This window comes from Miscanthus floridulus, chromosome 4 (genome assembly GCF_019320115.1).
Source record: "Miscanthus floridulus cultivar M001 chromosome 4, ASM1932011v1, whole genome shotgun sequence".
NCBI classification, from domain to species: domain Eukaryota; kingdom Viridiplantae; phylum Streptophyta; class Magnoliopsida; order Poales; family Poaceae; genus Miscanthus; species Miscanthus floridulus.
Genome location: NC_089583.1, coordinates 118514350 through 118650415, shown reverse-complemented (window position 1 = coordinate 118650415; position 136066 = coordinate 118514350). Strand labels below are relative to the sequence as shown.

Below are 136066 nucleotides of genomic sequence, written 5' to 3'. Positions count from 1 at the left end.
GTGCTATATAGTCGACAGGATGGACTCACTTAAACCAGCACTATACTTGCAGAACCGTTAAGTAAGTTTTTAGTGTATGTTTTATTATGCGCGTATATTTGTTTGTTCTACGTTTATGCTCATGCAGCCACATGGTATCAGATCGTATTTTTTTCAATATCAATACAAAAGTTTGGTAGTTTTACGGTGAGGAAGAGTCAAAGAGACGAGCCACCATGTCATTCCATGAGTCACTTTTCTTTTCAATCATTCTTAAAGACACACGGTTCTGCTCATTTTTACCCCTCCATTTCAAAAAGAGTGACGTTTTTTACTTTCAGACATCGTGTTTGACCGTTCGTCTTATTCAAAAATTTTATGCAAATTATAAAATAAATAAATCATTATTAAAGTATCTTTAATGATAAAATAAGTCATAACAAAATCAATGATATTTATATATTTTTTAAAATAAGATAGATGGCCAAACAGGATATCTAAAAATAAAAAATGACACTCTTTTTTTTGGACGGAGGGAGTACAGTTCTAGTGCAGTTAAACAAATGTGCGGCATTACAGATGTAGCGGTGCACAACCACAGTCGCAGCTGATCCGATCACGCTGATGGTTAGCTTTGTGCTTACTTTTTCGTCGGTGTTTCGTAATATTTTAAAAGCAAATCACATTTTAAAAGAAAAGTTTACTATAGGACACGAAAGAATGATAATGCGAGGCTAGCTGGTGGGCCCAAAATATAGTGATGTTAGGGTGCTATTTTTTAAGACAAGATTGTTATTATCGCTCATAAATGTATATATATATTAATTTTTTTAGGATATATATTAAATTGAATTATGCATATCAACGTGTTGTTCGCTTGGCTTATAAGCCGTACTTTTTCAGCCAACGAATAATATTTTTCTCTCATAATAAATCAACCAACAGTACTTTCAGTCATGGCTTATCAGCCAAACGAACAGAGCACAAGACAATGCACATCGAAACATGTTGCATATTACTTCTTCTATGCTATGCTAAGACTAGACCCTATGGCCCCGTTCGCTTGTCTTAAATTTGGCTTGTTCAGCTTGTTTTTTCAGTCGGAACAGTGTTTTTCTCTCACAACAATTCAGCCGAAACAGTGTTTTTCAGCCAAAGTTCAGACCAGCGAACGGGGCCTATTTGGCATAGCTCCTCTTAGCTCCGTCTCTTCTGGAGCAGTCATACCAAATGCTTTGATAGAATGAGCCGTTTGGAGCTATTTTTCGTTGTAAAAAGGTCATGGCTCTTCTAAAACAGCTCCAACTCATCTAGAGAAGCTATACCAAACACCCCCTAAGCGTAAGACATCATCATCGGATATTTTATTTCTTATTATTTCCTACTACAAAAGCTAAAATAACTTATAATTTGGATAGAGAAAGAAACAAAACTACCAATGTATTCTACTCAAAAGTCACAAGTTAGCAAGACAAGACAATGGCCCCGTTCGGCTTACCCCATATTCAGCTTGTTCAGCTTCTTTTTCAGCCGAAACGATATTTTTCTCTCATAACAATTCAGTCAGAACAGTATTTTTCAGCCAAAATTCTATGAGCCGAACGGGGCCAATACTTCTTCCATTCCTGTGAAACAAACAAAACCCCTAGGATAGGCTAGGGTCTCACAAGCATATCGATATTGTTTAAAGGAAAAAATAACCACACCAAACTGTCAAAACTCAAAACTGCATAGATAAAGAAATGTTACTCTCCCACTGTTTAAGAAAACAAATCTAGTATAGTATCTTATTAGTGTGAGCAGTTATATAGATAAAAGTATCAATATTTATAATATCAAATAAATATCATTAGGTTGATTATGAAATGTATTTTCATAATAAATTGATTTGGACCAATAAATATAGATACTGTTCCCTAAAAACTTGGTGAAACGTGAACCACACTAGCCGACGTCCAAAAGAGCAAGGTTAATAATATAGCCCGTTGCTGGCTGCAAGGATTTCTATAGCCTACCTCTCAACCCACTCGTATAATAGTTAGCTCTTCAGCATTAATATATGGCCCACTTATATCTCTCATAGAGTTTCTCAGTTCTTAGTGTTCGGCTAGTTGTTTCAGCTAGCTTATTTGCTGGCTTATAAGTCATATTACAGTGTTTTTCTCTCTAAAAAATCAGCCATACAAATCAGCACCAGCGGCTTTACCACCAGCCGAACACTCGTCTAAGCTAGCCTGCTTCTCGTCTCTCCCCTATCTCTGCATCCAACATGCTTACAACGTGATATTATACTGGCTCTAATTGCATCCTTTCGTGACAGAGCGAGTATTGAACTCCACCAAACACAAACACTTTCAACGGAGCCAATCATAAAAAGCTGCACCTTGCTCGTCACCCAATAGTCTGTGGTCAAAGCATTCCCAAAAAGAAAGCGGTGAGCCGACCGTGCCGAACTTTTTATAATTTAGCCCTTTTTTTGAAAGTTTCTCACAAATAGACCCTCGACGAAAAGAATTCAGGAAATGGACCCTTAGCTCGGCGCCATTGATGCTGCCGCCGAGCTTGTCGCCATCGTCACTAGCGCTGAGCTCCTGGGCACGGTTGATGACCTGCCTAGGGGCTCGGCGCCAGAGTGACTCCGCTCCACGCCCGCCACCGCGCTCGCACCCACGCCTCGCCGCTGAGCCCGCGCCGCCGCGCCTGCTTTCGCAACTACCACTTGTGGTAAACTAAGGCAATACCACTTTGTATGTTCTCATTTGGTGACAGCAGCTAGGCATCGCAACTATAGTATCAAGAGGAGGATACCTCATGAGTTTAGTGTCGACACGCTTGTGAACACATGGAGCCCCCACTTCATGCCTTTTCGGGACCCTAGAGAGTGGCCTCCATATGATGGGCCGAAGTACATTGTGGATCCAGCTTCCCGTTGGAACAAGCGTGGATCAATGCAGAGGACGAGGCACATGATGGTTATGGATCAGATACCCAGAAGAACTAGGTGTGGGAGAGGAACTTCATTTGTTACTGATCCCGAGCAGTACAAGTGCTTCAAGTGCGGTAGACTTGGCCACAACTCACGAAGTTGCCGTTGGCAGATTAGTGAGGTAGGACTATTGGTTTATATTATTATTTTATATTTGTCTTATTCATATATTTAATTATGCATGTCTCAATTTATGCTTGTATTTATGCCAATTACTTATACATTTCTAAGTTCATATTTCATTATATATTGGAATTCTAATTCATTCACTTTTTTGTAGGATGGAGCAATTCCACCTGCTCAACCCGACGTACGAGGTGACCCACTGAGGACGTCTTGTTGCGCTGGGGTAGTTAATAATCTATAAGTTTTATTCATACATGTGTTCATGAAGTAACAGGTGACTATGTTTTATTCGATGCAGGACCTTCCGCACCTTCATTCTAGGACCCACAGTGGGTTCTTGGACATTCGGTACGACGACAGGTAAACTCCTTTCCTGCAAAGAGCTGGCCTAGATGTCATCCCTTTTTAGGTTCATCGTGGGTTGCCCAAGTTCAACTCAGTGGCAATAACTGCGTTGGTAGATAGGTATTAAAGTGAATCATTGGCCCCATTCATGGCCATTAGTTCATGCGATTGACTTTTTGACAAGTAATCTTGCTTTGTCTTAAATATAAGTGGTGGCCGGAGACTCACAGCTTCCACCTACCTTTCGGAGAGATGACAGTCTCGCTCTAGGACTGTCAGAAGATGGTAGGCCTAAGAATTTATGGGAACCCAGTCACCAGGCAGTGCAGGTCAGAGGGCTGGAGAGCACGAGTGGAGGCCTTCGTTGGGCGTGAGCTTGGCGAGCAAGGGGCTCGCACTTCTGGAGTTCCCATCTCCTAGCTATGTGCAGAGTTCGCACAGTGCCCCAAGGAGGTAGATGAGGAGATAGTTGGCTACTACTATCGGGTGTGGATCCTACACCTTTTTATCTATGTTCTCTTCCCCGATGCCATAGGTGACAGTGCGTCCTGGATGTGGATCCACTGCCTCAGTGACTGGGACCAGGTGGGTTAGTACGGCTGGGGCTCTACAGTCTTGTGTTTTCTATACCGGCAACTATGCGAGGGGTGTCGTCGGTCTGCATCCAACCCATCACTTGGTGGATGCGTGTACCTGTTACAGCTGTAGATGTGGGCTCGTCTTCTAGTTGGTCGTCTAGAGGTTCTGGCTTGTCATGAGTGGTTCTAAGGTTAGCCTCCAAGTTGCCAGCCGACGTGGGCGTACCTTTGGGACTAGGTTAGGGTTCCGCACACGAGGATAGACCGGGCGTACATTGAGTACATGAACGAGCTAGATACGCTGACGACGTCTAGTGTAAGTAAATTTTATTTTCCATGTTGCTTTGAAAAGGATTAGTATACCATCTAACATCTTATTTGGACATGTTGCAGGTGGAGTGGGAGTTGTATGGTGGAGATGACGCACTTCCTTTTTAGCTGAGCAACCTCTGTGGGGCCGACGATGACTTCTATAGGATGAGGTGCCCTCTAATCTACTTCTATGCTGTCAAGTACCACCTGCTAGATAGGGCTGCACGCTAATTTGGAGTGAGACAGCTTTGGCCTATGGCCCTGTTCTCAACTAGCGTTGACTTACACAAGTAAGTGTTTTGATATTTCAAATATCTCATGATGATGGTCCATTTCTATTAATATGGTGACATGTATGTGGATTCATGTAACGATGACATACGTGTAGGTTGGATCGTCAGAGGAACAAGAAGATTTTTGACTGGGAGAGGAACCACCAGTCCTACATTGAGGAATGGGAGGAGATGTACGATAATGTGGACGACAACAACAAGCCACACACGAACCATGAGTTCAGGCGGTACCAAGCTTGGTACCAGCGTGTGACATGGTGCAGGCTGAGGCTACAGTGGACCGAAGATGACTACGCCGACATCGAGTCCTCCGACGATGAAGACACGACGTACGACCAGTCGACTCGTGCAGGAAGGACCGATCTTGGACAGAGTGGTAAGCCAATCGCCTTATTTTTATACGTTAAGTTACATAACAATACATTCGGCGTTCTTGGACCGACATTAGGAGTTATCTATTGTAGTTAGTGCAACCTTTGAGCCGTATAACCCTTATAATAAGTTAGATTCTTGTATAAAAGAAAACAAAACTAAATGCTATCTGTTCAGAAGTATTATTATTGAAAACTTTGTTGCAAGGCAATACATTGAAATGCTCAGTTGAAGAGATCGAGCGCGTTCGGCCAAGAGTCAATGACGACTACATACTTGGCTTCCTAGATGTAAGATTAAAAATATTCTTTCAAACATATCATTAATATGTTATATTCTTTTAGTTAACATAGTTTTGTACAACAGAGGCTGTCATGTCGTCTACGCCGTGTGGCTGGGCATTGTGGTTGCAGGACAGACACGACGCAAGATGTGTATGTTCCTTCCGTAGGAAGAGGAGGCTTGGGTTCCTTTAGTCAAGCAGCTACAGGAGACGGGGACAGGGACAAGGATGAGGAGGACGACAATGACGATGACGTGGACAAGAGGCATGATGAGCTTGGCCCCTCTTAGCTCCATGACGCTCCCTCGACTCATCCTACACCGCCTCTAGGCACTAGGCAATGCCATCCGCGTGACCCTTACACTCCAGGCACCAGTGCTCTGGGTCACAAGGGTAAGGGCAAGAGTAGGAGGCAGTGAGGGATGTGGTAGGTGTTAGTATGAACTATTATGGATTTTGTATTTACTTTTCTATAACTATTTGGGGTTGTATGGATATTGTGAACTATTTAGACTTTACATGACATATTATGTTGGTTGTGATATTCATTATGGTTGCATTATGCGCCTTGGATGATTAAATGTTTGGAATATATATTGATGTCTCTATTTGTAACTGTGGATGCTCCTAAAACAAGATCGTATCTTGCGAATTTTTCTGTGAACCTTTAATCATACTACACTTCTACAAAGGCACAAATGTAGTACATAGATTAACTATAATATCGAGAGGAGGATAACTCACGAGTTTAGTGTTGACACGTTTGTGAACACATTGAGCCCCCGCTTTGTGCCTTTCTAGGACCCTAGAGAGTGGCCTCCATATGATGGGCCGAAGTACATTGCTGATCCAGCTTACTATTGGAACAAGCGTGGATCAAGGCAGAGGACGAGGCACATGATGGTTATGGATCAGATACCCGGAAGAACTAGACATGGGAGAGGAACTCCATCTGTTACTGATCCCGAGCAGTACGAGTGCGGCAAGTGTGGTAGACTTGGCCACAACTCACGAAGTTATCGTTGGCAGACTAGTGAGGTAGGACTATTGGTTTATATTATTATTTTTATATTTGTCTTATTCATATATTTAATTATGCATGTCTCAATTTATGCTTGTATTTGTGTAAATTACTTATACATTTCTAAGTTCATGTTTCATTGTATATTGGAATTCTAATTTATTCACTTTTTTGTAGGATGGAGCAATTCCACCTGCTCGACCCGACGTATGAGGCAACCCACCAAGGACATCTTGTTGCGCTGGGCAGGTAATAATCTATAAGTTTTATTCATACATGTGTTCATGAAGTAATAGGTGACTATGTTTTATTCGATGCAGAACCTTCCACACCTTCGTTCTAGGACCCATAGTGGGTTTTTGGACATTCGGTACGACGACAGGTACACTCCTTTTCTGCAAAGAGCTGGCCTGGATGTCATCTCTTTTTAGGTTTATCGTGGGTTACCCAAGTTCAACTCAGCGGCGATAACTGCGTTGGTAGACATGTATTAAAGTGAATCATTGCCTCCATTCATGGCCATTTGTTCATGTAATTGACTTTTTGACAAGTAATCTTGCTTTGTCTTAAATATAGGTGGCGGCCGGAGACTCATAGCTTCCACCTACCTTTTGGGGAGATGACAGTCTCACTCTAGGACTGTCAGAAGATGCTAGGTCTAAGGATTCATAGGAACCTAGTCACCGGGCAGTGCAGGTCAGAGGGCTAGAGAGCACGAGTGGAGGCCTTCGTTGGGTATGAGCTTGGCGAGCAAGGGGCTCGCACTTCTAGAGTTCCCATCTCCTGGCTACGTGTAGAGTTCGCATAGTGCCCCGAGGAGGTAGATGAGGAGACAGTTGGATACTACTGCCGGGCGTGGATCCTATACCTTTTTGTCTACATTCTCTTCCCCGACGCCACGGGTGATAGCGCGTCCTGGATGTGGATCCACTGCCTCAGTGACTAGGACCAGGCAGGTCAGTACAACTGGGGCTCTACAGTCTTGTGTTTTCTATACCGGCAGCTGTGCGAGGGGTGTCGTCGGTCTACGTCCAACCTGTCACTTGGTGGATGCGTGTACCTATTACAGCTGTGGATGTGGGCTCGTCTTCTAGTTGGTCATCCAGAGGTTCTGGCTCGTCGTGAGTGGTTCCAAGGTCAGCCTCCAAGTCGCCAGCCGATGTGGGCGTACCTTTGGGACCAGGTCAGGGTTCCACACATGAGGATAGACCAAGCGTACATTGAGTACACGAACGAGCTAGATACATTGACATTGTCTAGTGTAAGTAAATTTTATTTTCCATGCTGCTTTGAAAAGGATTAGTATACCATCTAACATCTTATTTGGATATGTTGCAGGTGGAGTGGGAGCCGTATGGTGGAGAGGACGCACTTCCTTTTTAGCTGAGCAACATCTGTGGGGCCAAAGATGACTTCTATAGGATGAGGTGCCCTCTAATCTGCTTCTATGCTGTCGAGTACCACCTGCCAGATAGGGTTGCACGCCAATTTGGAGTGAGACAGCTTTGGCCTATGGCTCTATTCTCGACTGGCGTTGACTTAGACAAGTAAGTGTTTCGATATTTTAAATATCTCATAATGATGGTCCATTTCTATTAATATGGTGACATGTATGTGGATTCATGTAACGATGACATACGTGCAGGTTGGATCGTTAGAAGAACAAGAAGATTTTTGACTGGGAGAGGCACCACCAGTCCTATATTGAGGAATGGGAGGAGATGCATGACAATATGGACGACAACAATGAGCCACACATGAACCGTGAGTTCAGGTGGTACCAAACTTAGTACCAGCGTGTGACATGGTGTAGGCTGAGGCTATAGTGGACCAAAGATGACTACGCCAACATTGAGTCCTCCGACGATGAAGACACGGCGTATGACCAGTCGACTCATGTAGGAAGGCAGGTGCAGGCAGGACCGATCTTGGATAGAGTGGTAAGCCAATCGCCTTATTTTTGTACGTTAAGTTACATAACAATACATTCAGCGTTCTTGGACTGACATTCAGCGTTCTTGTAACTGTGGATGCTCCTAAAACAAGACCGTATCTTGCGAATTTTTTCTGTTAACCTTTAATCATACTACACTTCTACAAAGGCACAAATATAGTGCACAGATTAACTATAAATTTATTAGAACGTGTATAATCCAGGAAATATTGTACATACGCTTTGTAGATGAATCTAGGATTACCAAGCAACAGTGAACGAATCTATGCTTTTCAGACAATAAACATAGACTTTTCAGATACACGGACAACATCGAATTATCACATCACTGATATAGTACTGGCACGCAAGGAAGCATAACTCCACTCTATCTTCACCATCCATCTTATGACTGTTTGATCCAAGGGCTGAGGTGAAGAGGCACACGGATCGCTGATATGGCACATTGAGAGGCCTCCATTCCTCCTCTCAACCTATAAATAACCACTCACTCTTTCTCATTCACACACACAACAAAGAAAGAAGAACACTCATCAACATTTGCTTTTATTGTAGTACCAATGTCTAGAGGGTCATCTAGAGAGAGAGGAAAGGGGAAGGAAACTACCTGGAGGTAGGAGGGTCCTCTTGGTCCTAATTTCTTTGAGGAAGCTCTTTATGAGAGATTCTCAGTTGAGAGCAAAAGTGATTTCACCAAAGAGACACCACTGAGAGGATATGATGAAAGAAAAGAAGAGTGGCCAAAATGCATGCATGGTGAGGACTGCCTAGTGTAGATGTTCACCGAGGGAATAGATGGAGGTCGTCATTTCTTCAAATACCCACGAGCATGGGTAATTGCTATTACTATTTGTTTCTTCAATATGTTTGTCTTGCATATCACTTACACGATATACTTATTGTAGTCTTCCTTGGCCGAAGAAAACTATGTGTTCAGTAGGTGGGTCGATCCTCGACCTATTTATCCGTACGCGGAGTACATCTACTACCTATAGGACCACATCTTTGATCTAGAAAGGAAAGTTAGCAACGGTTACAAGGACGACGAACAGGACGACAACAACAATGGTGCTGATTCATAGGAGGCACTCTGCAATGATCCATATTGCACCTACCCTAACCATAAGAACAAAGGACCTCCCCCGTCACCCCCGCCACCACCACCACCAACAATGGGAGGCTACAATAGAGAAGGTACAACATAATTTGCTATGTGGCCACACTACTAGGATAACTTTATTTTTTTCATATGTACTCAGGTTTAATTACCTAAGGCATGTTAGGTTTAATTACCTAAGGCATGGTTTAATTACCTAAAGCATGTTATATTTAGTCGAAGGAAACTCTGTACCCAGGTTTGGTACATGTAGTCACATGCCATTTAATGTGTTTCGTGTGTTGATTTATATAATGCCGTACGTCGTTAAGTTTTTTTGCAGCACGTGTTCAAATTTCAATATGTCCGTATCATTAAGCGGAATATTAAGACAATAGATAATGAAAACAATCACATAATGAAAAGTTTGATACTATGCCATATTACACAATATATTAATACTACAACTACGTGCCGACAGTAGACATAGGGGCAAATGCACTTCCAAATCCTCAGTCTAAAACATACTGAGTAAGCAACTCATCATCCGAGTACTAGTCCTCTACTACAACCCTGTTGCTATGGCTAGACTCAACTTCGTTGCTCTGACCTGCCTATCGCTTGTAGTAAGCGGCCTCCGCTTCATCTGCGGCCGCTACGGCCTAAGTGAAGAATACGTCGTCATCCTCCTCTGCTTGTAAGCCCACCTCTGCTAGAGCGATGCGCTCGCTCAGTCTGCTAGTGTCATCCTCAGCCTTATGCACCTGAATGCTCGCCTCTGCTAGAGCGATGAGCTCGCTAAGTCTGCTAGTGTCGTCCTCAGCCTCCTGCGCCTGTATGCCCACCTCTGCTAGAGCAATGAGCTCACTTAGTTTGGCAGTGTTGCCTGCATCCTTATCTTCCTCATTGGACAACATAATCGGTGATTGAACGGTGCGACCAGCTCATGATCTATGGTCATCTAACTTCTTCTCCTCATACCTTGCATGAGCCACCTCTGCGGCATATTCTCCGCTACAACCAATCCCTTCATGTATAAAATACAACCAGTTAGCAACGCGATTATATTACATTTAAAACCCGGCAACGAAAAAAAGGTTTTCAAGCACTCACTAGCACATAATGTAGCAACATGCCCATTCAAGACCTACATTTGTACTTTTGTCTCCTCCCTTGCCTCATTCCTTGCCCTCTTCTCCTCTAACGTCATCCGCCTCTCCAATCTCCATTTGTTAAGCCCAACTTTGATCGGATTATAAATACCGCGCCGTCTAGCAAACTCACGCATCTTTTCTTTGTGATGTTTAACGAATAGGTTGACGTAGTCAGGTCCATATTCCCTCTTCCATTCAATTAGGTGCCTCTTTTTCAGTTCATCCAAGAACTTAGCTTGACCATCATAACATTCTCAACTGTATTTTCTAGTGCTCTGTTCAAAAAATATTATATCATATATGTCTTAGCAAAACAAACAAAATACGATTTCATGTTTACCAGAAAAATAACGAACCTCATCATACTAAATCATATGGCTGCAATAATGGCATATTCCAAGCTCTGAAGGGACTAGGCCATAGTTCAATTTTACACCACATTCGCACATGACAGCAGGTGCTTTGTAGATTACCCTTTCTTTCTTTTTTTTCCTTAACCCTCCGCGGTTCTTCCGGCCATTGGTTCTTAGGACCATACAACCACTCCTTAAAACGACACTTCGCCATTGAAAACACCTAAATAATGAGACATTAGTACATGAACACATACAACTCAATATTTTAAAACATACACTTTGCACTTACTTTATGCTTGTTTGGACACATAAACTCCAACGTATTCTCAGGGTTTATCACAGCTCGATCTCCGCAATCATACAGAGGAGGTTCCTCGAATCGTCTAATTACGGCTAGGTGCTTCTACTTAGCCATCATTGTCGTAGGGTTAGGGGGTGGAACCCACCGCTTAAAGTGCTCACGTGGATGTCTCCCTCTAAACCAATCGTCGAAAAAGAGGTACCTAGGATCAAACTTGTCTGCATCATCGATCCACTGAAAGCAAAAACACCTCTCATGGTCCTACACAACGAGATTCCAATAAAAAATTAGTACCATACTTACACAAATAAAGAAAAAGGATAGTGCAAACAATTTCTTACATTAAACCGACTACGTGTGTAGAAGCAACGCGTCGCTGTATCCGGATGTTTTGATTGAAAACATGGGCCGAGAAACCACAATCACAGTTAGGGACAGGAAGGTCAGGAGGGACGGAGGCATCTTTGCTAGACGCATCAGAGTATAATTCTCGAGGACGACCCCGTTTTCGCCAAAACTCCTCCCGAAATATTTCTTGCATCTAACAAAACAGATATAATTTAACAAACATGAATCAAAACATCACAAATAAATATCAATGAGAACCATAACTATAATACAACCAATTTCGTTCTAAAAATCGAAAGCAGTTAACATTAAACCATAAACCTAGGATTTCTCATTTGATCCACAACAATGAACCCATAATATAACTACATGCGCCTAGGTTTGCTAGCTTTTTCCACGCCTTGAAATCAACCTATGGTTGTATAATACATATATTGAGTGATACAATGAAACCCTAAGTGATGACGATTCTTAGGTTCAAAAATTCGACTAATATATATCGAATCGATGCGAAAAAATAAGGAGGTGAGTGAGGATACCTTACTCTCGAAGATCTACGGATCAAATCAATATTTTCAAGGTCCAATATGTCGATTCGTGAGGTAGGGTAAGATAGGGAGAGAAAAACCCGAGAGAGAAGAAAGAAGAGGAAGAACGCTCGGGCAAGAAGGTTGGGCCGGGGTTAAATGCAGGGGACTCGACGCTAGTCACTCTGGCGTCGAGCCCCCTGGCAGGTCATCGACTGTGCCCAGGAGCTCGGCGCCAGAGACGGTGGCGTCGAGCTCGACGTCAGCATCAATAATGCCGAGCTAAGAGTCTGTTTCCTGAATTCTTTCCGCCAAGAATCTATTTGCGAGAAATAAAAAAAAAGGGTCAAATTGTAAAAGACCGTGCCTCGATCACAGCCAGTCTGCCGGTTCCCGCCGCCGATCCGCACGCTGCACCCATGCCGACCCCAAGCGGCGGCGGCGCAGCGCGACCGCGAGCTGCAGAGGAGCCCCGCGTAGAGCTGGAGCTCCCGCTCGGCGCCGCCGCGCCGTTCGACCTGGCGGCGGCCGTGTGCAGCCACGGGCTGTTCATGATGGCGCCCAACCGGTGGGACCCAGCCGGCCGAGCGCTCGTGCGCCCGCTCCGCCTCGCCTCCGACAGCTCCGTCTCCCTCCTCGCCCGCGTCTCCGCCCACCCCGCGCGCTCGGACTCCGCGCTCCTCGTCGCCGTGCATGGCGCCGCCGCGCTCTCCCCGCTCGACCAGAACCACATCCTCGTAAGCATGCACATGGACCGGATCCGGATCGAGCGTTGACGATGGCGCTGTTGGCGAAGCGACGCTCTTCTGATTTCCTGCTTTGGTATGGTATCCACAGGAGCAGGTGCGTCGGATGCTGCGGCTGTCGGAGGACGATGGCAAGATGGTGGCGGAGTTCCAGGCGATGCACCCCGCGGCGCGGGAGGCGGGGTTCGGGCGCGTCTTCCGCTCGCCCACGCTGTTCGAGGACATGGTCAAGTGCATCCTCCTCTGCAATTGCCAGTTGAGTTTTGGCCTGCTTTCCCTTCATTCCCATTCGTACCGTGTGTGTGCTACTGAGTTACGCAGCAGCAACAACAACAAAGTCTTTAAGTCCCAAACAAGTTGGGGTAGGCTAATGCTACTGAGTTATGCTGCTGAAGAAATCTGAATCTTGTTCGGAAGGATCTCCTGAAGAAATCTGATGTTATGCTACTGAGTTCAAAATACATGCAATAAAACATTCCTAACAGAAAATCATTCAACCACGGAATGTTCTGCATCACAGTGTTAGTCTTACCTCAACAAAATTCAACTTAAAGTCAAGGTTTTCAGATCTTTGTGTTGGCCTGTATTCATCTCGAAGGTACTCCCAAAACTAAAAATCAAGGTTTTCAGATCTTTTTGTTTGCCTGTATTCGTCTTGAAGGTACTCCCAAATTTTAGTGTAGTTTTCATATTTTTTTCCCATGATATGTCTAACCTGGAATTCACAAAGTTGTAGCAGAAAGAAATAATACAGACAAATTAGGAAGGTGGCAAATTAAAAATTCAAAAGACAGATTAGAAGATAATCTTTTTCCCTCATGATCTGTATATATCCTGTACTGCAAAACTGGGGACCAATTAAACCAATAGTACCTTGTTTCGAGATACGTGATTAGAATCAATGGAATCCCAAGCTTGTCATAAAGTTTGCCATTTTAACAATAAGATCAAATTATAATTTCTGAACATACTAGGAGACAAATGCAATCTTAGGAGAAATGCAATTTTCTTCTTCCCTAATCCAATAAATTTGGCCCCGTTCGGCTTACCCAGAAACCGGCTTGTTCGGCTTGTTTTTTCAGCCGGAACAGTGTTTTTCTCTCACAACAATTCAGCCAGAACAGCGTTTTTCAGCCAGTTTCAGCCAAGTTTCAGCCAGAAAAATGTAAGACGAATACTTGTGGGAATTTCTAGACAATACACCTCAGGAGATATAAATGGATGCGTTATATGATTCTCGCACTGCAAATGGTATAAGCATGTGAAGCAAAACCTCAATGTTAAAGACAGATCAGTTCAACACAAATAATTGGCACTTAATATTACATCTGAGATGAGGAAGGGTAATTATGAACTCGAGTAAAGTATCTGTTTCTACTTTTTGAAAAAGTAGTAGTTAACAGTAAAATCTTGGTAAATATTGACAAAATGTTCAAGCAACTATTTTATGTCCTAATGGATCAGCGCTAAGTTTCTATCGTGTATCTTAATCGATATTATATTCATAATATTTGAAGAGGTAAAACTAATTGCTTTTTTTGTGTTCAACATCAGCACCATGTGAATAAAATGAAATGTAAGACTTACATGTTTGAGACTGTTGTCAGCCTGGTTCTATACTTTATCAAATGGTTCTATTTCTGCAAATAGTTGCTCAAGCTCCAAATCGAGGGTAATAAAACATTAAAACTATCTGTTAGCCCATTTTTGGCTCAGGATTTGTGTATAGAAGATGGGTTATATTTCAGGATGAGACATTGCAGGTACTGAATGGAGTATTTCTTGACAGAGATAACACTTATTTAAAGTGGAATGCTTCAACAGTATACAGTTTGTTTAGTATTTCTAATCCTATTAGCATGATTTCATGCGCAACTAATGGTATGATATATATAACTACAGATGGACAAGGACCTTGTCAATGGCTACTGCACTGTGCAAGCTTCAGTTGGAGCTGAAATGTTCATCCAGCATCGAAGATTTTCAGTCAAGGAATCCTCCAATTAGGGAACATAATAAAAGGAAGCGCAGCAAGAGACAGAGTGTCCGTGTCAAATTAGAAGCAAGGTTTTCAGAGGATAAATTGGAGGGTCCAAGACTGGCAAGTGGAGGCAATGGCCTGACAAATTTGGAAACATATGAAATTTTGTCTTGTTTACCCTCAGTTGCAAGTGAAGCAATCGGTCCAGATGATTCCTTGGAACCATCGGAGCTTAGCTTGAGCAGTGATCCTCACTTGGAAGGCCGTATCAGTGATTTCCCTACGCCGGAAGAATTGGCCAACCTTGATGAGGAATTTTTAGCCAAGAGTTGTAATCTTGGATACCGAGCAAAGAGAATTGTAATGCTTGCACGCAGCCTTGTAGAAGGGAAGGTATGTCTACAAAAACTTGGAGAGATGCGTAAAATGTTTGTACCAGCTGCAGAAGAGGCATCCAGTATTGGATCCACCTACGAGAGATTGGACAAAGAGTTATCAATGATCTCAGGGTTTGGTCCTTTCACACGTGCCAATGTGCTCATGTGTATGGGATTCTTCCACACGATCCCAGCTGATACTGAGACAATTAGGCATTTGAAACAGGTATTCCCGTCCTGGAACCTTTGCATTTTTTTAGGATTCATAGTTGACGATTTCAATATGCCCTGTACTATGTCTGAAATTTATTGCAGATTCATAAAAGAGCAACTACCATCAGTTCTATTCATCAGGAATTAGATAAAATCTACGGCAAATATGCTCCATTCCAGTTCTTGGCATTCTGGTAAATCCATTTCTCTGATGCCCTGTATTGTTTTAGGTTAATATATGTATGCAGCTATGCTAATTCTCGACACCGTTCTCTTTTTCTTTTTTGGGTTCTGAAACAGGTTTGAGTTATGGGGCTTCTACGACAAGCAATTTGGCAAAATTAGTGATATGGAACCATCCAACTACGGACTATTCACTGCAAGTCACTTGAAAAAAAGCAAAAAATTAGAAGAAAAGCAGCTGTAGATAGTTAGCAATTCAAGAGGATGACGTGCCTTTTCTTTTGCAAATGCGACAAGGACAAAATCATAGATGCTTATGTGATTGTAGATTTGTGGTTTATTTGTTGGGGCAACAGAGTCCTTGCTAGATTGACTCATGATAACAATTTCCTGAAAGTTTCTGAAACTAGTAGTAAATTTTCAGATGGAAACGAGTTCCTAGCTGCATCTAAAGTTTTGCTGCCAGCTTTACATTCTTGCAGAAGAAAATGAAAGAAAAAGCTCTAAAAAAACAAAACTAAAGTGATGAGAACCTTTGGGTGACAAACGTATTAGGGCAAATTATTTTGACTGACCGTACGTCACGGTTTTTCCATGAATCCACAAGATATTTCAAGTCTTGCGGTTGTAAACGAGAACATATTTTTGCATAGATTACCAAATGCCCACAAGTTTGATGGGAAAATTACCATTTACAAAGAACAACGAGCACAGAACATAGTTTCATCGGTCCTTTCATAAATGTTGTAATTTCAGCTGTACTCTCTCCATTTTTCTTCCTTTTTTTTGTTTTCCTCAACTGGGGTCTAAACTGTACTCTTGGTTATGAGGGAATTTATACATCAAGGGGCGTCAAATTACTATCCCCCAGAACTACTTCCCCTTACTTTGGTACAGTATTGATCCAATCAAAACTGCAACTCCAGTTATTGCAACCGTCAAGAGCAGTTGTTTGTGAAGTGAACCAGTAGCAGGTCGCGCTGGCTTTGGTACTGGCTGCTCTGCTGCTGCTGCTGGAGTCCTGTCACTGAAATTTATATCACAAGGTAAGCTTGATTTTCTCAGAATATGCTATTTATCATTGCTAGTTGCTACAGCAATAGTAAAAGCTTGCCGTCAGACTAATCAGTTTGATTTTCTCACAATGCCATTTATTAGTTGCTACTTGCTACGGCAACAGACTAAACGTAATCGATGTCTATGCAAATGATACTTCAATGAAGGAATCACTAAGCTAGCATAAGACATAGTTTATTTATTTATTTGCTGAATGCTGAAAACTATATTGAAAGGTTAAATGCTAGTCCTCCGTTCCAAGATGTAAGGTGCAACTTCAAATAAGTTACATTAAAATCCACCACCGAAATACGTCTTGATAGTGCATTTATTTGTTATTGCAGTAAAACATTTTTCTATAAACTTGGCTAAAGTTAGAGAGTTCTGACTTGGCACAAAACCAAAACACCTTATATTTTGGAACAGTGGGAGTGCCAAGTTACTAATAACACCGATGTAGCTGAATGTTGTCTTGAAAATTGAAGGTAATGAACTGGAGTTACTAATCAGTTGGAAGGTTACCTTGAAAGTTCTGATGCAGCATTTAAAATCGTATGGAACTGGAGTTCATGTCCAATCCATTCACGGAGTCTGATATACTTCCTGCAACTTTGACAATATTCTGTTCGATTTCCACACACATCCTGTAGCACACCCACCCTAATTAGAACACTGAGAACTGTATCCAAAACTAGTTTCTTGAATAATAGGTTACCATGTGAGATATATCCATACCTGATGTTCATAAAGATCGACTGCAGGCAGTTCAAACTGACAGTATTGGCATGCGAGCATCCTTTGTGGGCATTGTATGCCTGTATGAAGATCCCATAGCTCACGTTCTACTTTGTGTTTGCAAAGTGAGCAATTCATCTGTATCTGTAATAAGATTAGTGGTGAAGATGAATTAGTAAATTAAGAGGTGGTAGAAAAGGGAAGAAAAAAACAGGAAGGCGTACATCTATTGCCATCTCTCTAATTTATCAACAATTTACATTAACTTAAGTGGCTAACGAAGACACTTTCATTTGTTTACATTACCTTAGTGGTTACAAGAAATTATGTTGCCTACCATAAGCATATAAAGAAACAGTCATAACTGTTTAATGCAAATGTACCTTTTGGTGTCATAATGATTGTAAATATGCGTTCATGTAATGTTACAGCTTCTTTAGAGTAAGATAAGAACTCAGGAAAAGAAAAGGCTGAACAATAATGCAGGCTTCTGTACTTCTTAATGTAACGCTTAACTTCAGCAATATTATAATTATGAATTGACAGTGAAAACGATTCGGGGACTCCAAACAATGAATCTGAGAGAAGCTTGGAGTTTGGAAAGATACCGGAGCATGGTTTTCATCGTAGTGTTCATCCATAAGCTTCCTCGGAACCATATCTCCACAATGTTCACACTTCTGAAGGTTCCGAGCGCAGTGCGCGCTGTGCAATGCAATGTTTGAAGATGGAATCTCCCGCCGACTATATAGAATAAACAGAGAAATATCGTCCGTAATCAACATACGGCTCACTAAAAATCGTCGAACATGCAATGTTTGTATGATTACCCCAGCTGACTAAATAAAGAGTATGGGGAGAATCACAGTTAATAATGTATGATACAGCTCACTAAAAACCATACCCCAGACATTGTGGTAATCATACAAGTACCTGATACGATACTGGTAAAACTGATTATATGTGTACGCGTGTTCGACGATTTGCAGAAGGTAATCCACAGAGCAACGGTATCACGTGGCATGTCATGTGTAATTAATCATCACAAAATAAGCCTGAACTATATACCCTATTACGCAGCGACGCATGCGAACAAATCAGTATCGTAAATATGCAGCGGTTGACGACCCCAATCCTATCCTGTCGGCATGGCGGAGGTGGACGAAGGAATCGACCTGTGGTGGGTAGGCGGAACGCTGGGAAGGCGAGGGAGGCCAGTGAGAGAGAGATTCCCAGCGTAGGGAGGCCAGCGAGAGAGAGAGAGAGAGAGAGAGCGTTACCAGTGCGGGCAGGTGGAGGTGGAGATGGCGAAGTCGGAGTCCGCGGCCGCCATGGTTCCACAGGGAGCGATGGTCGGAGTCTCCTCCGCCGAGATCCACGTCTCGCCCGCGCCGAGTCGGGGAATCGGGGCGGCGATGGTGCGGAGGAGAGGACGCCAGGACGGAAACAGAACAGGCTTCCAGAGCCGAGGAGAGAGAGACCCGCTCCGTCCGGTTGAGTTTGGATCGGAGGCGGCGGCTTGGATTGGGGAGCCGGACGAGCACGAGGCTCTTCGGGCCCACCTGTCGGTAGTAAATGCTCGGTGTGGGCTCGAGGTGATGGCAGATGGGCTTGCTCTGTTGGAGCCTGACGGGTTATTTTGTTGGGCTTAATGGGCTGCAGAGTAGATGATTGGGCCGGCATGCCATGCTTTGGTGGGCTATTGGCCCGCTCGTTCTTTACTCCTCTTTTTCATTCAAGGCCTGTTTGGTTGGCATTTTTTTTTGGCGAAATGCTACTGTAGCATTTTCGTTGTTAGCATTTTCGTTGTTATTTGATAATTAGTGTTCAATTATAGTCTAATTAGGCTTAAAAGATTCATCCCGTGGATTTCGTCTAAACTGTGTAATTAGTTTTATTTTTTATTTATATTTAATGCTTGTCCAAAGATTCGATGTGACGGGGAATCTTTGAAATTTTTGGCAAAATGAAGTGAACTAAACTGGCTCTCAATTCAGGGGAACATTTGCTCAAAAAAAAAAAAATCAATTCAAGGGAACAGGAAGCAGAGGGAGGAGGGACAGAGAGCTTGGATCCCGAGGCCGGTATCATCGCACCAATCAGAATTTTTCAGACTGTGAGATCCAGCCAACTTCTCCCACACTGCGCATCAGGCCACCGTTGCACTTTGTAACCTTGGGCTTGGATACGAAGCCACCACACGTGGCAGTGGCAGTGGCAGTGCGCGTGCGCCCGAAGCCATCCCCGGCGTCGACGTCGACGGGCAGCTTCCTTCCTGAGGGTTCGTCAGAAATACAATCAAACGGCATGGCGTGCGTGCGAGAATCTTCCGTGAGTCTTCCGCCGGACGACGACGGCAAACGCGGGCGCGGGCGCGCGTACGCGAAGCTGACGCGCCGCCCACCGATCCTCCTCCTCCTGGGACTGGGATGGATGGCGAGATTCCACTCACTACTCGACTTTGCCAGTCGTCGCCACCACCGATCATCTCCTCTTCCGGGTCGGGTGCGTGCGTTTCTTTAGCACCTACGCCCTATCCTATCTAGTACGTGCTACGACGACGACGATTTTTAATCTCTTTATTTATATTAAGGTGCGTTGTATCGCTTTTCTAGTGGGCAAATGGTTTTCCAACTTTCGTGTGACTTGCGAGTTAAAGTTTCCCCGTTTGGAACGCGGGGTGGTTCATTCTTCCCCGGTCATCCAAGGAACGGGACGGGGACGATTCCGGCCTGTGAAATCCTACGATTCGCCGAGCCCTGACAAACAGGGCCGGAAACTGTTGCGTGCCTGACTGACTGTCGTTGTTGTCAGCAACAAGCTGTGTTACGGTTGTGGCCTGCGCGCGCGATCGATAGGTGCGGTTGATGCATCGCCGTGATACTGTGCGTGCCGTTAGGGTCCGTCTAGGCCAGGTCAGGCCCGATGTGTGACGCTTTACGGGCCACTAATAGCAGGCTTTATTGACGCTTAACGAAAGCTGATTAGTCTGTTTCAACAAACTCTTCCAGCCTGGCGGGTGGCGGCAAGCCCCGGAGAACCAACAAACGAACGAACGAACCAACACGGAACAAGGCCGTGACGACTGGCGTGAAGAAGAAGCGGTTCCGACTTCCGAGCCTTCCTTCGTCCTGCAACTGCAATGCAAGCACCAACTTGCCTGATGGGCGGCTCATGTCTCTGATGCATTCAGAGTTCAGTCCAGATATAATAAACACAGCAAAACTGTGACTCTTTTCTTGGCGCCTGCATTATGTATGCTTAATGTAACTGATTCTCTTTTATTGAGTGTATGTATGTATGCACAGCAAGCTCGGATTTTTTTTAACCATCGATGGATCACAAGTACAGAACGACACAAAAACTAATGCAAAGAATTGTCAGGTGAAGTCAGTATAACCAAAGAAAAAGAAATGGTGGGAATGAAAACTATAGCAGAGCAAAGAGCATAGAGCAGAGGAGATGTTCATTGAGCTGGCGGTTGTTGGTTAATCGAGACCGGTCAAACCCGCCCGACGCACATCACATCATCACTCGGGCGCTCTCGGCCGCCGCCGCCCGCCGCCGGCGGCCAGCAGGTACCGGTGCGCTCCGACGAGCTCCTCCCGGAAGCGCGCCAGGTCCAGCCGCACGTTCTGCCGGTCCAGGTACACCTTCTTGGTCACGTCCCAGCCGGGCTGCGCCACGCCGGCGGGGTCCGTCAGCACGGGGTCGTCCGTGGGGTACTCGCGGGACAGCGAGCTCTCCTCGGGGGCGATCTTGTACCTGACGTAGCGCAGGCCCATCCGCTCGGCGGGCTCGCCGTAGTAGGCGCCGGCGGCCCAGTCCGTGCCCAGCGGAACCACTTGGATGAACACCTTCCCGGGGCGCATGAACAGGAAGTGCGTCATGGCGGCGCCGTGCACCCCGACCATGGCGTCGCTGGCGTTCAGCTCCCGGTATATCTTGCACAGCTCCGTGGTGCGGTCGGGCCGGATCACGCGCACGTCGAACCCGACGTCCGCCGCCAGCGCCGCCACGTCCGCCTCGTTCTCGATCACGCGGGACCCCGTCCGCGACACGATCACCAGCCTGGGGCGGCGGTCGTCGTCTGCGTGACTCGGACCTGGCGGTGCGCGGGGGACCACGGCGCCGCGGCGGTGGCGGTGGCGGTGCAGGCGCAGGCGCTTCCGAGCCGCGCGGCGCTCCAGGCGCTCCAGGAACTCGATGCGGCCGCGGTAGGCGTCGTCCAGGAGCCTGCGGAAGTCGCCGATGCTCTTCCCCTCGGGCGTCCTCGCCGGGTCCACGGTCAGCTCGCCGTGGATGCGCAGCCCGGCGATCACCTCGGGGAAGCAGTGCACGCGGCGGTCGGCGGTGAAGTCGATCGGCGGGAACGCCGACAGCTGGGACACCACGTCGCCGTACTTGGTCATCCACCAGTCGTGGTACTCGAGTATCACCAGCACCACGCGCCGCCGGAGGTGGTGCGCCGTCACGAACAGCGGCAGGATGCCGTCGTTGAACTCGTGGTACACGTTGCCCGTGTACCCGCCGGTGGAGAAGAGCACGGCCGGCACGTCGTGCCGCACGTCGCACCGCGCGGCGTCACCGGGCACCACGCGCCGCAGCCGCACCTCGTCGATCGTCGCCATCACGTTCGCCTCCCACTTGCGCGTGTACGGCCGTATCCGCTCCTCCTCCGCCGTCGAGTTGCCGGCGGACACGAGCTGGAACGACGCGCTCGCCGAGTGCATGCGCAGGTCGCCCCGCGCGAAGCAGATGTCCGCGCGCTCCGACGTGCGGTCGCAGCAGAGGCTGTCGTTCCCCACGGACGAGCACGGCCCGGACACCCCGCCACGCGCGGCCGCGGCCGTCGCCACCGCCCCTGTCCCCGCCGCCGCCGCTGCGCCGCCTTCGTCGCTATGCATGAAGGAGAGGAAGGACACGGGCGCCACGAACAGCGTCCCCACGCAGAGGAAGGAGAGCAGGAGCATGGTCAAGAAGCGCCGCAGGCCGAGCGCCCTGGGTTGCACCTGCTTGCCGCTCTTGCCCCCACCGCTGCCGTAGTCCTGGTAGTGGTACATGACCCGCCGCCCGGCGCCCTTGGGCTGCGACACCTTGCATGCCACCTCCTGCTCCGGCTCGCCCTTCCTGAACTGCAAGATGTAGATTCTGTGCTGCTGCTGCTGCACCATGGCCGTCGCCAGAGAGAGAAGGTCTCTCGGATGACTATGAGAAGAGGAATGGGGGGAGAGAGAGAGGGGGTATAAATGGCTCAGCTTAGCAGAAGAGTATCGAAAACTATTGGCGGTTAGAGGTTGGGCCGCTATGTTGTGACGGCAAACACAGCCAACAGTGATGGAACAAACATCTTTGAGGAGCATTCGGTGGGTCCTCTGATTGCCACCTAATAAAAATTTAAAATGCACAATATCTGCACAAACAGCAAAAACGATTAATTTTCTTACACAACGATAATCAGTCACTCTAGATCAATGAATCAAGCCCAATCCTCTTATTTCACATCATAGAAATTAAGCCAAGTCTTAATTGCTTGCGCAGTCGTATCTGATTGCAATATATCGTCACACTCACTTCTTGAGAAGACATGTACAAATAATAATTATGACATGTAGAATTTATTATAAAAATACTTGTGTATATATATATTTTTTTTTCAAAGAATCGGACAGGAAAGTTACCGAATATATTGGAAAAATAAAGAACCCAGGTCAGATAATGTAATAGAGCAACGAAACCATCAAGGATCGAGCAATGGTAACAACAAAAAAAGACAGTAGAGCACTAACAGTTAAAAGTAAAAGGCAACAAACGACACCGGTCGGTTAGATTGAGACATCATCACGCGCCACACAACACTGCCGCACCGCCGATATATAACCTTATCTATCCCGAACGAACCGCACCGCCAATATATAGCCTTATCTATCCCAAACGAACCGCACCGCCAATATATAGCCTTATCGATCCCGAACGAATACAATCAATAAATCATGATGTATATATGGGATTTGTTGCACATAGTATCCTCGCTTTTTAAAATACATATAGCTAGGGAACTATCGCTTGTATATCACGTCGGTAACGCATACTTGTACTTGTGACTTTATGGATGCCTTTTGATACATTGCTCGGTCATTGACAACTCATGTATATCGGTCATTGAGAAAAGAGTGTAACGAAACCGGTCTATCTCTAAGATATATAGCAAAAGACATTTAACCTAAATTAATAAATCATTAGCGACACTCATGTTTCGCATAGTAGAGGGGATTGAAGATTTGTTCTGTGGCCATATCTGTTAGCATACACCATTACTAAAACAAACATATCAATTAAGAAATACAACGTGTAGCGAAATACTATATTGATACTCTCTTGCTTGTATCACCACTTGTTAAGGCAAACAATGGTAAGATATGGTGCCGATGGCATTTGTTATGATAGACAATATTCATGTTTATCTTGTGTCATACTACAAATATTGTAGAAGATATGATGTTAGCATATCCCTTACACAAGGAAAAATGTACAATTAACACCATATATTTTGTGGCAATTATTATTATAACATACCAGTAGGTATAGCCTCTCTCCGAAGCAAGTGCAATTAAGAAATCATGACGTGTGGGATTTTTTATACATATTATCATCACTTTTTAAAACAAACACACAACTAAGAAATTATATATGGCTTGTATATTTTATCGTAACGTATACTTGTACTTATGACTTTATGGATGTCTTTTGATACACTAATCGATCATGGACAACTCACGTGTATATCAAAATAGTAGCGTGGGAATAAATAAAAATTGGGTTTAGACAAATTGTTCTATCCCTTGGATATATAAGAAAAGACATTTAGGTTAAATCAAGATCTACATGGCTACACCCATATTTCACATAGTAATAAGAACTAAAGATAGTGCATTACACAACCATATTTCTTATGCATGCACCATTGCTAAAACAAGCATATTATATGACATGCAGAAGTGTATCATAACACGCCTAAGTATATCATCATATCTTAAGGCAAACAATGGTAAGATATTGTGTCGTGTGGCATTTGTTATGATGGATGACACCTGATTTTTTTTTTGTTTATCTTGTGTCATAGTGTTTAGTCATACACAAGGCATGTATACAACAACTAGGGAAGATGATGACTAAAAGACATTTTTTGTTATAATAACATACTGGCTTATGACACCGCTTCTTATAAAAGTTAAAACCACACATAAAAATCACATTAGGTTGGTTGGGCCCATAAAACTCAAATATTGTTGACAAATTGGCATATGTGAAACTTGAGTTAATAGATCAAGTATCATCTTTCTAATTAAGCTGGCATAACAATAACCACTCTCAAAGAAACTATTGGTGCGTTCGGCTGGCTGGCTGGGCTGGGGCTGGCTGGCCGGCGCACTCACATAAACACTGTTCATATGAATAGTGTTTTCAGACAGAAAAGTCAATAGCTAGCCGTACAATGCTAACATACATTGTCGCTTCTTAAAAACAAACACAGGGGAACTTGAATCTCACTTTACCTGTGTGTCGATGAGTCAGACATAGACAACTCACATGCATAAGCCAAGACAATGAGGGCAGCAATGGCGGCTGAAAAGTTAGTGCAGTGAGATCATTCTACCAGCCGTCTGTACCTTGCATGGCACACTTGCTTAGTTGTGCTATGTTGTACTCCTATGGATTTTACTTTGCTTGCTTGGAAGTACTGAGGGTGAGTGTTGATTTGAGTTGGCATCTGCATGCCAGGCTGGAGGCTAGGTGGTTTCAACATTGGGGTTGGGGTTGGGTTGGGTCCATTTGGAATTAATTTTTGAGAGGTCACCAAGCCATCTAATTTCAGTTTGATTTGACCAAGGGCCTTGTTTAGTTGGCAAAATTTTTGGCGAAATGGTACTACAACATTTTCGTTGTTATTTGATAATTAGTGTCCAATTATAGTCTAATTAGACTTAAAAGATTCGTCTCGTGAATTTCGTCTAAACTATGTAATTAGTTTTATTTTTTATTTATATTTAATGCTTCATGCATGCATCCAAAGATTCAATGTGACGGAGAATCTTGAAAAATTTTACAAAATTTTGGGAACTAAACACTACCCAAGCAACACGCCAATTGCACATGTGTGTTCTCAGAAGCAACAGCTAGCCATGCATCATGACGAGAGAATACCTCGTGCCCATTCAAAAACAGCAGAAATTAACACTAGGAATACACAGGCAGTACATTCGGTGCATATATATGTGATTCCATATCACGCATGGTGTAGGCTACACGAGTAATTAAGAAGGCTGCTCAGGAGTAACATCGCATTAGCATCACTAAACAGACACGGTACTTGCACTTCAAGATGCTTTAATGATGGGCTTAGCTTACAAGTATATTTTGCATTGGTGTACTGACATATAGCAGTCAGTTTTTAACTCGCATGAGAAAGTTCAACTGGATCTTAAATACCTACCTCTGTGTAGTACAAGCAAGTACACTATTCTAAAGGATCATCTGCACCAACTTACATAATGGTAGATACAGTGTTACACCGATAACAGAGTCAGTACGATGTTATACAGACTATTGACAGCATGCATGTCTAATTTGCAATCCACCCTCGAGCAAATTTCAAAAACTCACGGATATTTTGACATGTGTGGGCCACCTTTGTCACGTAGTCACAAAGTTAAAGTCCTTTTTTTATTGATGACGTGTCAAAATAGCAGTAGGTTTTTGAAATGGGATCCAGAAGCTGTAGTCATTTTTGATACAGCTCTTTTTCCTTTTCTACACTACTCATTCCATCCCAAAAAAGGATTTAATTTCATATTTAGAACAAGTCAAACTTTCTTAAGTCTTACTAGCTTTATAGAAAGTATTATCTACATTTATGTCGTCTCCAAATAAATTTGATATGAAAATATATTCCATAATTAACCCAGTAATGCTTATTGGATATTATAGATGTTAGTATTTTTGTACAAATTTATTTTGGCCAATTTAAAATTGTTTTATTCCTGAAAAAAAAACGAAAATTGCATTGTTTTCGAATGAAAGGAGTACTTGCTAAATCATTTTGTGCAAAAGTAAACTCTGTCCTAAAGGTGTGAAATTAAATAGGTGTGATCATGGGGCTTGGAAATGGAGGAGCTAGCTGAACAATGAGGACAAGCAACCGAACGATCTTTTGTCTAACATACACGGCGATCAAGCATGCATTTGACCTGTTAGGTGTCCTCTAATGATGCGAGCCTTTGGAGAAAGAAAGAAAGCAAGCAACCAAAGTACGCTTTCCGTGAGCTAACTTTCTGATGCCCGCAGGCTCACACATATTGTAGCAATTCTATGATGCTGACAAATGCAGTAGCACTCCGTGCCACTTTTCGTTAGATCCTATCACCTGCTACTGCTAGCCAGGCTTAGCTTGCATTGCTGGCCTGATGAGATCGAATCATATATCATATCATACTTCATACCCCACCAAAGGCAGGCAGAGGATAATCACAACGTTAAGAACGCTAGCCTGAGATGTCACTTAAAAAAAAACTCGACCCGCGGAGTTACGATAGCCCCCTGAACATTGTGATTAAGAATAAGACCATGTCACGCAGGTGAGAAAATCTCTCAACCCCTACCCCATCCATACGCAACGGCACCGCAGCAACGTGAGACTGAGCCAGACCTTAGAACTTTGCTTTGGCGTGGAACTGATGAGATGATTTCTTAACAACACGCAAAACTACGTATGCGGAGGTGGGGAATTGAACTCCCAACCTGGAGCTTCCCACCACCGGGACGCTAAAACCTGAGAATATGAGATGTCACTTATGAATAATGTGACTACTATACTAGACCGTGTAAACCATTTTGGTTTGCCATATATTGAACCCAAAAAGAAAAACGATGATATGATATCACCATAGTAAGCAGTTGAACTCAAAGTTAATGAAGTCTAAAGGCTTGTGAAAGAATGGTATGTAAACAATTAAGCAAAAGTGACATGATGAACCGGTTCTTTAACTTTACATATGGAAGTATGAAAGTCATGTGATGCGGTGCGAGGCAGGTGTTCACCTAACCTAATAGCCAGTTAATTAAACACCATGACCCATCTCGAGTAGGTGAAATGCAAGGGTTGTTTTCGCTCCTCGTGGCATCAAAAGAGATCAAAACATATCAGGCTTTTTAATTAATTTAATTTAATTTAGTTAAGTAAGTGATTAACAATTAAGCATGCATAGATTGTGGTGGGTATATAATTATAATTATATATGTTAAATATGAATATATATCAAAGAATGGCCGGGGCTGGGGTTAGTTAGAGTCGTAGGAGAGCGGTTGGTTATTGCTATTGGCCGTAGTAGGAGAGGAGTACCTTTGTTAGGCGACCAAGCTAGCTAAGGCAGCAGGAAAGAGACCAGCAAGCTCATCTGTTTTTTTCTTTCTTTCCTTTCCTTCTAACACGAAAGAGACCGGGCTTATTACCAGCACCATTAGTTTTTTTTTCTTTTCTTGTGTTTTTGTTTTCTGGTGATGAAGGTGAAAGAGACCAGGCTTAATTACCTGCATTCTTACTCTTTTTTTTTTTTAATTTCTTGTGGGTTTTCTTTCTTTTTTATTTCTGATGACGACGAAGGTGAAAGACCAGGCTTATGTACATACCTACAACATTACTTTTCCAATCCTTCTTTTGTTTCATTTTTTTTGAAGGTGAAAGAGACCAAATTAAAGCTTGCCCGCATTAGCTGGAGCCGTGCTGCCGTGCACCAGCAGCAGTAGCTGCTGAGGCTTGGAGACCAAGCGTGCGTGTGACGGACGGGCCGGGGTGGAACCGTGGAATGCTGATGCACCAGTGGAAACTGCGTACGTGCAACGGGGCGCACAATTGGTCCATTCAAGCTTGCAGTTGCAGGCGCGATAGCGACGGGCCGCCCGCGCGCAGCACCGGACGACGACGACCCAGCCCAACCCCAACAACCACCAAGCGAGAGCTCGATCAGCTCACCGCAGGGAAGCGACCGACCACGGCGACGGCGACGGCGAGCTCTGCTTTTGACCCGGCCGCGCGGCGGTGTCAGTTGCTGCGTCGCTGCACCGTCGCGTTGCGTTGCGTGCGCAGACCGCTGCCATAGTGCCATGCCGCGCCGGCCGTCGGTTCATTTGGTACGTGCATGCTAGAGCTGCTACTGCTTTTGACGGGACATCGTCATCGTCACACGGAAATGACCGGACACGCGGCGAGAACGAAGAAACGGTCAGGAGTCAGAAACGAGTGAACGAATCTTCATCAGCAATACACATGTAGTGTTTAAATTCAAAGGCTAAAGTTTAAGGTGTCATATTGGGGTATTATATGGAAGTGTTCGGACAGTAATAATAAAATAAATTACATAAGTCCTCAATAACCAGCGAGACGAATTTATTAAGCCTAATTAATCCGTTAGGAGCATCTGTTACTGTAGCTTCACCGTAGTACCGTATTATCAAATCATGGAGTAATTAGGTTTAAAAAATTCGTCTCGTAAGTTAGCCGCAATTTATACAATTAATTATTTTTAGTCTATATTTAATATTTTATGCATGTATCAAATATTCAATGTGATATGAACTAAATTTTTTAGTAGGAGCAACTAAACAAGCCATAATGCGCTATTTTCCGACGAGCGGGAGTCGCTGTGTGCCGCGTGTGTACCTACGTACGCAGTTGCTCCTGACGAAGTCTCTACAGATAGGCGGAAGGTGCGTAGTCACGGTCGCGCTGCACAAGCTATATATATCAAAACCCGTGCACGCCTGCCTCCGTTTCCAAAAGGTTGTTTTAAAATTTTTCTTGAGTCAAAAAAAAAAAACTATACATAATTAGGACCGATTTCTAAAAAAAAATCATAGCCAGCATCATAAGATGATTCGCTATGAGATACTTTCATAATACATATATAATACACATGTTGGTAAAGTATAGGAATTTATATTATGGCCATATTCGGCTTACCTTAAAAGCTGGTTTATTCGCTTTTTTTTTAGCTGGAATAGTGTTTTTCTCTCACAACAATTCAGCCGGAACAGTGTTTTTCAGCCAAATTCAGCCAAACGAACGGGGCCTATATAATAAATAGATGATGTAAATGTTTAACTTAGGTCAAAGCTATAACTAAAATATTTGTTGACTCCGCGTTCCTCGCCATCGCCGGCGAGATGGTGGCTACCCCAGTGTCAGTGTTGTGTTCGCGTCTAGGATTGTCTTGTGTTCATTCCTCGTGCAGTGTCCTGGCCGTGCCTCGCATAGTAGCGAGCAGCCTGTTGTAACCGCCTACCCATGAATCAAACACGCTTCGAGTACATGGTTCTGACATTGAACGTGTGGGGTTTGGGTGAAACTGACAAATGCGACCTTGTCCGGAACGCGATCTGTGCAACGAACCCTCACATCGCTGGCCTCCAAGAATCCAAACTTAGCCATCTTGATGCTAATAAGGCTAAGTCTTTCCTCCCCCCAACCTATCCGGAAACGCTACTCTGCTGGCCAATGGCACGAGGGGCGGCATGGTCACCGCGTGGAACCCACGGTGCTCTCCGCCGGCACCCCCTCCTGCGGTCTCTACACTCTCACCATCCCCTTCACCTCCACTTCCTCTCACTACACCCTCACCATCACCAACATCTATGCCTCGGCGGATCATCGGGACACGGACTCCTTCCTCGCTGAGCTCTCCTCCATTCAGATCGATGGCAACACTCTGTGGCTCCTCATCGGTGATTTCAACCTCATGAGAGCTAGCAGCGACAAGAACACCCCCGGCTTTAACTGTGGATTAGCTAACCGCTTCAACACCACCATCGACTCCCTAGCTCTCCTTGAACTCCCCTTGCTGGACAGGCGCTACACTTGGTCCAACAAACGCGAACAGCCTACCTTGGCTAGGCTAGACCGTGCCCTCATTAACAACTAGTTCAGCACCACCTTCCCCAACGTTTTTCTCACCTCTCGGGTTGGGATCACCTCCGATCACATCTCTATCATAACCCGCATCCCCACAACCATCCCCAAATCTAAATGCTTCAGATTCGAGAACGCCTGGCTCAAACACGCTGACTTCCTGCCCATGGTCACCTCGGTGTGGACAGGCACCACCACCTCCATAGCTGACACTGTAGGGATCCTTATGGCTCAGATCAAGGCTCTCAGGCACGCGGCGAACGTCTGGTCCCGTAAGCGTCTCTCTAACCCTCTCTTCTTCCAAGATTGCTCCTTTATTATCCTATTGTTGGACTTGTTCAAAGAAAACTGAGCTCTATCATCAGGAGAACAGGTCCTACGCCGGCTATGCAGAGAGCGGGTCGCTCTGTTCATCAAGGAGCAGGCGGCTGAAAGGTCCTAATGGCTAGACGGGGGTGAATAGCCTATTAAAATTTTCTACAACAACACTTAGCAAACCGGTTAGACAAATATGAGACGAAGTGAGTATTGCGCTAGCCTACTAAAAATGCAAGCCACCTACCACAATTCTAGTTTATATAGTCTCTATCCACACAATGGCTATGTCACTATACTAAGTTAGTGTGCTCTCAAAGGCTAACTAAAGAGCTACACTAACCAAACTAACAAGCTTTCACGACTAGCTACACTAAAGAGCTTGACAACTAGTTTACGGTAATGTAAAGAGAGAGAACAAGATGGTTATACCGTTGAGTTGAGGAATGAACCAATCGATCACAAGAATGAATACCAATGAAGACCAATCACCTCGGAATCAAAAGATGACACAATGATTTTTACCGAGGTTCACTTGCTTGCCAGCAAGCTAGTCCTTGTTGTGGCGATTCACTCACTTAGAAGTTCACACGCTAATTAGCATCACACGCCAAACCCTCAATAGGGTGCCACATAACCAATACAAGATGAGGATCACACAAGCCATGAGCAATTTACTAGAGTACCTTTTGGCTCTTCACCGGGAAAAGGTCAAGAACCCCTCATAATCACCATGATTGGAGCTAGAGACAATCACCAACCTCCGCTCAACGATCCTCGCTGCTCCAAGCCGTCTAGGTGGCAACAATCACCAAGAGTAACAAGAGAATCCCATAGTGAAACACGAACACCAAGTGCCTCTAGATGCAAACACTCAGGCAATGCACTTGGATTCACCCCCAATCTCACAAAGATGATGAATCAATGATGAAGATGAGTGGGAGAGCTTTGGATAAGCTCATAAGGTTGTTATATCAATGCAAATGGCCAAGAGGGTGAGCTTAAGCTGGCCATGGGCTTAAATAGAGACCCCCATGAATAGAGCTATCGGGTACCTTAGAACGGGGTACCCCGAGCGAACATCAAAGGGGTCGCTTAAGTCCCATCAAAAAACAAAGCTAGAAGGTAAGCCGTGGACCCCTCACCACCACGTCCGAGCCCACCAGGCCCTCCGCCTCGCCTCGAGCCTCGTGCAGGAGGTCTCGGCGTCCTGACGCAATCTCCGCCTCGCGCGAGGCTCTCCACAGAAGGCCTCAGCAGGGAACACGATCTTTGCCTCGCGCGAGGCTCTTCACGGAAGGCCTCGGCAGGGAACACGATCTCCACCTCGTGCGAGGCTCTCCATAGAAGGCCTCGGCAGGGAACACGATCTCCGCCTCGCGCGAGGCTCTCCACGGAAGGCCTCGACAAGGAGTTCGATCTCCATCTCGCACGAGGCTCCGCTCTCCGTCTCACGCGAGGCCTCATTCTCTGTATCGCGTGAGGCCAGCTTATCCATAGTCCATTGCCCCCGCCTCAGCCGGTCTTCCTGATAGCACGTCATATCTCATTAATACTTCAACCACTCCCACAATCTCAGCCGGACGATGGCTTGACGCTACACAATGGCCGACGGGACCTGAGGTCACATCAGCGCCATACCGGCTGGGATAGGGCACGGCGGGGATTACCAGCCACTATGTTCTGACACTGTGCCCAGGATCAGTGCCCACACTACACTATGTCCCGCGATCCCCGCCTCGAAAACAACATCGCACGGACTTGGCCCGGGTCATCACCGCCTCTAAGCCGGCGCACTAGATCAGCCACCCACTCGGGGCCTCGGCACTGTGCACCAAGGTCTCGGCTATCTCGGGGTTTGTGCCCGCCGAGACCCCCCACTACGGTGCAGCCTCAGCACCGACCAAGCCTCGGCCTCGCGCACAGTCCATCCATAGCGGCTTGCACGTCCACCGCCATACCCACTCTGAGGTAGTCCCGGGGCTCCCACGACACACAGGATCGGATGGGACTAGCACGCCGCCCTAGTGCTCCAAGGACGGACCACTTCAACGACCATGTCGCCACAGGAACAGGCCATAGGGCTCAGACATGACGCCCCTGTTGGCACGACGCCGTATAGTTAACACATATACTGTCCTTGTCCTCCCTTCAACTATAAAATGAGAGGACTTGGGCCACTTAGACGGGGACTCGAAGAGAAGAACACCTTGTAACACACACACACCTCCTAGCCGCCTGAGAGCAACGTCTCAAGCAGCCCACACGACACCTTGCCGAGACCTGGGACTAGCTCCCTTTCTCCCTATCTTGTAACCCCCTACTACAAGTACTTTGGTGCAAGGAATACAAGATCGATCTCTTAGACTGGACGTAGGGCATCGATTGCCTGAACCAGTATAAACCTTGTGTCTCTTTGCATCACCATCCGGGATTAGGGGCATGCAGTTCAAATTCACTGGTTGGTTGAGGACCCCCCGGTCCAAAACACCGACAGTTGGCGTGCCAGGTAGGGGCCTCTGCGTGTCAGTTTCGTCATCCCAGTAGGTTCCGGATGGCAGACCCCGTGCGACCATTGAGTCTCGGCACGGTGGTTTTGTTTGGGAGCCTAGAGTTTATGTCTCTAGGGCATGAGTACGACATGGTACTCCTCACTCCTCGAGCCCCACCAACCGATGATGAAGTCACGCACCGGCAGCCCAGGCGTATGCGGCGCCTGGGCGGCCGCTCCTGCCGCGCTCGCCAGGCACGACGCGAGCAAGACCACCCCGACGCTATGCGAATCCGAGGCGGCACACCGCTCCCCGCTGATATCCTACGACCAGCTGTTGGCACAGGGTCCCTGGCTGGGGACCTGTCTAGCCTAAGCTTGGACAAAGGAAAATCGCCAATGGCACACGGCGATGCCCAGTCATCAAGCTCCGCTCCACCACTCCCTGAGGAGCCGATCCCAACAGAGCAGAGTCTGGCGATGGCACCATCCCCATACCCCTTTGGGTTGAGAAATGACGCCGCCTCTTACGCCTACGCTTACACTGCCGCTCACAAGGATCCCTTAGAATGCCGCCAGCGCTTTGCTCTTGACCTAAGCACCCATGCCGACTCCTCGGAGGAGGATGAGGCATGGCCCAGAGTGGATTTCTCTGGACTCCACGACCCTGGGGCTATGTGCCAGTTCTTGGCCGCAAGCGACTACTGCTTCGGCTACTCCGACTCCGACGACGAGGGTACCTATGACCCCACTCGTGAATGTTTTCACGTCAGGCTCGGGATGCCGAGGGCAGGCGAAGAGGATGAGGGGGCAGGTAGCCATTCCCTGCTTTGCCCAGGTACAGGCGCCGCCACACCTCCACGCATTGTCCTGCCGACCGCACGAAACGAGATCCCTGCCCTTGCGCGACCTCAACGCCCAGACCTAGAACAACTCCGTGAGCTCCAGGCCAAGGTTGAACAAGACCAACTTCTTCTACAGTAGCTTCGAGACTCTCTCGAACAGGAACAGCGAGGTTGCGGTGAAGGCGGAGGAGCCTGATGGAGGGCCCGCGATGTGCATCACCGCATCCATGACGACGAAGAGAGTGAGCAACCCCTAGTCTTCAATCACGCTAGCCAGAACATCGTGGCTACGGCAATGCTGGTCCGCGCAATGCCCGAGCCTTCTACCATGGAGGGGCGGTGGGTCCACGGTGAGCTCCGGGGTCTCCTAGAGACCGCCGTGGTTTAGTAGGCTGAGAGTTCCGCCTCCCGACGGCACGGGGGCATCTCGAACCTGCCCGCGGCACCGCCTCGGTAGGACAGGGAAGCCCCGGCTCGTCCCGAGCCCGCTCGAGCGCCGATAGCCCATAGGGTCCCCATGCTTCTGGACCGCCTCGGCAATCGACGCGAGGTGTAGGGAGACCATAAGGTGGTCAGCAGGCGACGACGCCACGATAATGAGGGGCCCGCTTGGGGCTACCACCCACACCAAGGCAGTCGCTACGATAGCGAGGAGGACCATAGTCCTTCTCCTGAACCGCCAGGCCCTCGGGTCTTCAGCAGGGCCATCCACGCTGCCCTTTTCCCGGCCCATTTTCGGTAACCAGCCAATCTCGTGAAATATAGCGGCGAAACCAACCCCGAACTCTGGCTTGCCGATTACCGCCTGGCCCACCAGCTAGGTGGCGTAGACGATGACCTACTCATCATCCACAACCTCCCCTTGCTCTTGTCAGACTCAGCGCGAGCCTAGCTCAAGCACCTTCCTCCCTCACAAATCCACGACTGGAGCGACTTGGTTAGGATCTTCATCGGGAACTTCCAAGGCACATACGTGCGCCCTAGGAACTCCTAGGACCTTAAAAGCTATCGCCAGAAGTCGGACGAGTCTCTCCGAGACTTCATCCGGTGCTTCTCCAAACAGTGCACCGAGTTGCCCAGCGTCGGCGACTCAGAGATCGTCTAGGCTTTCCTCTCTGGCACCACCTGTCGAGACCTAGTTCGAGAGTTAGGTCGAAACGTACCGTGCTCCGCTGCTGCGCTCCTCGACATCGCCACCAACTTCGCCTTGGGTGAGGAGGCTATTGGAGCCATCTTCCCTGATAGCGACGCCAAGGGTAAGCAGAGGGACGAGGCCCCTAAGGCCTTGGCCTCCCGCCTCCCCATGAGAAAGAAGAAGGGGCGCCTAGGGAAACAGGAGGCCTTGGAGGCCGATCTAGTCGCGGCCACAGAGCGCAAGAATCCTCGAGGCCCTAGAGGCCCTAGGCCTTTCAACAACATGCTTAAGAAACCTTGCCCTTACCACCAAGGCCCAGTCAAGCACGCCCTCGAGGATTGCTCCATGCTGCGGTGTTACTACGCCAAGCTCGGGCTTCCCAACGACGACGCTAAGCAGAAGGGTGCCGGTGACCAGGACAATGACAAGGACGATAGTTTCCCCAAGGTACGCAACGCCTTTATGATCTTTGGTGGACCCTCGGCGTGCCTTATGGCGCGGCAGCATAAGAGGGAATACTGAGAAGTCTTCTCAATCAAGGTGGCCACCCCCCAGTACCTCGACTAGTCTTGGGAGGTGATCACCTTTGATCGAGATGACCACCCTGACCATGTTCCGAATCTTGGGCAGTACCCACTGGTTGTCGACTCGATCATCGACAACACTCGACTCTCCAAGGTGTTGATGGACGGAGGCAGCGGCCTCAACATTCTCTACGTCAATACCCTGGAGCTCTTAGAGATTGACCAATTGAGGCTCCAAGGAGATGTCGCCCCCTTCCACGGCATCATGCTAGGGAAGCGCACGTGACCCATCGGGCGCATCGACCTTCCCGTCTGCTTCGGCACCCCCTCCAACTACCGCAAGGAAGTCCTTACCTTCGAGGTAGTCGGGTTCGGGGGAGCCTACCATGCCATCCTGGGGCGGTCGTGCTACGCCAAGTTCATGGCAGTCCCCAACTATACCTACCTTAAGCTCAAGATGCCAGGCCCCAGCGGTATCATCACGATTGAGTCCACATACGAACATGCATACGACTGCGACGTTGAGTGCTTCGAGTACGCCGAGGCTCTTACGGAGGCCTCGACCCTCATCGCCCACCTCGACCAACTCAGTGGCGAGGCGCCTGACTCCAAGCGTCGCATGGGGGCGTTCGAGCCTGCGGAAGCCATCAAACTCGTCCCGGCCGACCACACCTGCCCCGACGATCGAGCGCTGAGGATCAACGCCACCCTTGACATCAAATAGGAAGCCGTGCTCGTCGACTTTCTCCATGCGAACACCGACATATTTGCATGGAGTCCCTCGGACATGCCAGGCATACCGAGGGAGGTTGCCGAGCATGCCCTGGACATCCGGGCCGGATCTAGACCAGCGAGGCAACGCCTACACTGCTTCGACAAGGAAAAGCGTAGGGCCATCAGTGAGGAGATACAGAAACTCTTGACAGCTGGATTCATCAAAGAAGTGTCCCACCCAGAGTGGTTGGCTAACCCCGTATTAGTCAAGAAGAAAAATGGGAAATGGAGAATGTGCATAGACTACACTGGTTTGAACAAAGCTTGTCCAAAAGTCCCCTTTCCATTACCCTGAATCGATCAAATCGTTGATTCCACTGTAGGGTGCGAGACCTTGTCTTTCCTTGATGCGTATTCTGGTTACCATCAAATTAAGATGAAAGAGTCAGACCAGCTCGTGACTTCTTTCATCACACTATTCGATATGTACTACTACGTGACTATGCCTTTTGGCCTCAGAAATGCAGGTGCCACGTACCAGCGGTGCATGACCCAGGTCTTTGGCGACAACATTGGGTGGACCATCGAGGCCTATGTAGACAACATCACGGTCAAGACCAGAAAAGCTGAGGATCTCATTGACAACTTGAGGATAACCTTCAAATGCCTTAGAGAGAAGGGCATCAAGCTTAATCCCGAGAAGTGTGTGTTCGGGGTCCCCCGAGGCATGCTCTTGGGGTTCATAGTCTCGGAACGCGGCATCGAAGCCAACCTAGAGAAGGTCTCAGCCATAACCAGCATGGGACCAATCAGAGACCTCAAGGGAGTATAGAGGGTCATGGGATGCCTTGCGGCCCTGAGCCGCTTCATCTCGCGCCTCGGCGAAAAAGGTTTGCCTCTATACCGACTCTTGAGAAAATCCGAGCATTTTTCTTGGACCCCCGAGGCCGAAGAAGCCCTCGACAGACTCAAGAGGCTGCTCATAAATCCTCTCATCCTGGTACCCCCGACCAGGGACGAGGCCCTCTTACTCTACGTTGCCGCAACGACCCAAGTGGTCAGCTGTAACACCCTAGGTGTTTGGCTTCCACTAATTGCATTTTGTTTCATAAACATGTGCATCATCTATCTCATCATGCCTTTGATTACTGAAACATGCATATGCAACATTTTCCAATTGTGTATGTTTCATACTTGAGTGTTGTGAATAGTAATGGTGTAACATGTGAATGCAACCTGAGTTTCTCATCCCTTGAAACATGGCAACATGGTAGTAATATGACAAGTATAAAATAACCACAAGGTCATGAAACATGTGAAACATGGAAGTGAAACATATGAATGAATTGCTTGTTTTAATTGCTTTATCACATGTGATCTTTAGAAGTGGTATAACAATTTTGTAAAAGTGGTTGATTATGGTCTATTACACCTTAACTATACTTAGGTTACTTGTTGGGACATTGTTCATATAGATCAAAATGACCAAAATGCCCTCAAGTGAAGGTTTGACTAGAATTGACCCTTGGTGTGTAACTGTTTGACTAATTCAAAAGACCAGCTTAGAGACTTTGCATGGCTATGCACTCTTTACCAAAGTTGTAGCTAATTTATCAAGGAACAAAAGTTGTTTTATGGCCAACTCATGAAAATGTGTGGAACATGGTCAAACATGGCCCACAAGTCAGATTTCCAGGCTGGATTCACACTTAGAATTTTTCTAAGTCTTTTGGCGAATTTCAGTTTCGAGTATCCCTGTTTGGAGGCTTGTATCTCCCAATCCTAACCGAATTAGTCCAAGATCCAATTAACAAAGTTGTTGTACTGACTTGGATCTTTAATTTTGTTAACTACACTAGGAACCAGATCGTCACGGATTAGGAGTTAATCATTGTCAAACCTGCTCTGTCAGTCGGTCGTTGGATAACTGAATCGCAACGTTTCTAAAATGATTCAGTCGATCATGGCCGACCGACAACAGAGGTCATCCGCCGCATGGCACCGCGCGTCGCCATTGCGCTGCCCGCTCAGGCCACGTTGGGTCTCGACGCTCCTCATTACGCCCGCGCTCACCCCAGCTTCGACCCTGCTCCATTCGCTCCACCCACGCGCGTCTGAGCCGCTGAGATGCCACCGCCGTCGCCTATTGCTCCACTGAGGTCACAAGCGCTCGCCACCGCACCTTGCCCAGCACCCTCTCGCTCAGTGCTCCGCTAGCCTCCCACGGATCTCGTCTACATCTTCTCTGAGTCATACGAACCCTAGGTAAGCAGCCTTGCCAGCTCCACGCACCGCCACGCCATGGTCGTCGTGGCCGCGTTGGTGACCTCACCATGGCCAGCACGGCACCATTCCCCTCCTCCTCTCTTAGCTCGCGTTTAGTCTTCTCCACCAAGTGTAGATGCTTGAGGGTAACGGCTACCACCAATGCCGGTCCAGCCGCGCCGAGACACGGGCGAGCGCCACCGTGCGCCATGGCCGAGTCACCGAGCTCCATGGCCGGAGCACTTAAGGACCGCTAGAGCTTCGGATTTGTAGGACAATCGACGTGTGGGAGCTTGGGGAGCACGCTGGTGCTGTCCAATTCGTCGGAGGAGTCACCGTCGGCGAGTTCCACCGTCGCCGAGGCCGCCTCCCCTGTTTCTCTCCCTAACACGCGGGTCTCGGCTGTCAGCCGCCGAGGCTCAGGCGAGAGCCTGGCTAGGCTATGCCGTGTCTTGGGCCACGCCAGTGCGCTTTGTGGGCCGCCGTTCCTTCGGGCCGGCCCAACCGTGGCTGAGATTGTTTTCTTATTTTGTTTTGCCTTATTATTTTACAGCTTTGTATTGATATTCAAAATTCTGTATTGCCTAGTATATAGATCCAAATGCTATGGTTCTAATTTTGTTGAGTTCCTAGTATTGTCTAGTATTTAATAAAAATATTATATGAGCACATGTTTTAGAAATTTTGGATGAATAAAATAGGACTTTGAAATGTGTTTTTAGATGCATGCAAACTTGTTTGAATTTTATCTTGAGTTTCTGTGGTCCAAAAATTATGAAATTTTGTGGGTAATCTGTTATTGCTTAGTAGAATCTCTAGTTAAAATTTTAGAGCTAGTGCATGTATAGTTTTTGAGTTATAGAATTTATTTTTATCAATATATGGATCTTGTGTGAATTTTCATAATTTTTCTATAGATCCAGTATTGGTAAAATTTGGTGAGTAAGGTTCTTATGCTAGAATGATGCTAGGAAAAATGTGAAATCTATTGCTTGACACTTTTCATTAAGGTTTCCTAATTATGCTAAAATTGGACATGCCACTTGTTATTTTGGGATACAGCAAGTTCTTCTTGCTCAATGGCTTTGAAATTTTTATGATAGTTTATGTGAAGCATGAGATAGCTACTGTAATTTTTGTAGATTTTTATGAATAGTTTTACTATATATTACTTAAATCACCTAATTAACTAAATAAATTGGAAAATGATATTAAATAATTTATTTAGAAGTTGGCACTATACTTTCTGATATTACTTAGGTATGAAAAACAAGTTGGTAAATTTGGTTTGATCAAATTATGCTTTTGCATCATCATTAAATAATTAATTTAGTAATCCTGTCATTGCTGGACAGATTCTAGGTTTACTGGAAATTGATTTGGTTAACATAAGAATCATGCTTTGCTGTTTACCATTGATTTGTAGAAAATTTCATAAGCTTTCCAGAATGTCCTCATGCAAGTCATTAGGAATTGTAGAACTTTAGTTGTGATTGAATTAAGGGACTACTGGTATGCATATGAAACTTTAAATGTTAAATTATGTATTCCTTTACTATTCTAAGTTTGTGGTAATGTTCTTAGGTGTTAGGCCTTTAAATAAAGATGAGCATCTTTATCTTAGGTTATGCAAGTTAGGTAAGTTGATCTTGTTCTTTAAGTTAAGTAGATACATACTTAAAGTGATTTGAATAGAGCTAATTACTCGGTAAACGAGTGTCCAGTGATGCTTTCATAAACACTCACTATGATTCATTCATCATTGAGCATCATGTCATTCCTTATGCATTTATGATATTTATCTCGTGCATTGGCATGCAATAGGTGTACCGGAGGGAGTAACACTGCTGGAATTCGAGGAACCGAGCGAGCAGCAGCAGCCGGCACCGGAGATTCAGGAGGAGCAGCCTTCAGGAGAAGTGCCAGACGAGGTCACCGTTGAGTGCCCGGATCACCATCCTTGCAACTTTGTGAAAGGCAAGCCCCAGAGCATATTAAGCCTCCTAATTTCTGAACTGCAGTTATAGTATTATTATTACATATATTGTTGCATTAAGTTTAGGTGTTGGATGCAAACACTTGCTGCATTGGTTATCCGATCCTTGTCCAGATATTGTTACCCTGAATTCTATGTAGCTTAGGCTCGTGTAGTGCTTAGCCCTGCTTAAACACGGTAGAAGTCAGGTGATTTCCTATCACCTGCGAGATATAGGAAGATACATGTGGCATGGTTGGCTATATTTGCTATCATAGAAAAGAACCAGTCTTAATTTGAATTGAAGACCGGACGGAGGCTTGCCGGTTTGCAGTGACTCGGTCTGCGTCGCTTAAGGACTGATTCTTGGAGCCTTTCCTATTCATGTTGAACGCATGCCTCTCTCTTAGTTGGCTGTGTCTGATGACCGACCGCGAAGCCGAGTAGCTCAACTCAGGCCGGGAGTCGATAAGTATAAAGTACGCCTCGGAAGGGAGCCGTAGGCGTGAGTCCAAGGGCAGGTGATTTAAAAGTCCTGATCGTCCTGGCAGAAGGGTAATCCCTGAGAGCGCTGGCGCTGATCGAACCCACGAATTTGGTTCCTGAGTTGTACCAAAGGTAACCCACGGCTACCCTTGCTAAGTATGCCAAGGTGAGAGTTAGGAATACTCCCTCAGCTGAGTTGTAATTTGATTCGAGTCGCCGCCTCTCTCGGTTAGTGAGAACTTGACGGGCTTATCTCCAATGTAGATACACTTAATAACTTAATGGTTTAGAAATGATGATATGATGATGACAGCCTTATGATACCTGCTATGGTTAATATTGTTTGCTCCTAATAAGTGAGTGCTTTAGTACAGGTGCTAATCTAGTGGACAGGTAAATAATGATAAGCTTGATGCTAAGTTTAAATTGGTTACTATAATCATAAGCTCTTTTATGCAACTGTGTCAAGCTAGCCCACCTGAAAAGCCTTGCATGATCCTTGGTGTCTTTTATTTCTAGTTTTGACGGGTAAGTCTAGCTGAGTACCTTCTCGTACTCAGGGTTTATCTCCCACCTATTGCAGATGACCAGTTCTACTTTGGTTGCTGCAAGTACTGCCTTCTCCCAGCTGGGGATGAAGACTAGACCGTTGGGCACGGTCTCTACTTGTTCTCGTACCTGATAATGCTTTTGTGGGACATGACTCAGACTTGGCAATGTATTTGAAAACTATGATGTTTTGTATTAAACTATGTTGCTTCCGCACACTCAAACTTGGTTTGTAATATTCTATTTAACACTCTGATGGATGTATCCAAATGCTTATTATGAAATGTTGTAACAGATAATGTGTTGTGTTGAATCACTACGATCTTGGTTTGTATGTCAAGAGTTGGTTGAAATCCTTCGTGATTTCCGGACTACCGGGATTATGGGAGCTTAAGTACAGGAATTTGATCGCTTCGGTGATTGTTTTTGTACTTACGTTCTTATGATTTGGTCGGTTCTGTTACAGCTGGCATCAGAGCAAGATTTAACACTAAACATGTCATTTATGTATTTAAAACAAAAGTATTTGTGAAAATCCTAAATTAAATACTAAGTATTGCCAGTGGTCATATCCCTTATGCCCAAATAAGGACTCTTAGGTGGCTTATTAAAGTACTAACTTGGGGGTTCCTACTTGTTTCTGTTTCATCATCCATACAGCGTGCTATTGTATGGATGCCATCCGCTTGGGTGGTAATGTATGGATCAAAATACCTCTACGCTCTGGTAAGTGGGAGTTGTGAGAGCATGACCGTCCAATTGTTGGTCTAGGGGAGAGTAGTTGTGGTTGCTTGCATACTTACATGTTCGATCATGTATCTATGAGAGTACTTAAATGTGGGTATCTCTGATGGGTAGCTGTGATACAAGAGTATATGCATCAGGGGATGTATGTATGAAAGTATTTAGTTTACTGCTTGTTTTCTATGCTTTTTGGGAAATTATTGGGCTGAAATGAAATTTTCTGCAGGTACACTAACAACGTATCGTTGTAGATCGACTAGCTATCGTGTATGAGAGAGCGTATGTATGCCACCGTATATTTCACTAGCCTTTAAATTTTTCTAGGTTTGTGAGGATGTACGGATCGTGCATGCATCATGTTCAAGCATACATGGCATTTCTTGCATTGCATTTCTTGCATTATTCCCTCCTTTAAAATTGATGGTCCCGACTAATTAAATTTCGTATTCCTTAAATGATTCTCTCCTTATGTTGTAACTTTTTGCTACAGATGGCGTGCATGAAACGCACTGCTCGCAAGTCCACTGGAGGCAGGGCGCCTTGTCACTAGTTAGCTCCTTGTGAGCCCCGTCCTGAGCCTACTGAGGTGGAAAGGCTGAGGATAGAGCTGGCCCAGGTGACTACTGAGAGGAATGCAGCTCAGCACCGTTTGGAGCAAGTAACATAGGAAAGGGACCAGAAGACCCTTGAGGTTTAGAGGTTGATAGTTGCTCACCGCAACTGTGAACGCATGTTGATTCACGTGATGAACCAATGGAATGAAGCCTAGCACAAAGAGAATGTGTTGAGAGCGTGGTAGATGGAGCTAGAGTAGCAAGTGGCAGTTGCTGAAGAGTACAATGACAATCTCCATGAGGAGGTTCACCTGTTACACAATCAACTTCACCCTCTCTTGCCACCTGAGGATGAGGATGAGATGGGTTCTGGTGTCATCATGGCTGAAGGCGATGATGACATGGAGGTCAATGGACCCGAGGACGTCCCACCTGATGAGGAGGAAGATGAGGAGTTAGAGCCTGCTAGTGATGAAGATGGAGGAGAGATCTTCGACACTGACTCCAAGGACGATGCGTAGTTTAGCTTACTACTTAGCTAATGCGCTAGATCTAGTCTTTTGTTGATCCTCATGCATGAATAAGTAGCTTTGTATCAAGTTAATCGTTGGGATGTAATATCGAACCCTATGTTACCCTTGATGTAAGTTTGGAACCACTATGGCTTGGATGTAACCTATTGAACGTGTTGTGCTCCACGTATGTAAGCTTTTGCTGAATTTCGTCTTTGCGGTCTATGGATCTCATTGTTGGTTAAGTTCATCGCATTTATGTGTCAATTGATGCGCTTGATGAGTTGTGTGATGGTGATGAATGATTGTGCCTCTGTTGATTATAGAAATGCATTCTCTCCAATGGAATTAGTTTGGCATAATTATATAATTCATCTACAAAAATTTCCACATCGTCAGTGCTCATTGGCTATACCTTTTGCAGATGGCTTATAACCTTCATCGCGGTCGTAGCATGGGAGATGAGGAACAACCACCTCCTCCACCGCCCACACCAACTGAGCTAATGCAGACGGTCGTGGAAAGTTAGCGCATGCTAGCTGAGGCTATGCGCCAGATGGCTAACCGTGAGGATCGGCATGTCCGCCAAGGACCTGAGCCAAACCAGTACAGCAGCTTTAAGGACTTTATGGACACAAAGCCTCCTATCTTTCATGAGGCAGAAGAACCCTTACAAGCGGATGAATGGTTGAGCATGACAGAGCAAAGGTTTGGATTGCTCCGTTTGACTGAAGGCATGAAGGCTTCGTATGTAGGACACCAGCTCCAAGGCCCTACAGGCATATGGTGGACCCATCATAGGACCACCTTCCCTGCTAACATTGAGATCTTTTGGAACCAGTTCCAGGCAGCCTTCAGGGGACACTTTATCCCTCCTGGTCTCATGGCCATTAAGCATACTGAGTTTATGAAGCTCACCCAAGGCAACAAGAGTCTCAATGAGTACCTCCAGGCATTCAACAACCTGGCAAGGTATGCTCCCGAGTTCATCGATACTGACGCTAAGAGAATAGCTAGCTTCAAGAGGGGACTTTCCCCAAAACTAATGAAGTCAATGGGCAACTGCAAGTGTGTCACCTTCAATGAGTTTATCAGTGACACTCTGACTCAGGAGAACAATGACAAGATTTATGCTGCTTCTAAGAACCATAAAAGAAACTTTGAGGCTGGTGCTTCTCAGTCTAAGGCTCCAATGGTATCTAAAACCCCGTACCATCCACCCAATGCTAATGTCTGGTATCACCCACCTTAGAAGAAGAACCAAGCTAAAACCGGTTTCCGCAAGGGGTATACAATTTCCTTGCTAAAGAATACCTCTAGGCAGGGTAGCTCCAATGTTCCACCAGCAAACAGGCCATGCTGGAACTGTAACTAGCCTGGTCATTGGGCAAATAGATGTCCCCATCCTCCCAAGAATGCTCAAGAAAACATCCATCAGGGGCGTGTTCACTACACTACAGTGGAGAAAATTCCTGCTGGTGAAGTGGTCACCGCTGGTAAGTTCCTTGTTAATGATCACCCTGCAGTTGTGCTCTTTGATTCGGGGGCTTCGCACTCCTTTATGAGTTCTACTTTTGCATCTGAGCATAATATGAATGTGATTACAATTGTCAAGGGTGGTTATTGTATTAGTGCTGCTGGAAATAATATCCTGACTAACCAAGTAGTTAAAGATGTAAAGATTGAGATTGGGGATCGAGAGTTCCGTATGGATCTTGTGGTTCTACCGAGGGTAGGAATTGATATAATCCTAGGAATGAAGTGGATGAGCGGGAATGGAGTGTTGATCGATACCTCAACCCGTGTGGTAATGTTGAGGGATCCTGTGGATAAGAAGGGTTTTCTAGTGCAGTTACCTCATGATATCTCTATCCATAATACGGCCAATGCTACCCTAGCCAAAGCCATTAAGGATCTACTAGTTGTCTGTGAGTATCCAGATGTCTTTCCTGATGACTTGCCTGGATTACCTTCGGACCGTGATGTAGAATTCAAGATAGAACTCATTCCGGGTATGGCTCCTATTTCTCGAAGGCCCTATAGAATGCCGCCCAATGAGTTGGCTGAGCTGAAGAGTCAGTTGAATGAGCTATTGAAGAAAGGGTTGATTCGGCCTAGTTCTTCTCCTTGGGGTTGTCCAACTATATTTGTGAAGAAGAAGGATGAATCTTTGCGCATGTGCGTGGATTATCGCCCCCTAAACGCTGTTACTATCAAGAACAAATACCCTCTTCCTCGCATCGATATTCTATTTGATCAACTCTCCAAAGCTAAGGTATTCTCCAAGATTGATTTGAGGTCTGGCTACCATCAGATCAAAATTCGTCCTGAAGATATACCAAAGACAGCTTTCTCTACTCATTATGGCTTGTTCGAATACCTCGTCATGTCATTTGGGTTGACCAATGCTCCGGCACACTTTATGTACCTGATGAATTCTGTATTCATGCCGGAATTGGACAAGTTTGTCGTCGTGTTCATTGATGATATCCTTGTATATTCTCAGAATGAAGAAGAGCATGCTGAACATCTGAGAATTGTTTTAACTCGGTTACGTGACAACCAGCTTTATGCTAAGTTCAGCAAGTGCGAGTTCTGGTTGAACAAGATACCTTTTCTAGGTCATGTGTTATCTGGTGATGGAATTTCAGTTGACCCTACTAAGGTGCAAGAAGTCCTTGAGTGGAAGGCACCTACTACGGTCACAGAAGTCTGAAGTTTCCTGGGTTTGGCTAGCTACTATCGTCGCTTTATCCCGGATTTCTCAAAAATCGCTAAGCCCATGACTCGACTACTTCAAAAGGATGAGAAGTTTGTGTGGACTCCGAAGTGTGAATAGGCTTTCCACACTTTGTGGACCTTACTAACCTCTGCTCCTGTATTGGCACAACCTGACATCGAGAAGCCTTTTGATGTCTACTATGACGCATGTGGCACCAGTTTGGGGTGTGTTCTTATGCAGGAAGGCCGAGTAATTGCTTATGCTTCACGCCAGCTTCGAAAGCATGAAGTCAACTATCCTACCCATGACTTAGAACTAGCCGCAGTTGTTCATGCCCTGAAGATTTGGAGACATTACTTGCTGGGTAATATGTGCAACATCTATACTGACCATAAAAGCCTCAAGTACATCTTTACTCAACCCGAGTTGAACATGCGTCAACGACGATGGTTAGAATTGATCAAAGACTACAACCTTCAAGTGCACTACCATCCTGGTAAGGCAAATGTGGTTGCTGATGCCTTAAGCAGAAAGGCCCATTGCAATTCCTTGGTTAGTGAAGACTTTCATGTGGCACACCTTCTTCATCCTATAGTACTCCACAATATCACTGTGGATTGCTCTCTTAGAAGTCGAATTATTGAACTCCAGAAGACTAATGTGGGTGTGTTTCACATCAAGCGAAAGATGAAAGGGAAAGAAACCAAGCACTTTAGGGTCGATGACAAGGGAATTCTCTAGTTTAATGATAGGCTTGTGGTACCCAAAGACAAAGAACTTAGAAATCAAATTATGGCTGAAGCTCATTCTTCTAAATTGTCCATCCATCCTGGTAGTAGTAAAATGTATCAAGATCTCAGGCTGTATTATTGGTAGACCAAGATGAAGAAAGAAATCGTAGCTTACGTGGCAAGGTGTGATAACTGTTGCAGAGTCAAGGCTATTCACATAAGGCCTGGACTATTGTAGCCACTCTCTATTCCTGGCTGGAAGTGGGAAGAAATTAGCATGGATTTTATTGTTGGATTACCCACTACCAAAAAGGGTTGTGATTCCATCTGGGATATCGTAGATCATCTAACTAAATCCGCTCACTTTATTCCGGTCAAGTCTACCTATCACCCGCACAATTATGCTAAGATTTATTTTCAACAAGTGGTACGTCTCCATGGTGTACCCAAATCCATTGTTTCTGATAGAGGACCTCAGTTCATGGCTCGCTTTTGGGAGTGCTTACATTAGAATCTTGGCACTCATCTAATCTGCAGTTCTGCCTATCATCCGCAAACATCAGGACAGACTGAGCGTGTTAATCAAATTCTTGAAGACATGCTTAGGGCTTGTCTTATCTCTTGCAAAGGCTCTTGGGAAGACTGGTTACCTCTCGCTGAATTCTCTTATAACAACAGTTATCAAGAGAGTATCAAAATGGCTCCTTTTGAAGCTCGTTATGGCTGCAAGTGTAGAACTCCTTTGAACTAGGTGGAACCCGGGGAAAGAAGATTCTATGGAATTGACTTTGTAAAAGAAGCCGAAGAGCAAGTCTGAACTATACAAAAGAATATGACTGCCGCACAGGCTAGACAAAAGAGCTATGCTGACAAGCGAAGAAAACCTATTGAGTTTGAAGTAGGTGATCATGTTTATTTAAAGGTATCCCCTATGAAAGGAGTCAAGCATTTTGGAATTAAAAGGAAGCTTGAGCCTCGATATGTTGGACCCTACCGCATTATCGAGAAAAGTGGAAGAGTAGCATATAAGCTCAATCTACCACGTGAGATGGGAGCTATATTCCCGGTATTCCATGTGTCCCAGCTGAAGAAGTGTCTTCGTATTCCTGAGGAAAGAATAGCAACAAGGAAAGTCAACTTGAAGTCTGATCTTTCTTATGAAGAGAAGCCCGTGCAAGTCCTGGATACTCAAGAAAGAGTGACTCGTACACGAGTAGTTAAATTATACAAGGTAGTTTGGAGTAATCATAGTGAACAGGATGCAACTTGGGAGCGGGAAGATTATTTAAAGGAAAACTATCCGGCTTTCTATACTGATTGGTACGCTTTCCAAATCTCGGGATGAGATTTTTCTAAGGGGGGAAGGCTGTAACACCCTAGGTGTTTGGCTTCCACTAATTGCATTTCATTTCATAAACATGTGCATCATCTATCTCATCATGCCTTTGATTACTGAAACATGCATATGCAACATTTTCCAATTGTGTATGTTTCATACTTGAGTGTTGTGAATAGTAATGGTGTAACATGTGAATGCAACCTGAGTTTCTCATCCCTTGAAACATGGCAACATGGTAGTAATATGACAAGTATAAAATAACCACAAGGTCATGAAACATGTGAAACATGGAAGTGAAACATATGAATGAATTGCTTGTTTTAATTGCTTTATCACATGTGATCTTTAGAAGTGGTATAACAATTTTGTAAAAGTGGTTGATTATGGTCTATTACACCTTAACTATACTTAGGTTACTTGTTGGGACATTGTTCATGTAGATCAAAATGACCAAAATGCCCTCAAGTGAAGGTTTGACTAGAATTGACCCTTGGTGTGTCACTGTTTGACTGATTCAAAAGACTAGCTTAGAGACTTTGCATGGCTATGCACTCTTTACCAAAGTTGTAGCTAATGTATCAAGGAACAAAAGTTATTTTATGGCCAACTCATGAAAATGTGTGGAACATGGTCAAACATGGCCCACAAGTCAGATTTCTAGGCTGGATTCACACTTAGAATTTTTCTAAGTCTTTTGGCGAATTTCAGTTTCGAGTATCCCTGTTTGGAGGCTTGTATCTCCCAATCCTAACCAAATTAGTCCAAGATCCAATTAACAAAGTTGTTGTACTCACTTGGATCTTTAATTTTGTTAACTACACCAGGAACCAGATCGTCACGGATTAGGAGTTAATCATCGTCAAACCTGCTCTATCAGTCGGTCGTTGGATAACTGAATCGCAACGTTTCTGAAATGATCCAGTCGGTCATGGCCAACCGGCAATAGAGGTCATCCGCCGCATGGCACCGCGCGTCGCCATTGCGCTGCCCGCTCAGGCCACGTTGGGTCTCGACGCTCCTCATTACGCCCGCGCTCACCCTGGCTTCGACCCTGCTCCATTCGCTCCACCCACGTGCGTCTGAGCCGCTGAGACGCCACCACCGTCGCATGTTGCTCTGCTGAGGTCGCAAGCGCTCGCCGCCGCGCCTCGCCCAGCACCCTCTCGCTCAGTGCTCCGCTAGCCTCCCATGGATCTCATCTACATCTTCTCTGAGTCGTACGAACCCTAGGTAAGCAGCCTTGCTAGCTCCACGCACCGCCGCGCCATGGCCGTTGTGGCCGCGCCAGTGACCTCACCATGGCCAGCATGGCACCGTTCCCCTCCTCCTCTCTTAGCTCGTGTTTAGTCTTCTCCACCAAGTGTAGATGCTTGAGGGTAACGGCTACCACTAATGCCGGTCCAGCCGCGCCGGGACACGGCCGAGCGCCGCTGTGCGCCATGGCCGAGTCACCGAGCTCCATGGCCAGAGCACTTAAGGACAGCTAGAGCTTCGGATTTGTAGGACAATCGATGCGTGGGAGCTTGGGGAGCACGCCGGTGCTGTCCAATTCACCGGAGGAGTCGCCGTCGGCGAGTTCCACCGTCGCCGAGGCCACCTCCCCTGTTTCTCTCCCTAACGCGCGGGTCCTAGCTGTCAGCCGCCGAGGCTCAGGCGAGAGCCTGGCTAGGCTACGCCGCGTCTTGGGCCACGCCAATGCGCTTCGCGGGCCGCCGTTCCTTCGGGCCGGCCCAACCGTGGCTGAGATTGTTTTCTTATTTTGTTTTGCCTTATTATTTCATAGCTTTGTATTGATATTCAAAATTCTGTATTGCCTAGTATATAGATCCAAATGCTATGGTTCTAATTTTGTTGAGTTCCTAGTATTGTCTAGTATTTAATAAAAATATTATATGAGCACATATTTTAAAAATTTTGGATGAATAAAATAGGACTTTGAAATGTGTTTTTAGATGCATGCAAACTTGTTTGAATTTTATCTTGAGTTTCTGTGGTCCAAAAATTATGAAATTTTGTGGGTAATCTGTTATTGCTTAGTAGAATCTCTAGTTAAAATTTCAGAGCTAGTGCATGTATAGTTTTTGAGTTATAGAATTTCTTTTTATCAATGGCTTTGAAATTTTTATGATAGTTTATGTGAAGCATGAGATAGCTACTGTAATTTTTGTAGATTTTTATGAATAGTTTTACTATATATTGCTTAAATCACCTAATTAACTAAATAAATTGGAAAATAATATTAAATAATTTATTTAGAAGTTGGCACTATACTTTCTGATATTACTTAGGTATGAAAAACAAGTTGGTAAATTTGGTTTGATCAAATTATGCTTTTGCATCATCATCAAATAATTAATTTAGTAACCCTGTCATTCCTGAACAGATTCTAGGTTTACTAGAAATTGATTTGGTTAACATAAGAATCATGCTTTGCTGTTTACCATTGATTTGTAGAAAATTTCATAAGCTTTCCAAAATGTCCTCATGCAAGTCATTTGGAATTGTAGAACTTTAGTTGTGATTGAATTAAGGGACTACTGGTATGCATATGAAACTTTAAATGTTAAATTATGTATCCCTTTACTATTCTAAGTTTGTGGTAATATTCTTAGGTGTTAGGCCTTTAACTGAAGATAAGCATCTTTATCTTAGGTTATGCAAGTTAGGTAAGTTAATCTTGTTCTTTAAGTTAAGTAGATACATGCTTAAAGTGATTTGAATAGAGCTAATTACTTGGTAAACGAGTGTCCAGTGATGCTTTCGTAAACACTCACTGTGATTCATTCATCATTGAGCATCATGTCATTCCTTATGCATCCATGATATTTATCTCGTGCATCGGCATGCAATAGGTGTACCGGAGAGAGTAACACTGCTGGAATTCGAGGAACCGAGCGAGCAGCAGCAGCCGGCACCAGAGATTCAGGAGGGGCAGCCTTCAGGAGAAGTGCTAGACGAGGTCGCCATTGAGTGCCCAGATCACCGTCCTTGCAACTTTGTGAAAGGCAATCCCCAGAGCATATTAAGCCTCCTAATTTCTGAACTGCAGTTACAGTATTATTATTACATATATTGTTGCATTAAGTTTAGGTGTTGGATACAAACACTTGCTGCATTGGTTATCCGATCCTTGTCCAGATATTGTTACCCTGAATCCTATGTAGCTCAGGCTCGTGTAGTGCTTAGCCCTGCTTAAACATGGTAGAAGTCAGGTGATTTCCTGTCACCTGCGAGATATAGGAAGATACATATGGCACGGTTGGCTATATTTGCTATCATGGAAAAGAACCAGTCTTAATTTGAATTGAAGACCAGACGGAGGCTTGCCAGTTTGCAGTGACTCTGTCTGTGTCGCTTAAGGACTGATTCTTAGAGCCTTTCCTGTTCATGTTGAACGCATGCCTCTCTCTTAGTTGGTCATGTCCGATGACCGACCGTGAAGCCAAGTAGCTCAACTCAGGCCGGGAGTCGATAAGTATAAAGTATGCCTCGGAAGGGAGCCATAGGCATGAGTCCAAGGGCAGGTGATTTAAAAGTCCTGATCGTCCGAGCAGAAGGGTAATCTCTGAGAGCGCTGGCGCTGATCGAACCCGCGAATTTGGTTCCTGAGTTGTACCAAAGGTAACCCACGGCTACCCTTGCTAAGTATGCCAGGATGAGAGTTAGGAATACCCCCTCAGCTGAGTTGTAATTCGATTCGAGTCACCGTCTCTCCCGGTTAGTGAGAACTTGACGGGCTTATCTCTAATGTAGATACACTTAATAACTTAATGGTTTGAAAATGATGATATGATGAATTGATGATGACAACCTTATGATACCTACTATGGTTAATATTATTTGCTCCTAATAAGTGAGTGCTCTAGTACAGGTGCTAATCTAGTGGATAGGTAAATGATGATAAGCTTGATGCTAAGTTTAAATTGGTTACTATAATCATAAGCTCTTTTATACAACTGTGTCAAGCTAGCCCACCTGAAAAGCCTTGCATGATCCTTGGTGTCTTTTATTTCTAGTTTTGACGGGTAAGTCTAGCTGAGTACCTTCTCGTACTCAGGGTTTATCTCCCACCTGTTGCAGATGACCAGTTCTACTTTGGTTGCTACAAGTACTGCCTTCTCCCAGCTGGGGATGAAGACTAGACCGTTGGGCATGGTCTCTACTTATTCTCATACCTGATAATGCTTTTGTAGGACATGACTCAGACTTGGTAATGTATTTGAAAACTATGATGTTTTGTATTAAACTATGTTGCTTCCGCACACTCAAACTTGGTTTGTAATATTCTATTTAACACTCTGATGGATGTATCCGAATGCTTATTATGAAATGTTGTAACGGATGATGTGTTGTGTTGAATCACTATGATCTTGGTTTGTATGTCGAGAGTTGGTTGAAATCCTTCGTGATTTCTAGACTACCGGGATTATGGGAGCTTAAGTATAGGAATTTGATCGCTTCGGTGATTGTTTTTGTACTTACGTTCTTATGATTTGGTCGGTTCTGTTACAGTCAGCGCTGCCGCAGTGGTAGAGAGGCAGGAAGAGGAGCATGCTCTACCCACCTAATGTCCTGTTTATTTCATCAGCGTGGTGCTATCCGAGACCAAAGCACGCTACCCTCACATCCAGAAGCTGGTCTACACCGTGGTCCTGGCCTGGCACAAATTGCATCACTACTTCGAGTTGTACCTAGTGACTGTGGTATCATCTTTCCCCCTGGGCGAGATAGTTCATAACCGGGAGGCCTCGGGCAGGATAGCCAAGTGGGCCATCGAGCTTATGGGGGAAACCTTGACTTTTGTGCCTCGAAAAGCGATCAAGTCTCAGGTCTTGGCCGATTTCATGGCTGAGTGGACAGACACCCAACTGCCACCTGCTCAAATTTAGATGGAGTGCTAGACCTTGTACTTCGATGGATCCCTGATGAAGACCGGGGCAGGCGTGGGTCTGCTCTTCATTTCGCCCCTCGGAGTACACATGCGCTATATGGTGTGGCTCCACTTCACCGCCTCCAACAACGTGGCCAAGTACGAGGCCCTCATCAACGGCTTGCAAGTTGCCATCGAACTTAGGGCACGGTGCCTCGACGTCTGAGGCGATTCGAGGCTCATCATAGATCAAGTGATGAAGGAGTCAAATTGCCTCGACCCCAAAATGGAGGCTTACTGCAAGTTGGTACGACACCTAGAAGACAAGTTCGACGGCCTTGAACTAAATCACGCCGCGTGGAAATACAACGAGGCCGCCAATGAGCTAGCAAAGATGGCCTCGGCACGGGCACCGGTCCCCCCGAATGTCTTTGCCAAAGACCTCCACATGCCTTCTATTAACTACACCTTGGTAACAGAGGAGGGCCCACCGGTGGAAACCACGATGAAACTCGATGCCCCTTCCACTGTCGAGACCCCCTCGACTGAGCCTGAGGTCATGGAAGTCAACACCGAGCCTCCGCAGACTGATCAGGACGCGGATTGGCGAATCCCATTCCTCGATTGGCTTGATCAGGGGAAACTTCCTGGCGACAAGACCAAAGCACGACGGCTTGCACGCCGAGCCACGACCTATGTCCTCTACAATGACGAACTGTACAGGTAAAGTCCCTCAGGTGTCCTCCAACGATGTATCACTACCGAGGCGGGTTGAGCCCTACTTTGGGACTTGCACGCAGGCGCCTACGGGCACCATGCGGCGCCTCAGACACTCGTGGGGAACGCTTTCCACCAAGGGTTCTACTGGCCAACGGCGGTCGCCGACGCTACCAAGCTAGTACGCTCCTACGAAGGATGCCAGTACTATGCTCGGCAGACACATCTCTCGGCCCTGGCCCTGCAAACCATCCCCATCACATGGCCGTTCGCCGTGTGGGGGCTCGACATGGTCGGGCCTCTACAGAAGGCCCTCGGGGGCTACACCCATCTACTGGTATCAATCAACAAGTTCTCCAAATGGATTGAGGCTCGTCCGATCAATCGAATCAAATCTGAGCAGGCGGTGCTGTTCTTCACTGACATTATCCACAGATTTGGGGTCCCCAACACCATCATCACCGACAATAGGACACAGTTCACCGGCAAAAAGTTCCTGATGTTTTGCGATGACCACCACATCCGTGTGGCCTGGTCGGCCATAGGACACCCAAGGACCAATGGCCAAGTAGAGCGTGCCAACGGCATGATCCTACAAGGCCTCAAGCCAAGGATTCACAACCGGTTGAAAATGTTTGGCAAGAAATGGCTCGCCGAACTCCCATCGGTCATCTGGAGCCTGAGAAACACTCCAAGCCGAGCCATGGGGTTCACGCCTTTCTTCCTGGTCTATGGGGCCGAGGCCATCCTCCCCACCGACTTGAAATATGGTTCCCCGAGGCTACAAGCCTATAACGAACAAAGTAACCGCACCACCCGAGAGGACGCCCTTGATCAACTGGAGGAAGCCCGGGACGTCGTGCTACTACACTCGGCTAAATACCAGCAGAGCCTACGGTGCTATCAGGCCCGACGCGTCCGAGGCCAAGACTTGAAGGTAGGCGACCTGGTGTTGAGGCTAGCACAGAGCAACAAGGGCCGCCACAAGCTATCCCCGACATGGGAAGGACCGTACATCATCGCCCAAGTACTAAAACCTGGGACCTACAAGCTGGCCAACGAGAAGGACGAAGTCTTCACCAACGCTTGGAACATAGAACAGCTACGTCGCTTTTATCCCTAAATTTCTAAGCATTGTACATGTCGTTTCTCGAAATACAATTAAAAAGCGTTCTTTAGTTGGTCTAATTTTTCGAGAAACCCCCCGAGCCCATCGTAGGTCTCGGCAATACAGTAACACGGCAAGGGAGACTCGGCTCTGCCTCGGTAGAACCAAGCCTCCCTCGGGGGCTAGATGGGGGACTCCCCCTAGGTCCCACGCACCATTCTTCAGTTGTTTTTCGCAAAAATTCCTACGCTAAGACTCTAGCAGGCTCTGACGAATTAGTTGTAAAAACCCCTCGGACCAAGGTCTGTTTCCTAAGCAAAAGGCCAGTAGAGTCGCGAGATGGCCTACACCCCCGGGCTACGGCACTCCCTCACTACCTCTCGCCCAAGGGACGGCTTAGGCCCCAAGGGGGTGTTTTGCAAATGAAATCTGATCAGGAGCAACAGAGGGCAGAGGCTCGAAAACATAAGAAAAACAACTAAGAAACACAAATACTTCAGAAATAAAAGCCTCGATGGCCACAAGCGTTACGATACAAAAATAACTCCTACTCTATTTTTACATAGCCCTTGGGGCCTAGATCAAGGCTCAGGGCCTTCAGCACCGGCAGATGGTAGGGGAGGAACCACCTCCTCTTCAAAGAGCATCGCCAGCACCATGCCAGGGCCTTCCACCGCCTCCATCAGCTTCATAACCGCCGCGTCAGCCTCCTTGTCATCATCAGGCAGGACATACCCATCACTGATGGCCGGGAGGTCAACGCCGACGTAGTGAGAAGAGATGACGGCCAGCGCGCGCTTGACACCTGTGTGCAGCGCTCCTTGGAGCCGCTTGCGCATCTGGTTGCTCAGCGCGATCAAACGGCTCCCTAGGGAGCTGCCTGACTGAACCCCTTCAACCTCCAAGGCCTCGCAGGCGGAAAGGGCAGCATGCTTCAGTGCCTTGTGCTCCTCGATCTCGGTCTCGAGCACCGTCTGCACCGCGCTGGAAGCCTCGGCGGCCCGAGTAACCTCTGCCTCTGACTCTGCACCGCGGAAAATGGAATGAGGTCGAGCGAGGAAAAAAACAACCTAAGTTAGGGGTGGAAGCCCATGGAACTCACCCTTGGCCTTCTGCTCCCAGTGTCGGGTCTCGACCTGACAGGCCTCAGCTTTCTCCTTCCAGTGTAGGGCCTCGGCCCGGGAAGCCTCGGCCTCCTCCTTCAAGCGCTGGGCCTCGACCCGAGAAGCCTCGGCCGCCCTAGAAGCTTCACTCCCCAGCTCTGTGTCACACAAGGGAGTTAGGGAGCGAACATAAGGAAAAGAAAACAAAATGAGGGGACTAAAACTCACCCTCAATCGTCCCCCCAAACCATAGCCTCGGTTCGTGAGGCCTCAGCTGCAGCAAGGGCCTCATCCAAGGCACCTTTCGTCAGCTGGTGCGACCCCTATTCCGCCCCCAGCTGCCCCGTGAGAGCCACGGCCGAGGCCGTAGCTTCAACGGCTTGGCCCCTGAAGGCATCCCTGATCGCTGACTGCGCGGGTGAGCTCCTCCTCCAACTCCTTCACCCGCACCACTAGAGGGGCGAGCTGCGTCTAGGCCATGGCCGCCTCGACCTTCGCGTTGGCACAACAAAGGTGAAGGTCCTCTACCTCCGTGCTCCGCTCCAACAGGAGCTCGTTGGTGCTGGCAAGAAGGCCCTTCTACCGCTGAAGCTGGTCCCAGACGCCCCTCTCCCACCAGAGAAAGACCGACTTCCCAAGGGACCGGGTCTTGAGCTCCTGGGGAAGCAGAACAGGGGTCATTGATTGCGACAAAACCAGAAAAGGACAACGTCATGCGAGAAAGGAAAACACGAACCTGGGTGACTCCAGGCAGTTCGTCGGCCACCACGGATAGGGCCGTCTGTAGCGACCGCTCTGCCAGCTGGCGGTATTGCTCGAAGGGGCCCCAGTGCCCGCCCTCGGCTACGTCCTCAAGGGTGAACAGAGGCTCCCCCTCAGGGTCGTCTTGGCTTTGCCACAGTACTCGCGGGTGATCCCACCCGCGAGGCTCGGGTTGCGCCCGCACGAGGGCTAAGCTTCCCTCATCCAAGATCGGCGCCGACTGTTCCACGGCACCGACATCCTCGGCGTCGACCACCTCCCATGCCCGGGAAGTATCGTCGGAGGAGATCGGATAGACCTCCGCCTCCTGGGCGCTCTCTCACAATAGTGGCAGCCCCTGAACCAAGGGCGCCACCGAGGCCTCGATGGCCTTAGGGGCTCCAGCCTCCGCCATCGTGGCCTCGGAGGACGTAGAAACACCGACCACGGCCACTGCGGTCTCGGCAGTCTTGAGCGCCCTGTCCTCCGTCGCCTCAGCCTTAGAGGCCCCGGGGGCCTCGGCAACCAAGGGCACGCCGGCCCCATCTGACTTGTGAGCCTCACCCCCGCGGGGCGGAAGCGCTTCTCCCCTCGTCTGTGTAGGGGTGGCCTCGGCAGCCCCTCCTTAGGCGGCCGGCTCCTTCAGGTCGACCCTCGCCGACGCTGCGCCGCGTTGGATAGCGGCTTGTGCCTCCGCCACCCAGTGGGTGGAGGAGCCAGGGCTCGCCTTGAGCGCCTTAAGGGGCGCCAAGGGGAGCTTGTTCGCAGGCCGCTTTTGACTAAGGAAAAATAACCTACAGGGTCAGCACGACACCAAAAAAGCGAACGGAAGACACTATGACCCTGCCAAAAATACACTTACCTTGAATGGGGCGGCAACCGCTTCGCCACAGCAAACCTCGTCCGCAATGGCGGAGGAGGCGACAGAGGCGTCGCCTTCGTATCCATCAGCGTCGGTCGGTCCTCAATGGACCCCGGCGCCCCTTTGGTCCTCTGCGGGGGCGGTGGCGTCGTCTCCACCGCCATGTGCTCCACCACAGCCACTGAGCCCACCAGCCTAACGGCGCGTTTGCCCAACGCCCATGCCTCGGGCGTGTTGGCCTTAGCCCTAGAGCGGGCAACCGCCAGCCCCGGGTCCGCTTCTCCTCCTCCCGGGAGTGCTAGGCCGCTTGCCAACGCCCCGGGCGCCACCTCCACTACGTCAGGAAGGTGGTCCAGGGGACCTCGCCCCACCTCGCCCCTGTCATCCCCATCCAAGGCCTTCGTCGATAGCGACATCGATGGGGATTCCTCCAATGGGAGACCATCCTTCCATTGTTGACGGCGGCGCTTATCTAGCTCCTCACGCATGAGGATTTGCTTCGTACGCTTCACCGCCTTGGCGTCTTTCCGCCTTTTCTGCGCGTCGGCGTGCGCACGGTTGATCGCCTGCCACCTCACGTCCTCGGGAACGGGCGGCAGAGAGGAGCGCGCGTCCCTCATCCCCTGTAGGAACGACGGACATGCATGAGGAAACAAAGGGAAAGGGGAGATTGAGGAGGCTCGGAGGCTACGGCGGCACATGACTTACCAGCGAAAGGAACCCCCGCGACGGTTGCATCATGATAGGGGTCAAGTTGCTGCCCTTTAGCTTTGCCTCTACCGTCTCTCCCACCCGACGAAGAATTTCCTCGTCAGAAAGGGCGGAGGAGGACATCCGGGTGCCCTCAATGGGCTCACCTGGCTTCATCTCGAACAGCCGCCGCCGCTGAGTCATCAGCGGCAGCACCCTCCAGCGGTGGAAGGTGGCCATGACCATAGCCACGGTGAGACCGTGGCCCCGCAGGCTTGCTAGCCCCTCCAGAAGTAGCTGCAGCTTGGGCTGGTCGTCCTTCGGGACACCGTACTTCCATCTCTCTGGGCAACTCCCCACAATCCGCCCAGTGTAGGGGGGAAGTCCTCCGTCATCATTGTGAAGGTAGAACCAACTCGTGTACCACCGGCGATTGGAGGATGCGAGTTAGGCCGGGATGTAGAGGTGCAGGCGGTCCTGGCGCACTTGGAGAGTGCAGTCGTCGGCCCTCGTCGCCTTCCTCTTACCCGACATGCCCGTCAGCTTGGTAGTGTGCCCCGCTCGGAATAGGTGGAGCCACAACTCCTAATGGGGAGCAATCCCTAAATACCCCTCGCAGACGGCAACAAAGATAGCCTCCTGAGCGATGGAGTTGGGATTAAAGTTGTGGAGCTCCACACCGTAGTAGTGTGGGAGCGCCCGCATGAACCGGTCCACCAGGATGCCGAGGCCACGCTCGTGGAAGGAGACGAAGCTCACGACATAGCCATCGCGAGGCCTCGGCTCTGGCTCGCCGTACGGAGCAATCCACTCTGGCCTAGTGGGGTCTATCACCGGGCGGAGGAGTCCACCGTCGACAAGTGACTGAAGCATCTCCTCAGTGACGTCCGAAGGATCCCAGGGGTTCACCTCGACAACAACGATGTCACCAGCCATGGGTGCGATGGAGGAATCGGGTGCAGCGGTGAGTTTTTCTCTCCCTCCCACGCTCTCGCTTTTTTCTCGCTTTTTCCCTAGGCTCGCTCTTCTCTCCTCATCTTCTCAGCACCCGCTGCTCTAGCGACGGCTCGACGGAGATAGTGCTAATGTAGGTAAGATAAGATGAGGAGGGGCGAGACTCTTTGGGTATTTATGCAGGGAGGAGGCGAAACGAACAAGCGACAAAATCAGGGAAGTTTTCCCCCTCGATCCGGTGTAGTTAACCACGAGCCGATTTCACCGGCCCACGTGCCCATGTCTCCCTCATTAAATGCGGGAGCAGTTATGTCCCATCTACCACATCACGCTCGGCCACTACGGCAGCAGGTGTCATTTCGCCTCCCTAGGAAACCACCTCAAAAGGTGCGCCACCCATTGCCGAGCCAATAGGGAAGACATTCCCCATGGCCTATTCCTTTCATATGAAGGAACCAGGCTCCAAGCCTATTACGGTCTAGGGGTTCGAAGGCTAGGCCCCAAGGGGTTTCGACAGCCACCCTAGGATAACAGAGTCAGGAACGACCACGGGCGAGCCTATACGGGGCTGAGACCCAAGCATGCGAAATGCTTGGGACACCCAAAGTCGTGTCCGAGACCGGCAGGAAGGTCTCTGAATGGGATCCCACCGTAGGGAGGCACCGAGCCACCGAGGCCCAGCGAACGGCCTCGGCACCCACTAGAGAAATCCTTTGATACTCTTGGAGTATGTCTCTAGACCACTAGCTGTCCCCTAGCAAACGGGGTTCGGGCCTCCACTCAGACTACCCGATAACAGCTCACCGGAAGTGCCACCGCTCATGCCCAACGAGGGCAGCGAGGCACATTCCACCCCTCCTTCCGAGCGAAAAGGAAGCATGAGGGTCGCATAAAAAGTCAGGGAAACCCCCGACGGCCTTCTTGCTCTATGTAGAGGCTAAGGGGCTCTTCCTACAACCTTGTCGAGACCCGGCGACCCTGACTCGCACTCGAAGGGGCTCAGTAAAACAAATCCTCCTTCCAAGCAAAAAGGAAGCGCGAGGGGCATATAAAAAGACAGGGGAACTCCCGATGGCCCTCTTGCTCCACGTAGAGGCTAGGGGCTCTTCCTGCAACCTTACCGAGACCAGAATGGGCCTCGACAAACAAACCCTCACACATGAGGGGCGTATAAAAAGCCAGGGGAATTCCCGATGGCCCTCTCGCTCTGCGTAGAGGCTAGGGGCTCTTCCTGCAACCTTACCGAGACCAGAATGGGCTCGGCAAACAAACCCTCTGTCTAAATGAAAAGGATATGTGAGGGTCAGATGAAAAAGCTAGGGGACCCCTGACCGCCCTCTTGCTTAAGGCGGAGGCTCGGGGGCTCCTCTTGCACCCAAGACAAAGACAAACGGTCCAAATCCACGCTAGAGGTTTCGTTACAAATACGATAAAGGGCACCAAGCCCGTTACGGTCCAGGGGTTCGAAGGCTGGGCCTCCAGAGGTTTCGATAGCCGCCCTAGGGCAACAAAGTCAGGGATGACTTCGAGGCGAGCCTATGAATGGCCGAGGCCCGAGCGAACAATCGCTCAGGGCATATTAAGTCATGTCTGAGACTGGCAGGGAAGTCTCAAAATGGGATCCCACCGTAGGGAGGCACTGAGCCACCGAGGCCCAGCAAACGGCCTCGGCACCCACTAGAGAAACCCTCTGGTACTCTTGGAGTGCGTCTTTGGACCACTAGCCGTCCCCTAGCGAACGGGGTACGGGTCTCCACTCGGACTCACCCGATAACAGCTCACCGGAAGTGCCCACGCTCGTGCCCATTGAGGGTAGCCTGGCACATTCCACCCCTCCTTCCGAGCAAAAAGGAAGCGTGAGGGTCGTACCCAAAGTCAGGGGGACCTCTGACGCACCTCTCGCTCCGTGCGGAGGCTAGAGGGCTTTTTCTACATCCTCGCCGAGACCCCCGCAACCTGAACTTGCGCTTATGGGCTCGGCAAATGTGATAAAAACTACTCGCTCAAATGCAAAAATGAAAAAAGCCCCTGGAGGAGTAACTCCACTCCTCCAGGGCCTCGGGGGCTACACCTGGTGGGTGCGCTCACGCGCACCCACCAGAACCTCAAGAAACAAAACCCAATTCCTACGGGAGCGGGTATAAACCAAGCCTCGGCAAACCCTCAGGGAGAGTGCACGCACTCCCCCGAAGGCTCGGGGGCTACTGTCGAGTACCTTAGAACAGGGTACCCCAAGCGAACATCAAAGGGGTCGCTTAAGTCCCATCAAAAAACAAAGCTAGAAGGTAAGCCGTGGACCCCTCACCGCCACGTCTGAGCCCACCAGGCCCTCCACCTCACCTCGAGCCTCGCGCAGGAGGTCTCGGCGTCCTAACGCAATCTTCGTCTTGCGCGAGGCTCTCCACAAAAGGCCTCGGCAGGGAACACGATCTCCGCCTCACGCGAGGCTCTCCACGAAAGGCCTCGGCAGGGAACATGATCTCCGCCTCGCGTGAGGCTCTCCACGGAAGGCCTCGGTAGGGAACATGATCTCCGCCTCGCGTGAGGCTCTCCATGGAAGGCCTTGGCAAGGAGTTCGATCTCTGTCTTGCGCGAGGCTCCGCTCTCCGTCTCACGCGAGGCCTCATTCTCCGTATCGCGCGAGGCCAGCTTATCCATAGTCCATCGCCCCCACCTCGGCCGATCTTCCCAACAGCACGTCATGTCTCATTAATACTTCAACCACTCCTGCAATCTCATCCGGACGATGGCTTGATGCTACATAATGGCCGACGGGACCTAAGGTCGCATCAGCGCCATACCGGCTGGGACAGGGCACGGCGGGGATTACCGGCCACTGTGTTCTGACGATGTACCCACGATCAGCGCCCACACTACACTATGTCCCGTGATCCCTGCCTCAAAAACAACATCGCATGGACAACTTGGCCCGGGTCATCACCGCCTCCAAGCCGGCGCACCAGATCAGCCACCCACTCGGGGCTTCGGCACTGTGCACCAAGGTCTCGGCTATCTCAGGGTTTGTGCCCACCGAGACCCCCCGCTGCGGTGCAGCCTCGGCACCGACTAAGCCTCGGCCTCGCGCACAGTCCATCCACAGCAGCTTGCATGTCCACCGCCGCACCCACTCCAAGGTAGTCTCGGGGCTCCCACGACGCATAGGATCGGATGGGACTAGCACACCACCCTAGTGCTCCAAGGACGGACCACTCTGACAACCACGCCGCCATAGGAACAGGCCACAGGGCTCAGACATGCCGCCCCTATTGGCACGACGCCGTATAGTTAACACATGTACTATCCTTGTCCTCCCTTCAACTATAAAAGGAGAGGACTTGGGCCACTTAGACGGGGACTCGAAGAGAAGAACACCTTGTAACACACACACACACACACCTCCCAGCCGCTTAAGAGCAACATCTCAAGCGGCCCACACGACACCTTGCCGAGACCTGGGACTAGCTTCCTCTCTCCCTAGCTTGTAACCCCCTACTACAAGCACTTCGGTGCAAGGAATACAAGATCGATCTCTTAGACTAGACGTAGAGCATCGATTGCCTAAACCAGTATAAACCTTGTGTCTCTTTACATTACCATCCGAGATTAGGGGCACGCAATTCAAATTCACTGGTTGGTTGAGGACCCCCTGGTCTGAAACACCGACAAGAGCCGTTGGCTCCTCTATTCCCTAAAAAATCGGGGCAACTGAACGCGATGGTCGGATTGACCGGATGCAGGACCCTAGTGTCCGGTCCTCAGATTTTTGCCACATGTCCTTGGCTGAAAGCTCTAGTTTGGTTTTGATGAATTGATGAAACCCTAAGTGCTAACCTAGTTTATCAAAGTGATCATGAGATATGTAGCACATTCCAAGTGGTGAAGGAAATGAAGATCAAGACATGATGATGGTGATGCCATGGTGATGATCAAGTGCTTGGACTTGAAAAGAAGAAAAAGAAAAAGAAAAGGTGTAAGGCAAAGGTATAAGTGGTAGGAGCCATTTTGTTTTGGTGATCAAGACACTTAGCGGGTGTAATCATATTTAGGTTCGATAGCCGTACTATTAAGAGGAGTGAAACTCGTATCGAAATGCGGTTATCAAAGTGTCACTAGATGCTCTAACTCATTCCATATGCATTTAGGATCTAGTGGAATGCTAACACCCTTGAAAATGTTTGTGAAAATATGCTAACACACATGCACAAAAGTGATACACATTGTGTTTAGCACTTGGGAGCAAGGGTTCGAAACTTCACCGGCGGAGTGTCTGCCAATAGAGTGCGGATAGCCCAACGATGCCACCGGCGCCCTGTACAGAAAAGATAGGGTTTCACAAATTATACCAGACGCTGGTCATGCAGTGACCGGACGCTGGGGTCCTATGTCCGGTTAGTGGCACGTAGTGAAGGCCGCCCTCGGTCTCTTGACCTAATGTAGGCAACTGGACACTACCTGAACACTATTCAACATCCAGTCCTGCTGATGTGGCAGTGCACAGAGAAGACGGTGAGTGACCGAACACTGAGCGAGTCTGGTCGGACATGACTAGACACGTCTGGTTGTGAATTTCCATATCTAGAAGCTTACTAGAAGTGACCGGACGCTGGGGTCCTGCGTCCAATCACGAGTGGAACCTTACTGGAAACGACCGGACGCTGGGGTCCATTCGGTCACTTTGAGCAGTGCGTCCGGTCACAACTTAAATATACTGATGACCGTTGAGATTGGGCGATCAACATTTGAAGCAGGGGACATGTGGCGTGCATCGTGCGATCGAACACTGGGGTCCTATGTCCGGTCAAACCGACCGGTGCGTCCGGTCGCCCTGATTTTCAGTGGACTGAGGAGCCAACGACTCTATTTCATTGGGGCTTCTATTTAAGCTCCATGGCCAGCTCAAGCTCACCCTCTTGGCCATTTTCATTAACATAGCAACCTTGTGAGCTTAGCCAAAGCCCTCCCAGTCATCTACATCATTGATTTATCATCTTTGTGAGATTGGGAGTGAATCCAAGTGCATTGCGTGAGTGTTTGCATCTAGAGGCACTTGTTTTTTATGTTTCGCTACGGGATTCTCTTGTTACTCTTGGTGGTTGCCGCCACCTAGATGCCTTGGAGCAGCGAGGATCGTCGAGCGGATGTTGGTAATTGTCTCTAGCTCCGATCATAATGATTGTGAGGGATTCTTGACCTTTCCCCGGCAGAGAGCCAAAAGGTACTCTAGTAAATTGCTCGTGGCTTATGTGATCCTCATCTTGTGTTGGTTGTGCGGCAACCTATTGAGGGTTTGGTGTGTGGAGCCAATTAGCACGTGAACCTCTAAGTGAGTGAATCACCACAACGAGGACTAGCTTGCCGGCAACCAAGTGAACCTCGGTAAAAAAATCATTGTGTTATCATTTGATTCCGAGGTGATTGGTCTTCATTGGTATTCATTCTTGTGATTGATTGGTTCATTCCTCGACTCGGCGGTATAACCATCTTGCTCTCTCTCTTTACATTACCGCAAACTAGTTGTCAAGCTCTTTAGTGTAGCTAGTCGTTAGAGCTTGTTAGTTTGGTTAGTGTGGCTCTTTAGTTAGCCTTTGAGAGCACACTAACTTAGTGTAGTGACATAGCCATTGTGTGGATAGAGACTATATAAACTAGAATTGTGGTAGGTGGCTTGCATTTTTAGTAGGCTAGCGCAACACTCGCTTCGCCTTATATTTGTCTAACTGGTTTGCTATATGTTGTTATAGAAATTTTTATAGGCTATTTACCCCCCTCTAGCCATTAAGACCTTTCATCAGCTTTAAATGTAGATCGTCCGATCTCAACGGTCATTAGTGCACTTAAGTTGTGACCGGACGCATTGCTCAAAGTGATCGGACACTCCATTACTGGAGTCCGGTCGTTTCCAGTAAGGCACCAGAGCTAGTTTTTCACGACCAGACACATCCGATCATAGGCGACCGGACGCGGACCAGAGTCCGGTCCTTACTGGACTATTCAGATGCTTTCATCAACGTACGTCATCACCTGACCGGACGTACCCCCAGCGCATTCGGTCCTATTTCTTCTCAGCGTCTGGTCAAAGGACTGAGGGCGGCCTTGACTGCGCACCACTAATCGGACGCATGGTCAGAGTCCGGTCACTGCCCAAAGCAGAGTCTGATCAATACGAAATAGCTCCTTTTGACCCAAAACTTCACCACCCTTATCAAATGTGCCAACCACCAAGTGTAACACTTTGTGCATGTGTGTTAGCATATTTTGATAAACATTTTCAAGGGTGTTAGCACTCCACTAGATCCTAAATGCATATGCAATGAGTTAGAGCATCTAGTGGCACTTTGATAACTATTTTTCGATACGAGTTTCACCCCTCTTAATAGTATGGCTATCGATCCTAAATGTGAGCACACTCACTAAGTGTCTCGATCACCAAAACGAAAAAGCTCCTATCAAGTTTTACCTTTGCCTTGAGCTTTTTATTTTTTTCTATTTCTTCTTCTCTAAGTCCAAGCATTTGATCATTACCATGGCATCATCATTATCATGATCTTCATCGTTGCTTCACCACTTAGAATAATGCTAACTATCTCATGATCACTTAGATGAACTAGGTTAGCACTTTGGGTTTCATCAATTCACCAAAACCAAACTAGAGCTTTCAACGGCTCACTAGAAGAAGAGGGGGAAGTGTAGGGCGCTGCGTGAGGGAGATGCCAACATGTGCTACTTCCACGCTAGGGTGTCTGTGCACCTCCGCCACAACCGTATCCAGCGGCTAGAGGTGGAGGGGGCGACGCTCTACGCCCATGACGCCAAGGTGACCCCGATCACCGCCTACTACACGTCCATCCTTGGTCACAGCGACGACACCACATGGGCCTTCGATCTAGCCTGCCTTTATGATGGACAGCCGAGGGTAGATGAGAAAGCCCTGATTGCCCCCTTTGACGCAGCTGAAGCCTAGCGGGCTGTCCGAACCATGAAACTAGATAGCGCGACGGGTCTAGATGGTGTTGGCCTCGGCTTCTACCATGCTGCCTAGGGCACAGTGGGCACATATATCATGACCTTCCTCCATGACTTCCATGCCAGCAACATCGACCTGCAGCGGATCAACAGAGCGCACATGTGCTCATCCCCAAGTTCATGGGTGCTGCCGCGCCCTCCTCCTTCTGGCCTGTGTCACTACAAAATAGCCTGTTGAAGATCCTTACCAAAGTCTTAACTACTAGGTTGTAGTTGCAGGTTCAGAAGCTAGTGGATGTGGATCAGACCGGGTTCCTCAAAGGGAGATTGATTTTGGAAAATTTCGTCTATGCTACTAAACTAATCCAATGTTGCTACCAGAGGAAGGCACCAATACTAGTGCTCAAGCTTGACTTTGCCAAAGCCTTTGATTTAGTGGACTAGAAATGTTTGATGGATGTGCTAAGTGTTAGAGGCTTCCCTCCCCTATGGTGTAAATGGATGAAGGAGCTCCTCCAAACCTCCCAATCAGCAGTTCTGGTAAACGGCTATCTAGGGCCATGGATTCATTGCAAATGGGGCTTGAGGCAAGGGGATCCCCTATCCCCTACTTGTTTCTCCTAGTGGTAGATGTCCTTCAGTCGGTAATCAAGCAGACAGGGATCAACATCAGACACCCACTCGCTGATGAAGCTTGCTCGGTGTTGCAGTATGTTGATGACACCCTCCTAGTGCTCAGAGCCGATGTCAATGGTGTGCAACACCTGAAGATGTGCCTCAACCAATTTGCCCAAGCAACTGGGCTCAAGATCAACTTCCACAAGAGCATGGTGGTGCCAATGCATGTGCCCGTGGCGTCAATTGATGCAATGGTGGCAGTTCTATAGTGCCAGCAAGGAGCATTCCCACAAACCTATCTGGGTCTCTCGCTCTCCAACACCAAGCTCAGGATGTCCGCCTTTGCACCCATGATTGCCAAGGTGGACAAGTACTTAGCAGGATGGAAGGCAACCCTCCTCAGCCCTGCTGGACGCGTGGTCTTGATCAATGCAGTACTTGATGGGCTACCAACCTATGCCATGGGATCCCTCTTCCTTCCAATTGGAGTGAAAGAAGCACTAGATGCCAAACGAAGGGCATTCCTTTGGAATGGTTCAGATAAAACGACCGGAGTAAAATGCCTAGTAGCTTAGGAAAATGTCTGCAAAGCAAAGGAAGATGGAGGCCTTGGGATTAGACGACTAGATACCTAGAATGTCTGCCTACTGATCAAACTGATACATCGGCTACACCACCACAGAGACTCATCTTGGGTAGCCTAGGCGAGGAGCCATGTGCGATTGTCCGACCTCCATGGGGACGTCACTGGTCCACACTAGAAATGATGAGGGAATTGCTATCGGTCTACAGAAGCATTCCACACATCAGAGTGGGAGATTGGAAGAACACTTCCTTCTGGTATGACAAGTGGCTGACAAACACTACACTTGCTGATGCCTATCCCTCCTTGCACAGCCACTTCACGAAGGGAGATGTATCGGTTAACACTGCACTCAGCAATGAATGGCGGTCCATGTTCCAACCTCAGCTGACTCCCTAAGCCGAGAATGAGCTTGATCAACTGAGACATCTTCTTCGAGACGTCACCCTAGAAACCTCTACTGATGACAGAAGCTGTGCATTCACCAAGATTGATGGCAAACTTGCTGCTGGAATGATATACAGAGCTTCGATGAGAAGAGCAGAAACTTCCCTACTTTGACTTTGTTTGGTGCAGCCATGCTCCCATGAGAGTGAGATTCTTTGCCTGGCTCCTAGTTTAGAACAAAATTAAGTGCAAAGCTATCTTGGAGAGGAAAGGCCTCCTACCGGATGCCCTATGCGAGTTGTGCAAGAGCCAAGATGAAGATGCTGATCACATCATTTCAGGTTGCACGTTTGCTCAATCCTTCTGGAGGCGAATTGGCTAGAAGCCAAGTGAAGTTCACAGACTATGGGAAACCAGAGCGCCACCCCGAGTGCCCAAGGCGGCGATCTCAACCTTCCTACTATTGTGCTGTTGGGAGTTGTGGAAACATCACCATGATGTTGTGTTCAGGGGGATGAGCGTGGATAGGTTAATGGCCACTTGCAAAGCGACTGCTATTGATTGGCAATGCCAATTGCCAAGAAGATCCACCGACTTATCTACTTTCTGGAGATTCATTAGTATCATGTAACTAAGTCATCTTACTTTCCCTTTCACCTAATTTGTAACTTGGCGCCATGCCAAAACTAGGCTTTGCCCTTCCACCCACCAGGTTTCCCTAGGATATGTGGTAATATATCACGGGGACAAATCGTCCCCCCGTTGCACTTCAAAAAAAATTGTTGACATGGTGTAGGTTGAAACAATTGTTTATTCAATTGTAGTATCTAAATGTGGAATCAAGGATTTAGAGTTCATTGTTAATAAAACATAAAAGGAAAAAAATAAATAAAAGGTACTATAAACACTAGATTTTATACTAACAAACAGCCAAAAAGATCAAAGTTGAAAGCCAAAATATCGATTCGTGATGTCACAAGAGATGTGCAAAACTGGAGCTAAGACTTTAACTAAATATATGTTAAACCCCCATAGAGGTGTATTGCAAAGATGAAAACACCTAGTAGTTTTTTTCACAGCAAGAAAAAAATATACAGTATATGAATGGATATTATTCAAGTATTTTGCTAGGATATAAAATATAGAGAGAGCAAAATTATGCTCCCTCCTTCCTAAAAAAATTCATTCTCGCTTCTTAAGATGTCAAACATTTTTAACTTTGATCAAATATGTATAAGAAAAATATTGATATTTATGATGTATATTCACTAGAACTAGATTAATCGTAAAATATATTTTCATAATAAATTTATTTAAATATATAAATATTGTGAATATCTTCTACGATACTGGTCAAACTTAAGAAAATTTGACTATTATGAACCGCGTGGCGTGATATTTTTTTAAACGGAGGAAGTAGATTTGCACTGGAACACGGTTTGAATGTACGATACAATTCGGTTGGACCCACGTGTCCTTGTCATCCCACGTCAATTTCTTGCGACTCTCATGAATCAGCTGATGATGAGTTTTTCTTTCTCGTTTTATTTATTTATTTATGAAATCAATCATATCCGGGGGCATGCATCGTCACGGGTTCCGACGACGCCGCCCATCGGTCATCGCCGTCGTTGATTGCTGCTTTCCGGCCGGTTGCTTCTGGAAGGAGGCTACTAGCAGCAGCAGTAGCGTAGGATCCGTTGCGTGTGGCTGCGTGGATAAGAAGGGGGAAGGAAGGGAGCCTTCCGATGGATGCCGGCTCAATCATCCAGACGCTAGCTCTGCTGGAATGGCCTCGGATAAACTCTGAACTGAAACTGAAAGGAAAGGATCCACAGCACGTTTGAGGGCATGTTTGGAACGAAGGAATAAAAAACATAGAAATGGAATGAAACACAGGAAACAGACAGGAATACAATGACAAAACAGAGGAAAAGAAAAACACAGGAATTTCATAGAAGTGGGTGTTTGGAACACAAGAAATAAAGAGTATATATCAAAGCTTCACTAATGTATTAGATGCTACTAAACAAGTAGTTGCAAGGCAGATGACGCACGATGTGCCTTAATGAGTGAGTTTCCCTTAGACTTCGCAAAGGGAAAGAAATCATGAGGTTGAAGCGGATTTTAAATTTCCTCCAAAACGTACAGGTATAGGAATCTTTCCTTTGAAAATGAATCAATGAATCCTTTGTTCCAAAACATCTACAGTAGCTAAACTACAGGAATGCCAATTCCTTTGAAATTCCCGTGATCCAAACGCAGCCTGAAACTCGAGAATATTTCCTTGGAAATGGAAGATGTACCAAGAATTATATGTATGCGTAAATATAAGCAGGGGCGAAAGTGTTAGGTGTAGATTATTGAGTTGGGGAGTTTTTTTTTTAGCCTGGACTCCTAGTGTACAAGTTATAGTATCTGTACTCAACGCAACACACTCACACCACCACACACGCATACTCCTAGAAACTACAACCTATACACCTCAAACGTCCTTCTGGAGATCACCGAAGCTCCACAAGCCTCGTAGACGACGGGCACATCGTAGTCCCATTATTGAGTTGGGGAGTTAATACGGAAGTGTTAGGTGTAGATTCGAATTCAAAACCACACCTCCGAAAATCTCATCAATTATTTGAAGGAATTTTAAGAGAAATACGTTTTAGAAAGAAAAAAAAAGTTAATGGTCAAAAGGTACTTACCAAAAAACCGTGTATCTTTGACAGGGCGGTGGACGGAGTATAAAGAGAATCCACAAAAAGAAAAATAATGCATTATCAAGGGGGTATATATAGCTAGTAAAAGGTCGAGATTGGTGGTGCACTAGTCAAGAGAAGGCATGGCCGCATGGATCGGGGAATATATGTGCTCAACGAAGTAATAATGTACGGAGTACATACAAGAAAGTCCAAATCCATACATATCTTCGGACCTGTGTGCCTTGTGTGTTGAAGCACCTAATCCGAATCTACCCTGCAACCCCCCACCCCACACACACTCTCGAAAACTGCCGATCGCGCGCGGTAAGGGACGCTCGTGAACCCGTTATTATACAAATATATACTTATAATAACGAATCATCATCAATCCCACTAACTAACCCATCCTTGACAGGATGTAGTGCACACGAGTCGTCGTCGTGATGGACCGGTGCAAGAATGACATGGCATCAACTAGCAGCCTGTTCGATTGGCTGGTTTATATCATTACTAGTTCGTGAAAAAATACTGCTGACTGATTTATGTAAGAGAAAAATACTATTCTAACTAAAAATTTACAATCATTTATAATAATCTACAGCTAAACGAACAGGCTACAGGCCGCCGCCCTGCCCCGGTGGACGGTGGGGTGGTGCGTGGATAAGCTTTTACAAGCTGCAGGCAGAAAGGCCCGGCCCGGCCGGTCGGCAGGCAAGCTCCACGTCACCCCTGCTATCTTCTCCAGCGGATGTAATTTCATATATGAATAAAAAAAACAATCTCCATCCATTTTGGAAATGCAATGTTTTCTTATCATGGAAATGTAAAGTTTTGTTGTTCTAATAAGTTAAATCATTCTAGGCTCAGTCAAGTCTATATATAAAAATAGTAAAATACACCCGGGAAAAGAAAAAATTATAAAAGTAAACCAACCTATAGAATATTAAATTCTTTTTTATAAAACCTACCATATGTTTATGACATATACTATCTTGATAATGCACTTATCTAGTATCGTAGATATTAATGCATCTTGTATATAATAAAATCCGCTACTAGAAAAAAGTTTGAGTTAGCATAAAAGTAAAAACCACATCACATTTTGAGAATAAAAAAAGAGGGAAAATTAAGGGCAAGCATTTTGTTTCGGTTTGACATGAAGTCGCATATGAAATGGACGAAGGGGGCAAATTGAAATTAACAAAACTTTCACCCGCAGGATCTCCTCCAACAAGAACATAATTATCAGCAAGGTTGACTTGTCAATTTATTTATTTCTCATAAAAATAGGGAGTTAAGTCAAAGGAATTTGTCACACGAATACCCAAATCGTTCTTAGCTGTGAATTGGGAACACGAAGGAAAAAGTTTGACAAACTTGGCATGAAACTAAAAACTACGTCACGTTTTGAAGAGTAAGCGATTATTGATCACGCACAAAAAGTCTTATTTGGAAGGCGGTGACACACGTACGTACTCTTTTTATTTTCTCCTCCTCCTCCAAAATCCAGATGCACGGGAACTGCACCGTTTTCCATGGGGGGACTGGACTAGTCCAAACCCGTCCTTAAACGAGTGGTCCGTGACCCACGCACGTACGTACTACATGTAACACATGTGTGTTTTGTATGTAATACACCAGCACGTTGGCCTGCCTGCCTATAGCTCATTGGTTTTGATCACCCTATTCCCTACCCTAGCTCAACGCGACTGGTGTCTGGTGGGGCGCCAGCTATTGCCTATAGGCCGATAGGCGGCGTACGCCTTCTTGACCCGTGCAGCCGTACGTGCTGCTCGCGCAGAGAGCGAGCGTGAGAGAGAGAGAGAGAGAGGCGTTGGGCCGGCGCGCTCGTGAGCCGTCACACGACAAGCGCGCCGCTTTTGTTGCGTCGCGTCGGGCCGTGTGACCGTGTCCCACCGGGCGCCGGGGGCGGGGGAAGGCCAATCACCCGGTTGGAAGTTGGAACTGGACAACTGGTGGAAGCATGCGTAGCGTAGGCTACGGCTGCGCTGGAACTTTTGTTTATTTTGTCATCAGTGCGCAGCCAAAGTGCTGGTACATATTCCTTGCGTATTCTACTGGTATACTGCCACACCACCACACCCTTCTCTGGTCTAGAAGAGAAGAATAAGATATAGTAGTGTAGTATCTTGCTTTTCAACAAATCATCAATTTTATTTAAGTTTCACTAAATTTAAAAAAAAAAACACACACTATACAATATATTATATGATTAATCTTATATGCTTAGTTATGTTGATATTACTTTTTATATATTGGTCTGACCAAAGTTAAAATTAGATGACTTCATAGAGAACGAGATGTGCTTTTTTTTCCTTGAACGGTGCAAGCAATAGTTTAGTGTCCATGTACAAATATACTCCTACTACTGCGGCCAACCCAACGGCACTAGCCGTATCTGATGCATATTTTTAGGAGAAGTATATTTCTTTTGGCTGTTGTCAATCTATATCTATACCTAATAATAAAGAGACAAAATTTTCGGTCATTCTTTTCGTCCATCTATTTTTTCGTCCACCTCCCCTAACTACCGGTAGTCAAGAGTTTCTTCCGCTAGACTTATATGACTCTAGATTGTTAAGACAAATAGATCTCTCCGAGCCAGAATAAACTAAATAGGAATAGAAATCCTAATTCAAGTAGAAAATAAATTAGACAAAATCTAATCATACGAGTTAGAATAAATTGAGTCTAATTCCAAGATGTATTGGGTCGTAAAGTGATATGGACTTATGAGCGTGTTCATACGAGTCATAATATAGTATCTTGATTTCGGTTATACGAAAATTTATGCCTTTATTTTCAAGTCTTTCCGTTGGGCACAACTGACACTGCTTCTCCGGGATCAGTACGAAACCGAAACGGATATAGCCTGTTCGGGAGGCCGTATCGTATCGTGAATTATTTACTGCTGGCTGATTTGGTGTGAGAGAAAAACACTATTCCCGACTGGAAATTTACGATCGTTTACGAGAAAGCGAACAGGCTGCTTTTCCCCACGTCCGTCTCCAGCATCAACCCAATCATCACCTGGTTCTACTTGCCCTGACCCACGATGGAAAACTTATTTGTTTTTTTTAACGCTCACCGTGTTTTGGACGGTGTCCATTTTTTCTTTTCAGTTTTTTTACCGCTTGGCCGCTCGCCCTATTTGAGACGGGTCTTAAAGTTCTCTTCGTTTATATCTTTTCCGTTTTTTCTGATGAAGAGTATCTTCTTTTTTTCCATATATAACATCAAAAAATGCAATACTATACGTATTTAAACTCTCAACCCTTCTATAATAAATAAATATTCCCACACTAAGTTCTTTATGTAATTTTCAATGCCAAACAAAATTATTCTGGTTAGAACTTGAATTAACCGATTGTCCAAATAAGCAAACCGTAAACTGAAATCTTGAGTAGTTAATATACATATACCAGAGGTTGTCGTAGGGAAAGTTAGGAGAGGTCTCCATTCATAATCATTAATAGATAGATCTTTTTTTTTTTGCAAATTACACAGTAACTAACTCCTCACCATCTCGACAAATCTAATCAAATATTAAAATTACATATTTTAATGGATCCTCAAAGAAAGTCACGTATCTCGATATTTAATTCTATCAACATGAAAATTAAAGCTATATATATTTACAAGTAATACTTTTGTGCCTTACAATGGGAGAAAAAATCTATCAAAATTGTATTCTAATTCGATACAGACTTAATAGGACGTTTGTCATATTGTTGTCAATATTAACTTATATGATCATGTTATGGTCACCATAAAATAATTTATAGCTTTAAAAAAATTTCTAGATATAGTAAAACATAAATAGATATATATCTCTTGTTTGGCAGAGATGGTCATCTATAGCCGTAGGAAATTCTAGATGTAGAGCTGCAGACACATTAAGTGTAGTTACATGACTTATTTTTATTTTTATTTTTATTTTATATTAAATATATTAAATAAAAATATTGAAATCATTTTAATTAGCCTACAAACTACAGATCCAGCACAAATCTCAGAGCTAGAGCTGTGCCAAATAGACCCATAGCACATTCATGTCCTCATTTCACATCAAAATATTGGATACTACCTTTTCTCCCGTCGTAACGTACGGACATGTTTGCTAGTGAAATAACAATAATTGGATGCGTATGATTGGAGCTTTGCTTTGCTCTGCTTTCCTTTCCCCCATCTCTCATGAACGTGTGATCCTGATCACGCCGTTTGGCCTTTTTTTTGTTGTTGTTGCCTTAGCGGACGTCCCTTTTGGTTTCGGACATGACTTGCTATCTATCCACTTCCACTCGCCACCACCAGCCAGGCAGCCACTCCGACTCCGATCGTCTCTCGTTCATTCATTCATAGGAAACGCAGCTTTCAGCATCCGAGCTGTATGACCTATCTATCGTCTATCGAGGGCGTGTGCCACAAGTTGGACTTTTTTTTTTTACTCTCTCAGCTCTCCGATCCTTTTGAAATGAATTGATTGATTTATAGAATAAGATGACGTGATTATAATCGTTTTTATTTATTTGTGTTACTTATTACGATTCAAACATGAGACATGTATTTCTGATATCACCGATCAGGCCAATCCAAAAGTTTTAATCTAATATAAAGAAAAATACTAGCAGTCTTATATATACTCTAGCAATGTTAATTTTAATACTCCCATATTCAGGGGTCCATCAAAATAAACACAGCACGAGATGAAAGAAAAGGGTCGACAATCTTGTGCTAACATTTTTCTTTCCAACTGAAAGAAACTCCACATGATCGAGAGACTCAGAGACAGAACAGAGGCTCCTCTCAGCTCTCATTGGGTACTCATCATCATCACAACATCGGCGTTTCCAGAATCGTCGCGCCCGAAAGAGACGTGAGCTGTGTGTTGCTTGGGCAGCAGAAAGCATGGTGTGGCTTTTCAACACTGCACGTAAGCACAAGAAGAATTGCTAGCTTGGATCCTGAGGAACCAGAAACTGACGCCTACTCCTATCCATCTGCTTCAAACGCCACAAACAAATCATACTTCCAGCGATCCAAAACCTGGGCGCCTCTCCTGTTCCTGAGATCAGGTGCACTGCAAGTGGCAGCCAGCGTAGAGCCGAATCATGCCTGCCTGCTCCAGCGTTAGGTGGCAAGGCCCCTCTTGAAACTTGCACTCGTCGCTTCCCTGATTGTTTTTGTTTAGCATTCCGAGAGCCATTTTACACGGTCCAAAAACACAGGTTGTCACATGACTACGTAGCTAACATTTGTATTCAACGAGCACTAGAAAGAAAGGAAGACAGAAAAGATTGGCATTGACAATGTGCAGTGCAGGCTCGTTCATTCCTGCACGGAACGGAATCAAGTTCTGAAAGTACATTGGACATGCCTTGCTGCTGCAGGTCGTCCTGTTTGACCCTTTCTGTTCTTGATTGATCGGCTCTGCTCGTCAAGCGTCTACCTCTTCAACATTTTTTTTCTCTCTAAGTAGTAATTAAACTGCTTGGCCTTCCAATCCATCAGTGAGATTCCTAGATATTCATCAGATGGCTAGGATGGATCATAGGGAAATCCAAGTGCCATTACAATAGCCGTTTTCTCCAAGCTGCCGCATGTGGCCTTCATGTGCCATCCATCCATCCACTGTAGTACATCTGCAATTGCAACGACGCCTCTGACAGTCTGACACCATGTTAACCAGCAGAGAATTCCTCAAAGATTGTTAACAAGTCAAAACTGTACTACCACTCGCGCTTAACTGCTTTGGGATCCAGGACTGCATCATTCACTTCACTGGAGCTGTGGAGCACTTTTGCTGCAAGCAACCGAGTTGGTGTATGCTAAACCTAAAATATTCTCCCCGAGCAGCATGCCCGGCTAGTACTGTACATCGTGTGGTACTGGCGTACTGCCATGCATGCATGGCCATCAATCACCATCATCTGCTCCTGCTCCGCTGCAGCTAAGCATCACTGTTGGGTGTTTGTTACCAGCTCCAGCTGCAGCTGCAGCTGAGCTGAGTGCCCAGGTTCTCCAGCAATCCAGTATGGTGTGGAATGGTATGGTATGGTAGGGGCAGCCGGCAGCCGGGACCGGTGGTTGAGCTGAAGCCGAGATGATAAACTAGTGCTGTACACGTTGGAGCTGAGGAGGACGAGGAGATCAGGATTCAGGAGCCCGAGAGGAGATGATCCCTGTGGCTGTGACGTCACCTCATCATCAATGCTAATAACGATGATGCTTATTATTAGCGCTTGATGGTGGAGCAGCGTGTCATGTAATAAAATAATGGGTGGCTATATATGTGCATTCTCGGAAGCCGGAATTGGTTAGGAAGGTAGAGTATTATTACAGGTACATCCATCCAAAAAAGATGCGATTCTAAGTTTGGATTGAGTCAAACTTTCTTAAAGTTAAATATGTTTATGAAAAATATTATTATTATTTATGACTACAATTAGGCATACGTCGAAAATATGTTTTATAGTTCCTAGTTACTTATTTAGTATTATAAATGTTAGTGCTTTAAGAATTCTAGATTCTCGAAAAATAAGAATTTTTTTTGAACGACGAGGTAGCAGTATCAAGCTGGTACAGTGGCACTAGACTAGTCCATGGGTTTGGATGGGGCTGATGCATAAACCTGATTAGATAGAGCCGACCTAACGCTGCCACCGGTGAGGCCTGCACTGTACATGACATGACATAAGAAGGGGGGTGGGGGTGGGGGTGGGGGTGGGGGTGGATTGGATTGGATTGCACCATCTGCCTGCAAATAATTGGCTGTGGGAATCAGGATAATCTGGTGGCTTATTGGGTGGTGGTTCCTGGCTGGGGGTTGCTAAGCTGTTATTAGTATATGATGGCTTGGCTGCTTGTGCTTGGCCTTGGTCCCCATCGCTTGGATTTGGATAGGTAGGAGACGTAGGAGGACAGTTGAAACCACCGGGCAGGTCGCTCCGGTGGCCGGTGGGGGCTACTGCTCCTGCTGGTGTCTGCCTGCCGGCGGCTGCAGATTCTCCTCCTCTCTTCTGGCATTGATTCTAGGACATGGTGCAGCTGACTGTCCAACATACAGTAGCAATCAGATCAATGTATACATACGGCAATGGAATCAGAGAGTATATATAGCTGACAGACAGCTGCACTTTCACTTGCACTCAGCAGTGGTGGTCTTGTGGTCAATGGATATTCACAGTCCAGTTGGACAATTGTCAGGCACTGATATTCATCCTGTGTGTCTCCCTATCAACACAGCAATCAGAATGTACATATACAAAAAATGAGAACATAGTTTAGATTCCAGATCATTACGAAATTATGGTAGCAAATAGAGAACTAGAGCCCCTATCAGTGTGTCTCCCTACGACTATCTGCATCATCACGGGTATCTGCATATTTCTGTTGCCATTTGCAAGCAAGCACCAGACAACAGCCAGTGTTTCCCTTCACAGGTACAGGTACACCAACACGAATAATGCTCAGGCATGGCATCGGTATCCTCAACGGGCAGGGAATTGGCTGGCACTAACGACTAATCTAACGCAAGTGCGTTAGCGAAGAATGCCAGACTGAATAGGCCAAGTTGGCGTGCCATCGAACTGGCAGCTAGCGCACATGCTATGCCACACTAGCTCATGGCCTACAGGGGGCGCTAACAGAAACTGAACTGCATCACGCATCGAAATCGCTGGGAGCGCGTTTATGATTGGAAGTGGATTAGAGCAGCAGTAATCAGTAAAAAAAACTACAGTATCTGCTCTTGGAACAGCGGACGGCGACTTCCTTTTGCCTTGGGTGCTTGGGCCTCCGGATGGTTCGTTCCTGGAGCCCAGGGGAAGGGGCGCCAAGTGAGGCGGCCGGTGGTGGGCCGAGGAGAGAAGTGCCTCGTGCTGTCGGAAGTTGACCGGAGCACATTCGCGACGCGCAATCATTCCGGAACTCGGATTTGCAAATTTAACGGTCATTTACTCGTGTGATGTGACGCCCGCCGGAAGTCAACGCCAGCGATCCGGGTGAGTCGAACGTACACCCGGTCGTGGCGTAAACGAACTGTTGAACATCAATTCATCTAGATTTGAAATTGAACCTATACATTGAAAAATGAGCAACAAGAGAGAAGATTGTGGCCACTGTTAATCGTCAGGTTATTGCAGGTTTTTTTTTCTTTCCCTGGAGCACCAAACTCGAACGCACGACCACGATTTGATTAGTCAGTTCGGCAAGCTCTAATAACCGCAACGAAAGAAACTCCTTGCCGCGGAAATGAATAACCATTCACAGAATAATAGTAAACCGCCGGGAGCCGGGACCACGACAACAACACGATATAGGCCAGAACATGTAAACCAGAAAATGGTTTACTCGAAGAGCACAACCCTCAACCCGCACGTCCAACAGCAATACAGATTCAAGATTACAGAAATTTATTGATCTCTGTTGACGGTACAAAAAAAAAAACAAGCCACTGTCACTCGTATTAACCATCAGGAGTTCTTTGAATGTCCGAACTGACGAATTCTAAGTGCAAAAATTGAAAAAGGTGATCCAGCTATAACAGACTAAGTGGCCTCTTACAATTACCATTCAGAATAACAAACAACCCAGCAACAGGTCACCTTACAGCAGATGTCAAAAACCAAAACTATTATCGAAATGTATAAGAGAACCGAAGTGTCAGACCAATTTCACCAACACGCCTAGGCAGAATCAAGAGCCGAGAACAAGAAGCAGGATAACACAGCTGTGCTGGCGAACCCTCTGAACTGCTAACGCTATCATTCCCGGCAAGCAGCAGAAAAGGTGTGTACAGAACTGGCTGCAGGAGAAGGCCACAAGGTTTACATTCTGAAATTATGCCTTGTCTTGATCATACGCTTCAAAGCCGCAAGCCAGAAGTTGCACTCATCCCAGTCACTTGTTGTTAAGAGTACTTGACACCAACATTGTGCAGTTGCAGATAGTTAGAAGTCAAGGAAGAACTGATATCCAAACTTTCAAAAGAACATGGAGAAGACAGACGCTACAGAACCTAAAATTTAGTCACCTCAAACCAAATAGGGCCATAGTAGTAAGCAACATGCTAGGATATACTTGTCACCCAAGTGTAGTTTTGATTTAGGGCATATTCGAATCCTTAGCCAAACCTTGCCTCATATTACTAGGCAAGGAAATCAAAATGTAGGTTAGTGTTTGCATCTCTAGCACATTTTCTCGTACCCCAGGCTAGCCAATTTGGCTCTCTCACCCTAGCAAGGTAAGGCTAGCCTGGCCTGGCAAGGTGAGATGAGACAAGCAAAGGAACCAAACTGACTCTTCATCGTTTGAATTGTCAGCTATTTATTCATTGATGCAACTATAGAGACATCTAGTCATAGCACTAGGGCGCAGAGGTAAAATGCAAACGTAACCGATGTGAAGATCTGCCGGATCAGTCTTAAAGTTAACAATAAATTAAAAGCTAGAATCATAGAATCTACATGGATAAAATCCTAGCTCCACATCTCTCCACTTCCTTTGAGGCCATATCTAATGGCACCGCCACTGTTGATGCCATGTGTCACGAGCTGTGCGAGCCTCTACTTTCATATGCTCTTCAAATGTGTGTTTTGGTGAGAAGATCGTCGCAAATAGAACAAAGAAATAAGCCTTTAAAACAGAGAAAGGGCTCGAGAACTAAAAAACACAAAACAAAATGAGAACACAGCACGATCGAGCCCATTTTGATACTCCAGGCCTGTCTGACCCCCTTGACGAGTAGAACCCGGGCCACAAGCCCACAAACTGCAGGCCATCCTGGTCGGAGTCTGGCCCATTACTCAATCATCAGTACGTACTAGCTGCAGAAGGCACAAGGCAGAATGGTCGTCGACCGCCGTACTGCACAAGCTAGCGTGCATGGGGTGGCGGTGGCAGTGGCACGTCTCCCAGACTTCAGTTGTTGCATCTGCGTTGCACCGTGGCGGCATGGCACAAGCTAGCGTGCATGTGGCGGCGTGGCGCTCAGCCGCTCACAACTCACACATGCCCGCGCGCTCGGACTCCAGTGGCATGCATCCATGTCTGCGCAGCAGTCAGAAGAGTGTAGTAGACGGCGTCAGTACGCCACCTCGCCGGCCACACGGTGCCGACCTGACAGGGGCGCGCGCTCTCGAGTCCCAGGCTACTGCCGTGGCGTGGCCAGCCGCGCGGCCGCCACGTCGGCCGAGGCCACCCATCCATGCAAGCCGCGCACGGGAACGTGGCATGCCGGCGCGACGGCACGAGCGCGCCCCCGCGCCATGCGTCGCGCGCGCGCCGAGAGCCGCGCTCGCCTTCTATAAGCAGCGCCGCGCGGGTGGTCTCGCTTCTGGTATGTGGCGAATTGGATCGCGGATCGGATGGAGAGCTATAGTCAGCTAGCACTTGGAGAGTGGAACGCCCCCGAGACCGACCATGGGAGAAGCGTGCAGAGACGCGGTGGCGGCGGGCCGGCAGCTGCCGCAGGACGAAGCGGGCGGCGGCGGCGGAGGGCATCACGCGGAGAATGAGCTCGTCGGCGATCCGACCCACGACCCGGCCGTCTCGGCGAAGCTGTACCTGTACGAGGACTTGCCGGCGATGCCGATGATGGCGCTCAACCACATCTCCCGCCTGTGCGAGTACGTCGATGCCTCCGTCCGGTTCTACGTCAAGGCGCTCGGATTCGTGCTCATCCACCGCCCGACCGCGCTCGACTTCTCCGGCGCATGGTGTGTACGGACCATATATACTTCGCTTCTCCGGCGGGCCGCCGACTTGTCCGAACGGAGCAGACATACCGCCGCGCATGCGGTGGCATCTCCTGCTGTTGGTTGCAGGCTCTTCAACTACGGCGTGGGAATCCACCTCGTGCAGCGCGACGACGCGCGGAGGGCCCCCGACGTGAAGCCCGGCGGCGAGACGGAGCTGGACCCCATGGACAACCACGTGTCGTTCTAGTGCGAGGACATGGGAGCCATGGAGCGGAGGCTGCGGGAGATGCGCATCCGGTACATGAAGCGGACCATCAACGAGGAGGAAGGGTCGCCCATCGACGAACTCTTCTTCAGTGAAAGTGGAAGAATGATCAACCGCACTTTGTATTGATCTCGGTGTACAATATATACACGTACAGGTGAGCCTTGGCTCAACCTACAAAGCTGCTACGCGAGCCAGCGGCAGAGTGAGTACATGCGTGGCGTTGGCGAGCGTTGCGGATCGCGTGGTGACCGCGTCCATCGGATCGCGTCAACCGCGTCCAGCGATTACAAACGAGCTTACAAGCGGGCCCTGTGCAGACTAATCCGCTAACATTCAGGGACCCCGACGGCTTCGTTATCGAGATCTGCAACTGCGAGAACCTCGAGCTCGTCCCCGCCGGCGCGCTCGGCCGCTTCAGGCTGCCCGCGACCGCCACAACCCGCCCATGCGCATGGTCGCCGGCGGCGACGAGTAGGGGGCGGGTGTGCGCACCCGCGTGACCTACCAGGCCAGCAGCCCAACCAAGTTAGTTTGTGGCTAGTAGACTCGCCGTAGGCCCATAGCGGGCGCTTATGCTGGATTCTGGGCCATGTTTCGCGCCGAGAGTTCAAGTTTTTGGATTCGTATCTATATCTATATATATTTATACCTAATTTTTATATTAAAAATACAAAATTTCTCTCTACACATTTTTTTCGTCCGACTCTTCCTAACTAATTACCTTAATAAGCAAACTGTCACGTTTGCAATCCTAATCAAATAGATATCTCCGGTTTCAATTTCTTGTGTCGGCAAACAACAATGCCCTGGCTGTACATGGACCATGGATAGGTAATGGTGTTGGCGTCCGTTTCGGTTTTTGCCCTCCACGTACATCACTTTCCTTTCGAAATACTTCTATTTTTGTAATTTTCCATAAATATAAATATCATAATAAATGATAAATATAATAATTACCATGGATAGGTGGTGGTGTTGGCGTCCGTTTAGGGCGTGTTTGGTTGCCCGCATAAGGGCAAACCAGGCTCTCCGGATGCAGCCTGCTCATGTTTGGTTCCCTGGCCACCCTCCCGACCCAGGCTCCGCTCGTGCAAAAGCCCTCTCCTAGCCTGGCTCGCGAGGAACGCCCAAATCGGCCGTTTTTCTTCATCCTGGCTCGCTCCGTGCTCCCGCGAGCTCGCGCGCCTGGCGATTCGGTGCGCGGGGAGATGGCGCGAAGATCCTAGGGTTACCTCCCCCGTTCCCGCCATTCACCGCCTATATATCTTCCCTCCCGCCGCCCCCCTCTCTTCTTCTTCTTGTCGCTCCCCGTCTACGCCGCCGGTAAGCTCCACCTCCTCTTCCTCCTCCCCTCGGTGTTCTTGATGGATTCGTGGCCTCCTAATGCCTACCCCATATCTCGATTTGTTGCAGGTGCCGTGGATTTGCGTCCTCTCGAAGCAAGTGAGTTTTTTCCCTCCTCTTTCTCCATTTTTCTGTGCGATTTGAAACCCTAGGTCACCATTGTTTGTTGATCTCGTTGCAGGCACACCAGATCTGATTTCTTGGCTGTTATTGCGGTATGGATCCTTGTTCTTAGGTCTTATTTTGTTTTCTTGTTTTTTTCAAGTAAAAATCCTATTTTGTGTATGCTAATCCTCTTTTCTTTGCTTGTGTGCTTGCAGATCTGAGCTCCCTCACCTGCTAGGTTGGGTTTTTGCTGGTGCTGCTGCTTGTTGACGTGGGTATTTTGTATATCTACTCCCCCTCTCGCCTCCCCCCTAATCTGTACCGTGCGATAGTGAGTCCTGCGTTCTTGGATTCGGATGCATGTCCTACTTTGTGAGATTATGAGCAAGTATATGAAGTTACCATTTTGTCTGAGCTATTGTCCAAGTCTGTGATGATTCCTTTTGTCCTGAGCTATTGCCTTAGTCTATGATGATGCCTTTTTTCTGAGCTATTGCCCTAGTCTGTGATGATGAAAGTCTTATTTTTAGCATGTTCTAGTATATGATGAATCCTTTTTCTAAGCTTTTGTCCAAGTCCATGATGATGACATTGTCATTCTGAGCATTTGTCCTTAAATTCCATTCATTTTTTCTAGATGGACTTGGAAGAGAAGAGACGCATTCTTTTTGCTCGTGCTGCTGCTCTTATCACTGCTATGTATTCCCTGCTGTTTGCTAGACTTAGAATGCTACAGAGTCAGCGGCCTCAGATCAGTTATGGTCCAATGAGCATTAGGGATGAGGAGCGCCAAAGGAACTTGAACTTAATTTACAACTACAATGATATAGAGTGTGTGAACATGCTTAGAATGAGAAGGGCACCCTTTTTTAGTTTGTGCAACTTGCTTAGGGAGAAGAAGCTACTTGCTGACAACATAAATTCTTGTGTTGAAGAGCAAGTTGCAATGTTTCTCCATATTGTTGGTCATAACCAACGATTTAGAGTTGTAAAGCAAAACTGGAGAAGGTCTATAGAGACAGTCCACCGCTATTTTAAAGATGTGTTGTATGCTATTGGTGAGCTTAGACAAGAGATGATTAGACCTCCAAGCAATGAGACACCAGTAAAGATTAGCAACAGCCATAGATGGTATCCTTACTTTAAGGTAAAAAAAACCTGTCATATAGCTGCTAGGATATTGTTGCATTAGCTCATGTCAATTTACTATGCAATTTTGGATGCCATGTAGGACTGCATTGGGGCCATTGATGGGACTCATGTATTTGCCAAAGTTCCAGCCAAGATGCAAGCTGCATTTAGGGGTAGAAAGAATGCCCCCACATAAAATGTGCTAGCAGCAGTTAGCTTTGACTTGAAATTTACCTATGTGCTGGCTGGTTGGGAGGGATCAGCTCATGATGCCACAATTCTTGCTGATGCATTACAGAGAGAGGATGGGTTGAGGGTTCCACCAGGTAATTAAATCAACTGTGATAATAAGAAGCAAATGTAACTGCAAAATGATGAATCTAATTGAACTCCATATTTGTTTTAGGCAAATTCTTCTTAGTAGATGCTGGATATGCTTGTCGGCCTGGATTTCTTCCTCCTTATCGAGGTTGTAGGTACCATCTTAAAGAATATGGGAATAGGAACTACCCAACCAACCCAAAAGAGTTGTATAATTTGAGGCACTCTAGTTTGAGAGTAACTGTAGAAAGGGCATTTGGGGCTCTAAAGAATCGTTTTCGCATCATTGACACCAACAAACCATTCCATCGCTTGAGGACACAAATCAAGCTTGTGCTTGCATGTTGTATAATGCATAACTGGATCCTTAGTTTTGGGGTTGATGAGGTTATTCCAGAAGAGTTCTCTTGGGTACCAAATGACACAAATAGTCAGTCCCATCCTGCTCATATGGATGACAATGCTACCTAGGCACTTCAGAGGGATGAATGGGCTAATCACATGTGGGCTAATAGGGGTCTTTCTAGAATCTAGAGTTCTATTATGTATCATTAAGTTGCCTGTAATTTATTTTATTCATGGACAAATGTTGTTTTTTTCCTGTGATTCTACACTTGATCTGAGACTTTAGGCAATAGCAATGATGTTTTTTTCTGTGATACTACACTTGATCTGAGACTTTGGCAATAGCAATGATGTTTTTTTTTTCTGTGATACTACACTTGATCTGAGACTTTGGGCAATAGCAATGATGTTTTTTTTTCTGTGATACTACACTTGATCTGAGGCTTTGGGCATGTGCAATGATGTTTTTTTCTGTGATACTACACTTGATCTGAGGCTTTGGGCATGTGCAATGATGTTTTTTTCTGTGATACTACACTTGATCTGAGGCTTTGGGCATGTGCAATGATGTTTTTTTCTGTGATACTACACTTGATCTGAGGCTTTGGGTATGTGCAATGATATTTTTTTCTGTGATACTACACTTGATCTGAGGCTTTGGGTATGTGCAATGATGTTTTTTTCTATGATACAAAACACCTGTGCTGAGGCTTTGGGCATGTGCAATGATGAATTAGACAATGGCTGAGGAGATGATGGCTGTTGATGAGCTTGTGTTCCCTGGACTGGATGGTGGTCTTTTGGCTGGTGACAATGTGGTTGCTGGGGATGATGTGACTGGTTTCATACCAGCATCATAGGAACCTGCTCAGCAGAGGACCTCTCTAAGGTGGACTGAGCCCATGTCTGCCTTTGTGCTGAAGCAGATGTGCCAGCTCATTACCACTGGAGTGAGGACTGATAAGGGCTTCAAAGAAGTGCACCTGAACAAGGTGGCAAAGGCCCTGCAAGAGTTCTGTGGTCATGATGTTAGTGGTACCCATGTGTACAACCACCTGAGGAAGTGGAGGCAGAGGTGGGTGAAACTGTCCAAGCTGAGGGACCTTAGTGGAGCTCAGTGGGATGAGGACAACTGCATGATTGTTCTTGAGGAGGAACACTACAATGGTCATACCAAGGTGAGCAAGAACCTGTGATACTACAACTTGATTTGTTAGATGACTCTTTGAAATATTTTGTCATTATGGCTAACAAGGGACAGTTCATTATGCAGGACCACCCCAATGATGCTCCACTGCTCAACAAGCCCATACAACACTACAAGCAGATGATGGTCATCTTTGCCAATGGTCAGGCAACAGGCAAGTGGGCTATGGGCTCCAATGAGCCACTTGGCACACCATCTGACTGTGCTGAGAGCTCACTGAAGACTGAGATCCTGAACAGTGGCAAGACTGTGACTCCTGAGGATACCAAGAGTGAGGGAGGAGTTGGTAACAAGAGGAAGAGATCCATGCTGGCAGAAGAGGATGTTGTTCTGTTCACTGGCATGGCAGAGGCAGTGAAGGATGTTGCTGATGCTATTAGGTCGACCAAGGTTGAGGATTCCCACCCTGAGCTGTATGGTGCTGTTATGTTTGTGCCAGGCTTCACTGAAGAAGCACTGATGTGTGCTTATGGCCACCTGCTGGACAACAAGGCCTTGGGTTCAGCTTTTGTCAAGATGTCTGACTCCCACCGTGAGCTGTGGCTAAGGACCTACTTGGCCAAGCACTACTACATGTGAAGGCTTCACAGCTTGGGGTTGATCCTTTTGTGCAGTGCCTCTTTTGTGCATACCTAACTACAGCTGGTGGATGTGTAGTGGGTTTCTCTTTTGTGCAGTTGATCTGATCCTGCATAGCTTACTTACTAACACTAACATATAGTTAGTGTCTTAGATAACCCTGCACCTACAACCAAGATCAACCTAGTGGTGGCAATCTGACCATGAGTCCATTGCTAATGGTGTGAACCTTGTGGTTCTGAACTTGATATGGGCACCAGCCTGTGCCTGTGATTTGCACAATTTCATTCTGAGCACTTGCCTTATTGCCTGTGATTTTTGTTTTCTTATATCTGAGCACATGTCCATTGCCTGTGATGCTTGTTTTCTTATATCTGAGCACATGTCCATTGCCTGTGATGTTTGTTTTCTTATATCTGAGCACATGTCCATTGCCTGTGATGCTTGTTTTCTTATACCTGAGACTGCATTCTTTACCTAGCTGGTGCATCTCTTTTTGCCTGTGTTGACATTGATGTGAACTTGATGATCTGAGAACTAATCTGATCTTGTTTGCCAATGATGTGACCATTTCAATATGAGCTTTTGTCTAATGCCAATGATGACGTTTTTTAAAACTAAGCACGTGCCTTGTGCCAATGATGAGGTTTTTTATATATACTGAGCACATGCCTTATGCCAATGATGTTTTGGTTTATTATACTGAGCACATGCCTTATGTCATTGATGAACTTTAATTTTTTGTTTGTCATTTCATGGTCTAAAAGCTGAAGAAAAAATGAAGCCGATGGCGTGTTCGTAGTGGAGCATGCGGTATGCATTGCAAAGAAGGATGTAATATTCATTGCAAACAAAGTGTTGTAGCAAAATGATGTAATTTTTAGTGGAGGGTGTAATAATATTAGTCCGGGCTTTAGTAATTTTAATTTAGCTTTCCAAAATGATATAATATTCATTGCAAACAAAGTGTTGTAGCAAACTTTGGACTTGCTGGTGGTAACCTTACCACTAAATCAAAGTGGTAACTCCACCAGCTTCTATGCAGGCAACCAAACATGGTTCCTGCATCCTCTTGATTTGAATCCGATGCAGGTTCAGAAAACCAAACACCGGCTGCATATGACCAGGCTGCTGGGAGCCAGCCAACCAAACAACCACTCCTTGCATGTGCTCAGCCTGGCCAAAGGAGGCCTGGCTGGCTGATGCGAGCTAGGCTGGGCTGGGAAGTGAACCAAACACGCCCTTAGTTTTTTCCCTCCACGTACATATTAAGAAATGATAAATATAATAATTATGGATCTTTATTTTTTATTTTTTCATAAATATAAATACAAATATCATAATAAATGATAAATATAATAATTAGGATCTTTGTGCCCTCGACTCATTTCTTAAGAAGCAGATGTTTTCACCATCAAGTTTTTACCGTAATTTTGATTAGAAATAAAATATATTTTATTATAACTTATCGAGGAGCAAATATTTTTGTGCTTAGCAATGCGAGAAAAAAGTTTATTAGGACCTTATTTTAATTTGAAACAAGTTTAATTATATATTGTCATATTATTACCAACATTTGCTTATATTTTGGAGGATGTCATAGAATAAATTATAGCTCTCAAATTTTATAAAATGGAAAAAACATATAAATAGGTGTATAGTTTTTTTTTTCTCCCATTGCAACGCACGATCACGTTTGCTAGTTTGTACTAGTTCGGTTTTGCTTTCGTTATCATGAGACTAGTAACTAGGAACAAAGCAGGTTTATGGCCTGTTTGGTTACCCTCATTTTAGCTACTAAACTGCCAAACAAATTGACTAAAAAGAGACTAAAGTAGTTTAGTCACATTAGTCATCCAAGAGTAGTTAAAAGAGGGCTAAAGTGTCCAGTGGACAAGGGTAGCCCCTCATTATTGCTAGTCCATCACCCTGATTTGGGCATTCATCAGGTGTAGTTTGATCTTTGTTAAATTGTTTTAATAATCTTTAGTCACTTTTAGTCACAAAAACCAACTAGGAGTAACTAAAGTTTAATCACTGGTTTTAGTAGCTACCAAACATGCCGTTAGTACGTGCGTCTGGGTCACTGGGAGGCTGTGGTCTAGACAGCCCCGTATAACCGCCGACAGAATCAGGTAACACGATTTTATACGAGGTGATGGTTTTTTTTATCGAGAAGAAATTATCATCGAGGTGAAACCGAGGGTTGCCAGCAAATTGCACTGCATCCATGGGAATAGGGGAAAAAAAGGAAAGGTGGAATTTATGGGAGTAGGAAAAAAAGAAATGTAGATTTATTTGGATTTGGGGACTGAAACTCTAAATATGAAAAAATGGATCTACACCAATATTTTGATTAGTCTTGAATCCTTCTTTAAAAAGTAAAACTACTTTGATCCTTAAACTATTTTGATTCTTAAAATAGATACGTGCTCTGTTCGCTTGGCTGATAAGTCATGGCTGAAAGTAATATTGGCTGATTTGTTATGAAAGAAAAATATTGTTTGTTGATTGAAAAGTACGGCTTATAAGCTAAGCGAACGGGGCGACGATCTGCAGTAGAGATCCTCTGATCATGCTTTTTGATTTCTCATAATCAATCCTTCTTTTCAGTTAGTGCCACATTGAGCAACACTATACGGTACTGCAATCAGTTCAATTTGGGATGGATAAACCTAAATTGTGGGGTATGAATTCTCGGTCACTTGGGAAACTTTTATTTGGTTGTAGCCTGTTCGGTTGGCTGGTTCATATCGTTGCTGGTTCGTGAAGAAGTCCTGTTGGCTGGTTTGTGTGAGAGAAAATACTGTTCCGGCTAGAAATTTACGATCGTTTACGACAAGCCACAGCCAGACGAACAGGCTCTTGATTGATTAATTGATTCTTCATTTCTTCTTGTGGGACCAGAGTCCAGTTAACGGCGCAGGGCTGGGCCCAATTCACGTTTTTGCTATATATATATGTATTCCTCGGTCTTGGTGGAGGCATAGGTTTTGCCCCTTCTCTTCCTCTGCGCCGGCGCCACCAATGGCAACCAGGGGAGGACGCGACGGTAGGGGATGATAGTTGGGCGAGCTCGACCAGCCGAGCGAGCTCGGACAACCGGGCCTGGGCCAGGGTGGCGGCCCCGACGGCCTCGGCGGATCCACGTTCGGCCCTCATGGCGGCACTGGCGGCACCGGCGGCCTGGGAGGCCGCGGCGGCCTAGGAGGCAACGGAGGTCGTGGCGGCGACGGAGGTCAAGTCAGACCTAGCCAACGGGGCGGGGCAGGTGGGCCCGGCGGACATGGCAGGCGGGGCGGGGACGCCGGGCGGAGTGGTCCCCCGTTGTGAACAGCAACCTCGTCGCTGTAGCAGCGTAAACGGCGTGGTGGGCCGAGCGGAGGCTATCAGCATAGGCAGGAGGAGGAGGAGCAGCTTGACCAGATATGAAGATCTGTTCGGTGTGATCTAGTAGAACTGTCGATGTCGTGGTCAAGAGTTTTAACTCGTTTATTTATGCCATGGTTTATTTTTCTGGAAGCATCATCTTGAAAGTAAAAATTATGTTGGACGAACACATCTGACAAACAAAGTTCTGCAGGGGGTTTAACTTGTTGATCGCCTGCGCCTGAGCTACTACTGCTGCGCGCAAAATAAAGTGAGATAGCCCTAGAGGCTGATGGTGCCCCGGAACAAGATCGTCTGACGAACGTCGGACGGAAGTGCGTCCGTTCCCAAATCAAAGGGAGAATTTGTTGCGTGCCATTAAAAAAAAAGATCGTAATACCATGTGTGTCTCTAGAAAAATTTAGCGGTCTTTAGTGTCATTGCTCTAACTTTTTTGCTCCCTCCATGTTACTGCCATTAGTTTTGGCTCTAACGCCGTCCAACTGCAGGTGTGAAAAGTCGAAAATACCTTTAAGTCTAAATATGTCATTAATTTTTTTATATCTTAATGACTTCAAATGAAAAAAACTCAAAACTAGAAAGTTGTAGATCTTGTCGAGATTTATAAGTTTCATATAAAAATTATCTTCATTTAATTCCGCAAAAAAAAAATATTTTTTCTAAGATATATTAATCATATCAAAGCATATTTTTTACGGAATTAAATAAAGATAATTTTTATATGAAAATTATAGATCTCGACGAGATCTACAACTTTCTAGTTTTGAGTTTTTTCATTTGAAGTCGTTAAGATGCTCAAAAAAATTAATGACATATTTAGACTTAAGGGTATTTTTGACTTTTCACATCTGTAGTTTGACGGCGTTAAAGCCCAAACTGACGGTAGTGGCATAGAGGGCACAAAAAAGTTGGAGCAGTGGCGCTGAAGATCACTGAACTTTATCAGAGACACACAGAACATTGCGATCTTTTTAATGGCACACAAGGAATCCCCCGCCCCCCCCCCCCACCCACCACCACCACCACCACCACACACACCCCCCAAAATCCAACGCCAGCTCCTTCGCAACACATTGAAAGGCAGGATTTTAGCTATTGCTGCGGCCGCGTATGCAGGCTTCCATCAAGGACGCGATCCACGGGAGGTCGCAACAGGATCGTCGCCGCGGATGCGAGCCGCATAGGGTCATCCCGCCACAGATTGGCACGTCTCCGAGCGCGACCAGCAGCAGGCCCAGCTGCTTCGCGACCTCAGCCACCGACCCAATTTCAAATGCTAAATTGATCGTTCAATGTTCAATGCGCATGACCAGCGTCAGTTGGATAATGAGACTAAAATTTGCTTTAGATGCGGCAGGCTCGGAGTGTTGCGGATGGAGGTTCGGCCTACTGGCCTAGTCGCACCAACATCGCGCCCCTTGTTGGTGCATGGTGGCGCCACGGCGCTCAGTCTTGCTTGTCCATCATCGCCCTATTCGTTTGGGCTGATTTGACTTATAAACCATAGCTGAAAGTACCGTTGACTGGTTTGGTATGAGAGAAAAATATTATTCGTTGGCTGATAAGCCATGGCTTATAAGCCATGGCTTATAAGCCAAATACGACCAAACGAACAGGCTGCATCTCTCCCATCATCTCCTGGAAACTCGCGACCTGCTTGGAGAGCTTGTCCACCTTGGAGTCCACCCCCATCAATAGAGGTCGCCATCTTCTACTGAAACTGGAAAATCTTGGGCGCCAGTTCGTCAAGAACACCGAGAAACAAAAAATTGTCCCCGATGCAACTCAGCTCTAGATACCAATTGAAATGAACTCAGGTAACTAGGGTTGCAGGATAACCAAATGATCAAATCCGATACAAGAATGGACATATTTCAGGGTCGAAAGCACGGAACTCGAGATAGGTAGCAAGAACAGAGTTCTGGGGTTGGGAAGCAACAGAGTTAGTTGGGGAATTCGGTTACAACGGGTTCGATGCCCCGCGCCTACACAACAGACTGCTTCTTATACTTCCCGAACTAGGTCGCCGGCCCAAGACGTCAGATGGCCCAAATGAATCCATCTTCCGTGGCCCAAGCTTCATTCTTTGTTCTTTCTTCTCTTCCCGCTCCTGTTTCCCTTCCGGCACATAACAGTACCCACTCCTTCAAATCCAGCTTGACCCCAAGCTGGATCATCAGGATGTCGACGCCGCAAATCAAACGCTTCTTCCCAAGTCATCAGCTTTTTCGGCAATCCTGCCCACTGGACCAACAGCTCAGTGTGATTAGCGGTACCTATCCTAGTTAGCCGAGAATCAACTATACGTATAGGTTGAAGCACCGAAGCAGGATCAATCAAAGCTTTAGAAACCACCACTAATGGTGGTACATGCCTCTTCAACTGAAAGACATGAATCACTGAATGAATCTTAGCTGTTGCAGGTAAATCCTACTTATATGCCACACTGCCAATTCTCTGCAATATCTTGAATGGCCCAAAATACTTATAAGCCAGTTTCTGATTCGCTCGGTTTGCAACAGTTGTTTGAATGTAAGGCTGAACCTTGAGATATACCATGTCACCAACCTCAAACTCCCTCTCAGATCTATGTCGATTAGCTTGTTGTTTCATTCTATGGCTAGCCCAAGTTAACTATTGCTAAATGACTTGATTCAGAAGCCGCCTCTTAGATAACCACTCATCTAGTTCAATAGGGTGGCAGACATCAGCATTGGTTATTCCAAAGTGCCTAAGTGGATGCCCATAGAGTACTTCAAAGGGTGTTCTCCCCAGAGCTGTGTGGTATGATGTATTGTACCAAAATTCTGCCAAGGGTAGCCATTTGCTCCACTGTTGTGGACAAGGTTGTACAGTACACCTAAAGAATGCTTCTAGACATTGATTTAGCCTCTCAGTCTGTCCATCAGACTGTGGATGATATGAAGAAGACATATGCAACTGTGTATCTGTCAACTTGAATAAACTTTGCCACACAGAGCTAGTGAAGATCTTATCTCTGTCAGAAATAAGGACTTGAGGCAATCCATGCAACTTGTATACATTATCCATATACAACTGTGCAACTTGCAGAGCAGTGAAAGGGTGTGCAAGGGGAATGAAATGCCCATACTTAGTGAACTTGTCAATTACCACCAGAATAGCATTGAATATGTATGACATTGGCAAACCCTCCACAAAATCTAGGCTCACAATAGACGAAGCTTGATCAGGAACAGGTAGGGGTGCCAAAATACCAGGAAGTCTTACCCTTTCAGTTTTAGCTTGCTGACACATAGAACATTCCTTGATATACTTTTGAATAGTATCCATCTTTGGCCAGGCAAATACATTATTGACTCTCTGATATGTTGCATGAAATCCAGAGTGTCCTCCAATCCCACTGTTATGCAGTGATTGCACCACATGCTTCTGAGCTAGGACATTATTGCTAATCCATATCCTGCCCTGGTATCTAATGACCCCATCAGTCAAGGAGTAACCCTGCTCAGTGGACTTTGTCAAAGCTAACTATTCTAGTAACTTGATAGCTTGTGGGTCATCTTTATATCCTTCCACCAAATTAAAAATCCATGCTGGGGTACAGGTAGATAAGGCAGCAAGGACATTTACTGGTGTGCACCTTGAAAGTGCATCTGCTGCCACATTTGTGGCACCTTTTTTAAACTGAATCTTGAACATGAAGTCCATGAGTTTCAGTAGGGCTTTATGCTGCAGTTTTGTTTGAGCTCTTTGCTCAATTAAAAATAACAGGCTTCTATGGTCAGTCTTAATAACAAACTCCTGATGTTGTAAGTAAGACCTCCACTTATCAACAGCCAATATGATAGCCATGTATTCTTTTTCATAGGTGGACAGACCTCTGTTCTTGTCACAGACTGGCTTACTAAGATATGTCGTAGGATGGCCTTCCTGCATCAATACTGCTCCAAACCCAGCATCACAAGCATCAGTCTCTAGAACAAATGTTTTACTAAAATCAGGTATTGCTAACACCGGTGCTTGCACCATGGCTTGCTTCAGTAGTGAGAATGCTTCTTGAGCATAATTATTCCAAACAAAAGGCACATTCTTCTTCAACAATTGAGTGAGGGGTCTACTCAACATTCCATAGTGCCTAATAAACTTTTTATAATATCCCATGATTCCCAAGAAACCTCTCAATTCCTTCAAATTCTTTGGGACATGCCACTGTTCTATTGCTTTTATCTTGGATGGTTCAATGGTAACTCCTTCTGCTGAGATACAGTGTCCTAAATACTCAATTTGTTGCTGAGCAAAGGAACACTTTGTCAATTTGACAAAGAATTGATGCTTCCTGATAATCTCAAACACTTGAGTCAACAATGCAGTATGCTCTTCTAATGTTCTTGAATAAATCAATATGTCATCCATAAAGACTAGGACTCCTATTTTGAGCAAATTAGCAAATATATTGTTCATCACTCCTTGGAAAGTTGCAGGAGCATTGGTAAGACCAAAAGGCATGACCAAAAACTCATATAAGCCATTATGTGTTTTGAATGTTGTTTTGTGTGTATCCTGCTCTAAAATGCATATCTGGTGGTAGCCTGGCCAAAAATATAGCTTGGAAAACCACCTAGCACCAGTGAGCTCATCAATCAACTCATCCACAATGGGTAAAGGATGCTTGTTCTTCATAGTAACAGCATTCAGATGCCTGTAGTCCACATAGAAATGCCAAGTTACATCTTTCTTCTTTACTAAGAGCACTGGAGATGCATAAGGGCTTGTGCTTGGCCTAATGATTCCATGCTGCAACATTTCTTTCAATTGTTTTTCAATCTCAGTTTTCTAGGTAGGGGCATACCTATATGGCCTTACATTCATTGGTTGTGCCCCAGGCATCAAGGTAATCCGATGATCACGAGCTCTGTTGGGAGGTAGCTCAATGGGCTCTTGGAACACTTCCTGATACTTAGAGATTACTTCTTGAATTTCATCAGGTATATCAGACTCTGTGACTGAGAAAACTGATTGATCAGTTGACATGTTATTAACAGCAGCAACAGGTTTAGGCATGAACTGTTCACAATGAGTCACAACCTGTCTCCTTAACAACACTTTTAGTCTACCAGCACTGATTGTTAAGCACTTAGTCACTTCTAGCTTAATTCCTCTCAAAGTCACCCTAGCCCCCTTATGCATGAATCTCATTATTTTCTTGGTCCAGTGCACCCACATTGGACTGCATCCTTCTAACCAGTCTTCTCCCAATATCATGTCATAGCATTGCAGAGGAAGAACTCCCACGGTAGAGTGAAATGTATGCCCTTGAGTAGACCATGTCAAGCTTGGAATGTTTTGAGAATATGTCATTGATGATCCATCAGCTACGATATACTGAGCATCTTGACAAGGCTTAAGCTAATCCTTTAGTTTTTTGGCCACAACAGTGCTTATAAATGAGCCAACACTGCCAGAATCCACTAGGATCAAAACTTCCAGATTACCAATAATACCACTCAATCTCATGGTCTTTCTCTTCTGTTGAACTTGAGCTAGACTGTCACCAATTGCCATTACTTCTTCAGATTCCTCAAACTCCTCACTATAGCAGTGTCAGACTCTCCTCCATCATCCAAAGCATCTAATAGTTCCTCCACCACATGGATAGATACCTGAGTGGGACACTTATGCCCTAGGCCCCACTTCCCACCACATCTAAAACACAGTCCATGCTATCTGCAATAAGCTTTCAGAGACCCTAATTTATTTTCAACTGGCTTGATCTTGGATTTTCCAGAATCAATAGTTTTGGGCTTGTCCACTCTACTGAATGCCTTATAAGCAGATTTGGACTGATCACGATGAATGATCTTCTTCTTGGAATTTTCTAATTCTTCTTCTTGCAACAATGTTAAGGCGCTTGTAGTATCCACATCTTTAGGCCGATGCAAAGCAATAGCTGCCCTGATCTCCTCCTTGAGTCCACCTAGAAATCGTGTGACCAAATAAGTGTCATCAAAAGCTGGGTTGTGCAGAATAATGCCATGGGTAAGCTCCTCAAAGTGCTGCTGATACTCGGTCACTGAACTCGTCTGCTTCAGAGCCTCCAAATGACGCAACATCAGAGCTTACTGGTCTTTGTCATACTTGGCAAAAACCAACTCACATAGCTTTGCCCAATCAATAATCCTTCCTCAACGTTCCTATCGATGCGGGACCCACAGGATACCCCGCAAGGGAGAAAGAAGATCTAGTCCAACTAGGATTCTTCCCATATAATCGTAGTAGTAGAACTATTAGGTAATCCTATTAGGAAATCTCATTATAAACCGACTAGGACTCTGGCCTCCTAACTATATAAAAAAGGGCAGGGCTCCTGAGAGAACAAGGCAGATCATAATCAATCCAACGCAAAGGCTAAGGCCGACTGGACGTAAGGTTATTACTCGATCTACGATCGAGGGCCTGAACCAGGATAAATCGGCTGTCTCTTGCGTAAACCATCGAGTTCGGCATACGCCGAAGCCCGAACATACTGCCTCGGGTACCCCCGTGGCAGGCTATCGGTGGTGAAACATCGACAGCTGGCGCGCCAGGTAGGGGTTGCCGCGATATATAGCATCATATCTTCATCTTTCTTTGGAGGTGTCAGGATAGGTGATGAAGTGAGGTATTCTTTAAGTTTTTTGAAAGCTTCGTCGGCCTCTATTGTCCATTCGAACTTGTCTGTCTTCTTTAGTAGTTTAAAGAAAGGTAACCCCTTTTCGCCGAGTCTTAATATGAAACGGTTGAGGGCCGCCATGCATCCTGTTAGTTTCTGCACATCTTTGACACTTCTAGGTGGGCCCATTTCTGTTATAGCTCGAATTTGCTTGGTGTTGGCTTCGATCCCGCGCTAACTGACCAAAAATCCGAGTAGTTGTCCTGAGGGAACTCCAAATACACATTTATTTGGGTTCAATTTCCATCTCCATTTCTTCAAGTTTTCGAAGGTTTGCTTTAAATCTTCAATTAGAGTGTCTGGGTTCTTTGTTTTCACCACCACATCGTCCACGTATGCCTCCACATTTTCATCGATTTGATTCCCAAGGCAAGTCTGGATAGCTCTTTGGTACGTGGCGCCAGCGTTCTTTAGTCCAAACGACATGGTATTGTAGCAGTAGGCACCAAATGGGGTGATGAAAGATGTCTTACTCTGGTCTTCTTCTTTTAGTGCGATCTGGTGATATCCTGAATAGCAATCGAGAAAAGATAATAACGTAGATCCTGCTGTCGAGTCAACTATCTGGTCAATGCATGGTAGCCCGAACGGATCTTTTGGGCAATGTTTGTTGAGATCTGTGTAATCGACGCACATACGCCACTCGTCCGTGTTTTTCTTCTATACAAGGACCGGGTTTGCTAGCCAATCTGGATGTAGGATCTCCTTGATAAATCCGGCTGTCATCAGTTTTGTTATTTCCTTTTTAATTGCTGCCTTCTTGTCGGGTGAGAATCGTCGTAGCCATTGTTTTACAGGTTTGGAGCTTTTGTTAACATCAATTCTGTGCTCAGCCAACTCCCTTGGGACTCCTGGCATGTCGGCTGGCTTCCAAGCGAAGATATCTTTGTTGTCCCGAAGAAAGTTGGTGAGCGCGAGTTCCTATTTTGCCAAGAGGTGAGCACTGATAGTTGCTGTCTTGGAGGTATCGCCTGTGCCTAAGTCGATTTGCTTGACGTCGGCTTCTTTTGGTGGTGCGATGATGCTGGGCTTTTTAGCCGTTATTTCTAATTCTTCTTGGCTTGTTTCTGCAGCGATTACGGCTATTTCTTTTCTTCCATTGTCGGCTTGCGCTTTAGCTGCAATTTGGATTGCTTGAACGTCGCAGTCAAAAGCGCGCTTCAAATTGCTTCGAAGGGAAAGGATACCGTTGGGTCCTAGCATCTTAAGTAGTAAGTACGGGTAATGTGGTATTGCCATGAATTTGGCCAGTGCTGGACGTCCGAGGATTGCATGATATGATGAATTGAAGTCGGCGACTTCAAATTTGATAAACTCTGTTCGGTAGTTTGAAGGAGTTCCAAAGGTAACAGGTAAAGTAATTTGTCCGAGTGGCATGGCTGCTTTGCCGGGTACTATTCCGTAAAAAGGTGTGCTTGTTGGCGTAATCATCCCGGCGAGTTGTAGTCCCATTTTCCTTAGAGTTTCTGAAAAGATGATGTTAAGCCCAGCTCCTCCATCGATTAGTACTTTGGTGACGGTCATACCAGCAATAGTCGGATCCAGAACCAATGGATAATGGCCTGCGTTTCCCACGCTAGTCCATTGGTCTTCTCTGGTAAATTGGATAGGATACAGTGACCAATTGAGGTACCTTGGTGTAGCCGGTTCTGCTGTCATAATGGTCCGCAGTGCTAGTTTTTCTTGATGTTTGCTTCTGCAATCCGGAGCCCCTGAGAAAATCACTGCTACCGTTCCCCTAGGTTTTTGGAATCCTTTGTCCTCGTGGTTGTCTTCTTCTCTTTTCTGATTGTCCTCTTTAGTGTTTTCCTTACTATCTTTTCTTGTGTATCGATCATTGAAAGTGTAGCAATTTCCGATAGTGTGCCTCCCACTAGGGTGCAATGGGCAACGTATGTTTTCAATGTCATCATATCTTCTTGGTTTGGGAAACTTCTTTGATTTGTCGGCCATTGCCACAGTATTGTCTGGTCTACGTTTTCTTTCTTGATGTCTGCTATTTCGTTGACTTTGCTTGTCCGGGTTGTCTTGGTTGCTTCTGTCCGGGAACCTCTCTCGTATTTTTTCTTCTGCAGTAATCATCTTTTCTACTGTACGTCTGAATTCTTCATTGTTTCTCGGATTTTCTTTGCAGAAGTCTTGAAATTGCCATCTAGCCATGATTCCGTGAGAGAAAGCTTCAATTACTTCTCGTTCGGTTATGTCATGCACTTGAGCTCGTAGTTCGCCGAATCGTCGATAATAGTTTCTGAGACTTTCACCTCCCCTTTGCTTGAGTCCTTTTAGTTCTACATGAGTGATTGGGTGTGTAATGATTCCTGCGAAATTCTCACAAAAAGCTCTCTGCAAATCCTCCCAATTTCTGATAGATCCTGGATTTAGTTTATCGAACCATTGGAGGGGCATGGCCTCCGGTGCCATGGGGAAGAAAAGGGCTTTGATATCGTCGTCTCCTCCGGCTAGTTCAATCGATTGTGAATATATTCTGAGCCATTGCTTTGGTTCAGTTTTGCCATCATACTTGGAGTGATTAGATGGTTTGAATTTGTGAGGTAATCGCACCAATGCGAGCCTGTTCGCGAAGCAGGGGAACCTGTCGTGTGCCTTGGTTTCTTTGAATTCAGATTCGGCGCCTTCCTCTGGCCAACTGTCGTTCTGATAGGAACAATCTTGCGAGGTTGTCTGGGTAGGAACCCTGCTCTTAGTCTTCCTTAGTTGTTCAAATCGGTGGCCTTGATTATGTTCCTTCCTACTTCCTCTGTCATGGCTTCCACCCGGCCCAAGTCTTTCAAAAGCGGATTTCCTTTGATTTAGATCTTCTTGCCGGTGGGTTGTTGATCTGGCGGGTAGTCTTGATCGAGCTTTCTCTTCATGCGTTCTCGGGATTGTCGATCGGAGCAAGTCCTGGAGCTGTTCATACTTCTCACCAGGATGCGAAGTTGCTCCGAGTTCTTCTAATGCTTCTCGAATCTTATCGTAAGGCGTATTCACCGTGCGTCTCCCTTCGACTTCTCGTTGCGATTTTCTTTTGTCGTACTCAGCCAATTCTGACTCGTATCTGATCCAAGCTTCCCTGCGCTGCCTAGCACGGTGTTGGCGCCCTTGCTTCAACTTGTTTTTTCTTTCTCTAGCTTGTTTCTGACTATCTATTTCTCCATCGTAGCCCTGGGCAAAGGGTGATATGTTGGATTCTGATTCATCCAATGATCTGACATCGGGTGCTTCCGGGGGATTTAATGGTGACCGCGGTCATCGAACCATGAGCACCTCTCGCGCATGAGTCGTTCTGTTATTGGCGTTAGTTTTCATGCTGTCGGAGTCGCTGATAACTTTAGTGGATGCCTCGGTGTCGTAGATCGAGTCTCCTTCTTGGTAAGGTAAAATAGCTGTTGTTGTTGTGCCGACTAGTTGGGTTCCGCTACCTTTAGGAATGGAATCCGGCCAGTGGATGATACAGTCCTGCGATGTTATCGTTAGCACGAGGCCCTCCTGAGCTCCTGTCAGTGGTATCCCGAATCTTGGATTGAAAAGTCTTTCGACCTGTCCTTGGTAGGATTTTGCCATGTTGTCGAGCCCAAATGGAAAAGAACTCGACTTCTTGAGAGAATTCTGGGGGTAATCCGAGTTGTTTTGGGTTGTGCTCTGGAATCTTGCCAAAAAAGAACTCGGTTTCTTGAAAGCACTCGGATAAAACTTCGTCTTGGAGCTTGGATTCGAATCGGATACGAGTGGTCGTGAAATTCGATTTGACTCGGATACTATGAGCTGCGCGAATCTTCTGGTGAGCTGATCCGTTGTAGTTGTTGAAATAGGAACTTCTTTTAGATGATCTGGATCTTCGAGGAGATGGCTTTGAAGCTTGCCGTTGTTGTCTGCCTCGCAGATCCATGAGCCGAAGATGAAAGTTGATCCCGTCGGGAAAATCATGTTGTCAAGGTCCATCGAGCTCTTGGAAGCAAAGTCGCCGAAAGCCCCTACCAAAAAGAACCCGGAACAAGCCATGTTTGAGTTCTTTTTGATAAAATTTCAACGAACAATCAGAGCAACTTCAAGACAAGATCCTCCAGCTCCTTGTTCCAAATAGCAAGAGGCTCGGGGGCTACAACCAGATGGATGCACTTTTTCTTCAAAAAGCACTCACCACCCAAAGATCCCAAGAAACGCTACAAGGTTTCACTCCAGAAAACACTCGGATGACATTTTGTTCCTACTCAACAAGACTAGAAGGAGCAGAGCGAGATTTTCAGAGCTCAACCATGAAGTGCTCGGGGGCTTGTCGATGCGGGACCCACAGGATACCCCGCAAGGGAGAAAGAAGATCTAGTCCAACTAGGATTCTTCCCATATAATCGTAGTAGTAGAACTATTAGGTAATCCTATTAGGAAATCTCATTGTAAACCGACTACGACTCTGGCCTCCTGACTATATAAAGGAGGGCAGGGCTCCTGAGAGAACAAGGCAGATCATAATCAATCCAACGCAAAGGCTAAGGCCGACTGGACGTAAGGTTATTACTCGATCTACGATCGAAGGCCTGAACCAGGATAAATCGACTGTCTCTTGCGTAAACCATCGAGTTCGGCATACGCCGAAGCCCGAACATACTGCCCCGGGTACCCCCGTGGCAGGCTATCGGTGGTAAAACATCGACAGTTCCATAGTCTGAAGCTAGGTAGATGCAGGAGCAATGAAATTCAACGCCGCAAACTGGGTCTTCAGCGCAGGATGAACCGCGTACACCTCGAAATACATTTCACATTGGTCACGCCATAGCCGTGGATTCTCACCAGCAAACTTAGGGAAATCAAGCTTTGGGAATAGAGCTCTTGGGTATGGAGATGCAGAATCATCATGCGCATAGCAAGAAGTTTGAGGGGGATCATTGAACGTACCCTGAGGGTGGGATGGGGAGTAGGGTCCCTACACCCCCTCGCCAGGCGTGCAGTGCCCATTGGGCGGTTGCTCCCCGCTTGACGCAGATGGGTGCGGCGAGAGACTTGGAGCACGGATCAGATCCAGCATGGCGTGCGCTACCTGAACCGGATGAGGAAGCGCCGTAGACGCTTGCGGAAGAGATAGAGGCTGCGGTGGTGGTGGTGGTGGTGATGGTGGCGGTGGTGGTAGTGCAGACCGCGCCTCCAATCGCTCCAACCACGCCGTGGCCAAACCCATGTCGATAGTGGTGTTCGAAGCCCATTGGAGCAGCGCGCCGAACGACTTGTCCGCGTCGTTGCGCCATGTCTCCAATCCGCTCAGCTTGTCCATCATCTCGTGGAAACTCACGAGCTGCTTGGAGAGCTTGTCCACCTTGGAGTCCACCCCATCAATGGAGGTCGCCATCTTCTGTTGAAACTAGGAAATCTTGGGCGCCAGTTCGTCAAGAACACCGAGAAACAAAAATTTGTCCCTAATGCAACTCGGCTCTGGATACCAATTGATACGAACTCAGGTAACTAGGGTTGTAGGATAACCAAATGATCGAATTCGATACAAGAATGGATAGATTTCGGGGTAGAAAGCACGGAACTCGGGATAGGCAGCAAGAACAGAGTTCCGGGACTGGGAAGCAATAGAGTTAGTTGGGGAATTCAGTTACAACGGTTCGATGCCCCGCGCCAACGCAGCAGATTGCTTCTTATACTTCCCGAACCAGGCCGTCGGCCCAAGACGTCAGACGGCCCAAATGAATCCAAATGAATCCATCTTCCGCGGCCCAAGCTTCATTCCTTGTTCTTTCTTCTCTTCCCGCTCCTGTTTCCCTTCCGGCACATAACAGACACTTTCCTCACCACAATCCGAATTGGCAACATGCTTGCTAAAGAATCCTATGACAGAGAAAGCAGAGAATTTCGTGGCCAGTTTGCATCGACTAAGAGCGCATCCATTGAGAACGCATACGACACCGCGCTGAGATATCTCGACACCGAGAAAATCATAAAAATTGATGACTACCACGCTTGCACTGTCACCCGGCTAAAACAAGTTGTTTTTCGTTCTGATTCATGGGCCATGCTCTTCCAAGACACGCTAGCAAGTCTCAGGCAGACCACAGACAAGTAGAATGTCGATCTGCTTAGATTCCTGACTGCATTTGACTCACTTTGTCAGAACACGTCGGCTCTTGCTGCTGCCGAGAAAATCAAGACCCCGGCAAGGAAACGCCGTCGGGAAGGCGTGCTCATCACCAGCAAGCCAGAGAACGCGTCAGCTCTGTGTGAGCTAGCGACGTCTTTGGCCACCCTGCGTGATCAGCTGGCCTGTCTCCTAGGTGCCTCGGTTCAGAAGGTCACCTCTCTTCAGTGATGGCTACAGCGCCGGCTCATCGACAAGATAGCTTTTGTTTCCCCTGCTAATCGACTCTCTTCGATGGTGGCTATGGCGGCTGCTGATGAGCTCTTCATGAGCTACCGATAGGATATCTTTTCTTTACCCTCTCTAGCAAACTGAATGCAGATCGACAGACTTTTGCCTTTCCAAAGTCATGTGTGCACCACCAAATCAGACCATGTTATTTTGGATAGCGATTATGCTGGAAACAATTTGCCATGCCTGTGTACACGTCGTGCAATTTCCCATATATGTCCATTGTGTTTGGATCTTTCACCTTGCTTTTCCTGCTGAGTATAAAGAGCTCTGTTCCATGCTATTGTTTCCTATCGGCTCAGTTTCGTTGTTTATTCAGAAACCGTTTTAGGAGGTGTACATGATCCGCTTTTAACACACCAGGTCAGCTAAGCCCAACCCACCGAATAGGCCGTAAGGCCTACAAAAACAGTCGATTTCTGGCCCAGCAGCAGCACAAAGTCTGTCCCGTTGGCCGCGCCGTGGCCACCTTCCAGCCCAGCGAATCCTGGTTCGTCCATGTCTGCTTCAACGGCTGGATTCGATGCTCCCTAAGCCTGGACATTCGGTTCTTTGGTTCGGTTCCTCGGTTATTTATGAAATTCGGTTTCTAGAAAAAAAATTAGGATCCGAGTATTTCGGTTATTTAACCGATTTTTTCAGCAGATGTTAAACAACCAAAAAAGTATAGGTTTTAAAGCAAATTTAAGCAACACTACCTCTATTTTAGATAATAATAATCGATAAGAGAACAATAGCAATATAGTAACACAAATATATAGCAATTCAATACGAGACATCACAAATAAATCGAACATAGTATTATAAAATACAAGTAAGTGAATTACAATTTATATATTTTGGTTCTTTCGGTTAATTCGGTTATCTGAGAGTAGGAACCGAAATTTGCTCGGTTCTTTCGGTTTTGGTTCCGGTTATTTCGGTTCGATTTTCGGTTCTCGGTTAAAAATGCCCAGGCTTAGCTCTCGGAACGCTACATATACGTGCGCCTGGTGGAGCGAAACCCTAGCACCCTCCGGCTCCCATCGAGAATCTTCCACCACATCGTCCAAGTAGTTTGAGGAAGAACTGTCTATCATGTTTAAGGATACTCGGAATACTTGTGATGACCATTGGGGTCCAGCAAGTAGTGGTTCTATGCCCCAAGAAACTGAAGAACAACCAGAAGATGATAATGACAAGGAGGAGCACATGGACGATAATGCTGACAGTGATGGCAATGATGACACGCCTTCTAGTTCCAAGGGAAAGAAACGCCGCGTGGCCGATAAAGATAATAAGGGTAAAAAGGCAAAGACCACTCGAGGGCAATGGATGCATGACCAGATGGCTAAAATTGTTCAATTGAATGAGAAGACGAGCGCATCTTGTGAGTCTATTGTGTTAGCAAAAACACAAGAGACGTCGGGCACTTCCATAAGAGATGTAATGGAGTTAGTGAAGGCATGTGGTGCTACGGCTGGCACAAAGGAACATTTCATTGCAACTCAAATATTTACCAAGAAACCTGAAAAGAGAGATGTTCCTTACAATGGAAAAACCCAAAGAACGCTTCCAGTGGCTATCAATGAAGTATGACTGGATGAACAAGAAGGGTTAATTAGTGGCTGCTTGTGAGTTTATGCGCTGTGATATTTTTTTCAGTGTCTTCTGTGATTTTTTTCATGTCTCTAGAACTATTTCATATTTGCTTGTGTGAACCTTGCTGTATTTTAGAACCTTGCTGTATTTTTTTTCATGTTTTATGGATCTATATCAACTTTCAACCTTGCTGTATTTTAGAATGTTGCTGTAATAATCTGGTACTTATTTATTGTTTATTATACGGATGTCTTCTTCTGAAAGTGAACTGGATGCTAGTGACTCAGAAGATGATGAACTGCTTGATATTAAGGTCATGCAAATTATGAGACAAAATCAAACGAACTTGTCTCTAGCAGCATGCCTCTTGAATAATTATTTCACTGCATACCATGACAAGAATCCACCAAGGACTTCAAGACTCGGGGGATATGCTTGGGTGATGGAAACATTGAACACTTCAGGTGAAAGCCATAGAATGTTTAGAATGGATGCAGCTATCTTTTACCAGTTGCATGACATGTTGGTGAGTGACCATGGATTGCAATCGTCTATGCATATTGGCTCTATGGAATCACTAGCTATATTTCTTGTCATATGTGGTCATTGTTGGTCAAATGTTGCTGTTCAGAACAAATTCAAACATTCTGGGGAGACAATTAGTAGGAAATTTGAGGAGGTTCTGAATTGTGTGGTTGGTATGTCCAAACACTATATCAGACCGAGGGATACAAACTTTCAGGATGTGCACAAAAGGATAAGAAATGTAACAGAATGTGGCTACACTTTAAAGATTGCATCGGCGCCATCGATGGTACTCATGTTAGTGCAACACCACCTCCAAAAGATTATCTTAGATACTATGGCAGGTCTGGTAAAGCAACACAAAATGTGATGGGGGTGGTTGATTTTGACATGCGTTTCACATATGCATCTATTGGTCAACCAGGCTCTATGCATGACACCACTGTTCTCTATAATGCCATCCAAGCTGATGAAGATATCTTTCCACATCCCCCTCTTGGTAATTTTGACCCTTGTCATTAATTCTTCCTTCACATTAAAAATTGTATACTCACATTGAGTGCTACAATTTGTAAGGAAAATACTATGTTGTTGACGCCGGATATCCGAATAAACCAGGATATTTATCACCATACAAAGGTCAAAAAGATACCACATTCGAGACTGCAGAGATGGCCCAGCACCCAGTGGTGAACAAGAGGTGTTCAACCATTTGCATTCAAGTCTTCATAATGTTGTTGAGCGTACTTTTGGTGTATGGAAGATGAAATGGAGAATTCTTCTCAAGATGCCAAGCTATCCAATGATAAAGCAGAAGATGATTGTTGTGGCCACCATGTGTCTTCATAACTTCATTCGTGAAATTCATGCTCTCGACAAGGATTTTTATAGATGTGACCGCGATCCAGATTATGTGCCTACCATACCCTGAAGGTTTAGGCGACATGCTCCTCCTCAAAATGCGTTCGAATACACATCTACCTCACATGCTAATGATAGGAATATGGATAGATTCCGTGATGACCTTGCTAGGGCAATTACCTTATCTAGGGCCTAACTTTTCATGTATGTGCTCCTGTTGTTCTCTTTTGGCACTGTTGTAATATATTGGAGCCAAATAGTTTGGACTTACTTTTTCATGTGCGTGCTCCTTGTTCTCTTTTGGCACTTGGTTGTAATATATTGGAGCCAAATAGTTTGGACTTGGAAATATGTTGATCCTACTACTATACTTGTGGTGTCTAAGTATTTATTAATTAATGCATGCAAAAATCACATAATACATGGAGAATTTCACTAGTCTCAATTCCTAGCTACATAATACAAACCATGATGTATCATACAAATGTTGGCATACTTCAGTTCAGACAGACAAGGGTACTATGGACAATTCCAGCAAAATCAGCTTGCCAAACGATTTTATCAGAATCGCTTCTAACGGAGAATCACTTAGAATCACTTCACACCTCTGCCAAACAGGCCCTCAGGTCTCGCTTCGCAGCATCGAAGCTCCTTCGACCGGGACCAGCCGCTCTACCCCAGCCTACACGCTCGCCAGCCGCACCAGCAGCCTCGCTCCGCCAGCGTTCCTTCTATGACCTAGCAAGCAGGTCGGTTTCGCATTTGCCACCGGTCTTTGTTTCTTGTTTTCTTTTTGGCTAGATCTATTTGACCGATGGCTACAGATCGCTCATTTCAATCCGCCTTTCAGGTTGAGCTTCACCGCTCCTAGACTATCGCTATCCAAGGGGTCCATCCACAGCTACAAACCCACATGGTATGCCGCTTTACTAAAGCTCCTTTCATGTTTTCAAGCTTCCTAAAATTTTCTACGATGGTCGTTGCGCTTTTCCCCCACCGGTCCATCGTGTCTATACAGCACCACCAAACCTGATGACTATATTTAGCATCCATAATCGAGTTCCATTTGTTAATTGAGTGCCTAAACTGAAGAACCCCTTTTCTTTATGCGCTATAGGACACACATGCCTCTTTTGGTCTCTCTGTCGTTGAAGCAGATCCCAAGATACAGATGACAGAGGCAGGCCTTGCCACCACGCTCATTGCCACCGATCTGAACCCGAGCAACGCCAGGGTGGACATCGAGGATGTCCATTCTGCCATCCTCAGTCAGTTTTAGAACAGAGCCTAGCCTATAGCAATTTCACGCTTCCGTTCTGACTTCGTGGTTCAGTTCGCCACGGTAGAGAAAACAGGTCTTGTTGCCTCCTCCGAGGTGTTGCAAGGCAGCGGTTTCGACATGCTGGTTATCACATGGTCAAACCGGTATGGAGCCACTGTCGTCGACTAGCAGACTGAAGTTGCTGTAGACGTCTCTAGCTTCCCACCTCATGCATTCGACCCGGTTAATTTAGGGCCATTGCTTTCACCGCACCGCAGTATCCAGGCTTACAGGTTTGTCAAGCGTAGAGGAATCTGCCGTGTTTTTGGCTATGCGCTCAACACCAGATCCATCCCAGCTGCTGATCGTGTTACATTCCAGTATCAGCTAGGCCATGGTGTGCGCAACATGGTCTTCCCTGTGACAATGCAGACATATCCTTGCTCAGATGCACCACAGCTTGAGGACGAAGCTTCGCCTGATCCCTCGATTGGCTCCGTCCAAACCTACGACACAGGTAACAAACAGTCTCTTTAATTTATAGCCCATATCAGATTATTGGTATTAGCTTATTATTTTGGTGATAACTCCTAGAGCTATTCCTACCAGTGGACAAATTGGGCTATGACTGGGAGGTGCTCCAAGAGGCCTATGAAAGGATGCACATAGGTAACGTTAACGTAACAGCGATTCTCTTAATGCAGTAGCACTGCCTTACCATTCTTTCACCTGCTGTGCAGCTAATCGGGAGCTTGAGCGTGCAGGATGTTCAGAGAGCTCTAGCAGCACCTCCTCGTCCTATGACCCTCCTTAGTCCTTACCTGTTAAGAGGTACAGTGCCACCTCCAACTACATACTCAGACCGTTAGTGCAATCACACCACACACACTTACCTTTGCTTCCATAATCTAAACAGATTGTTCCTCGGCCCTCAGCTTCGAGTCAGATCGGAGCTAGAAGCTTACATATCACAGCTAAACATCACATCACCCTCGGAACAAGCTAGCGTTTCGCTGTAAGGCGGTTTACCTAACCGCCTGCTTTTGTAACATGCCCTGTGTGTACCTTGTGTTCTGTGGAGAGCCAGACCCAATTGGCCTCCCACGCTAAGAGACTATTTCATGTAATGTATAGCGTTCTAGCTACATAATTGCCAGCTTAGAGATCTGGCCTGCCTACCGTCTGTCTGAACATATCGGTACCTTGTGTAATATATATCGTATGAACATCTCGACGTCGCTTTATAAATCTAATATATATCTTTTCCCACCAGCCTTAGCAACACTCCGTTCAATGTGCGGCGTGCATGGGCGCGCGCAAATCACTAGTTTCTATACCCAAAGAACAGTACAAAAAAAACTCTACATCATTCTCTTCTGACTTCTGTATTAGTAGCAGCAAGTTCGTTCCTCTTACCGTGGCGTCCGATCTCGACGCCAGTGGCGTGACGATGGCGGAGCTATGGGTGCGGAGGTTCTAGGGGCATGTGTCAAGGTTGTGGCAGCACCTGCCCCCTCAGCAGCCGGCACGTTGAGGCCACATCGGCGCCTCCCTAACTGAATGTATTTGTGCTACATAGAAAGTAGAAGGCTTGTAGCTAAATATTTGTGCTACACATACACCTACCTAACTGAATGCATTTTTTCTCTAGAAGCATTGCCAATTAACTGAATGTATTATTTAATAAACTTATGTGTCAATCAAATTTAGTCCTCCTACATGTTTCTGAGATATGACCAACAAAGAAAATAGAGATAGAAATTGAGCCACCATGTTAGAATATAACTACTATCTCAGTGTTTTGCAACATACATCTAGAAAACATGAATAACCATGTAAAATGGCAACCAGCAGCCCATCACCTTCTTCAACAAAAATAGTGAAGCATTGAAACAACCAGAGATGCCGAGTAAATATTCAGACAAAGTCATTTGTGAATCTTATTAGGGGCAAGTTACTAGCTATCCTTCATAGGCTGAAGTTACTAGCTATCCTTCATAGACTGATAGACAAGATGAAATTCATCCATAGGATAAGTAGTCATGAACCCCTACAATTATTGGCAGATCATATAAGGCAATGGTTTAGGGAGGTGAGGTTACTAAGAGTTTTCTGCTTTTGTTTCGATTAACCTTTTCTGCTTTTGTTTTGATTAACCATAGACAATTTTGGTAAAAAAGTATCCATTTTATTCTAATATAAATTATTTTACTAAAATATTGCAACAAATTAATGGAAATGGACATGGCAGAGGCTCACCTCTCAACTTCATCTATTATAGATAGCAGCATCATAGGTGTATCTTGATTGGTAGACTCCATCAATTTTGATGGAAAACTAATCCACGTAATGAGAAGGATCAAGAAACACCATAGAAAAAGGTGGCATTACAGAATGAATCCTTCAGATATCCATGACTCAGAAAATCGCTTCTTAGAAGAATCAAGTCCCATACATTTAGTGAAATAGGCTTGGTTAGTACCCTGAACGCAAGCACGCTAACAAACTGAAAACAACAGGATGCATCTGCAAAAGGCAATTTAGAATCAGAAAAATGATACATTATACATCTGCTAGTAAAATATCATATTAGCATGCTACCATCTATCATCAATCAAAGCAGTGGACAACGTATCCAATACACGATAACTGGTTTTCAGGTAAACATCAAAGTATCAAACAATTTATGGCGTTCTACTTCTACTCTTCAAGAAGGTTGTAGCGGCCAGCAAGCAAGCATGAAGGTTTGTAGCGTCCTAGTGGTGAGGTAAGAGTAGAGATCGATTGAGATTGGCAAAAAGGCAGTCCATGGCTAGTGTGTTTGTAGCAACCCTCGTGACTCGGGCCAAAGCAGGCACCATGCCTAGCTTCCTTTACTTTTACTGCCGTCCTAGTGAGGTGAGAGCCAGCGATCGACGAGATTGGCAAAAAGGCAGTCCTTGTCATGTGTGTTTATAGCAACAATGGCTGCTGCAGCGGGAGCCGGAGTAATGGCGTTCTGATCGCCATGCCGGATGGATGGGTGTTGCTAACCTGTCACGTCCAACAGAGCTGTTATTCATTGCACACATAGTCGGTCCGCTTGAAACTGAAAACGAAGACGATAAGGGACCCACCAACACAGTGCAAGGACGACCGTCGTGGAACCTGCTGAAAGCAAAGACGACGATGAGCGCCATGGCCCCCTGGTTCGAGGAGAGGAGGCGGATGAGGAAAGGCAAGCAGACGAGGAGGAGGAGCAGGTCGACCGAACTCAGCAGGTCCACCACACCTTCCGTCAGCATCTTGCCGCCACAGCTTCCATCAGTGCATCAGATTACTGAATCTTGGCGGTTGTGGCAAAAGAGAATTAAAAAAGTAGGGGAAAGTTTTGTCAATTTCTATGGAGCGATAGCATGGAAGTACTTGATGGCAAGCATTGCTCCGCTGGATCAGCCTAAGAACGCATGGAGCGAGCAATCCATTACACTACTAGAGGAGTGATTGGGAAAATTTGTAGGAGTGATTGTGAATAATGGATCGCAAAGGCAGACACAGCGAGAGATGTAGCACCATTACACAACGCCAGTCCATCAGACCTACATCGGGGCAGGGACATCCAGCAGTCGTGATGGTCTTTGCCATGAAGTGCATGTTATAAATAGCGGGCTATGATATTTAACGGCAACCTTCTTCAAAAGCTATAAAGAGCTATAGCGGAAGCTATACATTTTGCGGTTTTGTAGAAAACATGAAATTACTAATGAATTATGCACATAAACATTTACCTAGACAAAAAAAATTATGAACACAAATACTCAAATACATGAATATATATCTAGAAGAGAGAGGTGAGATATGGGCGGTGGAGGGGGGACACACTAGAGTTTTGAACAAGTCGAATTGAGGTTGCTTGCCCTTATACCCGTAGGCACTTATATAGGCAATGGCTATTTACAAGTGACCCCTTGGTGGGGCTGGATTACACATAACACTACTCTAGCTACTAGTTGGGCCTCTTCTAGGGAGAGACTTGGCCCATATACCTCATGGGCTCCCCCAACATCGCTCCTGACAAACACTTTTGCAGGAGGGGCTTCGCCAACTCTTCAGCGACTACAACGACTCACCCACGCCAACACTTCCACACGAGGGGCCTCACCATCATCTTCCGTGACTGCAACGACTAACCTTCAACGCCAATAGCTAGAGGGGCTTCTCTGACATCTCTGACGTCAACATCAACAATGTATCTTCGTGAATATCTTCGGTGAGTACAATAACTTGATGACTCTACCAAAATTTCAGTATGAGGGGCTTCACTGACATCTTTAGCATCTACACCAACATTGCCTTCGTCAAAACCTTCGACACGAGGGCCTTCGCCAACATCTTCAGCATCCACAATGACTTGCCTCCGCTAACACTTCGGCATGAGGGGGTTCGCCAACATTATCTTCGATGACTACGATGACTCATCTTCACAAACACATCGGTAGGAGGGGCTTCACAATCATCTTTGGCCACTACAATGGCTCGAGAGCCTTTGTTGACGCCTTTCGCGACAACATTTATGACAACTTTCCTTCATCGCCTAGTTCGAGGGGCTACATCAATTCGTTCGGCACCGAGGTATACTTTACCTTCCTCAACCATGGTGGCTCGAGGGCTCACTGACAACTTCGGTCCGGACATCTACTTCTGGTACTATGGCTACTATGACTACGTCAACTACAACAAGCACAACTGAATATTCAGTCACAAACGCCAACTAAGAGGAGGTAGGGGAGCATACTGGAGGACCTGACACTCTAGAGAAGATTTGGAGGCTTCACGGCAACCTTCGGCTATGACTACTTTGAGTACATTGACTATGACGACTACACCCATTCATGAAGTGAAGGTGTGTCTCCAAGTGAAGCCTCAGACAAGAAGGTCCCGAAGGCGACGATTTGCATGCTGAGAAGGTCCCAGAGACGAAGATCTATGCAACGAGAAGGTCCCAAAGGAAAGATCTACACGCTGAGAAGGTCCCAGAGGCAAAGACCTACGTGTCGAGCGAAGCTAACAATCCATGTCATAGAAGTGGCCAAGGAAGTTAATGCCCAAATATAGAGATACCACGGAGGTTGGCATCCAGGCACTTGGAGTTAGTGGCTTCCTAAGTTAGCACTTGTATAGACTAGAGTTGTGTGTGTGATCTTTTCTCTATGCCCCATGTAGGGGTTTTGAGATGGAGTTTTTAGTGAGGCGCACACACGTAGATTGCGAAGGGTGATTCTCATGACCAGGGTTTGAGTTCTATTTGCGCCTCGTCTAGTTCGAGCATCTATTAGATCATGTTTATCATAGTTGATGGGCAATTGTTGTGGGAGCCCATGAGGTATATGGACCAAATCTCCCCCTAGAAGAGGCCCAACTATCAGTTAGCATAGTGTCATGTGAAATCCAACCCCACCAAGAGGCCACTTGTAAGCAGCCATTGCCTATATAAGTGACGAAGGACATGAGGCCATGAGGGCAGGTACCTCACCTCCCACTCATTTTCACTTGTTCAAAACCCTAGTGCATCCATGTACACTATCGTGCTCTCTCCTCCCTCTATCTCTCTCTCTCTCCTGTTCAGAACCGTTAGTTACAACACATTATTTAACATCTATCATATCGATCAACATATTGTTGTGATTAACACTCAATAATCAATTGTTCAATAATTATTTAATAATTTATTACATCATTTATAGTACGTAAAGAACTTAAAGGGAGAGACATAGATTATAGACTAAAGAATAAGTATCTACCTCGGTCGGGATTAGGGTGCTAAAAATATATCGTAATTAAACTAAATAGCAATGTTTAGTGGTGTTAAAATGTCATTAACGGTAATAGTGGAACAATTGACAATAGAGTCGCGGTAGACCCTTATAAAAGCTATAGCAACACAATAGCCTATAAACCCCCACCCCTTCTCCTTTCGAAGCTCACCTCACTCCTTTCACGACACTCGACGCAAGCCCTACTCGCCTCTCCTTCCACCACTCCCCACTCCCCACGCCCAGCTCAACGCGGGCACCGATGGCGCCTCCCAAGAAGGCCGCGATAGGCGGGGACGGTGGGCAGGTTGGGTCGGGCAAGGTGGGTGGAGATGGTGGCAAAGGTCGTGGTCGGCAAGAGGGGCGGATATGGAGGGAGTGATGGAGCGGGGGTGAAGCAGGGATCGATGGCAAGGGCGGCCATGGCGGTCGCGGCGGTGACGGTGGGTCTTCCCGCTAGGTGTTGTCCCCTTACGCTACCACCTAGCTGTTGTCCGCTAGGCGTACGTCCGTGCGATACTGCGTTGTCCCAGCCAAACTGTTGCGTGTGATTTGTTGTTTTCTGTGTGAATGATGTGGATGATCGCATGGGCGAGGGTCTTCCATGTGAATGATCTCGGTGGTGGGAGTACAGTTGGTGTGAAATGAAACCCCTGAACTTTATGCCTTGGCAAAGATTAGGGGCTATATTTAGCACCAACTTTGGCAAAGATGGTCCGCCATGCATGCGATGTCGGTGTGGATGCTTGTAATTTTTGTTTTGTTGTGCTCAGGCACATTAATAAAGTAGCTAGGAGGGAATGTTTATGTTTATTTGGCTTTCTTAATGTGACGTTCGGAGTGTTGGTCTGTGACTAACAATAATTGAAATAACGTTGTCCAAGAGCATCATTTAACACGAAAATAGTCTCAGACTTAAATATGCTGTAGTTTTTGCATAATATTGAATGCATCACAATCCAGAACAACTAAATAAACATTGAATTTGGGTCGCATAACAGCGTAGATTCGACTTCATCGTTCTATCCTGACATCTCTTCTGCCTCTAGATGTTTTGTTGCGCTCTGAACTTGCTCCAACTCCATCTTTAGCATTTGTTATCCTCACAGGCTCTCCTGTTCAGAATGAGAACTGTCAAAATCCGTTAATCCTCCATGAGTTACTGCTATTGAACCAAACATTATCATATCAAGAAATATAGTTACTGCTATATCATATATCCAAAGCTATGTTGCATTTGAAAGCCAATAAGATGTATCTACTTTCCAGCAATTGTTTCTCTTCACTTGTTGAGCTCTTTGTTGTATAGCAAGCTCAAGCAGCACTGGCAGCTCAAGCTTGGTGGAAAGGGATGGGTATGCTGTTGTTCTAGCCGGCTAAGGTACCAATCAGTGTGGAAGTCGATGGCCTGATGCTGATTTGGTTTGTAGTCCCATGGATACTTGAGACCCAGGTTGTAGCTGTTGCTGTAGGCTGCTGCTACACTGTTGTCCAAAGAGAGAGGATTATGGCCACTATTAATCGTCAGGTTATCGCAGGGTTTTTTTTTCCTGGAGCACCAAACTCAAATAAGCACGGGGACGATTTGATTAGTCGGTTCGGCAAGCTCTAATAACCGTAACGAAAGAAACCCTTTGCCGCGGAAATGAATAACCATTCACAGATTAATAGCAAACCGCCGGAAGCCGGGACCACGACAACACCACGATATAGGCCAGAACATGTAAACCAGAAAATGGTTTACGCGAAGAGCACAATCCGCACGTCCAACATGCAATACAGATTCAAGATTACAGAAATTTATTGATTTCTGTTGGCAGTACCAAAAAAAAAAAAACAAGCCACCGTCACTCGTATTGACCATCTAGAGTTCTTCGAATGTCCGAACTGACCGAATTCTAAGTGCAAAAATTGAAAAAGGTGATCCACCGGCTATAACAGTCTAAGTGCCCTCTTACAATTACCATTCAGAATAAACAACCCCCGGCAACAGGTCACCTTACAGCAGATGTCAAAAACCAAATCTATTATCGAAATGTATAAGAGAACCGAAGTATCAGACCAATTTCACCAACACGCCTAGGCAGAATCAAGAGCCGAGAACAAAGAAGCAGGATAACACCGCTGTGCTGGCGAACCCTCTGAACTGCTAACGCTATCATTTCTGGCAAGCAGCAGAAAAGGTGTGTACAGAACTGGCTGCATGAGAAGGCCACAAGGTTTACATTCTGAAATTCTGCCTTGTCTTGATCATCCGCTTCAATGCCGCAAGCCAGAAGTTGCACTCATCCCAGTCACTTGTTGTTAAGAGTACCTGACAACAACATTGTGCAGTTGCAGATAGTTAGAAGTCAAGGAAGAACTGATATTCAAACTTTCAAAAGAACATGGAGAAGACAGACACTACAGAACCTAAAAGATCAACTTCCAATCTACCTGGAGGTGCATCGCAGTGGCAAAATCACTAGCATCAATTGCACTGCACAACTGAATGAGTTTTGATGAAACATTTGGAGATATGTCGCCACTATTTAATTTTGAAAACAATGCCCCTATTTTCCTTGAATTGTCCTCAATTTCACGCTTTTTTGCTTGAGTTGCTTGTGATCCTCCCAGAGCTTTGGACGTCTCATCGAATAGTCTGGTTAGTGTACCAATAACAGGTCTCAGCTCAGCTGCAAAGACAACAAGAGTGTTAGATATTTGGTAGACCTCATATGAAATCACAAGTCAGAAAAAAAAAATCCTTGGAACCAGAATAGAACAAGACAAGATAGTGGTAACAGCAAAAAGATGGAAGCCTTTAGCCTTGCATCTGCATTCGACATACCAGACACTTTTGTCGTATCAGCTGTCTGCACAGTCGGCGGAGGTGCAGGAGGAGCTGGCTGTGCCTGCACCTGTGTCGGACTTGAGGGCTGTGCAGGACTTAAACCTGGCCTCGGAGCAAAGCTTTGATTGTTCGATGGCATAAACCTAGAAGTTGAGTTAGTAGCAGCAGAATGTGGAAACATCTGGTTAGGGACTGTTCCTGATACGGGGGCGCTCGGACCAAAAGAAGATACTGGTTGAGCAGCAGGCTGATATTGAACAGGCGATACAGGCTGATGAAATGTTGTTGGAGGTCCGCTTGGATAAGGAGCAGATGGTCCAGAAGAATACGGTTGATTTGCAGCACCCTGTTAAGACCAGAGAGACCAGTTTGGAACAAATATCACAGAAATACTAGTAAATATAAGTCACCAGTATACCTACCGTGTAAAGCTGGGAACCTAAGGTATTAGGTTGCTGATATTGTCCAGGATTTTTTAGACCAGCTGGGTTCGCAGGAGTAAATGTCTTCACTATTTGCTGAGGCACTGGTACAGGTGGAGGGCCTGGCTGTTGCTACGAAAAAAATGTCAAAATAAACAATGAGTGTAATAATTTTGCATTGCCTTAAATGGAAAACGACACAAAACACTCATTAACTTCAGATGAGGCAAAATTCTGCTGGTCAACCCTCAAAAGTAGCATACACTTGAGCAAAACTTCAAATACATGGGGGGGAGGGGCTACATGTTCAGACATACCACAATATATCCAACATTACATTTCTTTTGTTCAAACACAGCACCAAAACAAGGGAAACCAAATATTTGCTATTTTGCAGTCTTAATGGCACAAGGGCGTGCAAGTGAGACAGGTGATAAGTTCAAAAATTCCAACATAATGTACCAAATACTTGCTGCAACGAACTGGGCACTCAAAACTACAAACCACTGAGAAGCTTCTCCAAGCACAACTGGCCTATAGGGTTGTTCACGTACATGTGATGCTAAAAAAAGGATTTCCTGGATCACAAATACCTGAGAATTGGCAGGTGTGCTAGGTGGAACAAACATATTGGTTGGTAGTTGAGGTTGATATGCGTTGTTGTATCCATAGGCTCCAGTAGGTTGTTGTGGATAAGCTTCTGAATATGTATTACTTGGTACATTGTATGGTTGAGGTACCTGCTGTTAGCAGTGGTCAGAACATTATACTACAAAACCAATAGAGCAAAAATGCCACTCCCACTATCACAAATGTTTGAGGTTTAAGACATTGTCACGGCCTTACAAGATGACACTTTGACTTTAGTTTTATGAGAATATGACATTTTTAAATATGTTCAAATATTGTGAAATTATTTTTATGATGAACCTAGCAACATCAATATTACAATGTAAACCTACTATGTAACTCTTATACAGAAAAGGTTTGACAGAAAGAAAACCTAAAACGACACATTTGTTAGGGAGTATTAGTTTATTCTGGCAAACATTGAACTGGTAAATCAAATGGCAAATTTTAAGTATGAAATGATGGTTCAAGAGGGAACCTGGTAAACATTCTGAGAATGGTCTGGGGTGGTATATGGTTGATTTGTGACATAGGGGGAAGGAGTGCCGGTGCTTTCAGAAACAGAACTCCTAGCATTATCGTTCTCTGCAAAAATAAAACTAATAAATACTATGGTATAAAATCCATGTGTAATTACCAATATTTCAGGACAGCTACATGAAGAAAAGTGACTTTACTCTGGATACAAAAAGGAGAAACAAAAGACAGGTTCTGCAAGTTCAAATGTGAATATTCACAGCTTACATGCTAAAGGAGGAATTAAATCGATACACCAAATTTAAACCAAGGAATACTTCATTTACATGTAAGCAACAACGAAAAGTTAAACAAAGATAAGGAAAAAAAGAGAGGATAATATAATGTTGCTATACAGATCTTAGATGTACAAGTTCTGGATAGAGGCTCAAGGTTATTGCATGGAAGGCTAGCCAAAAACTGAATGAAGTAGTGAGATATTTGGTAGTAAATAACAATTAAAAACATCAAACATAACAGGATGAAAAACAACTTTGTTACAGTATTAAATGGGATCAGTGGTGCAAGGTGTGAGATGGCCAGTACTTTTCAACATGCACAGGCACCAACGGGAATACATAACCCATTCAGTTCAACAATGTGTGGCCACATCATATGTGGCCACATCATAGCAAAAAAATATATAGACCGGAAAAAATGGATAAAAAAACTTCAAACCAATGAAAGACAGAATAACAGAAGACAAAATTAAGTGATGTTAGTTTGGAGCGACCTTCTGTAGAACATGCAATTCGATCTCTCAAAATTGCCAGCTCTTGCGAATGTTCATCTGATCCCAACAGTTTTAAATACACCATTGCAGTTTTAAGAAGACCTTGACTAGCCAGCAATTCAGCGTAGTTCTCAACAAGCTTAGACAGTGACGTGCTAAATCTCTTGTGGCCCGTAGCAAGGGCAAGAGTAATGGTTTTTTCCATCAAATCCTGCATTTCCACAGTGGTCAATTAGGAACCGTTTGGGAGCAATGCTATAGAATGTGAACTACTATTATGCAACCGTACCTGGAGAAGATCAACATAAGTCTTCCCACCATCTTCAGATTTCAAGGTGCGGGACCAAATTTCAACAGCTTTGTCAATATTTCCAGCACAAATATAACAGAGGGTTGCAGCTAGCGTATCTCCAACGTTCAGAAGTCTAGACGCAAGCGTGTCGCACAAAATATGCCACTCCTCTTTCCGTGCAAACTGTTTTGAGTTCACAGTTAAGTTGATTTCATAAACAAGCTCATATCAAATTTATACCATAGATAAGGAATATGAGAAGTCATCAACCCAGCTAAAAAACTGTTTCACTGGGACGACAGCCAGTCCACTGGTTAGAGAAACAGTTTTCTAAACAACAATCTAAGAAAATGCAGGTAATTAAAGTTTGTTCAGTAAGGTTCTATTTACAGCTTGACAGAGTTTGGACAAAGTTATGTTTTGCGAGCTGGTCAGATAATACAGCTTATCCTCTCTGAGAAATCCAGCATGAGTTCAAGCATCCAGTCCCCAACAAAAAAACATGGTGGTCAGTACTCATGTGTGCAATATCAGATTACCTGTTATGATTTTAACTCTGCTATTCTGGTTTGAGCCTTTGAGGTCAACCATTACATGGGCACCCAAATAATGAACCAGGCCAGGCCTTTCAAATGCCAACTATATTTCTATTGAACTACTCTACTAGTCCAGCCAAATTTTCATAACTAGGACCAACATGGTGCTAAAAACACATCAGACTGGACAGCGTCCAAATCAGTTCAGTCTATAGTGAATATAAACAAGATAACAAAGAATAAAAATGCAATGCCACTTTAGAACCCATCTATCAAAGCTTGAAAGTTAAAACCGGTCAAACCACCATCAAGGTAATTCTAGATTAGAAGACATGGCAAAAGAAAACACAAACTGACTGAACAAAAAAAAAATTGTAGTTTGCACTTACTGTGCAAAGCAGAGCAAGAGTTTCCTTCCATGAACTTAGTGGCCAGGTACTCACAAAACTCATTAAATCATTGCCCACCATAGCAGAGACAACCTATACTTGAAACAGTATAACAATAAATAATGGTGATTATGAAAATTACTATGTACAAATAAATACATATATTCAAAACAAGGAATAAAATGAAACCTTTAAGTAGGGCGAAATACTGTTCTTAAGATAATGATTTCTTGTACTTTCCCAGAGAGCAGAACCACCGGCATGGGCTATAACCAAAGCATCAGCCATACGATTAGCAGCAAGACACTGGTTAACTGCCCCTTTGTAGTCTCCAACCACCAATGCATGTTGAATGCTTTTGTCAATTGATGGATCTGACGGCACATCTCCAGACATTTCCTGCTCTATCTGTTGACCATTTGTAGAAACTGGTTCTTCAGCCAAGCTAGCCTCTGAAGGTTGAGGATTGTTGAAAAAATCATCCCCATTATCAATAAGAAACTGGGCATCTGTATTATCGGTTACTGTGGCATGATCAAGATTAAGTGTATCTGCCAATGTTTGGCTCAATTCATCAGTTGAACTTGCAGGTGGTGCCTGAGGTGGTTCGAAGCCAAGATGAGTAAGCAATTTTGTCCGTGCAAAATCCCCGTCCTCAAACATAACCCTTAAGAAGCCCCATGTTTCTCTCTCCTCGTCAGATCTGATCAAACATGCAACGCACAAAGTTAGTCTTCATGCAAGCACCAGGAGCAGTTCTACTAAAGGAGAAGTACATACAAAGATTCTTGTGATTTTTTTTCACACAGAGCACGCAGCGAACTTTTGTCGCCATTCTGAATAGCAGCTTCAAATTCAGTTGATCGGCTCACCAGACTTTGCTCAATCACCAAATTGTGAACATGCACCTATAAAAAACATAATATAAACACAGGTACCTGAAGAGTTGCAGAAAGCAGGGCACTGATAAAGAATACTTACCTCAGATGTAGATGCTTGTGCACCTTGGGTGGGTGCCACCGGATGGAAAGAAACAAGTTTACCACCGAAGCCAAAAGATGCACCAGTGGGGCATTTCAACCATTTTGGAGCCGGAGCCCTTGGACGTGCTGATCATAATTTAGTTCTTATCAGACAAATCGTATCAGAGAAAAGGTACGCGCGCTAGTATAATTAGTGACTAACTGGTATGGCTGTTCAATTGGAACTCTATAAAGTGAAGAAATAGATATTTTTTATTCGGTGCTTACAGCTTAGCTACAGGCTTATATAGATCTAAACAGCAATCTTAATCAAATGGTCACCACAACTAACCCAGTTCACCAAATACAGGCAAGATAGTATCTAGAACAGTTAACAGAGTGTAACGCGGCGGGGAAATAAACCAGCCAGTAATAATCTCAAACATAAATCAAATCTGATATAAAGGGCATTGTCATAGAAAGAAACATCACATATGTCCTTGTTATGAAATGATGGATCAAGGTCAACATTGTTGAATAGTGCTTTAAGATCATGCAAGGGCTGTACACAAAACCAAAGGCAACAATCTAACTGAATATGTATCTAACTATCACAGAAACTTAAGCAAGAGGCAGTATGCTAATTCACCTGGGGCACCAACAGTATCACCAGCCGCATAAAGACCAGAGAACTGTAAAAGATAATAAATAAATAAAGGGATTAAATACTTTGTATGCATTATGCAAGCAGTAAACATGAAAGTGCGGACCCACATACACTAGTGATGGATAAAATAAACCTGGTGCAACCAACCAACTCATTTTATAAGATGCGACCAAGCATAAAATTTAATTCACACTGAATAAATAAATAAATGAGGAAATTCGGTTGCCAAATATATGTGCACAAAAGATATGATTATAATCAAGCTGAATCAGTCAGCCTAGTCCCGGCTCAACTTTTAGTAACAAGTCCCATAAAAAAGAGAATCTTAAGATGGAGGCTTGAGGACCCGTTTAGTCAATCTTAAACGCACAATCGTAATAGTAGATTAATCCTTCCAATTCACATTGTCGCTTGTCGGTTAACCTTCAGCAGCCCCACCACACACACACACACACACACACACACACACACACACACAAATCATAAGGTTGATTTGGATCTCTAAATAGCTTGACTGTTCTCTCCAGGCATCCATGGACCTTGCCATGTGTTCTCACCTTACTGTACAATCTACATTCAAAACGATATGTAGCTACCCACTATGCAAACCTCATTCCTTCCACATGCACACATTCACGGACCCATTTGACTGCTCCACTGGGGCATGAGCACCTTAACTTCTGAGCAATTCAAAACCTCACCAGTCACCAATTCCCGGCTTCCTGCTTAAGTGATCGCTGTTACCACAGGATTGCACTTAAATATTGCTGGATAATGCCCCACAATACACTATGTACTTCCAGTCTGATAACTAATTCTATTAGTGAACTTTATTGCCCTAATCACACATTTTCCAGGTCACAAACTCAGACGAAACAAAAGCATTAACATGCTCAGCTGTCAACTGTCGTCAATGACAAATCAAAGTGACATGTGCTCTTTAACACTTTATAAAAGAAACATAGCATAATACTCTCCAGCTGTAACTTAAGACAAACAGCACTAGAATGTCCCACTTCGATGATACCAATGACTTCTATAGCACTATCGACCTATACGACAAATAAATGTTTAACACAGTATATTAGGAAATCCTAGACCAGGTCTCAAAAGCTGGATGACAGTTCTGAGTGCAATGAAGTTGAAGTATATTCAAACCCACATAAATTTAACGAACAGTATCCAACATATATTCTGAAGTGAGAAAATATAAGCATCATTACCTCTAGGTTGTATATGCCAATTTTCCCATCAAATGAGGATGCTGCAATGACACCTGGTATTTTCCGGTACCAGTGAAGGTCAAAGTTCCAATTAGCACTTGCAGGTAGTTCACTAATAATCTGTAAAAAATAACACAATGAAAAGGGGATGGTAAGAAAAAACTTGTTTCAGAAAATAAGAACATAATATATCTCTGCAGTTTGCTTTTAGATGTTTAAGTTGTAATATACCTCTCCACTAACAGTATCCCAGCAAATTGTTCTATTGTCTTTTGAACATGTAAGCAAGAATGAACTATCATAGGGGCACCACGACATAGCAATTACACCTGCTCAAAAGATAATACATCAATATAATAATAAGTACATGCAATTTAAGTACATTGGCAAGCAATAGATGGGAAACAAACAAGATTAGGGGAGAAATGAAACCTTTTGAATGGCCAACGAATTCTCTAACTGGTGAGATGGTCTTCCTCACATCCCAAACCTGTGAAAATAGTGTATGAGCAGTGATACTGATAAAAATGAGAAAAAAAAACACTTAATAGAATGAGTGTGTGATGTGAACTTGATGGAACATCACTGTATAACCACCCTTTTCTTCAAAAAGTACTGAATGTCATATTTAAAGAAGCACAAAATGAAAATGAACAGCTTTGTCTATTTAATTATAGGTGCTATGAGCTTACATGGAGAAACGTAAGTAAACTAGATTATTTTGGGAGATTGGGTGTGCAGAGGAAAGGGGATTTAGTAAAGGTAATTACTCTCAGTGAGGGAGAGTTGTCATCATCTGATGCAACAATCAGCTGGGTGGACATATCTGGATTCCATTGGAGAACAGAGCATTTCCTTCGATTTGAATCTGAAAAACTGTTCAACAGTTCAGATTTAATCAATCCAAATCATAGATTGTATCAAAAAAGATCCTGAAAGTGCATAAGTAACTCTAGCAACTACTGTAATTACCTAGTCAGTGGTTTCTGATTCCTTAAATCCCAAACAACTGCAGGGAAACAAAATTAGTCAGACAGAACGATCAGAAGTCCAAGTGATGGTAACTGATAGCTAAACTTTTGCAGAATCAACCAAAATTTAATTTACCTGTCATCCCATTACTCGAAGTTGAGGCAACTATATGTTGGAACTTGGGATTCCAGGATAAACAAGAGATTTCAGCTTGCGCATGGGACCCAACACTCTGTTAAAATTATTATACTTTAAAAAATGATTACATGCTATAAAAGGTTGAACAGAATAATGTAGCCAGAACATAGTGACATAACTGAAATATCCAAACACATCCTGCTTTACAACTATGTCACGTGCCCTAAACCTCAACTTTATTTTTTTCATTAACAGCAACCCACATCAATCATATGAAAGAACAAGCATGGAAACACAGTAAGATAACACAAAGGATTCTACAGGGGAAAAAATAGCACAGGCGCAAGCATCCAGATCATAAAGGACGACCATAATCTTGCACAATCAGTCTAAAGTCGCTCAGTTTCATTCCTGCATCAAATAGTGTAGCCAGTTCTGCTCATACTAAATGAAAAATAAAAATGAGAATGCTACTACATATAACTCAAAACATCACCCGTCTGGAATGGCAAAAAGCATGCTAGGGTCACCGTAAGCACGCAAGATGGCATCATGTTTACCATGGAATAAAAAGCACCACGGAATCATTTCAAGCCGTGAGTAGCAGAAACCATGCATCTCATGAATAACCATTAACCAATCAGGCAAATCCTTAATCCTCTTGTACGACAATAAGCTCTGTACAAAACTGCGAGTACCTTGAGTGGTGGGTACACAATTGGCTCAACAGGGTTCTTGAGATCCCAGATGCAAAGCTCCCCCTGCTCAGCCCCAGAAGCGAGCCGATTCGGCGTGAGCTCACTGAACTCCAGTCCACAAACCTGGCAGAACGAACACAAACGCAATCAGCACACGACGCCAACCCCGTCAGAACGCCAGGCGCGTAAAACTAACTAGCCAGCCCCGCGCGACTCACCGGCCCGGTGTGCTTCTCCAGACGCGCGACCATGGCGTCCTCCGCTTTCCCCTCGGAGCTGAAACAGCGATGCATTTCAGTCAGAACGGGAGCAGATCTCAAGTGCGAAGCGGGGCGAGGGAGGCGGATCCGGACCTGATCATGCTCAGCGGGTTCCACACGGCGACGGAGCCATCGCTGAGGCCACCGGCGAGGAGTCCGAGCGCGAAGGAGTCGCCCTCGACGGCGCCCGGGCGCGACCAGGAGAGGCGGTTGAAGCGGTCCGGGGAAGGCGCGGAGGCGAGGAGCGGGAGGTCCGGGGAGTCGGACTGGAAGTCGAGGCGGAAGATCTCGATGTTGGCGGAGTTGGAGAAGCTCAAGTCGACGGCGCCGGTCATGGTGCCCGCGGCGAGGTACGGCGCGTCCGGCGCCAGTGCCGTCTGCGCCGCCCGCTGCGCGCTCTTGATGCACGCCATCGCCGGAGAGACCGCGCAGATCTGGGCGCGCGCGCGCTCTCTAGCTCGCCCAGGGCAGGGGCGCTGCACGGATGAATTGCGAGGGCGATCTGGAGATCGAGGGGGGAGAGAAGAGAGGTGGTGGTGATGCGGCGGGAGAGGGGTTGGGGACTTGCCGAATCGCTGCGGATCTGATCGGGTTAAAGCGGGGGTTTGCGCTTACCCTGCTGTGTGTCAGCGTGCTGGCACGCGTGATTTGGAAGCCTTCGGCCGCGTCATTACGAGCGATCAAGGCCGTTGTTTACTCGAATGGATTACTCTGAACCGTTAGGGCCTTGTGCCCTGTTTAGTTCCACTTAGTTTTGTTAAATTTTTCAAGATTTCTCGTCACATCGAATTTTTAGACGCATGTATGAAGCATTAAATATAAATAAAAAATAAAACTAATTACACAGTTTAGACGAAATCTACGAGACGAATCTTTTAAGCCTAATTAGATTATGATTGGACACTAATTACCAAATAACAACGAAAATGCTACAGTGCTCACTTTGCAAAAAAATTTGCATCTAAACTAGGCCTTGTTTGGAATGGAGTTTTTTCACGGAAATTTCAGAGAATTGCTCTTCCTCCATTTTGCTGATGTCATGGGATGTTTGGATTGAAGGAAAGGACCCTCCTGTTCTGGAGGAAAGTTTTGCTTTCCTACACAAAACACAGGAATAAAAACATCCACTGCAATCCAAAGTTTTTTGTTGATGGCCGAAGCAAGCACACGGTGAAGAGAGAGGACGAGGGTGGGAGACAGTCAGACAGACAGAGAGGCGTCGTTGTGCACCCGGCAATAAAGAGAGAAAGACATAGTACTTCTAAATAAAAATACATTAAAATATAGAAATGTACTAGCTATGAAGCAATTAATATGTTACTTCCTGTGTTTTTCTGTGTTATGGATGCGTTCCGAACACCTCTTCTAGTTATTTTGTGCGTTTTTTATTTCCTCTGTTCTACCACTACACACTCATTATATTCCTATGTTTTTTTCTATTCCCGTGTTTTTGATTCCTGCGTTCCAAACAGGCCCTAGATTTGAACATGCATTAGCGGCTGTGTGTACATAACTTCCAAAAAATAGGCAGATTAATCCAGTTTCTTATTGTCTTATCTAGAATCCAGATATAAATTGATGATATTCCAATTTACTACCTTCGTCCTAGAAAAAATTATAGATTTGGTGAAAGTCAAACACTTTTAAGTTTACTAAGTTTATATAAAATAGTATATCGCTTCAAATAAATATATCTGGAAATATATTTCACGAGGAATCTATTGATACTTATCTAGTATGATGATTTGGTATCATTTTATATAATTTTGGTCAAATTTCAAAATCATTTGACTTAGAACTATTATATAATTGCATCTTTTCTAGGACAGGAGAGTATATACTTTATACATAGATAAATTGGTACTTCTTTCATTCCCATATTAGTTTATATTTTATATTTTGTCCTGAGTTAAAATTCAATGACTTTGGTCATGTCTATAGGAAAAAGAAAGTACACCTATGCCTATATTTGTGAAGTATGTTCTAGTACTGCATTTATTTGAACATGTGAATGATGCTCTCTCCATTCTAAATTATAAGATGTTTTGTCATTTCTAGATACATTACTTTAACTATGTATCTAGACATAGCGTACATCTAAGCACATAGCAAATTTGGAACAAAGGGATTAGTGTTTTTTTCTAAAGTAAAATTATAATTTGGGACTTTAGGAGTATGAAACCAATTTTGCGGCACTCCAAACCAACATTTGTGTTGGGTGATTAGCAAATATGAAACATGTCCTGAGTAGGAGTTATATATGAGTAATGCACCACCAAGTATTAAAATGATCTTAAACTACATAAGGAGAGAATAGTGACCTCTGCGATGCTAAAACTAAGAGATTATATTTATAAAAAGTTGGGCTGATGTATGTTATAACCAATGCCGCATCAAATATTTACAAGATTACCATGTGGTCTTAATTATATTCTAGATAGAACCAATGTACTATGCCACTACCGATGGACAATCACTGTTTTTTATGGATTTGTTGTTGTCTATATAGTAGTAGGTAACATGCTAGCATATATTTGTCACCCCAAGTGTAGTTGATTTCAGGCATGTTTGGATCTTTAGCCATACCTTGCCAACGTAAGGAAATCAAATGTAGTTGAGTGTTTAAATATCTGACACGTTTTCTTGTTTCTGTGGGCTTGCTACCATGTGTGCTTGTTACCATAGGCTAGTCAATTTGGCTCTCTGACCCTAGCAAGGTAAGGCTATCATGGGATGGCAAGGTGAGGCGAGGCAAGTAAAGGAACCAAACTGGCTTGAATTGTCATCTGTTTATTCATTGATGCAACTATAGAGACACCTAGTCATGGCACTAGGTGTAGAGCTAAAATGCAACATCATTGATCTCAAGATTTGTCGAATAGGTCTTATGCGGAAAAAGCTAACAATAAATTAAAAGCTAAAATATTACGTACAATCCACATAGATAAAATCCTAGCTCCACATCTGTCCATATCATCTGAGGCCATATCTAATGGCACCGCCACTGTTGATGGCATGTGTGCGACCCTCTACTTTCATATGCTCTTCAACCGTGAGTTTTGGCGAGAAGATCTTCGCAAATAGAACGAAGGAAAGGGCCATTTAAAGAGAAAAGGACTCGAGCTCTAAAAAGACAAAACAAAAAGAGCACAAAGAACGACCGAGCCCATTTCGACAATCCAGGCCTGCCTGACGACACGTTGACGAGAACAACCCGGGCCACAAGCCCACAAACTGCAGGCCTTCCTGGTCGGAGTCCGGCCCATTATTCAATCATCAGTAGCACTGTAGCAGAATAGAAGGCACGAGGCAGAAAGGTCGTCGACCGCCGTGGGTTCTCAACCGCTCGACACCTAAACCGCAGATGTGCTGAACATGGCGGTGTCGGTGGCACGTCTCCCAGACTTCAGTTGTTGCATCTGCGTTGCACCGGGTGGCATGGCACAAGCTAAGCTAGCGCGTGCATGGGGTGGCATGGCGGTGGCGCTCACAAGTCACAACTCACACATGTCCGCTCGGACTCCAGGGGCATGTCTGCGCAGAAGTCAGCAGAGTGTAGCAGACGGCGTCAACACGCCACCTCGCCGCCCACATGGTGTCGACCTGACAGGGGCGCGCGCTCTCGAGTCCCAGGCTACTGCCGTGGCGGGGGATGAGGGAGCCGACGTGGTGGTCGCTGCTAGGGGCGGCCGAGGCTTGGGCTGGAGACGGGGACAGCGGAGGCCAGGGCGACGCCGGTCGGTGCCGGGGTCACGACGCCATGGGCGGCGGGGACGGTGGCGGGCGAGGTCACCGGATCCGGGGCGGCAGAGGCCGGGGCACCGCCGGCGCGATCCCGGAGCTGCAGGGGCCGAGTTCACGAGGCTACCATGGATGGCGCATTGGTGGATTTGTTTGGGAGAGAGAGAGAGATATTTCAAGATGGCGGCCGCAGCTTGGCCTGGCATGGATGCAGCACGAGAGCTCGCCGGCGTGGTGAGGCGCGGCGCGGAGCTCGTCCAACGCGGATGTGTTAGTTGATCTCCACCAATAGGCCCAACGGCCTATTGGGCCCTATCTCTACTCCCTGATCGGGGGAGCCCAACCCTAATTCGGTTGGAGGGCCCCTGTCGCATAGCACACATAAAAGGAAGGTGGAAGTGAGGGCTTGGACTAAAGAGGTTGACCGGAGCCGCCACACCCACCCATAGACAAACCCTAATCCGATCCTAAAGCGTGCTGCCAGCGACGGGATGGCCCACCGACTCCGCCGTCTCCCCTGCAGGACATCGCCGGCGTCATTGGACTTTATCTCGCCGGCGCTGGATGTCTTCTACACCGCGGCACCGGCTGCGGTGCATCTACTGAGAAAGGTGAGGACCCTATCCAGATATATGGGTTACACAGAAAGGTACTCACATCGATCCTAACAATGGTACCGGAGCAGGTTACCTCTGTGTATTCCTGTGTATCCCTAACCCTAACTGGGTAAAAGCAAAAGAAAGAGAGACCGGCTCATGGTCTACCGGTCATCACCGCCACCGCGTGTGGGGGAAAGGAGCCGCACCGTTCGACGGCGCACGGCAAAAGTAAAGAAAAGAACAGATCCTTTCGGATCAGAGAAGAAATAGGGCCCTAGGCTCACAGAGCCGAAACCCTAACCCTAGAACGGGGATAATCTGTTCGGATAAACAAGGGAAAAGAAAAGAAATAAAAGAAAACAGAACCTAACCCTAGATCCATTCGGATGTCAAAGAAAAGAAAGGAAAAACAGAAAAGAAAGGGGAAAAGAACAGGGTCGGCATACGAACCCTAAACCTAACCCTAGAACGGATCCTCATCCCTAACCGGTTGAATCCGAGAAGAAACAAAAGAAATCAAAGAAAAGAAAAGAAAGGAATCAAAGAAACCCTAACCCTAATCCCCTCCTTCGGTTCGGTTCGGATAAGAGGAAAGCGAGATCCAAATCGAAAAGAAGGGGGTGGGAAAGGAGAAAGGGAAGGGGACGGATCCACCCTCGCCGGCGCGGGAAAAGAAGAGCCGGGACAGCCTTGGCCGGCGCGGGAGAAGATAGGCCGAACCGGGGCTGCTGCTCGCCGGGCTCGGCAAAGGGGGCACCGCGGCCAGGTCGCTCGACGGTGGCGTGCTCACCCGTTGGGGAGAACGCACGCCGGCGAGGGGGCCGACGACGGCGCCAAGTTCGCTCCACCGCCCGCTCACTCGCTGTTTTGCCCGCTCGATCGCCGCTCGGTGCTCACAGCGCTGAGAAGAGAGAGCGTAGAGAGAGAAGCGGAGGAAGCGAAATGACCCTAGGGTTTCCGGTCGGAGGCCGCGGCTGTGGTTTTGTTCGCGCAAAATCGACGCGCAGCCGTCGATCTCCATCGGACGACTCAGATCGAGCGGACTGGTTTTCAGCCCAGGCGGGTGCGCGCGCCAGGCCGAATTCCTGGCCTAGGCCCAGGTTGCGGCCTGGGCGCGGGGGAGATCGCGGGAAGCGCCCACGTGGGCGTGGGCCGTGGGCCGCCTTGCCGTTTTGGGCCGAAAGTACAGTACAGAAAAGAATGAGTGTTTCCTTTTTTCTATTTCCAGCAAATATTTATTTCTGGAAAATGAAAAATAGCTCAAAAAGAAAAATAGAAAAAGTAATTTTTCCCGTGGGTAAAATTCAAGAAATTGAGCATACGTTTTCCGCTGCTAAAGAAAAGGTATATTCTCCAGTGATTTTGAACAGACGTGATATTTAACTGGAGAAAAGGAAGTTTTTCCAGTAAATGTTTATTTCCTGGAAATTGATTAATAGATTAAAGAAAATATAAAAAGCAATTTTCCCTGTGGGTAAAATTCAAGAAAAGGAGAAGTTTTTCCATAGCTAGAGAAATTATTTATTCTCCAGTTAATTTGTACCAACGTGGTATTTAATTGGAGAAAAAGAAAAGTTTTCCGCCGCTAAAGAAATTATTGATTCTCCAGTTATTTTGAACCAATGTGGTATTTAATTGGAGAAAAGAGATTTGTCATGGATTATGATGTTGTTATTTTCTGACCAACATTGTTAATAACAATATCATAATCTTAATGATTTATGCATTGATTCTACTTCTGCCCAATGATGATGTAGAATTAGTGTATAAGAACAGATGTTAATTTTAATGATTTATGCATTAATTCTACTTCTGCTCAACGGTGATGTAGAATTAGTGTGTAAGAACAATTGTGAAAGTTAATGATTTATGCATTGATTCTATTTCTGCCCAACGGTAATGTAGAATTAGTGTATAAGAATAGTTGTATGTTTTGATTTTGACCAACGTTGGAATCAAGGCATGCAAATGATGTTAATTTTATGTTAAGAAAAGTTATGATCTGGTTTTCATCCTGTCTAAGGTGGAGTCACCTCACCGTGTTCCATTGAGATTGTGGCACCGATGAGGGAGACAAAAGAGAATGATGCCACTTGGACAACTAAAGAAAGGGATTTTAAATCCCAAAATATATCCTATGGCTTTTGAGCATAGAAAGTGGATCACTGTCAATAAGAAATGTTTGGCTGTGATAAAGAACATGATTGAACCCGCAATTATGGGCTTAATCCTAGAATGTGACACGGTCACCGAGTACCTCGATAGAATAAAGAGCCAGTTCACTGACACTTCAAAGATATATGCTACTCAGCTAATAAAGTAGCTGGTGACAGAGTGTTACTCTGGATATGGTGGCATAAGAGAGCTAACGATATGTTGTCGAAATTATGGCACTATCGTTCAGGCCATATTTCGAGGGGAAGAATGGAAAGACAAGTTAATAATGATATTCTTCCTCTATTAGAGCTCTCAGTTTTAGAACAAAGAAAAGTATGTAAAAAGAATTAAGAAAAGATGACAAACGAAGCGTAGGAATTCCACAGATTATCAGTTTCCTATAAAGAGTGTGAATGGTAATGATTCATTCATAACATTCACAGATGATTACTCTCATTATGGCTATATTTATCCAATCAAAGAAAGAAAAGATGTATTGGATAAATTTAAGATATTAAAGATTAAGATAGTCAGGTCTGACCGTGAAAGAGTACTACGGTCGGCATACCCTAAAAGAATGACATAGTAGCCCAGTATTCTATACCGGGTGAACCTCAGCAGAATAGAGTAGTTAAAAGAATCAATCGTACCCTGATGGATATGGTGGGCAGTATGATAAGTTACTCCACCTTATAGTTGAGCCTGTGGATGGAGGCGTTAAAAACCTCATTCGTATTCTCAAAAGAGTACCAAGTAAGTCGGTGCCCAAAATACCGTATGAGATGTGGACAGAAAGTGTACCCTCATTAAACCACTTGTGTGTGTGTGGGGGAGCCCTGCTGAAGCTAAAGTATTTAACCCAAACATTGGGAAGTTATATCTCAAAATAGTAAGGTGCCATTTCATTGGCAACACAGAAAAGTCAAAAGGTTTTTATTTTCCACTGTCTAGAGAGACATACAAAGTTTGTGAAAACGAGACATGATGTTTTCCTAGAGAATGAAAAGATGAGGGGGAGCATGGTAGCTCGAGAAATTATCCTTGAAGTGGAGCGGGTGTATGCATCCACTCCAATGATTCATGAGCCATTTTTCTCACTACCCGCTATAGCTGCACCGACAGTGCTAGATACTATGGTGCCAGCACCTGTTGTTATTTCACCTGTGGCAACAATGAATGAAAATGAGAAACCTATTCTTCAGGATTCTATAGAACTTATTGCCACACATGAGGGGGAGCAACAACAACCTCAAATAGATGATGTGCCAAATGTGGAGGCCCCTAGAAGGTCTCAAAGAGTTAGAAAATCAGCTATTTCTGCTGATTATGAAGTGTATAACACTAAGGAATTTCAAATGGAGGATGATCCCACCTCATTTGAAGAAACCATGAGAAGTGATCATTCATCAAAGTGGCTTGAGGCCATGGAAGATGAAATGAAATCGATGAATGTCAATAAAGTTTGGGATTTGAAATAATTCCTAAAGAAGCCAATACAGTAGGCTGTAAATGGGTCTACAGAGCAAAACTTGACTCTCAAGGGAATATAGAAACATATAAAGCGCGACTTGTGGCAAAAGGCTATATGCAAAGAGAAGGAATTGATTATAATGAGACCTATTCTCCAGTCTCATGTAAAGGTTCCTTCAGAATCATAATGACATTAGTGCCACATTACGATTAAGAATTACATCATATGGATGTAAAGACGGCATTTCTCAACAGAGACTTGGAGAAAAATGTTTACATGGCACAACCGAAATGTTTTGCCATGGAAGAAAAAGAACGAATGTGATGCTGCCTAAAGAAATCCATTTATAGATTAAAACAAGCTTCAAGACAGTGGTACTTGAAGTTTGATTAGACAATAAAGAATTTTGGGTTTTTTTAAAGAGAATGTAGAGGACAATTGTGTCTATACAAAGTTTAAGAATAGGAAGTTTAACTTCCTTGTCCTGTATGTAGATGATATCTTACTTGCTAGTAGTGATGTCAGTCTACTACTAGAGACAAAGAAATTTGATATGAAAGATCTTGGCGAAGTCTCGTTCGTTCTAGGGATCGAGATTCACCGAGATAGAAGAAAAAGGGTATAAGGGCTGTCACAAAAGGCATATATGGAAAAGATCTTAAAGAAATTCAGTATGCACAAAAGTAGTTCCTCACCTGCTCCTATAGTCAAGGGCGACAGATATGGGAATTCTCAATGCCCCAGGAACCAATATGAGCTCAATCGACAAAGTGAAAGTGGTTCCATATGCTTCAGCTGTCGGAAGCTTACAACATGCTCAAGTATGTACGCGCCCTGACTTTGCATTTGTTACCGGGTTTTACTTGGCAGATTCCAGAGCAATTCTGGAATAGAACACTGAAATTAGTAAAGAAAGTCTTGTATTATTTGCAAGGAACGAAAGGCCTCATGATGACATATAGAAGATCTGATTCACTCCACATGGTGGGATATTCAGATTCTGATTATGCGAGAGTGAATGTATATCCAGATGTGGATTTTCTATCATCTCGCAAAGGAGAGTTATTTCATGGAAAAGCTCAAAGCAAACCGTCACTACATCGTCCACAATGTATGACAGTTTGTAGCGTGATATAAGGCAACGGGCAGGTGAACTAACTTACGAAGTTCATACCCGGTTTAAAGGTGGTTGACGACATCTATAGACCACTTAAAGTAATACTGCGATGATAATCTAGCAGTACAGTATGCTCACAACATAAGTCAAGTGGTGCTGCCAAACACTTTGACATAGAGTATTATGTTGTGAAAGATAAAGTTCGGGATCAAATCATAAGTCTTGAGCATATAAGAACAGAAAGGATGCTCACGGATCCGCTTACAAAAGGCTTACCACCCAACATGTTCAGAGGACATGGTGTTCAGAGAACATGTAGCTAGCTTGTATTTAAGGGAAAGCCTAAAATATTTCTGGACAAAAGAAGGCCCAAAGATAAGTATCTATTTCAGAACAGAGTAGTGAGTTGTAGCTGTTAAGTCTATCGGTAATGGACCGTGACGATGAGACATGCTCTATGAGCTAATCTGTAATGGAATGAACAAAAGCAAATGATATAAAAGTGAAAGATGGAATGAGATCAAGGGGGAGAATGTTAGTTGATCTCCACCAATAGGCCCAACGGCCTATTGGGCCCTATCTCTACTCCCTGATCGGGGGAGCCCAACCCTAATTCGGTTGGAGGGCCCCTATCGCACAGCACACATAAAAGGAAGGTGGGAGTGAGGGCTTGGACTAACGAGGTTGACCGGAGCCGCCACACCCACCCATAGACAAACCCTAATCCGATCCTAAAGCGTGCTGCCAGCGACGGGATGGCCCACCGACTCCGCCGTCTCCCCTGCAGGACATCGCCGGCGTCATTGGACTTCATCTCGCCGACGCTGGACGTCTTCTACATCGTGGCACCGGCTGCGGTGCATCTACTGAGAAAGGCGAGGAGCCTATCCAGATATACGGGTTACACAGAAAGGTACTCACATCGATCCTAACAGGGAAAGTTTTGCTTTCCTACACAAAACACAGGAATAAAAACATCCACTGCAATCCAAAGTTTTTTGTTGATGGCCGAAGCAAGCACACGGTGAAGAGAGAGGACGAGGGTGGGAGACAGTCAGACAGACAGAGAGGCGTCGTTGTGCACCCGGCAATAAAGAGAGAAAGACATAGTACTTCTAAATAAAAATACATTAAAATATAGAAATGTACTAGCTATGAAGCAATTAATATGTTACTTCCTGTGTTTTTCTGTGTTATGGATGCGTTCCGAACACCTCTTCTAGTTATTTTGTGCGTTTTTTATTTCCTCTGTTCTACCACTACACACTCATTATATTCCTATGTTTTTTTCTATTCCCGTGTTTTTGATTCCTGCGTTCCAAACAGGCCCTAGATTTGAACATGCATTAGCGGCTGTGTGTACATAACTTCCAAAAAATAGGCAGATTAATCCAGTTTCTTATTGTCTTATCTAGAATCCAGATATAAATTGATGATATTCCAATTTACTACCTTCGTCCTAGAAAAAATTATAGATTTGGTGAAAGTCAAACACTTTTAAGTTTACTAAGTTTATATAAAATAGTATATCGCTTCAAATAAATATATCTGGAAATATATTTCACGAGGAATCTATTGATACTTATCTAGTATGATGATTTGGTATCATTTTATATAATTTTGGTCAAATTTCAAAATCATTTGACTTAGAACTATTATATAATTGCATCTTTTCTAGGACAGGAGAGTATATACTTTATACATAGATAAATTGGTACTTCTTTCATTCCCATATTAGTTTATATTTTATATTTTGTCCTGAGTTAAAATTCAATGACTTTGGTCATGTCTATAGGAAAAAGAAAGTACACCTATGCCTATATTTGTGAAGTATGTTCTAGTACTGCATTTATTTGAACATGTGAATGATGCTCTCTCCATTCTAAATTATAAGATGTTTTGTCATTTCTAGATACATTACTTTAACTATGTATCTAGACATAGCGTACATCTAAGCACATAGCAAATTTGGAACAAAGGGATTAGTGTTTTTTTCTAAAGTAAAATTATAATTTGGGACTTTAGGAGTATGAAACCAATTTTGCGGCACTCCAAACCAACATTTGTGTTGGGTGATTAGCAAATATGAAACATGTCCTGAGTAGGAGTTATATATGAGTAATGCACCACCAAGTATTAAAATGATCTTAAACTACATAAGGAGAGAATAGTGACCTCTGCGATGCTAAAACTAAGAGATTATATTTATAAAAAGTTGGGCTGATGTATGTTATAACCAATGCCGCATCAAATATTTACAAGATTACCATGTGGTCTTAATTATATTCTAGATAGAACCAATGTACTATGCCACTACCGATGGACAATCACTGTTTTTTATGGATTTGTTGTTGTCTATATAGTAGTAGGTAACATGCTAGCATATATTTGTCACCCCAAGTGTAGTTGATTTCAGGCATGTTTGGATCTTTAGCCATACCTTGCCAACGTAAGGAAATCAAATGTAGTTGAGTGTTTAAATATCTGACACGTTTTCTTGTTTCTGTGGGCTTGCTACCATGTGTGCTTGTTACCATAGGCTAGTCAATTTGGCTCTCTGACCCTAGCAAGGTAAGGCTATCATGGGATGGCAAGGTGAGGCGAGGCAAGTAAAGGAACCAAACTGGCTTGAATTGTCATCTGTTTATTCATTGATGCAACTATAGAGACACCTAGTCATGGCACTAGGTGTAGAGCTAAAATGCAACATCATTGATCTCAAGATTTGTCGAATAGGTCTTATGC

At 45.6% G+C, this 136066-nt stretch overlaps 6 protein-coding genes and 1 pseudogene across 10 annotated transcripts; 3 read left to right on the top strand and 4 right to left on the bottom strand.

Moving 5' to 3' along the window:
* The first annotated feature begins 12380 nt into the window (after positions 1-12380).
* On the top strand, positions 12381-15908 carry LOC136550521 (uncharacterized). The gene is made up of 5 exons (XM_066542123.1): positions 12381-12768; positions 12869-13032; positions 14680-15361; positions 15451-15542; positions 15649-15908. The coding sequence occupies exons 1-5, from the start codon at positions 12451-12453 to the stop codon at positions 15773-15775; spliced, it is 1383 nt and encodes a 460-aa protein (XP_066398220.1). The 5' UTR covers positions 12381-12450; the 3' UTR covers positions 15776-15908.
* Positions 15909-16150: 242 nt separating this feature from the next.
* LOC136550528 (uncharacterized) lies at positions 16151-18840 on the bottom strand. 2 transcript variants are annotated; one of them, XM_066542126.1, is made up of 5 exons: positions 18603-18840; positions 17931-18066; positions 17323-17460; positions 17110-17231; positions 16151-16558 (listed from the first exon to the last, which is right to left on the bottom strand). In XM_066542126.1, exons 1-5 carry the CDS (start codon positions 18653-18655, stop codon positions 16405-16407), a joined length of 603 nt encoding a protein of 200 aa, XP_066398223.1. In that variant the 5' UTR covers positions 18656-18840; the 3' UTR covers positions 16151-16404. The 2 variants fall into 2 exon arrangements, with proteins under 2 accessions (XP_066398223.1, XP_066398224.1); XM_066542127.1 differs by having other exon boundaries at positions 17323-17466; positions 18603-18839.
* A 1733-nt stretch (positions 18841-20573) lies between these two features.
* LOC136550519 (xylan glycosyltransferase MUCI21-like) lies at positions 20574-22564 on the bottom strand. Its single transcript, XM_066542120.1, has one exon. The coding sequence runs from the start codon at positions 22494-22496 to the stop codon at positions 20853-20855; it is 1644 nt and encodes a 547-aa protein (XP_066398217.1). The 5' UTR covers positions 22497-22564; the 3' UTR covers positions 20574-20852.
* A 56846-nt stretch (positions 22565-79410) lies between these two features.
* On the top strand, positions 79411-81943 carry LOC136550526 (glyoxylase I 4-like; annotated as a pseudogene).
* A 3511-nt stretch (positions 81944-85454) lies between these two features.
* Positions 85455-86500, top strand: LOC136549201 (uncharacterized). The gene is made up of 3 exons (XM_066540466.1): positions 85455-85532; positions 85575-85892; positions 85988-86500. The coding sequence occupies exons 1-3, from the start codon at positions 85455-85457 to the stop codon at positions 86498-86500; spliced, it is 909 nt and encodes a 302-aa protein (XP_066396563.1).
* Positions 86501-95592: 9092 nt separating this feature from the next.
* On the bottom strand, positions 95593-95982 carry LOC136549200 (uncharacterized). Its single transcript, XM_066540465.1, has one exon. The coding sequence runs from the start codon at positions 95980-95982 to the stop codon at positions 95593-95595; it is 390 nt and encodes a 129-aa protein (XP_066396562.1).
* An 18766-nt stretch (positions 95983-114748) lies between these two features.
* Positions 114749-124838, bottom strand: LOC136550515 (protein transport protein SEC31 homolog B-like). Of its 4 annotated transcripts, none has more exons than XM_066542113.1 (22): positions 124330-124838; positions 124195-124252; positions 123977-124099; positions 123276-123372; positions 123141-123177; positions 122939-123044; positions 122601-122658; positions 122400-122497; positions 122169-122288; positions 120928-120970; positions 120298-120425; positions 120097-120224; positions 119506-120019; positions 119317-119409; positions 118389-118574; positions 118100-118310; positions 117329-117435; positions 116814-116963; positions 116221-116352; positions 115796-116144; positions 115402-115640; positions 114749-115279 (listed from the first exon to the last, which is right to left on the bottom strand). In XM_066542113.1, the coding sequence occupies exons 1-22, from the start codon at positions 124647-124649 to the stop codon at positions 115187-115189; spliced, it is 3390 nt and encodes a 1129-aa protein (XP_066398210.1). In that variant the 5' UTR covers positions 124650-124838; the 3' UTR covers positions 114749-115186. The 4 variants fall into 4 exon arrangements, with proteins under 4 accessions (XP_066398210.1, XP_066398212.1, XP_066398211.1 ...); XM_066542115.1 differs by having other exon boundaries at positions 116221-116346; XM_066542114.1 differs by having other exon boundaries at positions 116814-116960.
* Positions 124839-136066: the final 11228 nt, after the last annotated feature.

Bases quoted from the DNA above. Each gene is read 5' to 3' on its own strand.
- LOC136549201 (XM_066540466.1), top strand. From the start codon at position 85,455: ATGGCTGAGGAGATGATGGCTGTTGATGAGCTTGTGTTCCCTGGACTG. The intron at 85,533-85,574 runs GTTGCTGGGGAT...CCAGCATCATAG, and splicing joins TTTTGGCTGGTGACAATGTG to GAACCTGCTCAGCAGAGGAC. The intron at 85,893-85,987 runs GTGAGCAAGAAC...TTCATTATGCAG, and splicing joins ACTACAATGGTCATACCAAG to GACCACCCCAATGATGCTCC.
- LOC136550521 (XM_066542123.1), top strand. From the start codon at position 12,451: ATGCCGACCCCAAGCGGCGGCGGCGCAGCGCGACCGCGAGCTGCAGAG. The intron at 12,769-12,868 runs GTAAGCATGCAC...TGGTATCCACAG, and splicing joins TCGACCAGAACCACATCCTC to GAGCAGGTGCGTCGGATGCT. The intron at 15,362-15,450 runs GTATTCCCGTCC...AATTTATTGCAG, and splicing joins CAATTAGGCATTTGAAACAG to ATTCATAAAAGAGCAACTAC.
- LOC136550519 (XM_066542120.1), bottom strand. From the start codon at position 22,496: ATGGTGCAGCAGCAGCAGCACAGAATCTACATCTTGCAGTTCAGGAAG.
- LOC136550528 (XM_066542127.1), bottom strand. From the start codon at position 18,655: ATGGCGGCCGCGGACTCCGACTTCGCCATCTCCACCTCCACCTGCCCG. The intron at 17,467-17,930 runs GTATCTTTCCAA...ATCTTATTACAG, and splicing joins ACGATGAAAACCATGCTCCG to ATACAGATGAATTGCTCACT. The intron at 16,559-17,109 runs GTAACCTTCCAA...TATAAATTTCAG, and splicing joins GCTGCATCAGAACTTTCAAG to TGACAGGACTCCAGCAGCAG.
- LOC136549200 (XM_066540465.1), bottom strand. From the start codon at position 95,982: ATGTTGCGTCATTTGGAGGCTCTGAAGCAGACGAGTTCAGTGACCGAG.
- LOC136550515 (XM_066542113.1), bottom strand. From the start codon at position 124,649: ATGGCGTGCATCAAGAGCGCGCAGCGGGCGGCGCAGACGGCACTGGCG. The intron at 120,971-122,168 runs GTAATGATGCTT...TATCTTTTACAG, and splicing joins TTGGCATATACAACCTAGAG to TTCTCTGGTCTTTATGCGGC. The intron at 115,280-115,401 runs GTAGATTGGAAG...TGTTGTTGTCAG, and splicing joins CCACTGCGATGCACCTCCAG to GTACTCTTAACAACAAGTGA.